Here is a 122,008-nt window from a genome sequence, read left to right as displayed (position 1 = left end):
CGCTCGGTCAGTGGGGGCTGTGATCTTATGATGCAATAAACATCTTGAGGGTAGCCGTGGCTTCACCACCCTCACCAGTGTCAGTGTCACACCAAGCTCAAGTTACTTTAGCAGCAGTCAGCACAGCCTGAGGAAACTGGCGGCTGTGGACACTGTTCCTTAAAATTGTCCTGGCAGAGCATTCCAACAGGTAGGGCAACAGTGGTGTTAGAGTTGTCCTTTGGCAATAAGTTACTGTCGTCTGAATCTTCCATCCCGGTATACTGTATTTATGTCTCAGACTCAACATATGCAACTGATAACTGTGGAATGACTGGAAGGATGTGATCTAGCCTATGCTAAAAGGCAAGGTTCGGGCTAGGCAGCCTCTCAGGAGTAGCTCAGTCAGTTGCTGGATGACACCTGCTTGGTCTGTCGAGACTATATCCTAGACGGGTACATTGTCTAGCATAATAACAGTTGTAGTTGTTGTATCAGCAGACCTATGTATTTGTCAATCCAGCTGACGGTGACTGCTCTGCCTTGTTGATGGGGTTGTTTCAGATGTGCTAGTGAACAGCACTGCACTGATAGCAAGGTCTCCAAATCAAATCCTAGACGTTGCGGAGAACATACTGAAGACTTGCATCGTAATGAAACACTGGTCACTACTTCCCATGAGGCACAAAAGTTTATGTCACAAATATATTAACATACCATTTCTGAATGGTATACCTGCAGCATATCGTAATGAAAGGCATTGGACAATAGTACAGAAGTGGTAGGGCTTGGTGGCGTGGACGGCATGTGGCGCGTGGATGAATTACTGGATCTGGTAACTGGCTTCCTTGTATATAATGCGTATCGTAAACCAAATATCGCTACACTTCGATAGAGCTATAACTAAAGACAAGTTAAAAGCCAGGTATGTCCTTGATTTCAATACTTATGGAGGACAGTGTAGAAACTTAGCCCGAGGCACAAATGCTACCAGTCCTTAATCACAGATCTTCGTGGGTCACATACAGTAAATAGTGATGTGCAATGTGTGAAGGTCAGTAGGTTTTGCTTCGCATTATAGGTTAATTTCTCATATCAACTACAGTATCTACAGCGATGTGAAACTATGCAAACGCACCTTCAAATGTGCTCGCTTAAAGCCCGGTACAATCAGGCAGAAATGGTCTTGGGGTCACAGAATCTTCTCTTCTCAAATCTTAAAGTCATGGTAGTTATCTGCCTTAATGACTTATTTTACTGATTGGTACGCGTTTGCGTTACTTAATGAAACAAAAGATAAAGTTAGTTAAAGAAGTAATATTACAGCTGTAACCTATAATAATGAACTGTGATTTGTTTCTCATTCAGAGTACCCATTCTTCCACCAAACGGTGTACTTAAGCTGAAGAGCAAGTGATAATGAATAAAGAGCGAAAATGAAAACGTAAGAAGAATTGTGGAGGCAAAAATTTGCTCAGACAAGCCAGTTTAACGATATGGATGAGAAGTGGCCAAAGGTATAATCCTTCTGTGACCAAACACACAAAAGTTCTCCCTCCCCCCCTTCATTACTTATTCTCCTCTCTTTTCCCCTCCTTCCTTCCTTCCCTCCCTCAGCTTCACCCCTTTTTTCCGTTCCTCCGTCAAAAGAGTGCATAGCATCAATGTCAGTCGACTGCACGAAGGCCATTAAGACAGAAGGTCTATTTTTACTGTCTCAGGCTCTCCCTAAAATACGATCGACAACAGTGGGTTTGCATCCAGGTCCCAAAGTGCCCCAAATGTACTGTTGGATGAAGAGGGACACGGGTAATACAAACTTCGTCCAAGAGTCTGACTGACACGAGAATCGAACTCAGGTTTTCCATCTGTGAGCAAATGGTACTGACCTACGCACCACCGCCTCCTCCCATTCCTCCCTCATCTCATTCCCTCTGTCAACAACACATGGCCTCCGTTCTCTCAGACATTTTCCTTCACTTTTCCGCTAGAGCTTTTACATTCACTTCCCTTAATTACGGTTTCATTTATTATTTTTCATCTTTCCCATTAACCTCCTTAGCCAGACTATTATTATTTTTTTTTTTTTAGTCTCCAGATGCTTAATTCACTTTATGTTAAACCTTTTGCAATGGAGGAGCTTAGAATTCCTCTGTCACAAAATAATGCCCATAAGCTGTATCAAATCATTTGCCTAATAAACTGAATAAAGTGTTGATGACGTCCTTTGCGGGAAATGATTAACTCCTTTTACTGAGTGGTATTTTTTTTCCTCCTCTCTCTCTCTCTCTCTCTCTCTCTCTCTCTCTCTCTCTCTCTCTCTCTCTCTCTCTCATACATACATACCCCAGCCCCCCGTGCACACACTATAAACTCAGGTTATCGGACATGAAGTTTAATGTGAAGCAGTTATGTCGTGTTCAGCTTGCAAGACTTTAGCGTCATGTTGTGTCATGATCATGATCATCATAATGATAATATTCCCCATCATCGTCATGATCATGACCTGATTTCCCCACCTAAAGTTACTGAAATGGGCTTTTCATTTTAACACAGACGACGGAGACTTGGACAGTAGGAAATATTGGTCTTTTTACAGCTAAATCTAATGGATTTTAAAATGCCAATCTTTCATGTACACTAATATGATATTATGATGCCAACCACAACTTAGAAGCACCAGACCCATTAAAATGCATATAGAGTGACATCCACCAGATCACTATTACACCTATGGAAATTACTCCCGTGTGTGTGTATATATATATATATATATATATATATATATATATATATATATATACAGAAAGAGAGAGAGAGAGAGACTAGGATTTATCTCTATTAAACACATGAGGTCATTAAGGCGGACAATCAACGTTTGCAGTCTCATTCGCATACAAAATGACACGCAGTAGACCATTTACATCCACATCCTCTTTCGTAGACTACTGCTGGGTTAACAGACGCAAGAAGGGAACACACTGAGTCTACCAATATAACCGGCAGCCGAAATGCAATATATATTAGTTAAAACATATGCATGCCTTTGCACTACGGGGGGGGGGGACAGATAACCACTATGGATTTACTATTCGAAGAGGAGTATTTAGGCGACTTTTACCTTTCTCACCTCTAGCAATACATTTCAAGAAAAGTTTTTTTTTTTTTTTATATGTTCGCTTGAGATTGCCGTGGATTTATGCAACTATTTCTCTTTCTTTCCCATGAAGTTGTTGGTTGCTCCTTTACTTCTGCTGGTGTTGTCCCTGATGGTGGCAGACGCAGTTCCCAATCCTGCCAGGGCAGGGATATACATACGACCCACCACACCAAACAAGAAGACAAAAGCGAAATCACGATCCCTCAAGCAGCAACAATATCACCCCCAGCCCGCCCATCCACCCTACTACTTCCAGCCCAGATCCCTCAACCCTGGGCCTTACACTGAGCATCACCAGTATCCTCAGTCCGGCTCCCAATTCCCTTACGACCCCACAGGACACGGTGATCCACTATTCTCCTACTACCAAGGTAAGAAGGGACAGTTCCGAATTCGCGAAGCACAGGGCCATTTTCAAGGTGAATTTGAGATTTCGGAATGCATCTTCCTTGGCGATTTACCCCGAACATTGCATCTCATCCTCTTGTACTGATGTAAACCATATCCACTCTATAGATATACATAACGTAGGGGAGACAAGGTAGGGTGTAAGATGGAAAAACAAATCGCTAATGATGAGGCATTACGAAGTCTCCTGACAATGAGATTACGGTCGACCAACATTCCTTCCCCCGACACGCAAGCACTGGGTCGCTTCTGACTGACGGGTTACAGTTGGAAGAGGGTCTTTTTTTATGATGGGTTTAGGAGAAATACAAATAAAAGTTTGGACAGTTAGAAGGGCCAGTGGGACAGAAGGAAATAAGGTGCAAATGTACAGTATATGGTATAAGTTAAGTGTATTTTATTAGTTTAAATGAGCAGTTTGTTTCTGTTGTACCTTATTTATATACCATCTGTGTGTGTGTGTGTGTGTGTGTGTGTGTGTGTGTGTGTGTGTGCTATAGGTAGGTAAGGCAAAGTTAAGTACTACTGATCAGTCAATATATCCCTGTACTGGTGGAGGTTCCTTCATTGCTTTAAGGGTTCAAATGGACCAGCAGTGATGCATGTTCAGCCTTCTCTCCAGCTGTTTTATGCGATTGAAATTTGCATCTTCATCATCTTCAAGTTATTCCCAGGTCTTGTTTACCACTTTTAGTAAGGGCGTGCTGATGTGCTTTACTTGCAGTCTACAGCGTTGATCCGCAGTGATAGATAATGTTCTCAGAGAACACGGCACTTTAAGAAAAGGTTGTGGCGTACACATCCCAGTCTGATCACACCCGATCACTAGGATCACATTCTTCAACGCTCACCTTAATCTTCAACAGTTTTTGCTGTCCTTCCATCACTTACTTTTGTGAAGAGTTACAGTCGGTATCTTTTTACACTCCCATGATACGCGCAGGGACGAAAGTTCGCCTACTGTTTCACTGTGTCTGCTTCTCACACAGAGTATGTCCGTCCCTTTCCTTCGTCATGCATCATATCAAAGAGAATCGGCTATAAACAGAGTAATATACTGAGCCTCTCTCAGCTTAGGAATATAGGCCACCACAGGCAAGTGAGAAGTCGAGTAGGTGAAATATTTCGCGACCTTTTTGTCCCTGACTACATTTGCACTTCTCAGGTTCCTTGAACGACCACAAAATCCCAACTAATATAATCTGAGTTAAGATAACTCATGCTAATCATATACAGACTACAAGTTTTATTAGAATGGTTGCTTTGCTAATGAAACAAGTAATAAGACTTTTATGTTAAAGAATTCACTAATGAAAATACTGTCATTTCCTCCACCAGGGTAAGTCAGTATGAGGAAGAGATGCGGCCACCTTGAGAAAGAACCTCATATTAAACTACTTTCTTCCCCTGCACCTCGCATCGTCAGTCATAGCCAGGGAACATCTAGAACTTCGGGAAAGGGAGTTTCCAAAGCACATTCAGCCAGAGGAGAGGAGGGTGGAAAAAATGAGGAAAAAGATAGTACATAAGATTACTATGATTCTATAGGGCCTCTCGAAAATAGGATAATATTCTGAACGATCTATCAAAATGTATATACTGTATTATTGGTGTGTATTATGGTGACTGAGGGAGAAGAGGGGTTTTCATGCAGCCATAACAGAAAATATGGATCGCCCCGGGAAGCTCCTTTCATGTTCTCAATGACAGCCACAGTAAAGCCCGGCAAGAACCGTTAACATCAAAAACTTCCATTGTATGACAGCAGTGTGAAATCTCAGTGTTGATGTACCGTAGCTGGAAAGAATGCGGTACAGTTTCAGAGTTGCTGAGTTTCTGAGTTGAAAACAATGGCTGTACAGAAAGTTTTCATCTTATGAACTGGAAGACCGAAAAACTACTTAAATCTCAGAGCGTACACAGAGAAAATAGCTTGTGTTCATCATTAGTATTTACACTCTGTGCACTCCGTTACTACTGCCACTGCAACTTGACCCACATTTTCGTCGTTTTGTAGCTGTTTTCACCTACTTCAGTGGCAGAAGACGATATTACGTCTTTACATCTTTTCCACAGCACTTCCTCGTGACTGCCATCATATTTATAGTGTTAATTTTTTGCTACAACGCAGCATTCAAGATGGAGCGATGGCAGTTTTAGGTTGCCATCATGAAAAGAGTATAATACCCAACTACAAGCACCGAGGTTGGAATCAAACCCTGAATGACTCGGTATCAAGTAAAATATTTGCTGATGTTCTTGAGCTTAAGCTGTGTATAGGTTGGTTTGCCATACTTTTGTCTTCAATCATACAGCTTCCATACATTTCACAACCGAGCCGGGAGGAAAACTTAAATGAAAAAGTAAATTACAAAATAATTTCTGATTGTAAACTGCTTTGAGGATCTTTTTTTTGTGTGTGTGTGTGTGGTCATTTTTAGATAGATAGATAGATATATTCATCTCATCTCATCAGCCGTTTGAGTATCCACTGCAGGACCGATCTATCCCGACCGAAGTGGGGACGATACAGCCAATGTATCTCTACCAAGTGGCTTAGGCTGTCTGGTAGAGATTGTATGTAGGGTGAGAAGTGCTTGTAAGTGTAACTGTAGTGTTGGAGTGGCTTTGGATGTGTGTGTAGTCTGTGAACCAAGTGTAATCGGCCCGTGAAAGCCGACTGGGTGCAAGCATACTTTATAGTATTCGACACTGGTTCAACCACAGCACCCCTTATGTCCGCCAATGCAGTACGTCGGCAAAAGAACGCTCCCAAAGTTTATTACCCTGGCGGGGCGCGAACCCTCGTTCTTCAGTGTACGAAAACGCACACTTTACCACTGTACCTCAATATATATATATATATATATATATATATATATATATATATATATATATATATATATATATATATATATAATTAGGCTATTCTGCCAAATAGTTTATAGTCGCATCAAATCTGGACAAATCAATAGAGATTAACTAAATAAGAGTTACAGATCAAACTCAAAACTTTCTTCAATCTTCCGGAATAAACAGATAACCTCTTAATATTCCTTTTGCTTTTCCCCTGCAAATGATGACTTTGCAGCCTGGGGCAATCTCATCATCAGCATCAGCTCATTTAATCCCTGACTGCCTGATGTCGCACCATTTCCCATTCATTGTGATGGTTCCGCAACTCATCCTCTCACGCTGTCCCACCTACTCATACCAAAAGCCTCTTTTAGGGAACTCGTTCTTTCTCTTCCTTGAAGAAGGCGACTGTACTTAAATATACTCACACTCCAACTGTCTTTCCAAGTGCTGCAGGGTACATTATTGTGGCGCAGAACACTCATTCTCTGTAAATGCTTGATGCCAACAGCGCCTTGCTGATGCCTGGGAGAGTTGGATACTCACTATCGGGTACCTCTTCGATCTTGATCAGATTCTGTGTCCCTGCTTCAACAGCTGTAGCAGTTTTCTGCTAAATATGGACGTTGTGTCCTTTATTTGCGTGGTTCATTCAGTATGGTCATCACTGTTTAAGGGGTTTATTAATCCTGTGCTAAGGTATTAAAAATTTTGTCTACTTTTTCCATTCACACATCTATCTGTTGTAATTTATTTAGATATTATTTCACTTTCATTTGAAGGACTTTCATGATCTCACCCTTTATCTTAGGCTGTGCTCAGCCGTATTTTTTTTTTTTTCTGGAGGGAAGAAGGAACCAAAGGCCAGGCCCGCAATAATATTCCCTCCAAGAAAAAACAAAAACAAAATAAGAGCACAAAATTCAGGATCCGTTCATTTCGAGATGCCTGGACACACTGCGATTGAAAGACTGGAGATCATAGACAGTAGGAAATACAGACAGAGGAGAGTTCCATAGCTGACCTGTTGCATACATGAAGGACTGGAAGTAACGGTTAACACTTGAATTAGAGAGCTGGACAGAAAAGCGATGAGAGATTGTTGCTAGACGGGTGCTACGCACCCGCCGTAGTGATGGAGGGGTGCAAGCAGATAGTTCAGAGGTGCAGTGACCACTGGAGTACACGCCCGTAGCCACGGGGGGACTATGGAGGGGCTTAGCCCCCCAAAAAAAACTATTAGCCCCCCCAGAAGTTTGTCACTTAGAAGCGTAAATGATTTGCTTACACACAAGCCGGGAAAATATACGAAAATTCAAGCCAGGTATAGGCTATAACTTATTCATGACACATGATTTGATAATATACAGCTACATGTTTAATGATGGTTTTCATATGGTAATGATGTTATTCATTATATGCAAAATAAGTCTCCTTGGTTACTAGTCAGAATGACCTTTCCAATCTAAATACACCTCCAAGTAACTGAAAAGGGACTAGGGATCTTCGTCAAATGAGAAAATCATTAAGTATTACAATTTAGTTGTGACAGTTAATATGCCTAACCCCTCTAAAAATGCAATGTGGAAGTAGCAAGCATAAAACAAAAATAATAATAATGATAACAACAACAACAGCAGCAATAATAATAATAATAATAATAATAATAATTACGAGGGAGCGAGCGACACGAGCGAGTGATGTTTACTCAGTCAAGTTCGGAAATGAGCGACCAGGCCCGACCCGGCTCGACCCGACCCGACCGTAAAGCTAATAACTTTACTCCTATGTGAAGTAGAGCTGAAATTCTTTCAACATGTGATACATTCATTCAATAGATTTTTTCATCAACTAAAAATTCAACCATAAAGGCGCAGGAACCCCTTCGAATCTCGAGTTTTCCAAGGGAGTGTTCGGCTTTAAACGGTGTGTGTGTGTGTGTGTGTGTGTGTGTGTGTGTGTGTGTGTGTGTGTGTGTGTGTGTGTGTGTGTGTGTAAGAGACTGTCTTTCGTTCCAGTATATTTTTCATTGTTCATCTACCATCATGAAGAAGTAATAATCAGAGGGAAATTGTGATAACATGGAGCTCGCTCGCTGACCACGAGCTCACAACACTCACTTTACTGGTAATAAATTAATTGAAAAGCGCCATGCTCACCAATCAGTATCCAGTTAAATGTCCCCTCCAAAGCAATGGTTGTGGTTGTGCCAGTAGCGGCTGTGGTAGTTCTGGTAACTGTTGTGGTACTACTGGTAGCTGTGGTAGTGGTAGTCCTCCACAGTTAGATGCCTTGAAACCGTAAAAAAACGTAAAAAGGGCGGCCATTACTTCACCTCCGTGTCATTCTGCTCTTCGCCATCATGGTACCCTCTCCCCCAACTCACACGTGAAAAGGAAAATCCTTAAAAGCCACCACACTAAAAACTACATAATAAACCATAAAATATTCATAAACATTGAAAACCAAAATTCCACACCCAAAACCTGAGCTCTGTACCAACTCAGAACTCCACACACACACACACACACACACACACACACACACACACACAGCTTTATCCTACTATTTTCAGTTATTACGATTTAAGTATAATCTGAGGAACTTGTGGAAACACCAAAGAGTGTTTACAATACAAACTAAAATCAATAAAGCCATAAAACAATTAGAGGAAAAAAAGAAAAATACGGGGGGGTGGGGGATGTTACCAAAATCTTAGGGAGCTTTCACCAATCACAGTTCGAGACAGACTGACCAAAAGCCGCCAAATTCTCCCTTCCCCCCAAATTCCTTCCAATGGGGGACTTCCAGAAATCGTCTGCCACCTCTCAATGTTAACAGCTTCTCTGTCCTGAGCACGTGTTCAGTTACCGTAATTTTTCTCGGTTGATGTGAGAACCTGTGCGGCAAAACAGGCTACCATCGTACACTATTGAAGTATTGAAAGAAGTTTGGAACAAAATTATAACAGAGGAGAATACATTGCTCTCGTTGTTTTATTTCCCCGAAAATGAAGGCCGAATTTTTAAAACCTGGCACTTATTTAATTATTTTCGTCGTTTTTAATGAAGCTGCAACAAAGCTGAGTTAATTCTTCCCTCCTCAAATGTTCAATAGATACTGCAGTTTTAGCCAAGCACTTGTTTTGTTTGTGTCAGTCTTTCTTTTGGCGGAAATTTAATGATGCTGTATTAAAATATTCTATATCGGCCATCCGAGCTCAGAGAGAGTCCCTGTTCCAAGATTTGATCATGACTTCTTGTCCCCCTTGGAAAACGCTCTACCACTACTAACATATATATATATATATATATATATATATATATATATATATATATATATATATATATATATTAGCTGGATGCGTCTATTTCGGCCTTTTTTCGTGCTGTCAAATATTATTCTAGCGTACGGCCTTTTTTTATAACTCAAAATACACAGTCACAGTTTATTGAAGAGCAGAAGCAAAATATCCCAGGTAACTGCGAGCGAGTAGCTGTAACTGACAAAGTTATATGTCAGTGGAGTGGCGAGAAATACGCAGATAGCGCAACACAATAGTCATAACATAATCCAACATGTATTTTTATGTCCCACATTGCCACAGGCTCCAATAGCAGTAGAACAGGATAGGAAGGACGTTACCAGTGAGCTGTGCTTCCTATGGTCAGCCTTTCGGTGTACAGACCACAAGATCAGCTCAGGCGTCGTAAATGAACACTGCCTTCTTAGGTTCCCTGTCTTTATTTTCCAAGTAATTACATTTAATGCTTTCCAAGTTCACTGTTTTCAGAAGCACTGGAGCTATACAAACATTACTAACTGAAATTACACTTAATGCTTGACAACAACATTATTTTAGCAAGTACCGAAAGTATATAAACTACAGCACACTGCACTGACACTGAACTACACACAAACTGAATTGAAACTGACTGAAACTGCTCCAGTCTCCACCACATCCTTATAAAAGCTTCTAATACTCTAGAGTGTTTTATTACTCTACAAAGTTCCTGTGCATTTGCGAGGGAGCAGCGGTATCAACTGTTCCCAACTCGAAAATATCCAAAATATGCCGGAGTTTTCTTACACTGGATAACACTCTAAATTATTTAGCATACAAATTTAAACTAAATTACAAAATTTAACAATCACATAAATAAAACATTATAAAGAAAAAGAGCATAAAGATTTATGTACAACTTAAGAAATAACTACATTCACAATAGCAGGCTAACTGGCAACTCTGACATGCAAAGGTAAAATACCAGAAACACTGAGAAACTTCCAGACTACCTAACTAGCAAATCCCGCTTCTCAACTCTACCCCTTCCCTAGTCCTTTTGTTGTCCCGACAAAACTACAAAATATATAAAAACATAGTCCTTATCCAAGCTAAACATTTAATTATACACAAAGTAATTCTTCAACTTATCAGCTCTTTTCCTATGCCACTTCCAACGACGTCCTTGCTCCTCCACACAGTCCAGTACTCCTGGAATATCTTGGTCCTCTTCCTGATGCACTTCTTCTCTTCAGAAACTGCCACCATCCTCTTGCACTTCAGTTCATTGGTCCTCCTCAACATCTTCGGCTGCAGAAGAGCATGATTCCTCGGAGATGTCCCAGCTGTACTGGCCTCGCCCACAGTACTGCCATAGACGGTTCACGGGTACCACCTTTGGGCGAGACTTCCTGCCTCCCCAAATCCAATACGTTACGTCTGATAGGTGGTTCAACGCAGTGTAAGGCCCGTCCCATGGGCTCTGCAGCTTTGGTGACTGTCCCTTCTTCCACTGAGGATTGTATAACCAAACTTGGTCACCATCCTTGATGCTCACCTTATTTGCATTGGCATCATACTTGCACTTCATCACTTCACCTGAAATCTTTAGGGCTCCTCGCACTTGATGATGTACCCCAGCCAACCTTTCCTGAAGATGCTTCACATAGCTGGAGGTGTCTGTAGGCAGCTCTTCACTAGGTGGTTCTTCCATTAACAAGTCAATGGGTAAGTGTAACTCATGGCCCAACATCAGTTTTGCAGGGGTGTAGCTGGTAGACTCATGGGTTGCGGACCGATGTGCCATCAACAATGCAGGCAATTTCTGGTCCCATTCCGTTTGTCCCTCTATGCAGTACTTGACCAGTTCTTGTAACAGGGTCCAGTTGAATTTCTCCACCATTCCATCCAACTGTGGCCTTAGTGGGGTCGTCATAGTCTTCTTGATCCCCAATAACTTTCAGCACTCACGGAACACAGCAGACTCGAAGTTTCTACCCTGGTCTGAATGTAGCTCTTGTAGCATTCAAAAACAACAGAAGAACTAGTCAACCAACAACTGTGCAACTGTCACAGCCTCTTGATCAGGGATGGCATAGGCTTCTGGCCTATGCCATCCCTGATCAAGAGGCTGTGAAGTGGTCCATGGCAACAATACAGTATATATCGGTTTCCTCTTTCAGTGAGAGGCAGAGGTCCAGCAACATCCACTGTGACTCTTTCCATTAGTGCACTGACTTGGTACAGCTGAAGAGGGGCACAAACACGTTTCTTGGGTCCCTTCTTGGCACAACACACATCACAGGCCCGACACCACTCTTCAACATCCTGAAGCATACCAATCCAGTAGAACCTCTGTTGCAGTCGACTTAGAGTTTTCTTCACTCCCAGATGCCCGCTAGTGATCTGGTTATGAGACTCATCCAAGATCCCAGACCTCATTTTCTTCGGAACCACCAGTTGTCAGTACTTGCTGAAGCAACCGGGTATCTCCCATTGACAGTCCAGTAGTCCATTGTTCAAACGAAGATCCCACTGACTCCAGTAGCTCTTAGTCGGAGAGCTACACCTGGAAACCTCTTCCCAAGATGGTTGCACTGTACTCTGCTGCAGCCACTTTAGCACTGGTTGTAAATCTGCATCCTCCATTTGCAGCCTCTTCAGGTGTCCTGCATATGATGCTGGCCTTTTCAATGCAGTACAGCTGCTTTTCTTGCTATGATCTTTTTTTTACTACACTGCCGGCACTCTGGGTCACAAAGCCAACAACTCAGACTGTCAGCATTGCCATGTACCTGCCCAGGACGGTGCTGCATCTCATAATTGTGCTGGTCTAGCTCCCTGAGCCAGCATGCCAGTTGTCATTCCGGATTCTTTAATGTCTTCAGCCACTTCAGTGCAGCATGGTCTTTCCTGATGATGAAGCAGGACCCAAACAAGTAGGGATGGAAGAAATCAAGGCTCTTCATCACTGCCAAGAGTTCCTTATGGGTCACACAGTAGTTCCACTCCAGTGGGCTGAGCTTCTTGCTGTAATATGCCACCACATACTCCTTGTCATCCTTCTTCTGCAACAGGACTCCACCAGTACCATGGTCACTATCGTCACAGTCCAAGATAAATGGCTGACTCTGATCATGGTATGGCAACACTGGAGAGCTTGCCTACACATTCTTGAGTTTGTCAAAGTCCTTCTGAGCCAATGTAGTCCATGTAAACTTCTGTCCCCTCCCCAACAACTTATGCAGAGGTGCAGCGATCGTTGCAAAGTCCTTGACAAAATGCCGATAGTAGGTGCACAAGACCAGAAAACTCTGTAGCTCTTTCATACAAGTTGGAACTGGTCAGTTTTCCACAGCTGCCACCTTCTCTGGGTCAGTATGGAAGCCACGCTTGCCTACAATGTGTCCCAGGTACTTCACTTCCTTCAGAAACAAGTAGCACTTCTTTGGGTTCAGCTTGAGGTGTGCTTCTCAGATTCTGTTGAACACCTCCAACAGCCTCTCCAATTCCTGGTAAAAAGTCCATCCAAACACAATTACATCGTCCATATAGATGAGAGCCAATTGCCAGTGCGGGCCTTCCAGTACACGATCCATTAGACGCTCAAAAGTAGCTGGGGCATTGCATAGGCCAAAAGGCATCACCTTGAACTGCCATAAACCCCACCCATACAAAAAAGGCTGTTTTCTCCTTGTCCTTCTCTGCAGCCTTGACCTAGTGGTATCCTGCCTTCATGTCTAGGGTGGAGACTACTTGGCACCTGACAGAGCATCCAGGCTGTCATCAATTCTTGGCAAGGGGTATGCATCCTCACTGTCGCTTCATTCAGGGCTCGATAATCCACACAGCACCTTACCGAGCCATCCTTCTCACAGAACCACTGCTGAGGCCCAAGGACTGCTGCAGTTTTCTATCACTCCTTGACTTTCGAGATTCTCCATCATCTTCTCCATTTCTTGCCACTGGGCTGGCGCCATCCTCCGCATTGGCTGTTTCATCGGGGAGTGATCTCTGGTGTCTATACGATGCTCCACCAGATCAGTGCACCCTAGGTCTAGGTCTCTGGTGGAGAAGACATTAACAAACTTCATCAGCAGTTGCCTCAGCTTCAGCACTTGTGAGTTACCCAGGCATTGGCAACTCCTTGAAAAAAGGTCTCATAAGTGGTCTGGCAGGTACCCTTCTTCCTTGACTATGCTCCTTTTACAAGCCTTCCTCTGATGCCACTCAGGTTCCACACCTGGCACAGTCCCACAATTTCTCCCTCGCTGATCTTCTGTGGCTCGCAGGAGAATTAGGCCATCACAACCAGCACCTCACCTGCACCTGTTTCCACCAAAATTCTCCCCACCATCACTCCGGCCTTCGTCTTGCACCATACATCTGGCTCCATTACCTCTATACAGCTGTCAAAAAAGCCACTCACCTTGCATTGGAGAAATAATTCTGATTTGGGGGGTATAACTGTTGTGGGGAGGACCCTTACCTCACCACCAGAACTGGTACGTCTCGCTGCCGTGACAGGAACCAACTTCCCTTGAACCTTCAACTTCACGGAGCATAAGTCCAGCTCACATCCCATGGACATCAGATAGTCCAGACCAAGAAGGCAAGGTTCCTCTACGTTGGTCAAAAAGACTGGAAGAGTAGCCTCTTGCCCTGCCACTTGAATCTAGACATCCAGGGGGCCTCTCAGCTCTGCAAGCTGCCCAGTAATGCCACACAATTGTTCTGATGACTCAGACAGATACCGATGATGTAAAACATCCTGCCTCACAAAAGTCTGCTCTGAGGCCGAATCAATCACCAGGGAATACTTCTTTCCGTCTATTCTTCTGTTTATTTGGACACTGCTGATCGCAGTTCTCCTGCATTTTCTCAGTGGTGGGGCTACTTGGGAAAAGCCAGCTGGTGGTTGCCCCTTAACACCAGCCTCCACTAGTTTTCTGCTTCTTTCTGGTTTTCTGCAGCCTTCCTCTTATCCTCATTTTTCGTCTTTGGACACTCAGAACTGAAGTGTCCCACCTCACTACATGTCCAACATGCTTTTATTACCATTGAAGTTTTCCTTGCACTGCTGTGTTCTTGCTCCTTCTCCCATTTGTAACAATCCTCCTTCTTGTGTCCCAGCTTCCCCCAGAACCAGCAACCTCCTCCGGTCTTCTCCTGTTCCCTCTTCCACCTGTGGCAATCCTCCTTCCTATGTCCTGGCTTTTCACAGTACCAGCAAGCTCCTTTGAATTTTTCTGCTTCACATACATGCTCCTTTCTTGCCTTGAATCCTGCACTGTGACCTGCCTGAAAAGTTGACGTACTGGACCTGACGTAGGACTCAAATTCTAGAGCCCTGGCTAGTGCTTCTTGCATGCTTCTTGGTTGTGCCTGCTTCACTTGCACTTTCAACTCTACACTATCAAGAGCATCGATGAATTGGTCCCTCAGAAAAATAGCCAACAGATTAGGTGCTGCTCCAGGGTATGCCTTGTATGTCCTACTCTCTAGGTCATGAGCAAGCTGCTGTAGGGATTCTCCTCGAGCCTGTACACGGCTCCAGAATCTTGCTCAGTAAACCTCAGTCTGGTACATGGTTCCATATCAATGCTCCAGCACTTCTACTAGTGACTGATAACTGTTCCTCACCTCTATTGACATCTGGCCCAGAATTTCCATTGCAGCACCCTTAAGGCTAGTAGCAAGCTGCACTGCCCTCTGCCTATCATCGCAACCATTCTGGTCAGCAAAGGGATTTAATCCCCGAGCTAAGCAACTATGGCCATATAGCCCCGCTAGGTTACAGGAGCGCGCAACCACTCCCGGCACGGCAGTCCCGGGCGAGGCTCGAACTTGTAATCCCCCGATTATGAGCTTGATGCTCTACCAATGAGCCACCGTGTCCCCTTTTCTGATCAGCAAGTAACACAAACTGTGCATGATAAGCTTCCCAAGATACTTTGCCATCAAATTCCTTAGATTTCTTTATAATTGGACCCCCATTATTGCCATGCACTTCACTGGTTTGGGGCCTAAAAACTGGAGCATCATATTAAAGTCCAGGACTTAAAACTTCTGCATTCTGATTATTCAACCCAGTAATGCTACTTTTAGATGCTTGGGATTCAAGATCCACCATACACTGTCTATTTTTTTCATATGCTCCCTATACACTAACCTGAGGCTCAGCAGGGCAATATTTCTCTACAGCCTCAATTCTCTCACAAATTATCTTCAAATAACCATTTACATGCTTGAACTGGGCATCTACATGCTTCAACTGATCATCTACATGCTTCAACTGATCATCTACATGCTGTCTGCACTCCATCACATTATTGCTTACCTCATACTTCTGCTGCTCTAGCTTGGCTTCGTCTTCCTCCTTAAGCTGTTGCTGTTCTTCCTTCATTTCCCCCATGAATGCATCTAGCTGTCCTTGCATCCTCAGTTGTAATTCCCTCTGTTGCTCCTGTAATGCCTCTTGAAGTTGTTCATATAGTTTTGTTCTTGCCGTTGTGCCTCTAGTTGCTCACTCTGTGCTTACAGTTGTACACTTTGTGCCTGTAATTGTTCTTTGAGTTCTTTCTGTCCTTCGTTCTGTGCCTGTAATTGTTCTTTGAGTTCTTTCTGTCCATTCCGTGCCTGTAGTCCTTCACTCTGTGCTTGTAGTTGGACACTTTGTGCTTGCAATAGCTTGATGACTGCAGCCAAGAACACCTCGTCCCCCTGCCCAGCTCAGGATGTTGTCGCACACCCCCTTGCTCCATGTTGAAGATTAGACTCACTGCAGCACTTATTAAAAATCCACACTCCTGACACCAGTGTTACATCCCCGTCTCACACTGCCACAGGCTCCAATAGCAGTAGTACAGTATAGGAAGGACGTTGCCCAATGAGTTGTTCTTCCTATGGTCAGCCTTTCCGTGTACAGCACACAAGATCATCTCAGGCATCATAAACGAACACTGGCTTCTTAAGTTAACTGTCCCCAACCTTCACGCGCCCCTCTTCCCCCAATGGAATCGACTAGAGGTACGTCACCCTGCCGCATTACCCTCCACCTGGACCAGCGCTCAACAGGATCGGGGCAGGATCTGTGTGCTGGCAGACTCCCCAAGTAGGACCGCGACGACACTCATCGTCCTCATCGGAGAAAGGACACCCACTGTGCTCCCTTCACCTACAGTCCCCAGTAGGACTGCGATGACGCCCACCATGCTCACCGGGGAAAGGATGCCCACCATGCTCCCTTCACCTACTGCCTTCTGTAGGACCGTGACAATGCCCACTGTGCTTGTCGGGGAAAGGACGCCCACCGTGCCCTTTTCACCTACAGCCACCAGCAGGACCGCAACGACGCCCACCGAGCTCATCAGGGAGAGAACGCCCACTGTGCGTCCCTCACCTACAGCCCCTGCCCTGAGCAGGACCGCGGCAATGCCCAATGTGCTTGCTGGCGAGAGGATGTCCACCGTGCTTCTCTCACCTGCAGTCCCAGTGCCTAGCAGAACCGAGGCTGTGCTCACCGTGCCAGTCAGGGAGGCGCCATCCACTATACGGACTTCGCCTGTGAGGCCTAGGACAGCAGAGGAAGGTTTGAGGAAAGGACGTACCCTTCAAGCACACGCCCTACAGGCAGAACCACAGCAGCGCCCACCATGCCTGCCGTGGAGGCCCTGCCCACCATATGGGCCTCATCTGCTGAAGCTTCAGCATCTATATAGGATCACGACCCTTGTTCGCCTCACTCCTCCAGAGGCCGAGAGGGACGTCCCTTTCACTCTCCCAGCACCACAGGGGGCAGAGCAGGCTCCCCAGCAAAGTCACTGCTGGAAGAGGTCTGGAGTGGCCCTATGGTGAGTTCTGGGTTACACTCATTACAACCAGCGCCCCTAAGTCGCCAGTCACTGTCGGACTCCCGAAGGAGGTGACCGCAGGAAACCTCTGACGGGCTTCCTGGAAAGGAGAGACCGCAGGCAGCCCCTGTCAGACTCCCAACAAAGGCGAGACAGCAGACACCAGATGAAGAGGGATGCCCCCAGAACTCCCAGCCAAGACCTCCCTAGACCAGCCGGCAAACTGTCCTCCACCAAGGGCAGGCACAAGAAAGCGAGTCTACTAGGCCTGTTTGGCCCCAGCCCCACAGGCCGACACATCAATGGAGGCCCCTCCAGTGAAAGGCCTCCCTCTACACCACCCAGCAGCCCTCGCCCGACAATCAAGAGTAAAATAGTGGTCCCGCACCCATTCCGAGAGTGCACACCTGATGAGACACCTCCCACACCTGGGTACTACCTGCAGTTATCTTACCAGTCCACTAGTCCCCGACTCAGATCCTTATGATTCATATAGTGCGTATAATCTACCATACTGTATTGTGTCAAGTCACTGTATTCTTTGCGGGTAATATACGTGTAAGACTGGTTAGCCTGTGTTTTTAAGCCCTGTTCCTTTGCAACTGCTCTGGACCCAGTCTTAGAAAGAACCCAATAGGTTATCAGACCCACATACTCAGCGAGCAAGAAGTTGATCTCTGAGTACGTGGCATAACACTTTCCAACTTCACCTCATTGTTTTCACAAGTACTGGAGCTATACAAACTTTACTAACTGCAATTACACTTAATACTTGACAATACTTCACTATTTTCACAAGTATCGAAAATATACAAACTGCACAGCACTGACACTGCACTACACTCAAACTGAACTGAAACTGACTGAAACTGCTCAAGTCTCCTCCCCATCCTTATATAAGCTTCCTATATTCTTGAGTGTTCTATTATTTCTACAAAGTTCCTGCGCATTCGCGAGGGAGCAACGGTTTCAACCGTTACCAACTCGGAGACATCCAAAACATGCCAAAGTTTTCTTACACTGCATAACACTCTAAATTATTTAGCATACAAACTTAAATTAAATTGCATAATTTAACAAGCAGTCACATATATAAAACATTACTGAGAAAAAGAGCATAAAAATTATTGTACAACTTATGAATTAACTACGATTACAATAGCAGGCTAACTGGCAACTCTGACATGCAACGGTAAATTATTAGAAACACTGAGAAACTTCCAGACTACCTAACTAGCAAATCCCACTTCTCATCAATATCAACAGCATACACAATCATTCATGCAATAGGATCAACTTGGACAGTTGTTTCCTAAGTGATGTCTATTCAGCTTCTCCATGAAGCTCTTGGCCTGATGATGCATCCTATTTTCGATATAACAAGATGCGATACATTTGATCACTGCAAATGAAAGATTATGATCCGCTGGACAGCCCAGCAAGTGCCCGTGCAACTGCACAAACAGTTGTTGCCATCCAATATCGTCCAACAAGGCTGTAGCAAGTGCTGACGCGATGTGCAGTGACTGTGGCAAGGCACCCTACATGGGCAGAAGGTAGGTACCCTCAGTTACCATTACTCAGCCATGCATCAGGGCACACGCTGGGCACTTGGATCAAAAAGTTTAGTCAGCAAATATGTAACGCACCACGGACGCTGGTGGCACTTCCAGTTTTACACTTTCAACTAAAATATATATGGAATACTTGAATGTTATCAAATATTGCCTAATCAAACTCTGCCTGTTTAATCATAAAACAGCAGTTTAAGTGAGAATAAACAAGCCCCACAATTGTTTGTAGCGTGTAACAGTTTTAATGACATTAAGTTTTTGATGTGAGTGGTCACTGACTAGCAAAACAGTCAGAAGAGCCATACTTTGTTGTTTTTTGTTTACCCTACAGTTAGAAAATGCAACCAACAAATACGCTGACAGAGAGAATAGGGAAGCGTGGATAAAGAATCCAGTGCCAGTTACGCGATATAACAACAATTTTCTATCACATTCGAGTGTAGTCAGCAGAATTTGCTCTGTGAATACATACATAACCTAAATGGTTTTGTCGTAAGGCTCAATTGAACATTGTACTCAGATCTCATTAATCCAGTTTCTCCAAAAGACCTCAACCAGAACACTGTATGTGTCTTGCGCATTCCTTGGTGCCTTAAGATATAAAATATGGAAGAATACAGTGAGATAAGTAGTTGATATAAATCAGTTCTGGGCGTACTCACCGATGAAACGTCAGTCCAGTCCTTAAACCACCTGTTAATGAGTTGATCGCTGCTCACGATGGCTTGGTGTTGAATATTAACTGTGTCGGTTATCTCCAAACTAGCATGCGTAGCCTGAGCTTCAAGCTAGAAACACAAAAACTGTACACTGTCGAAAGCGTAAGCAAGTGCATCGCCGATCGTCTTGGGACCACCAAGATGATGTCCCCTAGTCTCAACTCCAGAGGGCGATGCCACAGCGATCCCGTATCCACTTGTATTAATATAGATGGAGTGGACGGCCTGAGCAACCAATGCAAAAATTTTGTTTATATCAAATGTTCATCAAGAAAAAAAAAAAAACGTACAAGTATCTGTTCCATTCATCTGAAGAGCATGATAAATTCATGGATTTTAGGCACTTCTGGCACTTGGTTCCCGTTTGTTTCCAGACCATTATCCACTCAAAGATGGAGCTATAATAAGGCGTCACTTCACTGTCGCCTAGTTCGCTTGCTAAGGCCCCGAGAATCCACCTGGAGTATAGGTGTAATGATAGGATTTTTATCCCACCGTTGTTCATCAGGGTAACGATAAGAAATTTTATCCCATCATTATTTATCAGGTTTGTTCGGTTTAACTTACTTGTTGATAATACAAAGAGTACTCAACTTAGTCTCCCCTCAATGACTGATAAAGTATTCACCAAAGAAAAAAACAAAGGGAGGGGGGAGTAACTTCGACTTTGAATGATAAAGGTTAATTGCATAGAGGATATTTTTGGTAGCCTTTGTATTTTTAGCCAAGTCGAGAATAAGTTAGTACCACGTGTGTTAGTCGTTCCCAAAGCGGAGGAATCTTGAACTGGAAGGGGAGTGAGTCATGCGTGAGAGGACAAAATTCCCTTGGTTGGATATCAAAATTGCATATACTTTACTTTAATAAATCTATACTTGTTAAACAACAGACTTTTTTTGAATTATATGACCTTTAATAATATGAAAAGAGTTGTAAATTAAGTACTAGTTTGGGCGATAGTAATACAGTACTGTTACCAAGCGAAACAATTTGAATATTTAACAATGACTCCTGAGTTCATCACATTTCATTCTCGATTATCAGTTATTCTTGGGCTCGTCAATAGCCTCAAGACTGGGACATGCAATGACATGGACTGTCTTTTTGGGCTGGCATTGCTTCGAACCAAAAATATTCACTCATGTAGCCTACTATTACGTCTGACCAGTCTAAACTCATCACACAATTCACTAATATTTCATAATCACTCGGGCTTGCTTAGCCTCGAGAAACAATTCGAAATTACATATCCTTACCACTAAATTCACTTTAACACTCCCAATATTTCTAACCTATTAATAAAAGAGGAAAAAAAAAAAAAAAACGGTTGATGAGTTAAATTCGCTTTTCCGTTACTGATCACATTAACTTTCAAAATTCTGTACATTATCTACTATCAAAAAAAAAAGGTTCACCTGAATGATTCATAATTCAATTGCTACTACATTCAGTTATAAATCTATTTGTGGGTAGTGTAAGTGTGTGTGTACAAGTCTATGGGCAATATCACATGATGGCCTCGTGCAACCCCAAAGTCACGGTGTCTGTGGACTGAAACAACGTCTGTTACCTGCAACGTCTGGTTAGCCAATGCTACGTTAAGCTTTTAACATTACTTTATATTGTTCACGACAAGCTAGAATTAAAACAAGCAAGGGGGGAGAAAGGAGGAATGTGTACAGCTCACCTGATACAACGTCTGTTACCAGCAACGTCTGGTTAGTCAATGCGGCTTAGCTGGGCACATAGGGACGCTACTGCTAGTCAAATGAGACTGTGTTTTTGCGATATGGTGGGTTTTAATTCTCTTCACTATTTATATAGTAGAGTACACATGACGTTAGGACTTCTGACTGAATTGGGGAAAATTTGGGATTCATTCCTTACTACAGTTAAATACTGAATTTACCGCCATCCTGCCCTGCGTTTGGGGTAGCTTATGCCATCTAGTGACGGCTAAGGCAAGCGGAACTACTTGATCCTCACAAATTACATTATCTTTGCCTTTTCTGACTATTAATTTCACATATTTGGATTCTAGCAGCTTCATTAGTAAGCATTTCACAACAATGATACAGAAGGAATTGCATACCCATTATTATTCTGTTTAAGGTTTAAACTTGGCGCCCGGCGACGACGCACCACAAGCAAGGGGATGTTGCCCACATCTGTTATTCGTTACCTATCAGATGGGTGAACTCCCATAGCTCAACACTCCCAGTCACACTACCTATGCATAGATAGAGATATATACATATAAAAATAAAGTTGTCCCTATATCAATCATTAACACATGAACTACTACTTAGAACAGGAGCCTTATAGACTAGTATTCAGATTACACTCTATCTAACTTAGAAATTACAGTACCTCTAAACATATACATGAATACTAAATTTGCGGCATTACACGGCTCCCACGTTCGGAAGACAAATTTTACCCAAGTCAATCATCTATGACATATGCATGGATGGAATGTTGTTACCCCTATAACTGCAATTAACAATTTGAATTGGAACATTTTTTTCCCCACAATCGGTGGCACCTGTCGGTCCACATTAAACACCTAATGCTTACCTCAGAAGGTCGCTTACTCACTTTATTAGGAGGTATGATCACTCCTTACACTTGATGTGATGAGGGAATTTATGCCCCAGTCAGCCTCAGGTTTTGGAGGATAGCTTGTCGCTCACCAGAGCTTGACAGGGTCTCTCGAGAGTGAGATCACCACGGGGGCGCTTCCTTCCACTCTTCCATTCGCATTCACTCGGTTCTTTTGTTTCCAGCATTCCACCCGCAAGAAGATGAGGGCTCATTCTGTCCTGAAGACTCCACTACCTCACAAACCATGCTAACTGTAAGGTGAGGGGATTGATCACTCCCCTCGAAGTAAGGCACTTCCCGTTTCCAACCGGAACACTTTTCTCTCTTTTTTTTCTTTTTACACCCTCTCCTCGGGGATGATTCCACCCGGAACACAACCTCAGGCAGTTATGTTTCACAACATTCGTCTCATGCACTTATCTCTACTTTTCTGTTTAACACTCCTCTATGAGCCTCCGAGAGGCATTCCTCACTCGCGGTGGTAATCGCTCATCTTCGGGCTCCGGGGCGAGCTCCTGTTGCAACGGTTTTATAAGCCATTCCTCGGTACCGTAATATGTTTTTTTTTTCAGCAGTCCTTTGTATTCTCTTGCCACTGAATACATTTTTAATGATATAAATACTTCCATCTAGCAACACTTCGATCACTTTATAAGGGCCGTCCCACTTGGCATTCAGTTTCCTACAGGTACCCGGCTGTATGGTTTCTTTTTTCGCCCACACCAAGCTATTGACCCCAACCTTCTGTGCTTTCCTCCACCTGTTGGCCACATCCCAGTATCGCCTGGTCATCTTTTGGTGGGTTCTTTTAATAAGGGTGTGTGCTATCGCTAGGTCGTCCCCCTCTGCGTCCACGGAAGGCAATAAGGTACCAATGAGGCGAGGGGGATGGCGTGAGAAGAAGGCATAATAGGGCTGTTGTCCCGTGCTCGAGTGCACCACTTGATTTATGACGGTTTGGCACGACTGGAGCAGCTGAGGCCAACGCAAGGGGTGCCCGTTGCAGAGGCATGCTAGGATACTTTTCATAGTCCTATGCATCCTTTCGGTGGTGGAATTTCCCTGGGGATTATCGTGGTGACGTAGAACAAGTCCACCTGGTTCCTCCAGCAGAACTTCTTGAATTCTCCACTCGTGAACTCTCTGCCGTTGTCTAGGACGATACCTCGTGGCGTCCCAAAGTTGTTGAAGTATTGCCCAAGACAGTGTATGATGTGTTGTGTATGTTTGTCTCTGAGTGGGTTATATTTCACAAACATACTGTAGTGATCTATCACAGTAAGGACATATCGGTAGCCCTGAGCTCCAGCAACCATATCGGTCAAGTCGATCCCGATACATTCCACTGGTTTACTTACAGGCGGGAAATCTTTCCAAGGTTGCTGTAACCCAGTTTCACCTTTGAATCTTTGACAAGTGGGACACTGTTTCACATACTCGCATACATCTACTTTTAGCTTTGGCCAATAGAATAGCTCTTCTGCCTTTTTGATGGTTTTCTTTTGACCTAGATGTCCTGAGATTTCATGAGCGTGTTTTATAGCTTCTTTTGTTAAGGACTTAGGAATCACCAAGCAATATTGGATGCTACCATCATTTGTTTCCTGAGCAAAATATAATAGTTCGTCAATCAACCCAAACTGGCTCAACATGGCTTTCGGTAGTCTTTTAGTAGGGAGCTTCTCACTCCGCAAGTACTTAGCTAACTCATCCCACATTGGTTCTTCTCGCTGCTTATTTCTCACTTCGTCTCGGCTAAATCCAAGCCAGTTGGTTTCTGATTGGTGGAATATCACTCTGACAGGTCTAGAAAGCTGATCAGCGACTACATTATATTTACCCTTGACATATTGCACGTTGTAGTTGTACTCGCGCATCTCGAGAATCTATCGGTTCATACGTGGGGAGTTTGTTTTTCGCTTAAAAATGCTCGTAAGCGGTTGATGGTCTGTCAAGATAGTAAAGTGGGAACCCCACAAGTAATGGTGGAAGTTGCGGCATGTGAGAACGACTGCCAATGCTTCTTTGTCAGTTGCAGACTATTTTCTCGCACAGGGATTGAGCTTTTTGGAAAAGTAACCAATGGGTAAGTTGGAGTTGTCTGGTTGTATCTGGCTCAATATGCCACCCATATGGGTGTTGCTCGTGTCGCTGGTTACAATGAATGCTCGAGTCACACAGGCTCTTACCAATACTGGCACATTCACTAAACACGACTTCAATTGAACAAACGAGGATTGGCACTCGTCTGACCATTCGAACGCTACTGTGGATCTTGTTAAATTAGTAAGGGGAGCTGCTATTTTCGCGAACGAAGGTACGTGTTTTCGGTAGAACCCACACATCCCAAGGAATCTCCGGACTTTTGACTTTTGTGGGTATTTTCATTTTGTTGATAGCCTCTATGTTTTTTGGGTCGGGTCCGGTTTACTCCCGGCCGCTGAGATTTTATGGCCTAGAAAGGTTACTTCTTTTAATCCAAAAGTACATTTGCTTAAATTTAGCTTGGCCCCATTCTGTGTCAGTAAAGTGAATAGTTGCTGTAAGCAACTCAACAACATGGGGAAGTCATCAGCCCAAATTATTAAATCGTCCAAATAATTCTTTACCCAGCCTTGTTTCAACAATGGAGTAAGAATGTCTTGCATTCGTCGGGAAAATATGGCTGGTGAACATTTTAGTCCGAATGGTAAGCGCCTAAATCTGTAAAGGGTGACTCCATCACTGAATGTGGTTAAATCACGGCTCTCCTCGTCCAACATGATTTGAAAATATGCCCTACGCATATCAAGAGTCACATAGTAATTATGACCTGCGGCCTGCTCGACTAATTCTTCTAGTCTGAGCAGTAGATAGATATCCGTGGCTAGATGTTGATTCACGTGACGATAATCTAAACACAAGCGCTTGCTGCCGTCCGGTTTGTTAACTAATACAATAGGAGATAACCAGGCAGCTGTTGATCTTTCAATAATTTCTCTCTCTTCCATGTCTTGCAACATTTCAGTTATCACCTGTTTAGCTTGTTCAGGATATTGATAGATCGGTCCACGGCTGGGCTGTGGGTCTGCTACTTTAATGTGAACGGGGGGACTGCTGATGGTTCCTAGTTCTCCTTTTTCCAAAATGAAGAGGGGATCGTGTTGCAGAATTACGTTAGCTAGTTCTTCTTGTTGAGCTAAAGCTAAGTGAGGCCATGTCTGTTCGTCAATTAGCTTTCGGAGTCATTGAACACGAGTTCCGCTTTCATCAGTTCGATCACTGGTAGGGATCAGGTCATTATGAATTTTGGTAACTGAGCTGACTGTACTTTCAGGAGGGTCATCAATAATTTCATATGAGCCTAGAATGGTACCTTTCCGAAACAGTTTATCTTGTTTAGCTCCATTATTGAGGGGTAAATAGACTAAACCCTCTGAATTCACTTGTAATATGTAAGGGTGACTATTATGACTGAAACGCGCTTGTGGGTAGAACAGTAAAGTGGTTTTAGGCTCCTCACTGACTGGCACGGCTATGAATCTGGTTTGATATGGGGTGAGCCTCTCTACTGTTAAGAGATTAATCTGTTTCAACTGTTGAGGGTTCCTGACGGCCCTGATAGGTGTGGCCTGGACTCGCTCAACTTTTCCTTTCCGCCGCGGAACATAGTTTACGACGTACGGGGCTCCTCCCCACATCAGCGCTCATTGCACACCATTCCAGATCAACGGAGATTGTCTGAGGACATCACATCCCAACAACATTTCAGTAGTCAAGTAGGCGTTCGGGACGACTGGACACCACTGTTGATGAACTTTCTCGTCTCCCACTCTGATCTCTACTTTGACCATACCCAGGATACGGAGCGGCGCTCCTGTGACTCCCTGTAATCTCGGTGGATTTCTCCTCGTGTTTATTTCTGTTCCTAACCACTTCACGGTGGCCTCTTTGAGTAAGGTTTAACCACTCCCTGTATCAACTACGGCTTCCAGTACTTTATTATTCACGCTGACACTTGTCGTGGGCGATGTTATGCCTGTGGTTAGTCAAATAGACTCATGGGGGAACTTTGGTTGGCGGTCTGCCTCGCATTTGGACTGGGTTGGTGAAATCTGTTATTGCTCCGCGTCGCTGCGCTGTGGTTTATGCGACCTGGGCAATCATGACTGCCTCTACGACATCTTTCTGAGATAATAATAATAATAATAATATTAAATAATAATAATAATAATAATAGTTTGCCAGTGTATTCTACGATTCCGCCATTTTTTCTGGACGCTCTTTCAGAGAAAACCTAGTTATTTTGCTGATGAAAATTCCAACTTAATGTGAGCGGGCACACACAGTGTCTTAGGTACTTCTTACTCTCATTGTATTCTCTTCTTTCATTTCAACCTTTCGTTCAACTGCAGTCATATGACTGAAAGGGATGAAAACACGAGCATTTTAAGTGTGGGTTTAAGTCATTTTAAATAAACAAATGTTCAGCAACAGCAGCAAGGCAATTTGATCCCTATTAGTGGTGTAATGTAGAAATCAGCATCATAGAATCAACAGAGCAGATGGGAAAAAGAACTTGGTCCCAACTTCACAGTGTCACTGTTAATGACCTTTTAGAAGCTGCCTAAACTTTCTAAAATGCCCGCGACCGGACCTTCCGCCACGCCACCCCCCACACCACCACCGGGCCACCACCACCCCACCACCCGAGGAGGAGATAACGGTCAGGTTAATGACCCGGGACAAGAAGGTCATCCAACCACCACTGACCTGTGCCCCTTCTTCCCGCAACTGCCCCAACACCAGGTGAGCCTAGATCCGCAACAACTTACACGGCGGGTTGATCATCAACAGCAGTGGGGTGGGACTGATCAAATATCAGTCCCTAGTAGTTTTGTGGTGACGACCACAGCTTCACCCCAACAGGGCAGGAGGTCCCTTGGTGAGCCACGAGGTGTTCGCACCTGCTGCCACCGCGAGCCACGAGGAAATACCATCCTCTGCCGCTACTCTGGTGAGCCACGAGGGTCTAGTACCCTCTGCCACTACCAGGACAGGAGGTCATTTAACGAGGGAGAAATACCCTCTATCACAAACAGGGCAGGAGGCCCAATAGTGGACTATACGGGGCCAACACCCCTAGCCACCCCAAGGGTAAGAGCCCCTTGTATAAAGCCACAAGTGGATCCCAGGACCGATCGACCTGGTGCCACGGCTGTATCGGAGACAAGAGAGAGAGTCGCCTCTGTGTAAGAGAGAGATCACGGCCACCGTGTGTCCTCTGAATTCAGTCAACTCCTGCAGGAGTAGCTGGACACCACCCGGGAGAGTTGCCCCGAAAGTGTCACCCGATCAGAGACCCGATCACAGTCGGGACCTACCTCCCACGCCCGGGAAATTCTTGTCTTCCCCAGGTACCAGCAGGAGACGAGGCCGCAGCCCACACCTGACGGCGCGTCCCCTGACAGACCTCCACAGCCCTCGGACCCCCAGGCGAGCCCAGCAGCCTACCAACGCTGACCTCCCCCTGCCGCAGACCCTCCTACGCCAGACTCGACTGCTTCACCTGTTTGGCCCCAGTCCTGAGGGCCAACACAACAGGTCGAGGCCCCACATAGAGGGGCTCCCTGCACCACGACGACGGGACCCTGAGAAGGAGGTCTACAACAGGTCGAGACCCCAGGCAAGAGGGTCTCCCTGCACCGTGACGACGGGACCAGAGAGAGTCTACAACAGGTCGAGACCCCAGGCAAGAGGGTCTCCCTGCAACGCCTCAGTGGATCGGACCTGGGTCGAACCTCCCCCCAGCGGGTACGGTGATTCCCGCCACGGGTAGAGCCCCCAGAGGTCCCCTTAAAGTGACAGAGTGATATCGCCTCAGAAAATCGGGCAAGATTAGTGACTTTCCCTCCTACAGTAAGACAGAGACAGTGATACAGTGACAAAGTGAATAAGAGGGATCCCACCTATAAGTGTCTGTGATTACTTTCCCTTGATAAAGACTATAAGTTCTGGGCCCGTGAAACTAGTGTTATTCCCCAGCCCAGAATAGAGGAGTTCCCCCTTATCAGTGCACGCACGGGCGAGAGTCGCCACGCCGAGCCCAGCCAGTAAATTATAGTGATCTGCTCCCCCTGTTCTTTTATAGTAGTAATCCTCCCCTGGCTCATCAAGCCCATACATCTCTATTGTACCAGTCCACTAAGACCTTTTGGACTTTAATGAAAGTTAGTCACATTCACTTATGGACCCTTAACCCATTGTAAAGTATAATTATAGTGTGTGTGAATATCCCGTGTTGACTTAACGTAACTTTGTATATCTGTATCCCCTGTCCAGAATATCATTCTATGTAATATTGTCACGGTGTTAGAATTAAGGTAATAGATGTGTTAAAGGTGGACTGCCTAGTTTTTATGTCCTGTTCCTTTGTTAGTGCTTTACTTCCGGTCCGGAAAGAGGACCCCGCTCAGTTGCTAGTGTTCTTAGTACGAGGAGTTGGCCTAAAAACACTCAGCATAACACTTTCCCCAAATAGGCATTATTAGTATTAAGGAAAGGAAGGAATAATGAAGAACTAGCACCAAACAATAATACTGTTACGTCCCAGTCCCCACACTGCCACAGGTTCCAACAGCAGTAGTACAGTACAGGAAGGATGTTGCCCAGTCAGCTCTTCCTATGGTCAGCCTTTAGGTGTGCAGTACACAAGATCAGCTGTGGCGAAAATAGACAATGGCTCCAATAAGTTCACTGTCTTTATTTTCCAAATAATTCCATTTAATGCCTTCCAACTTCACTACACTGTTCTCACAAGCACTGGAGCTATACACACTTTACTAATTGCAGTTACACTTAATGCTTGACAACACTTCACAGTTATTACACTTAATGAAATACCAGCGCGGCGGGATGAGCCCGACACCACAACCCCAGGAGGAGAGAGTGAGGGGGTGACACCCATCCCACAAGGAGAGAACGGAGGGGCTGACTTACCTGGGCGGATGTCCAGGCAACAACGACACATCTCCCTCACGACCCGGCGCCCCTCTTCCGCGCTGCCAAACCACCCGGCATTGTACGGAAAAAGTACACTACTCTCCAGCAGAGGAAGCGCTTGACAGAATCGGGGTGGGACTTGCAGTGGCAAGTTTCCAGGCACACCCTCGAACGCCGAGTCCTCTGAATCGGCTCCATATTTGAGTGAGGACTCAGGAGGAGTCTCTAGGGTTGCTGTTCACCTGCCTAGACTGAAGGAGGGCACGCTTCGTCGGAGCTTCGGCGAAAGCCGAGAGAGTACATCAGGCCTCCTACTCCCGACGTTACAGGCACAGGACCTTCCCAGACGGAAGGAGGGCACGCTCCATCGGAGCTGTGGCGTTAGCCGAGAGTGTATGTCCGGCCTCTTCCTCCTGATGTCCCCGGGACAGGTAACCCCAACCCGATGAAGGGAGGGCATGCTCCGTCGGAGCTGCAGCACTAACCGAGAGTATACATCCGACCTCTTCCTCCCGACATCCCCAGGGCAGGAGGCCCTAGCCCTATGGCAGGAGTGCCGGGAGTGCTCTCGTACCCCTGTTCCACGTAGGAGCACAGGTAGTGCCCGACGGGGCTGCCTGACGGAAGGAGTCACCTCTGACTTGCCTCACTGCCCGGGTGTTAGAGCGAGGTGCCACTCCTTCCAGCTCTCCCCTTGCAGGGCTGGAGCTTCTTCCTGTACAGGTTCCCCTCCTGAGTCCAGACCAGACCAGATGCCTCCGAGGCCCGGAGTCCAGTCCCTGCAGCCTGGGTACCCACAGACGCTGACGGCCTCCGCCAGGACCAGAGGCCGCAGTTCCCCCCTGTTGGCCTCCCCCTGCAGCAAAGGCCGCAGCCCCCAGAGCCAGTGGGCCTCCCCAGGCGCTCATCAAGACCAAAGGGCCTCCTCCAACACAGGCGGCCGCAGTTCTCTCCTGACGGCCACCCCTGACTGGGATATAGGCCGTCCTACCTCGGCAGCACCCTCTCCCTGGCTGGCACTCGGGCCGGGTCTCCTCCAGGCCCTCCCTCGGACCCCGAAGACGACCAAGGGCCGACGGCATGCTGCCTGACTTCTGGGCCTCTTTGGGCCCAGCCCGGAAAGCCCTGCCTCCTGCAGGGCCGACGCAGCAAGGAAGCAGCCCCAGATGCTGCCCCATCACTCCCAGACTAGTAGCAACTCCACGGGCCCCACTGTCCTGCACAACTCCCCGGACGGCCTGCCTTTCACGCCCAGCCGCCACTTGGAGCCCTCTGCATAGCCCCTTTCCCCCAAGGGCCGTGGTCTCCTCTCCGTCAGAACCGTGAGTGACAGGTCTCGTGATCATATACCTCCCCAGTGTCGTGGACCCCCCCCCCCTCTCCAGTGAACTACCAGCAAACCTTTCCCCTGTGATCCTGTCTCCATACGCGGCACGTTCTCCCCCTCCCGTTAATGAATCGAGCCCCTGTGAATCATGCGCGGAGTGTATAGCCCCAGCCCCGGATCGAGACCCCCCCCACCCCTCTCGGACAGTGACAGACAAGCCCGCACCATTCACATAACACAGCATGATCTCAGGGCTATATCCTCCCCCCCCCCTTTCTCCTCCCTACCCCCGACCTGGCTCCTCAGAGAGTAACCCTTCCTATCCTCATTAAGCCCATCTCCCCCCTACGCCCCCCAGTGTGACCTATGGTATACTCTCGGCCTGTGTGACACGTTTGTAGAAGCTAGGTTAGCTAGGGATTTCCGTATATGTCACACGGAGATGATGTGTTAGCTAGGACCCGTCTATGTCACGCGAGTAACTAGGCTTAAGAACTGTCCCTGTGGTTATACTGGGTTATTTTATATGTAAATCTGTCCGTGTTAATATACTACCTATATTGGTGATATATTGCTTGTGATATGGTGAGGGAAATAGCCCAGATGTGAGACAAAGATGCTGATTGAGATCAATATCAGTGTAAAGCATTGTGTAACTAGGACTGATCATAGAACGCTGTGTGTGTAATGGTTCTTTATTAATATACTAGTGCATTTGTCTACTCGTGGTGTTTGTGTTTTCCCTTCCTTTTTTTTTTTTTTTTATAGTGCTGACTCGGTCAGGAATTAAGGACCCAGAGTTGCACCGTAACTGGACCCGAGAAGTCGGGACACAGAATACGCTGCATGACACTTAATGCTTGCTAACACTTCACTTATTACACAGGTGCCAAAAATAATCTTCACTGACAGTAATTACACTTAATGCTTGCCAGCAAAACTTCACAAACTTTACTAACAGCACTGCACTGATACTACACCAAAACCGACTGCACTTCACTCAAACTGAACTGAAACCCATCTAAACTTGTAATAATCTCTACCCCATCTTATATAAGCTTGCATTATTCAAGAAACGTCTACATTTTACGAGTACACTCTCGACGGGCAACAGTTGCCAACTCAGATACATCAAAGCATGCAGAGGTGTCTCACATTACATAACACTCTAAATTATTTATCATACGAACTTCAACTACATAATTTAACAAGCAATCCCATAAATAAAACATTATAAAGAAAAAGAACATAAAAATAAATGAATATTTAACTTACGAAATAACTACGCTCACAAACAACAGGCAAACTGGCAACTCTGACTCGTACCGGAACTTACGGTACGAGAAACGTCTCGAAAGTACGAGACTACTATCTAACTGGCAAATCTCCATTCATAACAATACGGCTATATGGCACTGAGGCAGAAGGGAGCGGGGGAAATAATTACTGTATAGGCCTACTAAATGTATGATGTAAAGAGCAGTAAGAGAGGTGATGATGCTGGAAACAGAAACAGTGGGAGAGCACCTAGGAAATCAGAAAGCCGTGGGGGTCAACGTAGTTAGGAAAGGAGGGGGGAAAGTTGATAGATGGTGTTGAAGTATAGATGAACAATCAAGAAAAAGGTGACAGGCAGTTATGGGTCAGTTACACTGTGAACAAAGGCTCATGAAATGACCATAAGTGAGGCCGGTATGGCCCAGACGAAAACGACTAAGGATAAGGTGACCAGAGTCCCGCTTTTAGGCGGGACAGTCCCGCTTTTTGGACGTCTGTCCCGCTTTTTTAATTGTGACAAGAATGTTCCGCTTTTTGAGCAAATTATTTTTAATTGTCCCGCTTTTAGAAACTTACTATTGCATTAGATATAATATGACCTTCTTTTATGAAATTAGGATGAATTAGAAAAATAATGCATAATCCTAACCAAATGAAATACCGAATTATTAAGATAAAATCTGTAATGCTCACTAGCTGGCAACTTTGGTTACTGTACCGTACGGTGTGTTCGGAGTTCGTAAGAGACGTTAGTGTTTGATCAGCAGCCTCAGTTTGAGGTGTAGCGCAGCAGCGGTCGCTGTCACATTAGTCAATATCTATCTGTCTATATATCTATCTATCTATATATCTGTGTCTGTTTTTCTACCTGTCTGTCTATATCTATCTTACGTATCTCTATCTATATATATAGACACACACACACACACACACGCACGCACGCGCGCGCGTCCCGCTTTTAGCTCCAACAAATCTGGTCACCTTAACTAAGGATAGTCACCCATCCATGACTGGGGTGGGTTGTTGTGTGCTAGAAGTATTAAACATTCATAAGGAAACTTGATAACATTCTGATGAACACATTTACGACACAATAAACTCTCAATTATCCATCATTGCAATATCCGGTGCTGCTGTCTCAGCTCTATTAAAGCAATATACTGTGAAATTAAGCAATATCTGGTGACAAAACAGGAAGTAACCAGCAGCTCTATGAGATATCCTGCATTGAGGTGCATCAACTGGCTCATAAATGGTAGCCAACCGGTGTTGTATGAATGTACTGTATCATTATTTTATTGTACTTTATGCTTAATTTTCATCTTTCACTCCTGGAAAAGTTTTTAGGACAGATGTTTGAGATGGATATTGACAATCTCTGGCTCGATGCCGAATATTGAGCCGATGGGAGAAATTATACAATATCCGGCGTTTTGCTTTAACCGGCATGGGACTTAGCTGAATTACACCAGATAATTAAAGAGTTCCCTGTACTTATATTGTACTGTATTTTTAACTGCTACTGACCTGCAGAGTTTCAAACACTGTGCGTCCAGGCATCTCAAAATGAACGGATTTTAAATTTAGCTCTCTGCTATCTTGTTTTTGTTTTTCTTAAAGGGAACAATCTTGCAGGCTTCTGTTCTTCTGTTCCTTCTTCCTTGGATTAAGAAAAAAAAAAAAAAAAGAACAGTGATGGTAGATGGGTTTGGTATGAGGGAGGAGGAGGAGGAGGAGGAAGAGATGTGCAGTACAGCACACCCCCATTATCCAACGACGTTACATTATGAAAAGTGGATCAGATAACGATTTATTGGGTACCGGGATAATTATAACGGGTTCAATGGGGTTATGTTTGAGGCAAAAAGGGAACCAACCCCACATTGAAAAAAAAAAAAAATCCTACCCCTAGATTGGTTCCTCGACCTCTTCTAATAACTTATCTGACTACTTTCCCTCACTGTATCACCTACGGGTAAGATAGAAAGAGTAATGAAAGGTGAAGCAGAAATAAGATAATAAAGTCCTGAAACTAGTGTAACTGACCTAAGGTGATGCCTGGTTCTGGCTGAGTCATCTTCATGGGTACCCCCTGAGGCTGGGAAACAGGTTTCCCCGGGCACTCACTCTTAGTCCTCAGGAAACTCACATCTGGCAAGAGAGGAGTAAGTGGGAGATTTGGTGAGGCAGGAGTTGAGTAAAGCGAGTACTGGGTGAGCATTGTTGGGGATGGATGTGCAGATGATCCATCACTGGGTTCTTGACCTTCACGATCCTCATAGCACTGAGGAAGGACACTTGTTGCCAGGCAGCAAACATGTTGGCAGACTCCTTGACAATGGCAGACCCAGCTGAGTGGGGTATCTATAGTGTGTCAGCACTGCTATCAGTACCCTGCCTTGATGCCACCTCACAATATCCAGCTTCATTACAAAGGTAACACTTCTTTTGGCGCTCCACCTTCCTTCGTTAGCAGTGCCCTGGGCACTACGGTGTCCACTAGAGATAGCATCTTGGCTTGACACATCGTACACGTTGTTACAGTATTTCTCTTCATACAAAAAAAAATAAAAAATAAAAAAATCATCATCATCATGTGGATCTCCTTTCCCACCCAAGGGCAGGGTGAGGAGTAGCAACATCCAGACAGCCCAAGTTTGTCCAGGCCAATAGGCCACATTTCCATTCACTCTTCATTCAAGCCCCCGGAATCCTGGCTCTATCTGATACACCAAAAACATTCACCACATTCTACAGCTTCACATAAACTTATCTGATAGGATGTTATATATATAAAAAAAAAATAATAATTAAAAAAAAAACATTGATGCCTTTCAGTTCCGAGCACTGCATATAATTGATTGCAGGGGGGCAGTGATGTTATGCACAGAAGTGAGAGAATGATGCAATGCGTTTAGCACAAGATGCAATCACTAATGCGGGACATTAAAAAAAAAGAGTGAGCAGGGGATGGAGTAACCCAGCTGTTCAAAGGAGTGGCTGGAGTTACAGGACTTAGGCAGAAGCATCAGAATGGGTTTCTGCACGTATAAATATTGGTGGTAATCTTGACTATAACAGATGACGGTCAGCTTGCAAGTGTGTTGGCACGTGGCGGGCGTTTCATCTGTCACTTTCACCGTTACAGTGAGCGCGAAGCACCAAATACTGGCAGATGGTTCTACCTTATTTTGCATTGTTAAAGCAATTTATTGATTACCAGGAGATTGGATGATGTTTGTGTATTCTTTACACAGTCATGTCTCATGCAATGGGAACGAGGGTCATGAAGTGGTAGAAAATGCCACATTTAGATAGTTAGGGGCTCATGTCTCACATCGTGCAAGTTTTGCTTTTCAAACCTGACCAACAGCTCATTGCATTACACAGTGTGAGAGTGTGTGTTGTAGGCAAACATTCCGTAAAACTTTAGGTGCAGATGTACTTCAGAGAATACAGATACCTGTACATACAGGCTAAGAAAACAACATATACTGCACAGTGATTACAAATGTGTGTGTCAGTTATCACCAGGTCCCTACTGTCCCACTGTACTGTATACTTATTCTGATTGCATGCCAACAAGGCATTACAACAATAAAGCTTTAGTTCTGCAATGGATAGTAATAAGTGACTGTACACTACTGTGCAAACTGTATAACAATGTTTTTTTGATGGCTTCACAGAGTATAATAGTCATTTATAGAGTACTGAACACTTTATTTCTTATATTCACAGAGTAAATTTCACATAACGAGCATTTTGATTTATCCAGCAGTTTGAATTTTCCCTACCATCAGTTACTGGTTCTAATGTATTTAGGTTATTAAAGTATACTTCAATATAATAGCAAGTTTATTCCTCTTTTTGAACAGACATTAACATTCATCTGTACACACTGAAAACCTCCTCTTCTAGTAAGAAAGTTTTGGTTACACATTTTTTTCTTCTTTTTTTACATTTGTTCCACGTGGATTTTATCAAACTACAATGACTGTGTAAAAAATATAAATACAAATTCTGCTTCTCTAAATATCACAAAGGTAAATCAACTTCATGCAGGGCCTGAAGAACACATCTCAGGAATGCCAAATGAATGAACAGCTACCAGAAACCAGTGTGTAGAAATGAAGGCTTTACTTATACCAACCCAGTAATAGCTAACACCTCACCTGCCACACTGACTTTGCTCAAGTCAGTATGCCTGCCTTGCACAAAAGAAAAACTTCTTGCACAGAAACCAACAAGCAAGGGCATATTCTCACAGACAAAAGGCATGCTGTAAATGCCACACTTATATTCTCTCTCTCCTATCCTATTTCTGTTGTCCTCTGGACATACACAGTTTAATAAACTATTTCGGTGTAAACTATGTATCTTAAGTACTGATGTAATGGCAAGGTGACTCCAATTCACCTTACAATGTTTGTTCAAGGTGGTTTCTAAGCTGGCACTGGGTGATAAAAGCAAAGCCTCAATACAACTCGAGAATTACATGAATCTACAAACAGCAGTGCCCATCCTGCACACAACATGCAAAATGACATGAAACTTATGGACACTGACCTGACTACATGATCAAAATTATCTTCCATCAAATCAACATTATTATTTCTGAAGAAAGTTACATACAAAACCAAAAACTGTGAATCAAGTGACTGTAAACTGTTCAACAGGAAACCATTATGAACGAGGGGATCAGTGATTGCATCATCAAACATGGCCAGATACTCCAAACTAAAATCAGTTAACATATGGAAAACAAGCATATTAATTCTAAGTTTATGCATACACTCACAAATGTAAAGCTCAAAGGCCTTTTCAACAATTTCAGTAACACCTTCACTGTCAAAAACTGTAGACATTAAAATACATAACTTGCAGGAATTGCCCTGTGTAATACATAAAAATATATATTATATATATTGTATATGTATGGTTTGGCTATGATACAGTGCTGTGACATACAAAGGACACAGCACACTGCTGCCAGGAAGTGAAGTTGGTGGTGACTGTCTTTGTACAGCAGTCATATTGTCACACCTTCAGCCCCACCAGCCCACCCTGCAGGCACCCCACACATTGTATTGGACTCACCAACATTTGACATCAATATTCACAGTGGCACAGTCACCGAAGGGGGAGTGCATTGTACAGCACACCTTTAGTGATCTCTTAAGAAAAAATACCATTTAGGAAAACATAAGACATTACAGTATTCTTACCGAGATTAGCATCTACACTGAAATCTGGAATTCTCCCCTCTGTATGACTGGCTGACAAGCAAGCCAGTCCTTCCAAAAACTCTAGGTTACATCTGACTTTTAAATATATCATACAGCTTTTTGTCTTACTTCATTAAACTGTTAATAATGGTCATGGATTAAAATATTATTTTTTTCATTACCATCTGATAGTACTGTTTTGTGCTGACATTAAATTCTGAAAAAAACAACCAGGATGATGAATGTGCCATACTTTCTCAACTCCATATCAAAACCTGCAGCACAAACGGACACCATTATGGTTCACCTACAACTGAAATGCCCACTGTATCTGTGATATGCAATCATCCAAAAGACCATAATATAACTTGAAACACAGTAACACATTTTGAATATATCCTTAAAATATATCAAGGGTACTCTCCACACCAGATTTTTCTAAAATAACAAGAAGAGCATGAATGCATATCCAGTATACAGTATTTTAAATATATACCAACATTAACTGAATACAAAATCCCACATCCAAGGCTGAAAATGTAAAAAAAAAAACTAAAAAAAATAAAAATGCTGAAAAACTTGGCCAAGTACAGCATGGCTAAAGGTTAGATATGAAAATAATTCTGCATTATCAACACACGGGACAACTCAGCTCCTCCACCATAACTCATAAGGCTAAAGTTTGATTTCAGGCCGAGATACCTACACAAGGTCGAGTACAGAAGCTACAATCACGTCTCGATTGCCATTTACATAGGTCACCACAGTTAATGCCTCAGTTATCAATGCTATTAGCAAACACTTGGTAAAAGCATTATCTTCTTTGTAACAACAGTCATACATGATCTGATAAAAATGCAACCATCATTTTACAGTAGCTGGCTGTTATGAAACTTGCATTACTGGCATTAAGCCTCTCGTTACTTTCTGACTACCTGGACTTACATATTCTGATTATAGGTTAGCACTGACATTGACTAGTCAGTACTGTACAGTAAACCCTCTCTATGTCAAACTTTGACTATATAGACAACCTTGAGCTTACCGAATATTTCATTATATATCATCCCAAGGGTTGATTTAGTGAGGGGACACAGTCGCCAAACCAAATACAGTATATGGTAAATAAAGTTTTTTTGTTCTATTGTTTATTACTGACTGAAAATATACTGTATAATATTTATCAATATAGTAAGAAGGAACATAGTATAAACCCACAAAAAAAATTAAATAAAACTGTGAACACACAATTGCATTAGGAATTCACCAAACAAGATTCAGTGGGAATCAAACCTGAGTTCAAGATAGCCAAACCTACCAATCGTCGGCTATATCGAACTATCAGATAAACCGCCGTCCTCATCCCCCAGCTGGTTCGATATAGCAAGGGTTACCTGTACTTGTATTTGCAACTGCTGCTGTGGCCCAAGTAGACAAATAGCCCTCCATTACTACTTACAATGGCTGCCAAAATAAACTAAAGTGAATAAAAACTAGGGAAAGCTTCAGCTGTGCTAGTCATGGAATTACTTAATTCCAAAGGACTATAAACACTGGATACTGGCTGAATTAGTAGTTGACGGACCAGTGTAAGAAGTCACTGTGGTCCAAGTGGCACCAAGACTAATTCAGCTGAGACTACCCTCCAGAATATCTTATCAGAAGGGCCCCAGCATGTCACAATTTCAAACTTTTTTTCAAATCTTAAAGGTTACCTGAGCTACTCAAACCTTCATTTACAGGGGTCAGATATGTATGAGCATCCTGGGCTGAAAACTGTCTTATTTCAGCTTTCCTGAAGCTGGAACTACATACTGTAGTTCTGCTTTATATGAAACCTGAATCTAGCCACAGACCAGAATCAGCAAAATTCAAGCATCTACAGTCTTCATTACACAAACCCTCAAACAACATGTAACAAACTAAGTTCTTACAGGGTTAACAGTTCACAGCTTTGCATAGACGTAAAGTAGCCACTCTTAAAAATTCACAAAAATTCATCAAGCCAAGTATTTTTGGTCTGATATAAAAATCTAAGATCTAAAGTTAGGACAAGACTTCAGGTGCCAGTAGAAGTTTGTGGCAGTGATTCTTGCTGTACGAGAGAAGTGACACAGGGAAGCACGAGATCAGATTGGAAAACAAAGGTCAAGTTTATAAACTGTTCGGTATGAATGCATGTACTGACTTTCATCAAATAGAAAAGACAGCTATGCTCATTCTGTCCTACTAGTAGTTAGAAAAATAGTGGCTATTTCATTTGTTGTTTCACCATAAAATAAGACTTCAATATACGCTAACATTTCTTTATTCATTTTATTCATCAATTTCCTTACATTTTATACCTTTCACGGAAAACGTTATGAACAGTAAAAAAAAAAAAAAAAAAAAAAAAAAAAAAAAAAAACTGACCCTGAACAATTACTTCAGTATATTTTATAACAAGCAACCCACACCTCAGTTACATTGGACATAGAAGTCTAATTATATTCTGTGCATCACCCAATGTTTCTTTACCTTCTCTTGGCAGGCACATCACGGCCTCAATAACCACTTGCTTGAGCCTTAGAATGATCGGTCTGGTTGCCCTCTACTCACCTCCAGTGCACCACAAGGTCAAGACATATACACCATAGTCAGACAGCAGCCAACTATTCCTCCTTTCCCCCCCCCCCCCAAAGTTTTGTAAAGTAACAAAGATACGTTAGAAAGAAATCAGTTTTCATACTCCACTACTGTCAAAACTCGTTCATTTAAAGTGCAGGCCATGGTACTTGCTGTATGTATATGAAATTAAATCTTCTTTAATTTAAGCATGAAATTATATGAAAATTGTACTTAAATCTGGACAAACAGAATACAGGCAATTATTATTTGGTCAGGTTACTTAGCTGAAGTCTGACTTACTTGGGTCATATGAAATGGACCTTGTATTTCTTAAAATACATATTTGTTTACCACAGCTACCAGCCTATTCATCTTTCTTGGTTTTGTTGTCTTTGGCATCTTCCTCATCTGAATATTCAGTTGGCTGTTCACCAGGCTTCAGCAGTTTGCCAACATAATCGTACTTTTCTGAAATATTGATACATGTCAGTACACAACAAAGATAATAAAATAAACATCCAGGGCATCATCTGGTAAAAAAGAAAAAACCTCTCTCTATCTTCAGGTTTATAAGAAACAAAAACTAAAAAAAAAAAAAAATCATTTTTTCACTACACCCCTATGCAAACTTATGCATGGTGCTACGCAAAGATGTTCCCCCCCCCCCCACCAGATGATGCCCTGGATGTTTATCTTGTATCATCATCATCCGGACCTCCTTTCCCACCGAAGGGCAGGGTAAGTTTATAATTTTTTTTTTTTTTTTTTTTTTTTTTTTTTTTGCGCACCACGGGGTGAGATTAAAAAAAAGTAATTGCTCAATCCACGGGTTAAAATCAAGTCTTTTCTGGATTGGGACTGGTTGGTGGTAAGAATATGGGAGGTAGGAAGAGGGGGGGGAGAAAATGAGGGTTGGTGGGAGAGGAAGGTGGGGGTAGGGGGTTGGAGGTTTGGCTGGGGGCATGGTTGGATGCACTGTTAACCTTCCCCAATACTTCCTCTCTATTTCCTACCATCTACTTGTATTATCTTTCCTGCACCTCCCTCCCTTCCATCTGTTCCATTCAGGTCTTGCTCTTTGTTTTAATGTATCTCCCCTCCCCCTGCCCTTTCTCTTCACCTTTTTCCTCCAACCAGGTACTCCCATCCTTGGGCCCCTTGCCCAGTTCTTACCATCCATCCATCATCCAATCCTACATTGCATCATGAGGAGCATAGGAGCCCGGGGCTAGGCATTTGGTCCCGACATTTAAGATGAGTGACCAGCTTCACTCATCCCTGAGTGGCATTACATGAGCAATCAACCCTAACCACTCCTTGGATATAAACCTTCACCAGCTCAATCCGACTGATTGCAATAATTACCCACTAAACCACCAGGTGCCAAAATTTGGTTATATGGTTATCATTAAGTGTAGTATATGGTTTCCTGGTGTACAGGAAACCATTTGGCTTGTCACTCAGTGTAGAGTCACCCACACGTAGAAGGAAGAGGAAAGAATGAAGGAAAGACAGACAGAAGAGGAGTATAAAGTCAACCACAGGCAGAAGGACAAGGAAAGAATGAAGGAAAGACAAGAGAGGATGGAAGGAACGGACAGAAGAGAGGAAAGGGCAGACACCTAACAGCAGCACTACATCGAGTGAGTGGATGGTGAGCAACCCCTCAAAATTCAATTCTCTTTCTTTCCCACTCTTTCCCTCTCTTCTCTTTCATAACCCTTCTTCCCTTAATGTTTTAGTTTCTCTTTCGTTCCCTTATTCTTTTATGCCCCTCAATTCCTTTACTCCTCGTCTATTCCCTCTCTTATTTCCTTCCTTCCTTTTTTTTTCTCTCATCTTTCATTCATTCATTCATTCATATAATTCTCCCACAATCCTAAAACTCCAATAGTTTAGACGGCAAGAATACTTACAGTAATAAGCTACCTTTTTATGATTAATTATAAGAACAGATGGCCACAGTTTTAGCTTTACCCCCCACTAATGAGAAAGGAAATGTAGTTGTCTGAGTGTACCACAAGCAAGTATGTACTGTACCTAAGGAATGTACACATGCACACACACACACGTACTGCCACATTTACTCTTTCTCACTACGAGGTAAAACTGGTACTTAGGCCGTCTGTATAATAATACCGACCTAGAAGCAGCTACTGCACAGTTAAAAATATGCTGCAGATATTCTCTCAAGAATGGTGAGTGCAGCCCCCTGCTGTTTTCTTTAACTGGCAGAATTATTTTTTTCTCTACAGGTATTTGAAGCAAGAAATAGATGAGTTTTCGGTCAAATTTTTATTTAAATAAGATATCTGTATAAGTAAAAAGTATGCAGAAAATTAATATGCCAACCATTTTTTCCACAATAAATGTGCAGATACATGAAAAAATTATAGATAAAGTGGCTGAAAAATCACGCAACTCTGAAACGGCCTCTGATTGGTTGTGATGTCATTACTCACACTGCAGCTTGGTCGACTTTGTTTACATCTAGTCTGCATACACTGCTTATTTCTGACCTCCAAGAATGCCCAATGACAATAAACAAAAGCAGTGGAGGCTGGCTGCTTGTCAGAAGTTCCCAGTGCTGGAATGCAGTCTTTACTTTTGTGAAAATATAATTTTCTTCACCATATAAGTTCATACTCACTTAATTATCTGAAATTCAGTCAAAAAATTGTGCTTAATTCAACTATTAATAGAAAACTAGGATTCAGAGTGAAAACGTGTTAAGGTTAACGAGTATTTAGACTTTAGACAGCCAAAAAGCCTTGACAGACTTCTATTTTGCACAAATACTGATTTACAGTGCAGGTAAATGTTTTTGCATGTTAAATTAATATTTATGCAAAGTAGAAGTCTGCCAAGGCAAACTGTTGGGCTAAAGATGACACTTCGCTAACTTTGGCGTGTTTTCGCTATGAACCCAGATTATTTTTTATGAACAGACAAATTAAACACAAAAATCTGACAGGATTTCAGATAATTAGGTTTGTGTATAAACCTATATATTCATAAAGACTATAATATTTCTCAATTAAAAGTGCCAATTCGGTAAATAACCACCCATTCTGTATTTTGCTGCACCCTCCTAAACGTACGTCTAAATCCTTCAAGTTCACAGCACTCACTGAAACTGTTCTTTCAGAAAACTAACAATGAAGAGGTCAATTCATGAGCATAACACCAATATAAACTCACACAAGTGATATTGTATGCAATACATTAAACACTTTCCACCTTATAGGGTACGAGCACCACTCAAGGATGGTGTAGCTGTTTGCTTCTTCTAGTCAATTTCAGTGCAATTTACTTACCTAACAAGTTCCACCCATTTACACTACGAAACGTATTCCTTCACAACATAGGCTACCTGGAGAGGGTAGTTTGGATATACAGTGGCCATGTCAATATCATGACACCTATTATCCCTGTTACTGGTAAAGTCTTGTGTGACGGATTGGAGCGTCGTCTGCAGTATGAATATTGACGTCATCACCAATATGGTGGCTGCTTCCCTCCAGCCACAAAGAATTAGGGTTATCACGTCTTGATCAGTGCAACTGATAAAGTAAAAGATACATATACCATTAAAATGATGAGGCGAAAGAGAGAGAGATTGTCCAGGTGCTTGAGGGTGTGAAAGTAGATGTATGTGGATTAAATGAAATTAAATGGAGAGGTAAGAGTGTGAGAGAATGGGAGTATGGATGGGGGATATGTGCAGGAGTAGGTGAGAATGAGAGGGCAAAAGAAGGAGTGTGTACTGTTGTAACAAATGGAAGGAGAATGTAAGAGAGTATGGATCAGATGGTTCAAGGATTGTGTAGGTAAGACTAAAAGTTGGACTACAAATGTGGGCGATTGTGTGCGTGTATGTGCCAACGCAAGATCGTGCAAGCAGAGAGAAGAGTTCTGGACAAATGTGGAAGAGTGCATGGAAAAGTTTGAAAGGAATGAGAGAGGGTTTTTGACTGGTGATATGAATGGTAAAGTAGGGCATGTGAAGGTGTGGAGTAGTTGGTGAGTGGGGTGTGCCTGCTGAGATAGATGAGAAAGGCAATGCTTTAGTGGACATTTGTGCCAGGAGGGGGTTGGTGAAAGCCAATACCCTTTTCAGGCACAAAATGATCCACAGGTATACATGGCGAATGATGAGAAGGATGGGTGGTGAACTGAATGAAAGGAAGGCAATAACTGATTATGTGTATGTGGATGAAAGGATGCGAAGATGTGTAATGGATGCAAGAGCATATAGAGGTTGAGGGAGTGGACTTTCTGACCACCACTTCAATCAAGGTTGAAGTAAACTGAAGTAATAGAAGAAATGGAGGAAGATGTAAGGAGAGGGGAAAGGTTACAAGAGGATGAGAAAAAGGTAGAATATAAGAGAGAAGTGGAGGAACAATTAGGTAAATATGAACTGGAGCAGCTGGGGGACATGGAAGGTGTGTGCAAGATATTCAGAGAGGAAATATGTGCAGCATATGAGGTGGTGTGTGGGGTAAAGAGAAGACAAAAGGGGTGCGAGGAACAGCATGGTGGAATGAATAGGTGAGACAGGCTGTGGCACAAAAGAAGAAAGCATATAATGAATGGATGAGAAATAGGGGCATGGAAGAAGTTGAGAGATGGAAGAGAGAGTTATATGCAGAAAGGAAGAGAGAGGTTAAAAAGATTAGTAAGAGAGAGTAAGAAGAGAGTGGATGAGGAATTTGGAAGGAATCTGAGTGTAAAGTGGAGGGAATGTAAGAAAATGTTCCGGAAAGAGGTGAAGAGAGTAAGACAGGGTGACAGTGAAGTTAGCCAGGGAGTGAAAGATAAAAATGGTAGATTACTAGTTAAGAAGGGATGAAAAGTGAGCAGATGGAGAGAACACTTTAAGGAATTGTTGAACATAGAGAATGAAAGTAATGCAAGTATAAGTGGCTGGGGAATGGTGGGAGAAGGAGGGAGGTGAGAAGACAGATAGGAATCAGCAGGATGGAAGTTGTGGATGCATTGAAGAAAGTCAAAATGGGGAAAGCCCCAGGAATTGATGGAGTGTGTGATAAAATGCTGAAGCATGGGAGAGAAATAGTAGCAGAATGGATGTGGAAGATGTGCAGATTGGCTTGGGAGGAAGGTAAAGTCTCGGAGGATTGGAAGTCAGGTATAATTATTCCCTTGTACAATGGGAAAGGGGAAAAAGAAGTGTGTGGTAATCATAGGGGCATTTGTCTTCTTAATGTAACAGAAAAAGTATACGGTAAGATACTTATTGACAGAGTTAGGGAAATAACACAGGGATTAGTTGGAGAAGAACAGCGAGGCTTTAGGAAGGGAAGAGGTTGTGTAGATCAGATATTTGTTCTTAGATCCTTACTGGAAAAGTGTCTAGGGAAGGGAAAGAAGTTGTATGCAGACTTCATGGATTTGGAGAAAGCATATGACAGGGTGGATAGACAAGGATTGTGGAAGTATTAAGAATATATAGAGTAGATGGGAAGCTGTTGAATGCTGTGAAGAGTATGTATGACGGTGCCAAGGCTGCAGTGGGTGTGGATAGTGAACTGAGTTTTTCTAATTGAAGGTTGGGTTGAAACAGGGATGTAATGGCTCCATGGTTGTTCAATCTGTATATGGATGGGGTTATAAAAGAGATACAAGGTAGGGCAGTGGATGCTGGAGTGGCCCTAATGAGAGAGGGCAGTGTTTGGAAACACCCTGTACTGTTGTTTGCAGATGATACTGTGTTGTTAAGTGAAGATAAAGTGGAGCTGCAAGGCTTGGTGGATGAGTCTGGGAGAGAGTGTGAGAAACGGAATTTAAAGGTGAATGTAGGGAAGAGTAAAGTTATGGCCTTTGAGAAAGGTGAAGTCAGTGACTGTACAGTAAGGCTGGATGATAAGGAAATCGAAAATGTGAGTATGTTTAAGTACTTGGGTAGTATGATGAGTAAGGATGGAAGTTTGGAGGATAAAGTGCATGAAAAGGTACAACAAGGAAGAAAGGTCGCTGCTTCCTTGAAGGCAGTGATAAGAAACAGGGAAGTGAGCATGGAAGTGAAAAAGTTACTACATGACAGTATTGTGATACCAACTCTAGCGTATGGAAGTGAAGCTTGGAACTTGTTGGAGGGACACTAGTCAAAGAGTGAGAGAACTGGAAATTAGTCTGAGAGCAGCTATGGAGTCACATGGAGAGACAGACTGACAAATGAGGATGTGAAGGAGCATTGCGATGTGGATGTGGATGTGATAGGCAGCATTAAGAGAGGTGGTTTGGCCATGTGGAGAGGAAGGAGAGTGAGAGACTGACAAGGAGAGTGTATGTAAGTGAGGTGGAGGGGGAGAGAGGGAGGGGAAGGCCAAGGATGAGATGGAGGGATGGAGTGGAGAGGTATATGAGAGAGGTGTGAATTGGGAGCGGGGCAGTGAAATGGCGGGGGACAGGGTGACGTGGAGGCGATTTGTTTGTGGCCACCCCATATAAGGGATTAAGGCATCTGGCAATAGATAGATAGATATATCGTAAGCTTCTATGTACTGTACATGGCAGAGTGCACTTGCTATGTTTACCCAGAACTGAAAACACGTCTATTTCTCAGTTTTGGCAGTAAGAAAATTTTTTACGAAAAAATGCGGATATTCAACCCTGTCGACGCTACTACTTAACTAGGATTTAACTACCTTCATGACTAACTTTTATGAGACTTCATGGTATTTTCAAAACAATTTGCCTAGGCTGTCCTGACAATCATGATCATCCTTACACAACAGTCTCGTGCCATTCTTACAACACACTTTACGCCCAAACCAGCAAAGAATTTGGAAATATAAGTCTACAGATCAAAAAAGACTGCATGAGCATGTACTGGAAGACAAAATGTGTGTCAAGTTATGACAGTATCAATGTCAAGAAAATATAAATACTCACCTGCTCAAAGTATGTAGGTACTAATGCCCTATACGCCAAAACAGGATTACAAGGAATCTTTTCTATCATGGGTTCACCACACAAGATAACAACAGCTGTCCCTGGGCAAGAGATCAAGAGACAGATGGAAAAAGTTATGCTGCTTACCCGTAAACTGCATTTCCCACTCGCGTACTGAGTCCATCTGCATGGATGAGAGGTCACTAAGGTCATCATAGCCATCCTTCACATCATTTACACTGAAGGTTGCAAGCGCCCTCGTGGCATCATGCCCTGCGAATGCTGCATATGGGCCACCTGCAGGTCAAACTCAATATTAGGAGACTGAACTTGATGACAATCATCACAGGATAATATCTATTATTTACAGTTAACAAAATTATACATAAGAAATAGCAAAAGAAGAGCAGTTGACATTGCACAAATCAGATATGTAAGGGCACACTCTATAAGATAGTTTCCAGGTTGGGGCAAGGAAGCATGGAGATGAAGGAAATTTTTTTTTTTTTTTCATTCATTCATTGCCAGATGCCATGTATCCCAAACGGGGTGGCCAAGGGCTTAGAGTTAATTGTTTTACAGGGAGGGGCACTAATCCTCCACCAACCCCACTTGACACGTAGGGATGCCAACAGCATCTGGTGTTCCCAGGAGGTCACCCATCCAAGTACTAACCAGAGCCAACGTTGCTTAACTTCGCTGATCGGACGGGAAGCGGTGTACTCAACATGGTATGATGAAATAAGCCTCCTTATTTCACATGGCTATACAACACAACACTCATTTTCAGCTTCCCTTAAACTGCATCCTCATTTAGCCAGGGAATCAGCTAGGAAAATACAATGCTGTACAACGTCATGCCTTGATGATTAAAGATTTTTGTGAAACCATGTTCAGGTAACAGAACATGGTAACAAAGTATGTATTTGTGTTCTATGTACTGAGATATTCATGTTCTCCGTACTCAATGCAGCCTCCATAGGTTTTGTGTCTCCACTGGAATTCCTATCTTGTTTCTTTGCAAAATGTCATCACCTAACACTTTTCTTTCTTAAAAACCTTAACTACAATCGGCCTTTCCTTTACACGGGCTTGGTACTGTATATTCTAACCAACCTTTACGTGACAACCCCATTCTCTACCCCTCTGCCCTTTCATGATTTACGTGCAAAGATTACTGCTACAAACTCTGGATTGCCGCCTTCAACATTCAAAATATCCGAGTGGTGACGTGGTGGTCACTGGACAGTGATGGCATAATCTTGACATGAGCACACACCACTCTGGGCATCCTTCCCCTTTCATCCATGCTGGCTGTAAATTATTCCCAACTCTGACTCATGAGTGTCAGAATACCATGTAATCTGCCATCAGTTTAACACTTAACTTGTATTACTTAACCACAATGCCCTCTAAGCAACAGAAAAGCTCTCCATATGGTAGCAAGAGCAAACGGGTGCTGCTTACTACTGGGGAGGGGGGAGAGGGCAAGTAATTTCACAAGTGCTTAGATGCTGAAAAAGAGTGGTAGACACTGAAAAGTTTTACAAGATTAATTAACCAAATTAACTAACTGTATGGACCATGTGTTTACACTTAACAAAGGTAGAGTAGGCCAACAGACTAGGCAGGTTGAAGGTTCACTGAAATGTTTAATGTCATAAAAACATAGTGTTATGGTGATGGCCAGGTGTGGGCATGGAGCCAGCAACACATACATCAGCACCCTATGAGTACCCAGCAAGCAACTGGCTCTTAGTCTCTTCCCTTCTATTGAAAGTGCCATTTTCATTTTTCTTTTGTTTACATAATGAATCTGTCTTGCAATGACTGACTGATATACATATCTATCTATCTATCTATTGCCAGACGCCTCAATCCCGTTTGGGGTGGTCACAAACAAATCGCCTTCACGTCGTCCTGTCCCCCGCCATTTCACAGCCCTGCTCCCAACTCACACCCCCCTCTCTCATATACCTCTCCACCCCATTCCTCCATCTCATCCTCGGCCTCCCCCTCCCTCTTCCCCCCTCCACCTCACTCACATACACTCTCGTCAGTCTCTCACCCTCCATCCTCTCCACATGGCCAAACCACCTCAGTGTGTTCCTCATAACGCTTCCTATCACATCCACATCCACACCACAACGCTCCTTTATATCCTCATTCGTCAGCCTGTCTCTCCATGTGACTCCACAGGCTCCTCTTAAATAACTCATTTCCACTGCTCTCACTCTTGACTTGTGTCCTTCCAACAACGTCCAAGCTTCACTTCCATATGTTAGAGTTGGTATCACAATGCTGTCATGTAGTAACTTTTTCACTTCTATGCTCACTTCCCTGTTTCTTATCACTGCTTTCAAAGAACCAGCAACCTTTCTTCCCTGCTGTACCCTTTCAAGCACTTCACCCTCCAAACCTCCATCCTTACTCATCAAACTACCCAAGTACTTAAATGGACTCACATTTTCCAATCCCTCACCATCCAACCTCGCTGTACATTCACTGACTTCACCTCTCTCAAAGACCATCACTTTACTCTTCCCTACATTCACCTTTAGATTCCGTTTCTTACACACTCTCCCAAACTCATCCACCAAGCCTTGCAGCTCCCCTTTGTCTTCACTGAACAACACAGTATCATCTGCAAACAACAGTACAGAGAGTTTCCAAACACTTATCCTCTCTCACCAGGGCCACGCCAACATCCACTACCCTACCTTGTACCTCTTTTATTACCCCATCCATGTACAGATTGAACAACCATGGAGACATGACACATCCCTGTTTCAACCCAACCTTCAAAGAGAAAAATTCACTTAGTTCACCATCCACACGCACTGCAGCCTTAGCACCATCATACATACTCTTCACAGAATTCATCAACTTCCCATCTACTCCATATATTCTTACTACTTTCCACAATCCTTGTCTATCCACCCTGTCATATGCTTTCTCCAAATCCATGAAAGCCGCATACAACTTATTTCCCTTCTCTAGAAACTTTTCCACTAAAGATCTAAGAATGAATATCTGATCTACTATATGTAAATGTGGATGCATTTTAGAAATAAACATTTTATGTAAGTAGTTGAGTGAGTGCAGTGGAAATGAGTTATTTGTAAGGAGCATGTGGAGTTACAAGGAGAGACAGACTGACAAATGAGGATGTGAAGGAGCATTGTGGTGTGGATGTGGATGTGACAGAATGCATGAGAAGGAACACATTGAGGTGGTTTGACCATGTGGAGAGGATGCAAAGCCAGAGACTAATGAGGGGAGTGTATGTGAGTGAGGTGGAGGGGGGCAGAGGTAAAGAGAGACCAAGGATGAGATGGAGGGATGGAGTGGAGTGGTATATTAAGAGAGGGAGGGTGTGAGCTAGGGCGAGGGCAGCAAAGTGTCAGGGGACAGGGTGACATGGAGGCGATTTGTCTGTGGCCACCCCTAATGGGACTGATGCGTCTGGCCAAAGATAGACAGATAGATAACCATGTTGAATAACAAAAAAAGGTATAGATTTATAAATGCCGAAACAACGAAATGTCGAATAATAATCAGTCGAAAAAGGAAGGCCTGGTGTACTGTGTTATTATCCAACTCGGCCCTCTTTCCTAATGACTTTCTCATGAGTAAAAGATGAAAACTATCCATAAAATACAATAAAATAATGATACATTACAGTAATACGGGGCCGGTTGGCTACCGATTACAAGCCAGTTGATATACATCAATGTCAGAACTTGAACAGAACCACTAGTTACGTCCCTTTTCAGTGCCGGATACTGCAAAATTTAGCTGGACATTGCTTTAACCCCTTGGCCACGACCTAGCATTTCTCAGTCATTCTCCTGGATGCGACCTACATCCATAAAAAAATGAAAAAGCTAATTACAACTTTATTGCTACTTTTCTAATATGAAATGACTGTGAAGTTTCAATTTTTTACTATGATAATAGTCAAAAATGCACCTTTCTATGAGAAAATTGTAATTTTCCTAGAAAAAATGTGAAAATAATTAATTTTTGCTATTGTGTAAGTTTGCAATGATGACGAGAATATTTACTTCAAGCAAGGTTTTTCACTTGTATATATGCATTAGACACATGTACACTGTTTGATGTCACATAAATCAACTTACCATATTTGTATGAGAAAATTGTCATTTTCTGGGAAAAAATGTGAAATACTGTACTGGTAGTTAATTTTCACTGGTAACCATATAACCAAATTATGGTGCCTGGTGGTTTAGTGGGTAATTATGGTGCTCCAGTTGGATTGAGCCAATGAAGGTTTATATCCAAGGGGTGGTTGGGGTTTATTGCTAATGTAATGCCACTCAGGGATGAGTGAGGCTGGTCACTCTCATCTTAAATGTCAGGACCAACTTGTCTAGCCCCAGGCTCCTACGCTCCTCATGGGGCAACATATGATTGGATGATGGATGGATGGATGGATGGCCTAACTTTGCAATGATGACGAGATTATTTACTTCATGCAAGGTGTTTCGCTTGTATATACGGTATACACTAGACACATGTACACTGTCTATTGTCTATCTATCTATCTATAGCCCGACGCCCTAATCCCAGTAGAGGTGGCTGCAGTCAAAATGCATCGAAGTCACTCTGTCACCCACCATTTGACTGCCCTCCCCCCAACTCACTCCCCCCTCCCTCATATACCTCTCAACTCCATCCCTCCACCTCATCCTCGGTCTCCCCCACCCACTCCCTACCTTCACTTCACCTACATACACTCTCTCAGTCAGTCTTTCATTCTCCATTCTCTGTTTGTTATCACATAAAAGAAATCAAAACTTAACATATTTGTACAAAAACAACAGGTGTGGACGAAAAAGTATTCTGGCGACTGTGGACTGTAGTCGCCTCACGCGTCATGAAGAAAATTAGAAGAGTGACCACAGTCGCCTAACATGGCCAGAGGGTTAATAAAGCCAAGCCAGCTGTGCCAGATATTGCACTGGGCTGGATATTGTGATGATGGATAACTGAGAGCTTATTGTACTTGATGAAGCTGATACAATAACAACTGAGACGATGATCATCAGTAACCAGATTCGTTGGGCAGATCACTGGCAATGTTAAGCCCAAACACTGACTCCCCAAGCATGCACTCTACAGTGAATTAGCAGCAGGACATAGACACCAAGGAGGGCCAAAGAAGTGCTATAAAGATGTGCTCAAGACCTCTCTCAAGAAATCTGACATCAACAGAAGCATCTGGAAGGAAGAGGCCACTGGTCATATCCTCCGGCATCAACAAATAAACATTGCAGAGAGATATACAAGACTAAGCCCAATATGGTACTCAATTCAACAATCTTCAACGTCTGCTACAAAAATGGGCACAACAACAACTAGAACAAACTCTACCTCAAACCAGGACATGTCAGGTGTGCTCACGGGCATGCAGTTCCCAAATTGGCCTCATTTGCCACCTGCGCACAAATAACTGAACATCATGTTGGAAATCATACTCATCATTGAGGGGTTGCCAAAGCAAGCAACATAAAAAAAAAAATCTTGAATTAAAATTTCAATGCAGCTGCTCAATCACCAAAAGTAAAAAGTTTAAATCATACCAATAATGGAACACCACTAGTGAGGGCTGTGTGTGTCAGTGTTGCCAATTTAGTGCATATTCCACTATAACTAGTGATTTTAAACAGCAATCTACAGGGAAAAGTTTTTAATTTTACTCTATATATGGCAGTTTGTAAGTCCTGTCTAGTTATTTTTTTTTTTTTTTGGGGGGGGGTTAACTTCCCCCAATCTGGCAGATTTTTACTACTTTTGAGCCAATCTAACAGATATCGTTAAATTTCCATTTGGAAACACCAGTGTGAGTGCATATGATCAATTTACTGCCTAACTCACAGATTCCTCTCTGTCTGGAGCAGCATCTTAACAAAATAATACTGTTTTGCTATTATGTTTGTGTTGTGTTACAGTCTAACCACAGTGATATTATAATAATATGGTGTAAACATTTTCTACGTTTTAGATTAAACGATTTGCAAAATGAGGGCGCAAACAGAATTTTATATACACTCACATTTTTAGAAAATAATCATCCCAGCCTTAGTTCACACCTAAAATGGGGAGAAACTTCTTAATTTTCAGAGGACTTCCACCACATTAGGAAAACAACAATGTACTGCATCTAATGGAAACATTTATGTGGAATTTGTTTACACAAGGATCTTACCCTCCCAACCCCCCATTACCTGTGTCAAACAGGGACCCACTACAATTCCACGCCTTTCCATTCATGCACAATTGACATTTCACACAGCCACTCATGTCTACCCACTTTAAGTGGGTCCTGAGCAGGCATCGGACTGAGGAGAGGATGGGGTGGAAGTGACCCATAAAGGTGTGAGTCTGAGAGAGGCTGCACAGCTTTTCTGCTCATGTTAATGGCATCTGCGGCCATGTGAGTGGACCAAATGGCTTAGCCCTGGTCCCCATGACTTTTGATTTCAGGAACAGTACAAGATTGGTTGATGGACAGATGAGTGGACATAACATTTAATTAAAGATACAAAACACAGATGAAGGCTCTGCTTATCTCACCAGGTCCATAGAACTTTTTGCCTCGAGTGACATCAAAAATCTTGCCATTAACACCCACACAGACACGGGAGTGTTCTCCAGTGCCATCATACTGTCGCAGCTGCTCCAGGGTCATGTCCTGCCGCTTCATTTTTGGCACTGGTGGCTCAACTGGGCCTGAAGCTACAAAACAAGAAAGGCATCAATTAATGGTTACCTGCACAATATCATTAGACGTACTGAGTTTTGTACAATAATAAAGTAGTGCCTAGTCAAATATAAATTACGAAATATTTCTTTGTGTTAAAAAATAAAAAAATTCAGGGCTTTGCTGTATACTGTATAGCCTTGATGAATGGTCAACATTTGGATCAACCCGCAAAAGAAAGTAAAAGACAGGACTTATCAATTTGGGGGAAATTCCAAAACAATTAAAATCCTGATACATAAAACCTTTCAATTAACATGAGTTTTTTCTAGATATATCAGATAACAGATTATATATAAAAAAAAAAAAGATGCCTTCAAACAAGGCAACGGACTATAAAATAAGTTTTGATAAGATACAGTTACTTTGGAATAAATACAGATAACCTGAAAAACTTTGCCAATTATCTTAGTACCATACCAAAAACTGCCTTAACTCTGTTCTTCACATCTGAATATTATCTGCCCATTTACACTGTAATTCTTTAAAGAATCCTCTTACAAATCTTGCCCATATACTGTATAGTTAACCCACATTTCCTAGCATCTATTAGTATCAGACATGAATCTCAATGGATCTCGATGATCAGTCTGTGGTCATTAAAAAATGCACCTTCTCCACTGCCTGAAATACTAAATGGGAAAACTTGTTATCAGTATATTCACATTTTAAGTCTAAAATTTATGAAGTATATGCTGTATATTGAACCATAACTAGCACGCCTGACAAACTGGTCAATCAAAGTGCCATTTACTGGAAAGGGTCTTTATTCTCTGTTCTGAACCATTCCGCCCTGTTCCGGGCTTCTTCAGACACTAGTCACCTCTGTCAGACAATGTCTCTATATTATACAGCACATTTAGGCCTGCCTATGGAAGGGAGGAGGGGAAGGAAAACTGGGTAATTGTGGCTACATGTGTGAGCAACTCACTCTCTCTCTCTCTCTCTTTTAGCATGAAGGAATGATAGTAATGATAATCATGTAACAATGACAATAAGAACAACAATAATAATAACACTAATAATAATAAATAATAATAAAAATAATAACACTAATAATAATCTATCTATCTATTGCCAGACGTCTTCATCCCGTAAGGGGCGGCCACAAACAAATCACCTCCATGTTGTCCTGTCCCCCACCTGCTCCCAGCTCACACCCCTCTCTCTCATATACCACTCCACTCCATCCCTCCACCTCATCCTTGGCCTCCCCCTCCCTCTCCCCTCCTTCACCTCACTCATAAATACTCTCCTCATTAGACTCTCGCTCTCCATCCTCTCCACATGTCCTAACCACCTCAGTGTATTCCTCATAGTAATAAAATAATAATAATAATAATAATACAGTAATAAGCATTCATTCATCATCTAAGCCTATCTTACCCCATAAGCAGTGTAGGACTCTGGGGCTAGGCAAGTTGGTCCCAACATTTAAGATGAGTGACCAATTTCATTCATCCATGAGTGGCATTATGTGAGCAATAAACCTCAAGCACCCCTTGGATATAAACCTGCATAGGCTGAATCCGATTGGAGCAACTTAATTTCCCATCAGTTGTGAGTAAAAGATGGAAGAGGAGCATAAGACAGTATGGATCAGTTGGATCAAGGATTGTGTGGGTAAAGTTGAAAGTTGGAATACAAATGTGGACGATTGTGTGTGTGTATGCGCCAACGCAAGATCGTGCTAGAAGAGTGAGAGAAGAGTTCTGGACAAATGTAGAAGTGTGCACGGAAAAGTTTGGAAGGAATGATAGAGTGTTTTTGATTGGTGATATGAATGGTAAAGTTGGGAATGTGAAGGTGGATGGAATAGTTGGTGAGTGGGGTGTGCCTGCTGAGATAGATGAGAATGGGAGTGCGTTAGTGGACATTTGTGCTGGGAGGGGGTTGGTGATAGCCAATACCCTCTTCAGGCATAAAATGATCCACAGGTATACATGGCGAGTGATGAGAAGGGTGGGTGGTGAATTGAGTGAAAGGAAGGCAATGATTGATTATGTGTGTGTGGATGAAAGGATGCGAAGATGTATATTGGATGCAAGAGTTTATAGAGGTTGGGGGAGTGGACTTTCTGACCACTACTTGGTGGTGGCCAGAGTTAAAGTTCAAGTAAGATGGAGGAATAGAAGAAGGGAAAGACGAGAGGAAGGAGTAGTTGCAAGGAGAGTGGAAAGGTTACAAGAGGATGAGAAAAAGGCAGAGTATAAGAGAGAAGTGGAGGAACGATTGGGCAAATATGAATTGGAGCAGATGGGAGACGTGGAACGTATGTGTAAGATATTTACAGAAGAAATACGTGCAGCATGTGATGTGGTGTGTGGAAGGAAGAGAAGACGGAGGGGGGTGCAAGGAACAGCGTGGTGGACTGAAGAGGTGAAACAGGCTGTGGCACAAAAGAAGAAAGCATACAATGAATGGATGAGAAATAGGGGCGTGGAAGAAGTTGAGAGGCGGAAGAGAGAGTTTTATGTGGAAAGGAAGAGAGAGGTGAAAAGATTAGTAAGAGAGAGTAAGAAGAGAGTGGATGAGGAATTTGGAAGGAATTTGAGTGTAAAGTGGAGGGACTGTAAGAAAATGTTCTGGAGAGAAGTGAAAAGAGTAAGACAGGGTGGAAGTGAAGTTAGCAGGGGAGTGAAAGATAAAAATGGTAGATTACTAGTGGAGAAGGGAGAAAAAGTGAGCAGATGGAGAGAACACTTTAAGGAATTGTTGAACGTAGAGGATGGAAATAATGCTAGTATAAGTGGCTGGGGAATGGCTGGGAGAAGGAGGGAGGTGAGAAGACAGGAAGAAATCAGTAGGATAGAAGTTGTGGAAGCAATGAAGAAAGTTAAATCGGGGAAAGCCCCAGGAATTGATGGAGTGTGTGGTGAAATGCTGAAGCATGGGGGAGAGATAGTAGTAGAATGGATGTGGAAGATGTGCAGATTGGCCTGGGAGGAAGGTAGAGTCCCGGAGGATTGGAAGTCAGGTATAATTATTCCCTTGTACAAAGGAAAAGGGGAAAAAGAAGTGTGTGGTCATCATAGGGGCATTTGTCTTCTTAGTATAATAGGAAAAGTGTATGGTAGGATACTTATAGACAGAGTTAGAGAAAGAACAGAGAAATTAGTTGGAGAAGAACAGGGAGGCTTTAGGAAGGGAAGAGGTTGTGTAGATCAGATATTCATTCTTAGATCTTTAGTGGAAAAGTTTCAAGAGAAGGGAAAGAAGTTGTATGAGGCTTTCATGGATTTGGAGAAAGCATATGACAGGGTGGATAGACAAGGATTGTGGAAAGTGTTAAGAATATATGGAGTAGATGGGAAGTTGTTGAATGCTGTGAAGAGTATGTACGATGGTGCAAAGGCTGCAGTGCGTGTGGATGGTGAACTAAGTGAATTTTTCTCTTGGAAAGTTGGTTTGAAACAGGGATGTGTCATGTCTCCATGGTTGTTCAATCTGTACATGGATGGGGTAATAAAAGAGGTACAAGGTAGGGTAGGGATGTTGGAGTGGCCCTGGTGAGAGAGGATAGTGTTTGGAAACTCCCTGTACTGTTGTTTGCAGATGATACTGTGTTGTTGAGTGAAGACGAAGGGGAGCTGCAAGGCTTGGTGGATGAGTTTGGGAGAGTGTGTAAGAAACGGAACCTAAAGGTGAATGTAGGGAAGAGTAAAGTGATGGTCTTTGAGAGAGGTGAAGTTAGTGAATGTACAGCGAGGTTGGATGGTGAGGAATTGGAAAATGTGAGTACGTTTAAGTATTTGGGTAGTGTGATGAGTAAGGATGGAGGTTTGGAGGGTGAAGTGCTTGAAAGGGTACAGCAGGGAAGAAAGGTTGCTGGTTCCTTGAAAGCAGTGATAAGAAACAGGGAAGTGAGCATGGAAGTGAAAAAGTTACTACATGACAGTATTGTGATACCAACTCTAACGTACGGAAGTGAAGCTTGGACATTGTTGGAAGGACACAAGTCAAGAGTGAGAGCAGTGGAAATGAGTTATTTAAGAGGAGCCTGTGGAGTCACGTGGAGAGACAGGCTGACGAATGAGGATATAAAGGAGCGTTGTGGTGTGGATGTGGATGTGACAGGAAGCGTTATGAGGAACACACTGAGGTGGTTTGGCCATGTGGAGAGGATGGAGGGTGAAAGACTGACGAAGAGAGTGTATGTGAGTGAGGTGGAGGGGGGAAGAGGGAGGGGGAGGCCGAGGATGAGATGGAGGGATGGGGTGGAGAGGTATATGAGAGAGGGGGGTGTGAGTTGGGAGCAAGGCAGTGAAATGGCGGGGGACAGGGCGACTTGGAGGCGATTTGTTTGTGGCCACCCCAAACGGGATTGAGGCGTATGGCAATAGATAGATAGATAGATCAATCCTGCATCATCCTTGAACATGCTTGAGGTTTCATTCACTAGGGACTTATCTTGGAAAGATCATATTACATATCTTGTAAAATCTGCTTCCAAGAGATTAGGTGTGCTAAGCCGACCCCATACCTTCTTTACCCCTGCACAGTTGTTGACCTTATACATGGGTTTTATTCGCCCCTGTGCAAAGTACAACTCTCATGTGTGGGGAGGCTCCCCACATATAGCTCTTCTCAATAGGGTGGAATCAAAGGCTTTTCATCTCATTAACTCTCCTGCTCTTACTGGCCCCTTCAACCTCTGTCTCTTTGCCGCACTGTTGCATCTTTATCTCTCTTCTATCACTACTTCAATGGTCATTGTTCCTCTGAACTGTCTGCTTGCATCCCTCCACCTCTACGACGGGCGAGTAGCACCCATCTAGCAACAAACTCTCATCCCTTTTCTGTCCAGCTCTCTAATGCAAGAGCTAACTGTTACTCCCAGTCTTTCAATTATGCAACAGGTCAACTTGGAACTGTCTCCCTCTGTCTGTATTTCCTACTTCCTATGATCTCCAGCCTTTCAAATGCTGTGTGTCCAGGCATTTCAAAATGAATAGATCTTGAATTTGGCTCTCTTTTGTATTTTCTTTTTTTTTCTTGGAAGGAACAGTTTGTGGGCTTCTGGCCATTTGTTCTTTCTTCCTTAAAAAAAAAAAAAAATAAAATAAAAAAAATAAATAACATTAGTGCATAGGGCTTTGTGACTTAGAGTAGGGTTAGCACTGGGAGCGTTGGTGCTGGGAGTCAATGTTTCTGTGTGTGTGTGTGTGTGTGTGTGTGTGTGTGTGTGTGTGTGTGTGTGCGCACGCGCATGCACACACCTTTCCATTCCATGCATCAGTGCATGCAATTTGTCTTCATGAGGCATGGGAGATAGGCAGATGCCTTATGGACTGAGAGACAATGTCGAACAGCAATGAAAGCACACAAACAAAAATAATGGCAATACAGTACTAATAACAATAATAGAAGATGCAGCAGCAGCCATGGTAGTAGTAGTCATAGCAGTAGTAGTAGTAGTAGTAGTATTGTAGTAGCAGAAGTAGTAGTAGTACTTTAGTAGTAGTAGTAGTACTGTAGTAGTAGTAGTACTGTAGTAGTAGTAGTAGTAGTAGTAGTAGTAGTAGTATATATATATATTTAAATTTTGAAAAGGGCACTTATGGGGCACAGGGCAAAGAGGCAAGCGCTCGGGCACCCCCAGCATCCCCCGTCTGCACGTGCCTGCCCGAAAGCAGCACTACAGCAAGTGAGTGTATGTGGATGGGGTTATAAAAGAGATACAAGGAAGGGCAGTGGATGTTGGAGTGGCCCTAGTGAGAGAGGGCAGTGTTTGGAAACTCCCTGTACTGCTGTTTGCAGATAATATTGTGTTGTTAAGTGAAGATGAAGGGGAGCTGCAAGGCTTGGTGGATGAGTTTGGGAGTGTGTGTGAGAAACGGAATCTGAAAGTGAATGTGTGGAAAGGTAAAGTTATGGTCTTCAAGAGAGGTGAAGTTGGATGATGAGGAAATGGAAAATGTGAGTATGTTTAAGTACTTGGGTAGTGTGATGAGTAAGGATGGAAGTTTCGAGGGTGAAGTGCTTGAAAGGGTACAACAAGGAAGAAAGGTTGCTGGATCCTTGAAGGCAGTGATAAGGCAGTGGAAGTGAAAAAGTTATTACATGACAGTATTGTGATACCAACTCTATCGTATGGAAGTGAAGCTTGGACATTGCTGGGGGGACACAAGTCGAGAGTGAAAGCAGTGGAAATGAGTTATTTGAGAGGAGCCTGTGGAGCAGTGTTTCTCAACCAGGGTTCCGCGAAAGGTCGCTAGCGGTTCCCAGAGAAATAGTGATAAACAGGCTAATCATATGTAAATGCATTTCTGAGTCATTTCTGTGTTTAATTTCATATTCGTAATTTTACTATACACATACAGTATATTCTTGGAAAATTCATAGGTATTATCTTAAAGTCTTAACCTGTTATATCATTTAAAAGTATAATAATTATAAGGAATATAGTTAGCGACGTCTTTACAGCGCCAATGTGAAACTGCCTTTAGTGGTCAGTAGACAGGAGCTATACGTAAGGGATTCGTGTATCATCAAGTGACTCACTGGAGTACAGGACACATGCACGGTCTCCATCAGTCCTGGCGTGCTGGTACAGGCCTTCATTCACCCACGTTATTTAGTAACTGTTACCCATCATTCTGGGATTTTTATATGAATTTTAGCAGTTTAAGTATGCTTATGATTTTGTTAGTTTATGAGAAGTTTCTCTCTCTCTCTCTCTCTTCCAAGGTTAGTTCCTCTTTTTGCCTTAATTTGCTTCAGTTTTATTTGTTTAAGTTTTATTTATCAAGTTATTGTAGTACTAGTAGTAGTTATTATCTACTTTCGTTCTGTTTATATGTATTATATATGTGGAATAACTGAAATAAAATGGAGAGGAGAAAGTGTGAGAGAATAGGAGTATGGAAGGGGTATATGTGCAGGAGTAGGTGAGAATGAGAGGGCAAAGGAAGGAGTACGTATAGTTGTGAGTAAAAGATGGAAGAAGAGCATAAGACAGTATGGATCAGTTGGTTCAAGGATTGGGTGGGTAAAGTTGAAAGTTGGAATACAAATGTGGGCAATTGTGTGTGTGTATGCGCCAACGCAAGATCGTGCTAAAAGAGTGAGAGAAGAGTTCTGGACAAATGTAGAAGTGTGCATGGATAAGTTTGGAAGGAATGAGAGAGTGTTTTTGATCGGTGATATGAATGGTAAAGTTGGGAATGTGAAGGTGGATGGAATAGTTGGTGAGTGGGGTGTGCCTGCTGAGATAGATGAGAATGGGAGTGCGTTAGTGGACATTTGTGCTGGGAGGGGGTTGGTGATAGCCAATACCCTCATCAGGCATAAAATGATCCACAGGTATACATGGCAAGTGATGAGAAAGGTGGGTGGTGAACTGAAAGAAAGGAAGGCAATGATTGATTATGTGTGTGTGGATGAAAGGATGCGAAGATGTGTAATGGATGCAAGAGCTTATAGAGGTTGGGGGAGTGGACTTTTTGACCACTACTTGGTGGTGGCCAGAATTAGGATTCAAGTAAGATGGAGGAATAGAAGAAGGGAAAGACGAGAGGAAGGAGTAGTTGCAAGGAGAGTGGAAAGGTTACATGAGGATGAGAAAAAGGCAGAGTATAGGAGAGAAGTGGAGGAACGATTGGGCAAATATGAATTGGAGCAGATGGGAGACGTGGAAGGTGTGTGTAGGATATTTACAGAAGAAATATGTGCAGCATGTGATGTGGTCTGTGGAAGGAAGAGAAGATGGAAGGGGGTGCAAGGAACAGCGTGGTGGACTGAAGAGGTGAGACAGGCTGTGGCACAAAAGAAGAAAGCATACAATGAATGGATGAGAAATAGGGGCGCGGAAGAAGTTGAGAGGCGGGAGAGAGAGATATATGTAGAAAGAAAGAGAGAGGTTAAAAAGATTAGTAAGAGAGAGTAAGAAGAGAGTGGATGAGGAATTTGGAAGGGATTTGAGTGTAAAGTGGAGGTACTGTAAGAAAATGTTCTGGAAAGAGGTGAAAAGAGTAAGACAAGGTGAAAGTGAAGTTAGCAGGGGAGTGAAAGATAAAAATGGTAGATTACTAGTGGAGAAGGGAGAAAAAGTGAGCAGATGGAGAGAACACTTTAAGGAATTGTTGAACATAGAGGATGGAAGTAATGCGAGTATAAGTGGCTGGGGAATGGCTGGGAGAAGGAGGGAGGTGAGAAGACAGGAAGAAATTAGTAGGATAGAAGTTGTGGAAGCAATGAAGAAAGTTAAATCGGGGAAAGCCCCAGGAAATGATGGAGTGTGTGGTGAAATGCTGAAGCATGGGGGAGAGATAGTAGTAGAATGGATGTGGAAGATGTGCAGATTGGCCTGGGAGGAAGGTAGAGTCCCGGAGGATTGGAAGTCAGGTATAATTATTCCCTTGTACAAAGGAAAAGGGGAAAAAGAAGTGTGTGGTCATCATAGGGGCATTTTTCTTCTTAGTATAACAGGAAAAGTGTATGGTAGGATACTTATTGACAGAGTTAGAGAAAGAACAGAGAAATTAGTTGGAGAAGAAAAGGGAGGCTTTAGGAAGGGAAGAGGTTGTGTAGATCAGATATTCATTCTTAGATCTTTAGTGGATAAGTTTCTAGAGAAGGGAAAGAAGTTGCATGCGGCTTTCATGGATTTGGAGAAAGCATATGACAGGGTGGATAGACAAGGATTGTGGAAAGTGTTAAGAATATATGGAGTAGATGGGAAGTTGTTGAATGCTGTGAAGAGTATGTACGATGGTGCAAAGGCTGCAGTGCGTGTGGATGGTGAACTAAGTGAATTTTTCTCTTTGAAAGTTGGTTTGAAACAGGGATGTGTCATGTCTCCATGGTTGTTCAATCTGTACATGGATGGGGTAATAAAAGAGGTACAAGGTAGGGTAGTGGATGTTGGAGTGGCCCTGGTGAGAGAGGATAGTGTTTGGAAACTCCCTGTACTGTTGTTTGCAGATGATGCTGTGTTGTTGAGTGAAGACGAAGGGGAGCTGCAAGGCTTGGTGGATGAGTTTGGGAGAGTGTGTAAGAATCGGAATCTAAAGGTGAATGTAGGGAAGAGTAAAGTGATGGTCTTTGAGAGAGGTGACGTCAGTGAATGTACAGCGAGGTTGGATGGTGAGGAATTGGAAAATGTAAGTCCGTTTAAGTACTTGGGTAGTGTGATGAGTAAGGATGGAGGTTTGGAGGGTGAAGTGCTTGAAAGGGTACAGCAGGGAAGAAAGGTTGCTGGTTCTTTGAAAACAGTGATAAGAAACAGGAAAGTGAGCATGGAAGTGAAAAAGTTACTACATGACAGTATTGTGATACCAACTCTAACATATGGAAGTGATGCTTGGATGTTGTTGGAAGGAAACAAGTCAAGAGTGAGAGCAGTGGAAATGAGTTATTTAAGAGGAGCCTGTGGAGTCACATGGAGAGACAGGCTGATGAATGAGGATATAAAGAAGCGTTGTGGTGTGGATGTGGATGTGATAGGAAGCGTTATGAGGAACACACTGAGGTGGTTTGGCCGTGTGGAGAGGATGGAAGGTGAAAGGCTGACGAAGAGAGTGTATGTGAGTGCGGTGGAGGGGGGAAGAGGGAGGGGGAGGCTGAGGATGAGATGAAGGGATGGGGTGGAGAGGTATATGTGAGAGGGGGGTGTGAGTTGGGAGCAGGGCAGTGAAATGGCAGGGGACAGGGCGACTTGGAGGTTATTTGTTTCTGGCCACCCCAAACGGGATTGAGGCATCTGGCAATAGATAGATAGATAGATAGATATATGATATTGGTTATTTAGTGTATGCTTATTTTTTTGTGTGAATAAAAAATCCCATATCAGGTCTCTTGAACAAGCAGTTTGATTTCCGTTATTTATTTTTATTTATTTATTTATTTTTTTGCATTGTCAATAAACTTGAGATAAATGTAAGTTATTTTTTGCTTAAACCAGTTATCAGAAAAAAATATATGATGTTCTCCTTATGAACTTTATACAAAGGAAAGAATGATATTCATGATGATATATAGAACTATTTATGTAAGGGTTCCGTGAGATATGAAAATTATTTCAAGGGTTCCACAAGGGTAAAAAGGTTGAGAAACGCTGCTGTGGAGTCACATGGAGAGACAGACTGACAAATGAGGATGTGAAGGAGCGTTGTGGTGTGGATGTAGATGTGATAGGAAGCATTAGGAGAAACACACTGAGGTTTGGCCATGTGGAGAGGATGGAGTGAGAGACTGACGAGGAGAGTGTATGTGAGTGGGGTGAAGGGGGAGAGAGGGAGGGGAAGGCCAAGGATGAGGTGGAGGGATGGAGTGGAGAGGTATATAAGAGAGCAGGGTGTGAATTGAGAGCAGGGCAGTGAAATGGCAGGTGACAGGGTGACGTGGAGGCAATTTGTTTGTGGCCACCCGTATGGGATTAAGGTGTCTTGCAATAGATAGATAGATTACTATTATTGTGGGGGCACTCACTATCCACTCACTCGATGTAGTGCTGTTCTCAGGTGTCTGCCCCTTTCCTCTCCTCCATCCTTCTTTCCTTCCATCCTCTTCTGTCTTTCTTTACTTCAGTCTTTCCTCGTCCTTCTGCCTGCGGGTGACTTTACACTCCCTTTTCTGTCTTTCTTTCCTTCATTCTTTCCTCTTCCTTCTGCCTGTAGGTGACTCTACATCCCAAATGGTTTCCTGGAGCTACACCAGGAAACCATTTACTACGCTGGGTGGTAACCATTTACCCAAATTTTGGCGCCTGGTTGTTTAGTGGGTAATTATTGCACTCCAATCAGACTGAGCCGGTAAAGGTTTATATCCAAGGGGTGGTTGGGGTTTATTGCTCACGTAATGCCACTCAGGGATGAGTGATGCTGGTCACTCCCATCTTAAATGTCAGGACCAACTGCCTAGTCCCAGGCTCCTAGGCTCCTCATGGGGCAACGTAGGATTAGATGATGGATGCGGAATAACTGAAACTAAATGGAGAGGTGAGAGTGTGAGAGAATGGAAGTATGGATGGGGTATATGTCCAGGAGTAGGTGAGAATGAGAGGGCAAAAGAAGGAGTATGTATAGCTGTGAATAAAAGATGGAAGAAGAGCATAGTATGGATTAGTTGGGTCAAGGATTGTGTGGGTAAGATTGAAAGTTGGAATACGAATGTGGGTGATTGTGCATGTGTATGCGCCAACGGAAGATCGTGCAAGCAGAGTGAGAGAAGAGTTCTGGACAAATGTGGAAGTGTGCATGGAAAAGTTTGGAAGGAATGAGAGAGTGTTTTAGATCGATGACATGAATGGTAAAGTAGGGAATGTGAAAGTGGATGGAATAGTTGGTGATTAGGGTGTGCCTGCTGAGATAGATGAGAATGGCAATGCATTAATGGGCATTTGTGCTGGAAGGGGGTTGGTGATAGCCAATACCCTCTTCAGGCACAAAATGATCCACAGGTGTACATGGCGAGTGATGAGAAGGGTGGGTGGTGAACTGAATGAAAGGAATGCAATGACTGATTATGTGTGTGTGGATGAAAAGATGCAAAAATGTGTAATGGATGCAAGAGCTTATACTGTAGAGGTTGGGGGAGTGGACTTTCTGACCACTACTTGGTGGTGGCCAGAATCAAGATCCAATTAAGATGGAGAAATAGAAGAAGGGAAGGACAGGAAGAAGTATTTGTAAGGAGAGTGGAAAGGTTACAAGAGGATGAGAAAAAGGCAGAGTATAAGAGAGAAGTGGAGGAACGATTGGGCAAATATGAATTGGAGCAGATGGGGGATGTGGAAGGTGTGTACAGGATATTCACAGAAGAAATATGTGCAGCATGTGATGTGGTGTGTGGGATGAAGAAAAGATGGAGGGGTGTGCAAAGAACAGAGTGGTGGAATGAAGAGGTGAGACAGGCTGTGGCACAAAAGAAGAAAGCATACAATGAATGGATGAGAAACAGGGGTGTGGAAGAAGTTGAGAGGCGGAAGAGAGAGTTACTGTATATGAAGAAAGAAAGAGAGAGGTGAAAAGATTAGTAAGAGAGAGTAAGAAGAGAGCGGATGAGGAATTTGGAAGGAATTTGAGTGTAAAGTGGAGGGACTGTAAGAAAATGTTCTGGAAAGAGGTGAAAAGAGTAAGACAGGGTGGAAGTGAAGCTAGCAGGGGAGTGAAAGATAAAAATGGTAGAATACTAGTGGAGAAGGGAGAAAAAGTGAGCAGATGGATAGAACACTTTAAGGAAATGTTGAACATAGAGGATGGAAGTAATGCGAGTATAAGTGGCTGGGGAATGGCTGGGAGAAGGAGGGAGGTGAGAAGACAGGAAGAAATCAGTAGGATAGAAGCTGTGGAAGCAATGAAGAAAGTTAAATTGGGGAAAGCCCCAGGAATTGATGGAGTGTGTTGTGAAATGCTGAAGCATGGGGGAGAGATAGTGGTAGAATGGATGTGGAAAATGTGCAGATTGGCCTGGGAGGAAGGTAGAGTCCCGGAGGATTGGAAGTCAGGTATAATTATTCCCTTGTACAAAGGAAAAGGGGAAAAAGAAGTGTGTGGTAATTATTGGGGCATTTGTCTTCTTAGTATAATAGGAAAAGTGTATGGCAGGATACTTATTGACAGAGTTAGAGAAAGAACAAAGGAATTAGTTGGAGAAGAACAGGGAGGCTTCAGGAAGGGAAGAGGTTGTGTAGATCAGATCATTCTTAGATCTTTAGTGGATAAGTTTCTAGAGATGGGAAAGAAGTTGTATGCGGCTTTCATGGATTTGGAGAAAGCATATGACAGGGTGGATAGACAAAGATTGTCGAAAGTATTAAGAATATATGGAGTAGATGGGAAGTTGTTGAATGCTGTGAAGAGTATGTATGATGGTGCTAAGGCTGAAGTGCAAATCGATGGTGAACTGAGTGAATTTTCTCTTTGAAGGTTGAGTTGAAACAGAGATGTGTCATGTCTCCATGATTTAGGATACAAAAACCCACACTGACAGAAGAAGAAAGATGTATTCCAAACAGTTTTGGCGACAGCTGTCGCCCTCTTCAGTGGATCTACAGACCAAGAGTGGTACATACAAATGCTGAGAAGCTGCTTATATGCAGGGCGAGGACACCTTTTCCCAACCACACCTGATGTCCCCTCACCAGACTCTCCCTCTACTCTGTCCACGACCTGAGTGAGGGATTACAAGGGGCGGCAAAGGACCTTGCCACTAATTCTCTCATCACTGGATCTAATTTATACATTCCTTCACTATGGTTACAATTATTTTCTCTCTCTATACATACAGCTTCCACTATCCTACGTTTCTTATAGTTACTACATTTGTACAATATTTGGCTAGAATTCCCGTCAATTCTATGGTCGTTTTCCGAAGAGTGAACATACACCACGTTATTTATATTGCCCATCATACAAGCTACACGCTCCAAACCAAAGTACTCTACCCAGGGGCAACGCCTTAGCCCTTATCCAAAAAAGGGGTACTTGGTGTAAAACTCACTTTATCTTACAAGCATACTTGTGTTCCTTAATGCAAGTGTCCAAATCCCTTCCAGTTTCACCAATATAAACCAAATCACAGTCTCTACATGGAATTTTGTATACCCCTGCAGTTTCGTTACTAATGGGTTTATTTTTTACCAGCATTGATCTTTAGGTGGAAGTATATCTATATGCAATGCTTACATCCAAATCATGACTCACAGACTTCACCGAGCTAAGATTTGACACATACGGAACTGTGATGTATGGCTTATTTTGCTGACTTTGTGATGTTGGTCTAGGTACAAAAAAGGCTTTTCTGGCTTTAAAATATGCTTGCCTTATAAACCAACTGGGATATTTTAGATCTAAAAATATTTTCCATATCTTGGCGTTTTCCGTATCCAGATGTTGGGGACTACTAATTCTGAGTGCTCTAAGGAACACAGAAGAAATAACTGACATTTTAGTGGAACTGTGGTGATATGAATAATAATGTACAGTATATACAAATTGCACTGGGTTGGTTTCCTGTATACAGACAAGCTAAGTGTCCCAAGTTCATCCCTGTGCAAAAATACATCTAAAAATGGAAGGGAACCATTATTTTCCCATTCAACTTTAAATTTAATTGAGGGAACCAATGCATTTAATTTTGTAAGAAAATCATCAAAGTTAGCATATTCGTCAGGCCAAAATGAAAACACATCATCAACATACCTATACCAAATTAAATTTTGAGGAGATATGGTGGTAAGAAAGTTGGATTCAAAATATTCCACGTACAGGTTACTAAGAATTGGAGAGAGGGGCGAGCCCAGACCCATACCAAACTTTTGCATGAAAAACTGTACCCAGACCAACATCACAAAGTCAGCAAAATAAGCCATACATCACAGTTCCATATGTGTCAAATCTTAGCTTGGTGAAGTCTTTGAGTCATGATTTGGATGTAAACATTGCATTTAGATATACTTCCACCTTAAGATCAATGCTGGTAAAGAATAAACCCATTAGTAACGAAACCGCAGGGGTATACAAAATTCCATGTAGAGACTGTGATTTGGTTTATATTGGTGAAACTGGAAGGGATTTGGACACTCGCATTAAGGAACACAAGTATGCTTGTAAGACAGGCAACATAAATAACAAAGTGTACGTTCACTCTTCGGAAAATGACCATAGAATCGACTGGAATTCTAGCCAAATATTGTACAAATGTAGTAACTATAAGAAACGTAGGATAGTGGAAGCTGTATGTATAGAGAGATATAATAATTTTAACCATAGTGAAGGAATGTATAAATTAGATCCAGTGATGAGAGGATTAGTGGCAAGGTCCTTGCCGCCCCTTGTAATCCCTCACTCAGATCGTGGACAGAGTAGAGGCAGAGTCTGTTGAGGTGACATCAGGTGTGGTTGGGAAAAGGTGTCCTCACCCTGCATATAAGCAGCTTCTCAGCATTTGTATGTACCACTCTTGGTCTGTAGATCCACTGAAGAGGGCAACAGCTGTCGCCAAAACTGTTTGGAATACATCTTTCTTCGTCTGCCAGTGTGGGTTTTTGGATCCTATTTCATGGTCACGATAGTGTGACTCTTCATCCGTCTCCATGGTTGTTCAATCTGTACATGGATGGGGTAATAAAAGAGGTACAAGGTAGGGTAGTGGATGTTGGAGTGGCCCTGGTGAGAGAGGATAGTGTTTGGAAACTCCCTGTACTGTTGTTTGCAGATGATACTGTGTTGTTGAGTGAAGACAAAGGAGAGCTGCAAGGCTTGGTGGATGAGTCTGGGAGAGTGTGTAAGAAACGGAATCTAAAGGTGAATGTAGGGAAGAGCAAAGTGATGGTCTTTGAGAGAGGTGAAGTCAGAGAATGTACAGCGAGGTTGGATGGTGAGGAACTGGGAAACAGGAGTACATTTAAGTACTTGGGTAGTGTGATGAGTAAGGATGGAGGTTTGGAGGGTGAAGTGCTTGAAAGGGTACAACATGAGGAAAGGTTGCTGGTTCCTTGAAAGCTGTGATAAGAAACAGGAAAGTGAGCATGGAAGTAAAAAAGTTACTACATAACAGTATTGTGATACCAACTCTAACGTATGGAAGTGAAGCCTGGACTTATTGGAGGGACAGAAGTCAGAACTGAGAGCAGTGGAAATGAGTTATTTGAGAGGAGCATCTGAAGTCACATGGAGAGTGAGACTGACAAATGAGGAAATGAAGGGGCACTGTGGTGTGGATGTGGATATGATAGGAAGCATTAGGCAAAACACACTGACGTGGTTTGGCCATGTGGAGAAGATGGAGAGTGAGAGACTGATGAGGAGAGTGTATATGAGTGAGGTGGAGGGGGGAAGAGGGAGGGGAAGGCCAAGGATGAGATGGAGGGATGGAGTGGAGAGATATCTGAGAAAGGGGGGTGTGAGCTGGGAGCAGGGAAGTGAAATGGCAGGCAACAAGGTGTCATGGAGGTGATTTGTTTGTGGCGTCCTCTTATGGGATTAAGGCGTCTGGCAATAGACAGATAGAATCTTGGGGCAGTAGAGCATGGGGAAAAGATCTATCAGAGAAAGGTGACTGGTTAACATCTATAGGCTTATCAAAGTGCAAAGGATCATCTTTGCCTCGTAACATCACACCAAGGTGAGCCGATGAAAGCTTTGTATATTCTGAGATATACTTTGGTTCACCAAACTGAAGGACCATGAAAGTATTGTGACATTTTAAATTCTATTCTAGCCTCTACTGACAACCAGTGTAATTCCAAGATAAGGTAGTTAGGGTAGTTAGAGTTGAATCAAGTCAGGCTGATGCCACTCTACCTCCAAAATCTTCGAGGTTACTGAGAGAGCAGAGTGGCTGTAAACATGTGAACCGATTTTGGATTTTTTTTTTTTTTTTTTGGTTAAACAGGCTTAATACATCTATATAAGATTCCTGGCACTAATAGAAGAGTAGAACCTCTTTGGTCCGGACCCCTTTAATCCGGATTTCTGTTAATCCGGGCAAAATTTTAAAATAATAAACTCCAAAAATATGTTGAAAGTAATTCTAAAGTCATTTTCAGTATCGGTGCGGAAAGTGATCGTCATTCGTTTGGTCTCGGAGCACGCTAGGTCGCTACATGGGCACCTGTTTAAACACATTCTAGCATTCGTTCCATCAACTAGTTCACCAACCATTTATATTTTTACGCTGTATTTCAAAAGTTAATCCTCCTTACCATGCCCCTTAATGCAAGTGTAGCTTCTGTAATGAATAAAAGTGTTAAAAGGAGGAGTTTGCTTAAACAAAAATGGGTCAGAATATTCTGCAGTGTTTAGTGATTACTGTAGGTTATTTTTTGTACTTAAATGTGCTTTACTTGTACATCAAACATTAGCTTCTTGCCCATATGGGTGTTATCAATATGCCAAAGATGACAATGTATTTTTTGCCTACATAAGTTTTATTTTTATTCCAAATATTACAGTTAATTAATCAATTTATTTTTTTGCCTACACGGGCCTTAGTCACTTACTAAAATTTAAAATGTAGGCTAGTTTCTTGTCATGGCCTTACCTGTAAATTATGCAATACAAAACTATCTTACATGATTAGTTTTGTTATTTTAGTACCGGTATCCTTTCATCTTTTGCAGTTACGTAGGGTTGACATATGCCACATATGTTAATAATTAACGAACATACCATATGTAGACAGAGTTTGGTATGAACTGGAGATTACCCTGATGGTCCGGACAATCTGCTAATTCAGACAACCCTTCCCCCCATATAGTCCGAATGAGAGAGGTTTTACTGTAATCACCAAAGCCAGAAAGTTGGTTGAATCGAGTTAGGTTGGTGTCACTCTACCTCCCAAATCTTCGAGGTTACTGAGAAAGCAGAGCATCTGTGAGCTTGTGAACCGATTTTGGACTTTTTTTTGTGGGTAAATGGGCTTAATACATCAATATAAGATCCCTGGCACTAATAAAAGTAATCACTAAAGCCAGAAAATTGGCTGAATCGAGCCAGGTTGGTGCCACTCGACATCTGAAATCTTCAAGATTACAGAGAAGAGCGGCTGTGAGCCTGTGAAGACTAACTCACCTCTTGCGCTCCTAAATCAGTACTGTATGCGTAGCAGATGCATGTCTGAAGTTTTCGAGATATAATATTACCTTCCATTTTACATTGGTTGTTTGCAATGACTTCTCGATGATACAGGACATAGATCTATGTCACCGGCGTATTTGAAGGGGACATAGGTTACTTCCTAGATCTACGTCGCTAGCGTGGTACAGGTTAATAAAAAAATAAAATAAAATACAAAAATTATTATTTTTTGCGCACCATGAGGTGGGATAAAAAAATAGGTAACTGCCCAAGCCACAGGTTAATGGCTAAATTATTACACAATACTGTACCATCAGTTACAGAAAAAGCAGTTGATGGGTACATGAGGGAGTGGAAGGGAAGAGAGATAAAAAGCATAAAGGATAGTGGGCTAAACACTTGTGCTCTCAATGTGTATATTTTCACCAGCTGAATACTGCTGTACCTGTAATTAGGTTTGTGAAAAGTGAGTAAATGAGAACATGTGGGGAAAAAAAAAAAAAAAGGAGGGGGGAGGGCCTAGCAAATCTAAAACAATGAAAATAAAAATCTAGTACTTATCAACTAACTGACAGATGGAACACTTCAGTATGTTATGCTAGCTATGACACTGCCAGATATATACCGTATACATATACAGTATGCTGGTATACTGTATATATGGGCGTGGCTGATTGGTTTGGGCAAATTTGGGCTGGCTGGACACGTTATTCTTCACCCTGCCCTAGAGTGGGAAAGGAGATCCGGATGATGATGGCGATGATGGTAAATACACACCAGGGGGGGGGACCATAAATGCCCCCGCCATCTGCCCCTCTCCCGGTGACGACTCGAGGTGCCTGGAACCACTGTCTGACTCTCTTCTTCTTCATTTCTGCAACATTCGCGGCCTTTCATCTAACTTTCGCTCTGTTGAGCACCACCTCTCCTCCTCTAAACCTCACCTTCTTTTTCTAACGGAGACTCAGCTGTCTGAGGCAACTGACAGCAAACCCTTTTCTGTATCCTCCTACTTTCTCTATACTCATTTCAAAGCCAAAGGTGGCTGTTGTGTATACATACGCAACGACTTATCTTGCTCTCGTGTTCCTGAACTTGATTCTTCTGAATTCTCCACTCTCTGGCTTCGGCTTTCCTGTCATTCTCTGACTAAATATATCTGTGCTGTTTACTTATCCCCTAATTCTACTGACTATCAAAAATTCTTCGACTATCTTACTTCTACGATGGAACACATTCTGTCCATTTCTCCTTTCTCTGAAATCTCCATTCTTGGAGATTTCAATGTTCACCACCACCTTTGGCTCTCCTCTCCTTTCACGGATCCACCTGGTGAACAAGCCTACATCTTTTCTATCCTTAATGACCTAGAGCAGCTTGTACAGCACCCTACCCGTATCCCTGACCGCCTTGGAGAGAGCTCCAACATACTTGACCTCTTCCTCACAACTAATCCTTCTGCTTACTCTGTTAATCTTTTCTCTCCGTTGGGCTCCTCCGATCACAACCTTATTACCTTAACCTGTCCTATCGCTCCAGTACGGCCTGCGGACCCTCCAGGGAAACGTCGTCTCTGGCATTTTGGAGCTGCGGACTGGGAGGCCCTCAGGCAGTACGTCTTTGATTTTCCCTGGAATGATTATTGCTTCCATGGCCGTGAGCCATCTGAGTGTGCCTTGCGCATTACGGAGGTTATTCTCTCGGGCATGGAAGCATACATTCCTTTCTCATATCCTTTGACTAACGCAAGAAAGCCTTGGTTTAATCACGCTTGTTCTAATGCTGTCCGCAACAAGGAGAAGGCCTACAAAAGGTACCGGAGCCAACCCACCCCTGAATCACATAATCTTTACGTTTCTGCCCGGAATCGTGCTAAGTCTGTTCTTCGCCCTACTAAAAATAATTTCATCCATACTAAATGCTCTCAACTCTCCAACTCGAATTCTTCCCGCTCCTTCTGGCACCTTGCCAAAAATCTTTCTAACAACTTTACCTCATCATCCTTCCCTCCTCTTTTCTACTCTGATGGTTCTGTAGCTATTTCTTCTACTGATAAAGCAGATCTCTTCGCACAGACTTTCTCCTCCAATTCCACCTTAGACGATTCCGGTGCTGTTCCTCCATCACTTCCCCCCTCTGACTTCCTCATGGCTGACATTAAAATTTCTTCAGTTGATGTATTTTCTGCCATTACTGGCCTCAGTACTAACAAGGCATATGGGCCTGATGGGGTCCCTCCTGTTGTTCTCAAAAACTGTGCTTCTGTGCTTACACCCTGCCTAGGCAAACTATTTCGCCTTTGTCTGTCAACTTGTACCTTTCCTTCTTGCTGGAAGTTTGCTCTCATTCAGCCAGTCCCAAAGAAGGGTGACCACTCCCAACCCTCCAACTATCGTCCAATTGCTTTAACGTCCTGTATTTCAAAAGTTTTCGAGTCAATTCTTAATAAAAAAATTTTAAGGCATCTTTCCTATCACAACCTTCTTTCCGATCGTCAGTATGGGTTCCGTCAGGGACGCTCCACTGGCGATCTTCTCACCTACCTTTCAGACTCCTGGTCATCCTCCTTTCGGGACTTTGGCGAAAGCTTTGCCATTGCACTTGACATCTCAAAGGCTTTCGATCGAGTCTGGCATAAATCTTTAATTTCCAAACTGCCCTCCTACGGTTTCTATCCTTCTATCTGTACCTTCATCGCTAGCTTCCTTTCTGGTCGTTCTATAGCCGCTGTTGTAGACGGCCATCGTTCTTCTCCTAGATCTATCAACAGTGGTGTTCCTCAGGGCTCTGTCCTATCACCAACTCTCTTCCTTTTATTCATCAATGATCTTCTAAGCTGTACATCTAACCCTATCCACTCATACGCTGATGACTCCACCCTTCACCTTTCCATTCGGTTCCCGCAACGCCCATCTCAACAGTTACTTCAAGAAACAAGGGATGAGGCTACGGCACACCTAATGTCTGACTTGGCTCATATCTCTGACTGGGGTAAAAATAATATGGTTGTCTTTAATGCTTCTAAGACTCAGTTCTTACACCTATCAACCCGACAAAATCTTCCACAGGTATACCCACTAATGTTTAATAATATTCAGATTAATCCTGCATCATCCTTGAACATGCTTGGGGTTTCATTTACTCGGGACTTATCTTGAAAGATCATATTACATCTCTTGTAAAATCTGCTTCCAAGAGATTGGGTGTGCTAAGCCGACTCCGCTCTTTCTTTACCCCTGCACAATTGTTGACTCTATACAGGGGTTTTATCCGCCCCTGTGTGGAGTACAACTCTCATGTGTGGGGAGTCTCCCCACATACAGCTCTTCTCAATAGGGTGGAGTCAAAGGCTTTTCGTCTCATTAACTCTCCTCCTCTTACTGACTCCCTTCAACCTCTGTCTCTTTGCCGCACTGTTGCATCTTTATCTCTTTTCTATCGCTACTTTAATGGTCACTGCTCCTCTGAACTGTCTGCTTGCATTCCTCCACCTCTACGACGGGCGCGTAGCACCGTCTGGCAGCAAACTCTCATCCCTTTTCTGTCCAACTCTCTAATGCAAGAGTTAACCGTTACTCCCAGTCTTTCATTCATGCAACAGGTCAGCTCTGGAATTGTCTCCCTCTGTCTGTATTTCCTCCTGCCTATGATCTCCAGTCTTTCAAACGCAGTGTGTCCAGGCATCTCAAAATGATCGGATCTTGAATTTGGCTCTCTATTGTATTTTGTTTTTCTCTTGGAGGGAACTGTTACTGCGGGCTCATGGCCTTTGGTTCCTTCTTCCTCGCATAAAAAAAAAAAAAAAAAAAAAAAAAAAATAATATACAGTAATACCTCGATCTACGATACCCCGGCCAATGATGGGGGTAGAAATACCACAACACCCGGCCTAACGATGGCCAAACCCCAGTTTAACGATGGGTTTTGATTCTTTTGTACTGATTTTGATGATATTTTAGACTAAAATTGTGTGTTTAGGTTGACTTATAAACTGTTCTTAGACAAACATTAATGTTTTAGTCATAGGTAGGATGAACATTGTCATTTTGGGGTACAGTTTCCTAAACCTGATATATTTTCCAGACCATATTTGAGGAATAGGGCGAGAAGAGCTGTGCGTGATGCTAAAGTGGCAGCAGATGAGAGGTGGGGCAGGCAGCTGACTGAGAATTTTCAACAGAATAAGAAAATGTTTTGGAAGGAAGTGAAAAGGGTGCGAAAGGGAGAGTCAGGGAAGGAAGAGCAAATAAAAGCAGAGGATGGAAGGATGTTAATTGAGACTGATGCAGTAAGGAAGAGATGGGCAGAGTATTTTGAAAGATTGTTAAATGTAGAGGAGGAAAGGGTAGCTGAGATTGTGGCAGATGGAAGGGTGCAAGGAATAAATGTGTTGGGAGAGTTGAATGATTCTTTGATCACGAAGGAGGAAGTGGAGACGGCAGTAAAGGAGATGAAAACAGGGAAAGCTGCAGGTATGGATGGGTGTGCTGTTGAATGCCTGAAGAGTGGTGGAGTGACTATTGTTGACTGGTTAGTAAGATTGTTGAATGTGTGCTTTGTGAAAGGTATGGTGCCAATTGACTGGGCAAGTGCTTGTGTGGTGCCGTTGTATAAAGGCAAGGGTGATAAGTATGAATGTACTAGCTTTAGTGGTATAAGTCTGTTGAGTGTGGCAGGTAAGGTGTATGGTAGAGTGTTAATTATGAGAGTTAGAGAGGGTACAGAGGGAGTAATTGGTGATGAGAAGTGTGGCTTTAGGAGAGGGAGGGGATGCGTGGATCAGGTGTTTGCTGTGAGATAAGTCTGTGAAAAGTATTTAGCAAAAGGCAAGGATGTGTTTTGGGCATTCATGGATTTAGAGAAAGCGTATGACAGAATTGATAGGGAGGCTTTGTGGACTGTTTTAAGATTGTATGGACTTGATGGTAGGTTACTAAAAGGGGTGAAAAGTTTTTATCTAAATAGTCGAGCATGTGTAAGAGTGGGAAATGCTGTGAGTGATTGGTTTCCTGTGAGAGTGGGGCTGCGACAGGGATGTGTGATGTCGCCTTGGTTGTTTTAATATTTATATGGATGGTGTTGTAAGAGAGGTGAATGCAAGTGTTTTAGGTGGAGGTCTGAGTCTGGTCAATGTCGATGGTGGAGAGTGGAATCTTAAGCAGCTGCTGTTTGCAGATGATATTGCATTGGTGGCTGATTCAGAGGAGAGATTGAGACAGTTGGCAGAGGAGTTTGGAAGGGTGTGTGAAAGGAGGAAATTGAAAGTAAATGAGAATAAGAGTAAAGTGATGAAGTGTACGAGATTGGTAGATGGTACAGGGATGAATATAGTTTTGAATGGTGAGTTGCTTGAGGAGGTGGAGTGTTTTAAATATTTAGGGTCGCATGTTGCTATGGATGGAAGAATAGATGCAGAAGTGAAGTTTAGAATAATTGAAGTGGGAAAGGTGCTGGGAGGAATGAAAAAAGTGTTTAGATGTCGTTCGCTTAGAATGGATGTAAAGAGAAGGCTGTATGAGGGTGTTGTGGTACCAACTGCGTTATATGGGGCTGAAACATGGAATATGGGTGTAGCAGAGAGGAAAAGTTTGAATGTAATGGAGATGAGGTGTCTGAGGAGTATGTGTGGAGTGACGCGTATGGATCGAGTGCGAAATGATGAAGTGCGAAGGAGAACTGGAGTTGTTCGGGAGATGGCTGGTAGAGTTGAGCAGAGGGTGTTGCGATGGTTTGGGCATATGGAGAGAATGGATAATGAGTAATTGGTGAAAAAGATAACTAGATCTGATGTGAGAGGTGTATGGCTGAGAGGGAGACCACAAATAGGATGGATGGACAGTGTGAAGAGAGCGCTGGATGCGAGAGGGATGTCTGTTGAGCAAGGAAGAGTGGCTGTGCGTGACAGAAACAAATGGAGAGAAATTGTGAATGAATAAATGATGACGCAGCCCTGAGGGGATATTCTCCCGCATTTGGTCTGATTAGCTAGTCAGGTCAGGTGCGAGTAAGGGGATGGGTCTATTATGATGTGGCAGGGGTAAACCAGCTCTGCTGTTGGGCCCTGCTGCGGATGTCACTGATTGCACTGCGCAGTTGACCCATGATTGGTGTGGTGCGGCGAGGATTTGTCCCTTCTCTCCTTTGGGGCTAAGATGCGATTGACTGTGTTTGAATGGATGAGTAAATGGGGAGTGTGTCGTCCTGTCTCGGCTACCTCCCTTTCCATGGGGGAAGCAGCCTAGGTATATAGATAGATAGATAGATTTGTTAGTGTTAGTGAGGCTTAGGTTAGCCTCTTTTACAGCTGTTAGGCTATTTAGATTGGCTTTAAACTTGTTTTTGGGTGGGTTTTGGACTTCGTTGGGGGGAAACCCAAGGCTGGTAAATGCTCCCCATTACTTTAAAGGTACCGTAAATGTTAAAAGTGCCCTGATATACGATACCCCGCCTAATGATGGGGTTTTACCTAACCGATTACATTGTTAAATCGGGATATGCCTGTATATATATTTTTGGAAGAGAGAGACAGTAAGTTGATTACATATGAGTCTGAGGGAAATAGCAGCCAGTTAGACTATTTCCTGGTCAGGAGGGCTGAGTGGAGGTTGGTGAGAGATGTTAAAGTTACAGGGAGTGAGGAGTATGTGAAGCAACACAAGTTACTGATATGTGACATAGTGCTTAAGGAGCGGATGATGAAAATGAGGACTTACGCACCCAGGATGAAATTATGGAAACTGAAAAATCAAGCAGTAAGTGATGCTTTCTATAGCGAGATGAGGAGAGTGGTGGCTGAACAGGGAGACGTTGACAGAAGTGTTAAAGAACAGTGCAAAGCCCTCAAGAGCAACCTCATGAGAGTTACTAATTCAGTATGTGGCAGGATACGAGGCCCACCAAGACTGAACGTCATTTGGTGGTGGGATGAGGCTGTAGAAGCCGCAATTAGGAAGAAGAAGGGGCTTTTCCAGGCATGGAAGACGGGTCATAGAGCAGCAGTGTGTGAAGAATGATGAAGGAAGGGTAGTGGTGAACAGTGGTGATATTAAAGATGCAAGGAAAGCACTACGGCTGGTTGTTGAATGAGGAGTTATAGTGGGCCAGGAAGATTTGGGGCCTGCAGATCCAGTGTATGGCCCTTCTCCTTTGACTGACACTGCTACTGTGAGCAGGGCAATAGGCAGAATGCAGGTGGGGAAGGCTGCAGGTGTGTCTGAGTTGAATGCTGAAATGTTGAAAGCCTCAGGAGATGTAGGAGTGAAGTTAGTCACTGACCTGATAAATACGATTATAGGCTATATGAGTGTGTTGTCCCAGATGACTGGTTGAGGAGTGTAATTGTAAATGTGTACAAGGGGAAGGGTGATGCCCTGGAAAGAGGACATTAAAGGGGCATAAAGCTTTTAGACCAGATAATGAAGGTACTGGAGTTTCAATAAGGCATGATTAGAGTTTCAATAAGGCATGGGGGAGTATTCTTGAAACCCCCCTACCCCCTGGGGGTTGGGGGGTTTCAAGAATACTCCCCCATTATCCCTGCTTGTCGTACGAGGTGACTAAAAGGGTTGGTGGTGGGTTAGTGCCCCACCCCGTAAAAAGAACTAACTAAAAAAGCAAATAAAGCGCCTCGGACCCGGACGGACCATACGTTGACAACTAAGGAACGGACAAAGGACATTCTGAGGGTGGGAACATGGAATGTGAGAGGAGTGAATGATGAAGTGAAAGAGAGAGAGATTGTCCAGGTGCTTGAGGATGTAAAAGTGGATATATGTGGATTGACTGAAACTAAATAGGAAGGTGAAAGGGTGAGAGAATGGGAATATGGTGTAGGTATATGTGCGGGAGTCAGTGAGAATGAGAGGGCAAGAGAGGGAGTATGTCTGATGATAAGCAAGAAGTGGAAGGAGAATATAAGAGAGTATGGAACAGTGGGTGCAAGGATTGTATGGGTGAGGATGAAAGTAGGTATACAAGCATGGGCGATTGTATGTGTGTATGCTCCAACAGAGGATCGAGTGGCAAGAGTGAAAGATGAGTTTTGGGCGAGAGTACAAGCATGTATGGACAAGTTTGAGAGGAGCGAGAGAGTGCTGTTGATTGGAGACATGAATGGCAAAGTTGGGAATGTACGCGTGGATGGAGTGGTTGGTCAGTGGGGTGTGCCAGCTGAAGTAGATGGGAATGGTAGGGCTTTGGTGGACATCTGTGCTGGTAAAGGGTTGGCAACAGCCAACACCTACTTTCGTCATAAGATGATCCACCGGTATACATGGAGAGTAATGAGGAGGATGGATGGTGAACTTGTTGAACGAAAGGCAATGATAGACTACGTGTGTGTGGATGAGCGAATGAGAAGACAAGTGTTGGATGAAAGAGTGTGGAGAGGGTGGGGGAATGGAGTCTCGGACCATCACTTAGTGATGGCCTAGGTAGAGCTGCAAAGAAAGTGGTTGAGGAGACGAAGGGGAAGACAGGAGGAAGCAGCTCCTGTGAGAAGAGTGGAGAAATTGCAAGATAGTGAGAAAATGACAGAGTATAAGAGCATAGTGGAAGAAAGATTGGGAGGGTATGAGCTAGAGCAGATGGTAGGGGTGGAAGACGTATGTAAGATATTCATGGAAGAGATAAGCGCAGCGTGTGAGGCGGTTTGTGGAGTGAGGAGGAGATGCAAGGGTGTGCAAGGGACAGCATGGTGGAATGATGAGGTGAAACGAGCTGTGGAACAAAAGAAGAAGGCATATGGTGAATGGTTGGCGAGTAGAGGTAGGGGAGAAGATGAGAGAGAGAAGAGAGAGGTATTTGTGAGCAGGAGAAGGGAGGTTAAGAGACTGGTGAAGGAGAGTAAGAAGAAAGTGGATGAAGAGTTTGGGAGGAATCTGAGTGTGAAATGGAGGGAGAGTAAGAAATTGTTTTGGAAGGAGGTAAAGAAAGTAAGGCAGTGTGAAAGGGGAAATAGTAAGGGAGTGAGAGATAGGAATAATAGACTGTTGGTGGAGAAGAGAGAGAAATTGAGGAGATGGAAGGAGCACTTTGAGGATTTGTTGAATGTAGAGAGTGAGAGCAGTGTGAGTATAAGTGGTTGGGGAATGGCTGGGAGAAGAAGAGATGAGAGGAGGGAGGAAGAGATCAGTAGGGCGGAAGTAGTGGAAGCGATGAAGAAGATTAAGCTGGGAAAGGCCCCAGGAATTGATGGAGTGTGTGGTGAAATGCTTAGGTATGGGGGTGAGATTGTTGTGGAGTGGATATGGAAGTTGTGTAGATTGGCTTGGGAAGAGGGAAGGCTTCCAGAGGACTGGAAATCAGGTATAACTGTTCCTCTGTACAAAGGAAAAGGGGAGAGAGAAGTATGTGGTAACCATAGGGGTATTTGCCTTCTTAGTGTGACTGGTAAAATATATGGTAGAATACTCATTGACAGGGTTAGGCATATGACAGAGGAGCTAGTTGGAGAAGAACAAGGGGGATTTTGGAAGGGAAAAGGGTGTGTAGATCAGATATTTGTTCTAAGATGTTTAGTGGAGAAGTATCTAGAGAAGGGAAGGAAAGTGTATGCTGCCTTCATGGACTTGGAGAAAGCTTATGACAGAATAGATAGGCAAGGTATGTGGAAGGTATTAAGAATATATGGAGTGGAGGGGAAATTGTTGAGTGCTGTGAAGAGTTTGTACGAGGGAGCTAGAGCTACGGTGCGAGTGGATGGTGAGCTAAGTGAGTTCTTTGATCTCGATGTGGGACTGAAACAGGGGTGTGTGATGTCTCCATGGCTGTTTAATATATATATGGATGGGGTTGTAAAGGAGGTGCAAGGTAGGGCAGTGGATGTGGGGGTGGCCCTAATGAATGAGGGTGAGATTTGGAAGCTTCCGGTGTTGCTGTTTGCTGATGATACAGTATTGTTGAGTGAAGATGAATGGGAGTTGCAAGGTTTGGTGAATGAATTTGGAACAGTGTGTAGGAGGAGGAAGCTGAAAGTTCTATCTATCTATCTATCTATAGCCCGACGCCTTAATCCCGCTGAAAGTTAATGTAAACAAAAGTAAAGTTATGGTGTTTGAGAGGAATGAAGTCACAGAGTGTGCAGTGATGTTGGATGGTGAGGATATGGAGAATGTGAGTGCATTCAAGTACTTGGGTAGTGTGATGAGTAAGGATGGAACTTTGGGGGATGAAGTACGTGAAAGGGTACAGCAGGGAAGAAAGGTTGATGGTACACTGAAAGCAGTGATGAGAAATAGGGAGGTGAGTATGGAAGTTAAGAAGTCACTCTATGATGGTATTGTGATCCCAACCCTGACGTATGGAGGCGAGGCGTGGACCTTGCAAGAGGGTAACAAGTCAAGAGTGAGAGCAGTGGAAATGAGTTACTTGAGAGGAGCATATGGAGTGACGTGGAGGGACAGGCTGATGAATGAAGAAGTGAAGGAACGTTGTGGGGTAGATGTGGATGTGGTTGAAAAGATTAGGAGAAATACACTGAGGTGGTTTGGACATGTGGAGAGAATGGAGAATGAAAGACTGACTAAGAGGGTGTATGTAGGTGAGGTGGAGGGAGGGAGAGGGAGGGGTAGACCGAGGATGAGGTGGAGGGATGGAGTTGAGAGGTATATGAGGGAGGGGGGGGTGAGTTGGGGGGAGGGTAGTCAAATGGTGGGTGACAGAGTGACTTGGAGGCATTTTGTCTGCGGCCACCCTTTGCGGGATTAGGGCGTCGGGCTATAGATAGACAGATAGATGATTAGAGAAAGAGTGAATATTGATGAGATGCAGTTTGGGTAAATGCCAAGCAAAGGGACCACTGATGCCACATTCATTGTTCAACAGCTTCAGGAAAAATATATAGGAAGGAAAAGGGAACTGTACTTTGTCTTTGTTGATTTGGAGAAGTCCTTTGACTGAGTCCCAAGAGAGGTGGTGAAGTGGGGCAATGAGAAAGCTTGGGATCGAAAAGTGGCTGGCTAGAGTGGTTATGGCCAAGTATGTGGGTGCTCGCACCCAGGTAAGGGTGAATGGAGATTTGAGTGATGAGCTATCCATCAATGTTTGTGTGCATCAGGGGTCATTTTGAGCCCACTGTTGTTTATCATGGTACCTGAAGCCCACTCATGTGACTTCAGAAATTGACTCCCATAGGAGATGTTGTATGCTGATGATTTGGTATTGACTGCAGAGAATGAAAGAGAGGCAGAGGAAAGATTTAGGAAGTAGAGAGATGGTATGGGACACAAGGGCTTAAGAGTAAACGCAGATAAACAAAAGTGACAGTATTTAGGGCCGGTGGCAGTGCTGTCAAGAAGAGGGAGAGTGGCCATATGCGAATTGCTATGAGGGCGTGGGAAGTGCAGGCATACCCTGGTTTAACAACGTAATTGGTCAGGTAAAACCCCACCGTTAGGCAGGGTATTGTACATCGGAGTACTGTACAGTACTTTTAACATGTAATGTGGAATGTTTACCAGCCTTGGGTTTCCCCCCCCAACCAAGCCCAAAACAAACCCAACTGTGCCCAAAAACAAGTTTAATGCCAATCTACATGGATTACCAGCTGTCAAGGATGCCAACCTAAGCCCAACACCTGTAAATAACTCTCAAAAACCAACAAATAAAATCTAAGTCATCAAATGTAAATCTGAAAAAATCTATCTATCTATCTATCTATCTATAGCCCGACGCCCTAATCCCGCAAAGGGTGGCCGCAGACAAAACGCCTCCAAGTCACTCTGTCACCCACCATTTGACTACCCTCCCCCCAACTGACCCCCCCCTCCCTCAACGTTAGTAAACTGAACCCCAAAACAACAATGTTCACCCCACCTATAGCTAAAACACATTAATCTAAGTCTAAAAACAGTTTATAAAGCAACCTAAACACACAATTTTAGTCTAAAATAGCATCAAAATCAGTAAATAAACTCAAAACCCATCGTTAAACAGGTGTTTGGCCATCATTAGCGGGGTTATGGCGGTACATCTACCTCCATCATTAAGCCAGGGTACCGGTATCGCATCTAGAAGTAATCATATATCGAGGTACTGTATTACTGTAACTCCATCTTCTACAGTGTCTGTGACAAACTGGTGCATAAGAGATGTTGTGGTATTAAAGGCAGACTGCGAGATAATGCTGATTTCACGTGTGGGGTGTGTCGGGGAGAGCAGGTGGAGATTGTCAGGCGTGAATAGCCTGAACTTGCTGGCAAGTCTCTTTTGTGTGTGGAAGAGTTTTGTTATTTGGGAGACATGTTATATGTTGGTGGTGGGGCTGGAGCTAGCTCAGGCTAGAGTGAGGAGTGGCTGGAAAAAACTTCCGGGGGTTGTTGCCTCTCCTGACACTGAGAGGCCTATCCCTCAGTGCTATCTTTGTATGCAGCATGTGTTAGGAGTGTAATGCTGTACGGTAGTGAGACCTAGGCAGTAAAGGAAGAGGATATTCGCAGGCTCAAATGTACAGGTGGATGTGCAGTGTGGGTGCACAGCCAGGGGGGGCTAGGTTTACAATGGAAGAGCTGAGAAGTAGGATAGGACTGGAGTGTATTGGCGTTGTGATGTGGTGAGGTAGATTGAGATGGTTTGGGCACATGGAGAGGAAGGGGGATGATAATTGGGTGCAGAAAGAGGGGAAGTGTTAATGTTGGGGATAGAGCAGTGAGAAGTAGACCCAAAAAGACCTGGGAGGAGGTCACTCTAAAAGTTACGTGACTAAATTGGGAAGCTGCCAGAGATCGAGCAGCATGGAAAGCCACCATTAAGTGACCAAGGACGATGCATGCAAGCATGTTGGAGCCTTCAAAAACAAAATATATTGTCAGACGCCTTAATCCCTTAAGGGGTGGCCACAACAAATCGCCTCCATGTTACCTGGTCCCCCGCCATTTCACTACCCTGTTCCCAGCTCACACCCCCCTCTCTTATAATACCTCTCCTCTCCATCTAATCCATGGCCTCTCCCTCCTTCCACCTCACTCACACTCTTCTCATTAGTCTTTCACTCTCCATTCTCTCCACAAGGCCAAACCAACTCAATGTATTTCTCCCAACGTTTTCTATCACATCCACACCACAACGCTCTTTCACTTCCTCATTTGTCAGTCTGTCTTTCCATGTAACTCCAAATATGGTACTCTTCTCAAAAAACTCATTTCCACTGCTCTCACTCTTGACTTGTGTCCCTCCAAAAAGACACAAGCTTCACTTCCATACATCAAAATTGGTATCACATTACAGTAAGAACCCACTATAACAGACTAATTGGGGCCCCAGCCATTCCAAAAAATGCAAAATTCCGATAAAAGCGACATCCGGACATCCCCCTGCTAACTTGAACTTTTTCCGATATGTCAGCCATTAGTCCGGATCACACGAAAGGTTTCTAAACCGTTTTGACTACCATTTCGGTACTGTACTGTGTTATACCATCACTACATTAATCAAATGGTATACAGTAATATACCGGTACATAATAATACAGTACAGTACACTGATAAACATGTCTTTTATTTACCTTATTGTGGTGAACATAGCTGATGTGGTCAGGCAGTCCAGACTGCTTCTGGCTTTATCAGCCTTTTTCCGATATATAGGAATTTAGTCCGGTAGCTCCTCGAGTCCAATAAAAGCGAATTCCGGTTTACTGAAGTCCGTTATATCGAGGTTTTAATGTACTGTCATGTTTTTACTTCCACGCTTGCTTCCCTGTTTCTTATCACTGCTTTCAAAGAGCCAGCAACCTTTCTTCCTTGTTGTACCCTTTCAAGCACGTCACTCTCCAAACTTCAATCCTTACTCATCACACTACCCAAGTACACCCACTACAAACACACAGAACTGCTATGGGAGAGTTGTCTGTCTTTGCTTTGTGTTTCCACCTCTACCGAGTGAATTTTGAAGGCAAGAAGTAACTGGCAACTCCTCTGGTGTTGGCGGGAGGTGGTGAAACACTCAGCACGTCAGCGCTTACCCAGAAACGAGAGTGGGAGAATATGTTCCCGTCACTCCGAGCTTGCACCTCCCTCTTTTTTCATATGCATTAGTTTGCCCTGTTATTTTCCTAGAGTCAAGTTGTCATGCCTGGAAAGTACTGCTCAAGGGATGAGAGGGTCCGTATCACTGCATGGAGGCAGGTTAATGTTCCTATCAATACGATTTGTGAACGTACTGGATGCGCAAAGTCGACCGTCATGGAGATCCTTGCTGCAGCGCACGGCCAGCCACCTGATGTCGTACCAGACCACAAGCATGGTGGTGGAAAGAAGAGGATGATTTCCAGAGGTACAGATACACTTCTGAAGAAGGATGTTAATCAAGAATCCTCGACTGACAGCAGCAGAACTGAGGAGAATGCAGCCCCAGCTGTTACAAGACATCTCAATTCGAACTATCCAACACCGCTTGCAGAAGGAGCTGGGTTTGACAAGCTGCACCACAGCCAAGAAATCACTTCTCACTGACCACATGAAGAAGCAGTGCATTCAGTTTGCCAAGAAGTATGCAGAGTGGACATCGGATGAGTGGAGAAAAGTTATGTTTTACGATGAAAGCACATTTCAGGTGTTCCACGTGCGTTCTGCCAAGGTTCGTCGCCCTGCCTCCCGTAGTCGATATGACCCTGCTTACACGGTGCCAAATGTTAAGCACCCACAATTAGAAATGGTATGGGGGTGTTTCTCAGGTGAAATGGGAAGGGGAGGCCTTTACTTTCTTCTTAAGAACTTGGTGAATTGTGGCCGGTACATTCAAGTTCTGAAAGATCATTTGTTAAACTTTATTGCTATTCATGGGTATGACTTTTTCATGCATGATTCAGCTCCATGTCACAAGTCATGAAAGGTGACAAAATGGCTTCAGGATAATCTGATTGAGGTCCTCGACTGGCCTGGCAACAGTCCACATCTAAATCCGATAGAAAACTGCTGGGCAAAGATGAAGAAAATCATGGCAGATATGAAGACACCCAATCTGGACAACCTCAAGACTGAACTGACAAATGTTTTGTGCAAAGAAATGTCCTTAGATTAGTTTAGAGATCTAAGTGACTCCATGCCAAAATGCATCCAACTGGTCCTGAAAAACACAGGAAACATAATTTCACATTAATGAATAGCATTTCATGAACATTGTAATATACTATGATTTCTGTGTTTTTTAATACCTTGTGGGGGAAGGTCCTAGGTCAATTTGTGGTAGCTGGACTTCAATGCACTCACATTTTCCATTTCCTCATCATCCAACCTCATTGTACATTCAGTGACTTCATTTCTCTTAAAGACCATAACTTTACTCTTCTCTACATTCACCTTTATTCTGTTTTTTATACACTCTTCCAAACTCATATATAAATAAATATATCTATCTATCTATCTATTGCCAGATGCCTCAATCCCGTTTGGGGTGGCCACAAACAAATCGCCTCCAAGTCATCCTGTCCCCCGCCATTTCACTGCCCTGCTCCCAACTCACACCCTCGTCTCTCATATACCTCTCCACCCCATCCCTCCATCTCATCCTCGGCCTCCCCCTCCCTCTTCCCCCCTCCACCTCACTCACATACACTCTCTTCGTCAGTCTTTCACCCTCCATCCTCTCCACATGGCCAAACCACCTCAGTGTGTTCCTCATAACGCTTCCAATATATATATATATATATATATATATATAAATATATACCGGTAAATATATATATATGGTACATATACATATATATATAAGTGGGCTCGCACAGTGCGCGTCACCGCAGTGCGTGATTCTCCTTGTGCACGAGTGACCAAAAATCATAACCAAAAACCCTTTAATGTATGAGTTTACCGCACAGAACGCGAGGCAGAGGCAAGGAGTGGCTCAAAAATGCCATTTTCTACTAGTGCGCGACCACCCCTCACACAGCGCGTCACATGTCGTCATGTTGATGCGCAGAAATTCCCGGCCATTCTACTGCGCAGCTTGGGGTACAAGGGAGCGGGCGCACCATAACAGTCCCGGCTCGTGCACTGTGCGGATCCGCTCTCTACAGCTAACCTGTCGTGTACAACGTGTGGTGTTTTTTGTGCTGCCTGTACTTTGCTACACCATGGCTCCAACCCCATGAGTAAAGAAACTTCTGATGCAAGCCACCAAGTTAAAGATAATTAAGATGAAGCAGGAGGGTCAAGGAAACACGACTATCGGGAGAACCCTGGGACTGGCTGAATCTACAGTGAGAACTGTGTGGAAGAACCGTGAAGCCATAAAGGCTGTAGTGAAGATGTACGGTGCCTCTGACCTAGACGGCCGTTCGCGGGTGGGAAATTGTGCTATGATATTAATGGAGCACTATCTTGCCACCTTCATAATGCGGAAAGAAAAGGAAGGTGTTCCACTCAATGGAAGATTTATTCGGAACCAAGCCCAGCTCTTTTACAAGGCTGCATCTCGAAGGTTAAAAGTGGAAAAACCGTTCAGGGCATCAGTTGGATGGCTGGACCGTTTTCTCAAGCGCAAGGAACTCCGTTCCATGAAATTGTCTGGTGAACGTGCCTCTGCCGATGAGCTGGCCGCGAGAGACTATCCTGCAATATTTAAGACGATTATTGAAGAGGGACAGTACACCAAGGACCAGATCTACAACATCGATGAAACGTCCTTATATTACAAGGCCATGCCAAAATCAACTTACATTGCTAAAAGACAAAAACAAGCCCCATGGTCGCAAGCTCCAGAAGTGTAAGATGACGGTAATGTTTGCTGTAAACCTGTCCGGGAGCCACAAGATGAGGCCAGTTGTTGTACACACAGCTTCACATCCAAGGTGCTACAAAAACCTCACGAACATGGATGCAAGTGGCGTGTATTGGTATAAGTCCGTAAATGGTTGGATGACCGGGAACATTATGGCAGACTGGTTAACGAGGCGGTGTGTCCCCGATGCGAGAGCCAAGTGTCGGGAACTGGGCATTCCATTTAAGATGCTCCTTGTGCTTGATAATGCACCAAGTCACCCTCCATACCTGGAAGATCTTCACAAGAATTGTCGTGTTGTGTTTCTGCCGCCCCGCACAACGTCACTAATGCAGCCACTCGATCAAGAACTAATTGCCACAGTGAAGCATTTCTACCATAAGGAAGTGTATGACTACCTACGCAGGAAGACCGACACACAAGAGTAGCTTCATGCCCTACAAGAAGATCACGACGAAGACCTTGATGAGGCAGCTGCTCCCGTTCCATCTCCACCAGCACCTCTATCCCGACCTACCACAGATGCCATGACTGTTGCGGCATTTTGGCGTAACTTTATGGTGATGGACGCAGTTGAATTTCTCCTACAAGCCTGGCACCAGATTACACCTGCAACGGTGAACCATGCGTGGCGAATGCTCGTGCCTCACCCAGGAGACGGCCATTCAACCACTGGCCAATGCTGAGGCAGCAACATTGACAGCAGCACCTCACCCAGGAGACGGCCATTCAACCACTGGCCAATGCTGAGGCAGCAACATTGACAGCAGCACAAGCTGTACCAGGTTTCGAGGATGTTACATTGGCGGACATACAAGAAGTGCACACTGCTACTGAGGAACAACCTCCCGAGGAAGTGTTGCAACGGATAGACGAGGCTGACGCCGAGCCCGACGCCAGACAGAGTCAAGTTGAGCAGCCTAGTGTGATGGAAGGCAGGACTGAGCTGTGTATGTCAAACATTAGCAAGATCCTTGCTGCCGTGGATAAGCTCAAGGAAGAGGTGAAGGCACAGGAAGTGAGCAACCTAAGAACGGAGGAACTTCTGGTTGGTATCGACAAACTCTTCCGTTTCTACACAGACAGGCACAGGGAAGAAATAAACAGAAGAAGACAGACGCTCAGAACAAGCTACACACAGCGGGCTCAAGTTGGTGAAATAGCGGAACCATCAACATTGTCTGCTCCTGATCCTGTTGAGGATGCAATGCCAGAAGTGTCAGCATTGGACTTTGAAGGGTTTATGGCCGAAGTGAGTGACTTTGATGCTCCTGGGGAAGGTGATCAAGAGGAGTCTGTGGAGGGAAGTGTTGGTGCAGTGGGGAGTGCGCCGCTATAAGTGTTGCCGCGCCTCGGAACCCCTGTTATTTAAGGTCATCAGGCCTGTTGTCTACTGTTGTTAAGGTGACTACCCATATTTTTGTTATTGTAGCTATAGCTTTAGTACAATGTCTGAAATATATGACCTTTATTATGTCTCTAAGGGCCAAAAAATGTCCAGGTATGAGGGGGTACCGCCCATATGTAATTATTCCCGTAAGATTATGTATTCCTAGTACGCGAGCGCGTGCACCGCCCAATCTCTCGCGTACTATGCGAGCCCACTGTATATATAAACAGTATATGGTATATATATAGATAGATATATATATATATTTATATATACAGGTAATCCCTTAATTCACGCGATTTCGGTTATCCATGAATTTTTAGTACAATAATTAAAACAAAATTATAGTATTCAAATAAATAATTTTAATATACAAGAGAAATAAATAAAATGTAAAAATGCCTTCCTGCTGCCTGTGTGCATACATACATACGTGTGTGTGTGTGTGTGTGTGTGTGTGTGTGTGTGTGTGTGTGTGTGTGTGTGTGTGTGTGTGTGTGTGTGTCAGAGGTCGGTCTACCACGCACCACACAGTCAGTTTGAATCCCATGGTCGAACCATGCGTGACTCGTGAATCGTTATTTGTGGGTTATTTTTCTAACTTCCAGTGATTGCTTGCCTTGTCTGCCAACATGGGGCCTAAGCATGGTGCTAGTGATGCATGTGGTAACACACCAAACGGACTCGTAAAGTGATGTTGCTGACAGAGAAAGTTACGGCTGTATGCTTTAACACACATGGAGAGGCCCTACATTGGTCCCTACTTTACACACTAAGGAATGCACAAGCAAGCCCTCAATTTTTACATGGTATGCTAAGAGAACATTAAGGGAAAAGGGGCGGTTGGTAGCCCTGCGTGACCAGTTGGTACGTCGGAAGTGCTCCCATGGGAGTAGCCGTGACTATTCTTTGTCCAGATGATGTCAATCAGCACCAAAACAAAATAATTTCCCATCATTTTTTTAATATATCAGCACTTATTTGTACGTATACTATATGTACTATTAGAGTAATAAACTTTTCAATCAATATTTATGTTGTAAATATGATTGTTAGAACTGGAAATAGGTTAGGTTAGGTTAGGATAAATTTGGTTAGGTTACCTTAAAACTGGTTAGGTTAGCTTAAAACAAGTTAGGATAAATAAGACAGGGTCGAATTACGAAAATTTATGTTAGGTTTGGGTAAATGAGCACTGATAAAGGGCAATTTCACCGAAAAATAGCATTCTAAGATGGTGTTTGTCAGTCTTCGCGCACAGGTTAGGATAAGTTTGGTTAGGTTAGCATAAAATTGGTTAGGTTAGTCCAAAATAGGTTAGGTAACGTTAGGAGAAATAAGGTTGGGTTGTTACGAAAGTTTAGGTTTGGTTTGTTTAATTAGGCCTGCAAGGGTAACGTCGATCGTATATATGGCGCTCTAAGATGGTGTCCATCGGTCTTCGTGCACCGCCAGATAGTGGCTGTCCATGAACAAACACCACTTTTTAAAGCACTTTTTACATTTGAAAGAAACAAAAAACACTGTAACTTGAAAACACAATTCGAGAGTACCTGAATAATTCCATGCAGGGCTAAACCAAGGAAAAAATGCAAAATAAGGGGTTTGCGAAAGCCAAGCATTCCTCCCCTTAAAAAAATGTTGGAACAACCCCTACATATTGAGGGAAGTCTTTCTCTACTTAAACTTTTAGCATACCGTTTTGATATAAGGCCCTACATTAGCTTTAAGCATACGGCCGTTAAAGTGTTGGACAAACTTAAGGGAGGAATGTCAGCGACAATTCTCCATCAGGACGATTCCCTGTCATGTATTTACGTACCAGTTTATTTAGCAAGTACAGTACACTAGTTTTTTACTTATATGAGTTATAAAATCCTCCTGAAAATTAGTTATTAAAGAATTAATCAATAATAGAATGACAGGGAATCGTCCTTGTTTTGATGGTGAATTGACTTCATGGTGAATTGTCTCGGAACCGTGTGTTTGGGGTGAGTTAACTGTTTTTACAATAAAGAAGGCAGAACGTAGCATACGGGAGGCGGTGAGGGCTAGTGCACCAGACTGTGCTAAAGTGTCTCCACCTACGCCTGTGAACTGGCTCGGAACCATATGTTTGGGGTGAATGAGTCAACTGTTTGGACAATAAAGAAGGCAGAATGTAGCATATGGGAGGCAGTGAGGGCTTGTGGACCAGACTGCTGAAGTGTCTCCACCTACGCCTGTGCTTGTCAGGTTTCAGTGTTAAATTTCTTACATTTTTGTTGTTTTTCATACTTTATGCTAGCTTATAAGGTGTATGTAGTGCATAAACAGTATTATTCAGATGTAATATATTTAGGGTAGTAGACATGCGTAATTATGTGCACACAAGGGCAGAACCTATACGCGAATTTACAACATATACGAAGGGTCTGGGAACGTAACCTTCGCGTGAATAAAGGGCTTACCTGTATATCAATCAATCATTTCCTGTGGCACCCTCGGGGATGCATAGGGCCTCGATGAACTCACACCACCACATCCTATCTTGTGCTAACTCCTCAAGATCTCCCCAACACTCATCTCCAGCTTCCCGTCTCATTGTCCTCACCCACGTCTCTTTTGGCCTTCCTCTACCTCTCCTACCAGGTGCCACCCACCCTGGTGTACCTCGTACTATTCCCTGTCTCCTATACACATGTCCTAGCCACTTCCATCGTGAGAATCTAACATATTCATCGATCGGCTGCACTCCCGTTATTTCTCTAATTCTACTATTTGGTATCCTTTCCCACCACTTAACTCCTAATATTCTTCTAAGTGCTTTATTTTCAAACACCAAGAATTTATTTTCCATAGTCACTGTGCTGTACCAAGACTCGTGTCCATAAATTAAGATACTCCTAACCATTACCTTATAAAGTTTGATTTTTGTATGCACAGAGAAATTGTTATTATTCCAAATATTTTTAAGCATTCCCATTGCCTGATTAGCCTTCTTTAACCTTTCCTCGAATTCAAAGTTCAAAGAACCATCCTTGGCTAAATAAGTACCTAAATATTTAAACCTATCAACTTGCTTTACAACCATACCTCCAATTACACATTCCTGCGCATTTTCCATATTCATATTGATTATTTCAGTTTTTCCACAATTAATAACCAAACCCACCTTGCGACCTTCACTCACCAAACAGTCCAACACTCTCTGCATCTCTTCTGGCCCATCACAAATCAAAACTATATCATCTGCATAATCTAAATCCAAAAGTTTCCTGTTCTCTCCCCAAAGTATACCTGCACCGGTTTCTGTTCCAACACGTTTCATAATATAATCAATGACCAATATAAATAGTAAAGGCGATAGAACACCACCTTGAATTACTCCGGACTTGACTTCAAACGAATCACTCAGACAACCATCAACCATCACTTTACAAAATGTGTCCTCATGCATGTTCATAATGACCCTCACAAACTCCTCTGGTATTCCATAATGTCTCATGATCTTCCCCATAGACTCTCTCGAAACACTATCAAAAGCCTTTTCAAAATCAACAAAACAAAGACTTAACGGTACTCTCATTTCATTAACTTGCTGCATCAAATGCCTAACTATAAAGATCTGATCATTGCAACCACGTCCCTTTCTAAAACCAGCCTGTTCATCCCTCAGAATACCCTCAACCACCGGCTCCAACCTATTTAACAACACTCTACTGAAAACTTTCAAAGCTATCGGTGACAAAGAGATTCCCCTCCAATTACCACATTCACTCAGGTCTCCCTTCTTCGGAACTTTAACAATTACACCATTCTTCCAAACTGATGGTAGTAACCCCGTCACCCATATCTTATTGAATAGCTTGGTCAAGATCATTATTAATCTATCCCCCTTCACTTTAAACATTTCCGGAAATAAACCATCCTCCCCTGGTGCCTTATTATTCTTTAACTGTTTTACTGCTTTCTCCACTTCTGCAAGCCTCAACTCTCCTGTTTCTATATTTAAATCTTCCTGAGCAGACGGTATATCCTCTTCTGGTGGTATTGGTCTATTAAGAACTGTCTCAAAATGCTCTTTCCATCTATTTTTAATATCTCCATCTTTGGTCAATAAATTTCCTTCCCTGTCTCTAATTGGTATTTCCTTGCGTTTACCTGCATTACCACTCAGTTCTCTAATCGATTCATATGCTATTTTTTGACTCTGTCCATCATTTTTGTTTATTAGGATTTCAGTCTCTGCAACCTTTTCATCCACACATCTTCTTTTATCTCTCCTAGCTAACCTTCTTACTTCTGAATTCAAACTCCTGTATATACCGTACATATATATATATATATATATATATATATACCGGTATATATCAATCTATCTATTGCCAGACGCCTCAATCCCGCTCAGGGTGGCCACAAACAAATCGCCTCCATGTCGCCCTGTCCCCCGCCATTTCACTGCCCTGCTCCCAACTCACACCCCCCTCTCACATATACCTCTCCACCCTATCCCTCCATCTCACCCTAGGCCTCCCCCTCCCTCCACCTAACTCACATACACTCTCTTCATCAGTCTTTCACCCTCCATCCTCTCCACATGGCCAACCACCTCAGTGTATTCCTCCTAACGCTTCCTATCATATCCACATCCACACCACAACGCTCCTTTATATCCTCATTTGTCAGCCTGTCTCTCCAAGTGACTCCACAGGCTCCCCTTAAATAACTCATTTCCACTGCTCTCACTCTTGACTTGTGTCCCTCCAACAACGTCCAAGCTTCACTTCCATACATTAGAGTTGGTATCACAATACTGTCTTGTAGTAACTTTCACTTCCCTGTTCCTTATCACTGCTTTCAAGGAACCAGCAACCTTTCTTCCCTGCTGTACCCTTTCAAGCACTTCACCCTCCAAACCTCCATCCTTACTCATCACACTACCCAAGTAGTTTAACGTACTCACATTTTCCAAGTCCTCACCATCCAACCTCGCTGTACATTCACTGACTTCACCTCTCTCAAAGACCATCACTTTACTCTTCCCTACATTCACCTTTAGATTCCGTTTCTTACACACTCTCCCAAACTCATCCACCAAGCCTTGCAGCTCCCCTTTGTCTTCACCCAACAACACAGTATCATCGCAAACAACAGTACAGGATTTTGGAGTGACCCTCTCTCACCAGGGTCACTCCAAAATCCATTACCTTACCATGTACACTGGCCCCAGAAAGTATCAGTGCAGAATATGTGTTTAATATTATGACACACTGAACAAAAGAAACTGGAAATTGCGGTTCTGTCCTCCCACACGCAGGCATCTCTGACGATAGACGACTGCTATATCAGATACCTCGTGTCCTTCATAATGCGTAGGGAATGGCCGTAAATGTTATAATATATATAGGCAACGTTGGGTCTGGTTAGTACTTGGATGGGTGACCGCCTGGGAACACCAGATGCTGTTGGCATCCCTACGTGTCAAGTGGGGTTGGTGGAGGATTAGTGCCCCTCCCTGTAAAACAATTAACTCTAAGCCCTTGACCACCCCGTTTGGGATACATGGCGTCTGGCAATGGATGGATGGATGGATGAATTAATGGGCTATCACTGCCACATGGTCGAATCATTCCGGATGACATCGGACCCACAGTGCACCGATACTTTCTGGAGCGAGTGTACCTCTTTTCTTACCCCATTCATGTACAGATTGAACAACCATGGAGACATGACACATCTCTGTTTCAACCCAACCCTCAAAGAGAAAAATGCACTCAGTTCACCATCCACACGGACTGCAGCCTTAGCACCATCATACATACTCTTCACAGCATTCAGCAACTTCCCATCTACTCCATATATTATCAATACTTTCCACAATCCTTGTCTATCCACCCTGTCATATGCTTTCTCCAAATCCATGAAAGCCACATACAACTTCTTTCCCTTCTCTAGAAACTTTTCCACTAAAGATCTAAGAATGAATATCTGATCTACACAAACTCTTCCCTTCCTAAAGCTTCCCTGTTCTTCTCCAACTAATTTCTCTGTTCTTTCTCTAACTGTCAATAAGTATCCTACCATACACTTTTCCTATTATACTAATTAGACAAATGCCCCTATGATTACCACACACTTCTTTATCCCCTTTTCCTTTGTACATGGGAATAATTATACCTAACTTCCAATCCTCCAGGACTTTACCTTCCTCCCAGGCCAATCTGCACATCTTCCACATCCAATCTACTACAATCGCTCCCCCATGCTTCAGCATTTCACCACACATATATATATTATATATACATGAACCGGTTTCACCTCAGATTTTCTCGATATCATACTACCATCCTACAGGCTATGGTAGTAGTAGTCTGGCCATGAAGAATAATACAGTATTTAGCAGCAGCACAACTGGAATTCAAGTAGTTTGAAATGTTTACTGCTTATACCTCATTTGTTACTTTTCTTCCATGACACTTCGGTCGCAAATGGCCCCATGGAGGATTAATGACCCCAGAGGGAGAAAGGAGTTGATATGCAACGGACATGTCACAGAAGACAAATGTCAGCAAATGGGGACATATAAGCGGATAACATGGTTTATGGCGCCTGGCTACAGACTGATAGACTTCCAACTACTGTACTTGAATTCCAGTCGTGGCTTCTGCTAAATATTTACCGATATAAAACCACGACATGTATTAAAACGGTGTGACCTTACTAGCTGCTATAAGACTGAAAATAATAACACCTGTTACTTTAACGTAATGAACTGAATATATCCACTATTCTATTCAACAAACTCTCCCAAATACGATACCATAACACAAAGTTCACCCTAAATGAAGCGAACCTCAGTTGGTTGACGAATCTCTTACCTGCCCCACTGCCATCCGAGGGTCTGAATATCTTGTAGACCAGGATGGCACATACTGCCAGGAGGAACAAGTTCAGGGGAGATGTGAATATTTCGTACAGAAGTTCGGAGAAAATATCTTGAGTATCTTCTGACTCTCCCGACTTCGCCATGTTTGCTGGCCTACTGGGTTCCCACACTCTCAGCCTTCCTGCACTCTCACTTTATCTGGGCACGATAATGATATTTTCATTAACCATTTAGCATACACTATAATTGTCATATCAGTTAACTATCTGTACTATCTTCAATCAATTATGACCGTATTATGTGTTCCGCACTACTATTTAGCTTCTCGTAAAGAGCCATTCTCGTTACACAGTAGGTTTACTTTTAGAGAAACTGCCTGATTCTTTATTGATCGAAATAAAACTTGCTCACATTTTCAAATTACTTAGTTTTTGATCAATTTATTTCTCATGGAGGAAGGAAAATCAAAGATTGTCGATGTATCATCACTACGTACTTCTGGGCTGTAGCGTCATCTTTAAAGTTCCTTCAGAGTTTACTGTTAGCATTACTTTAAACCATTTCTGTCGGCAGATTTCCACTTCACATATGGTTTTTATATCATCATCAGCATACAAATGTAGCTATTGAAAGGTAAACTTCAATAGGAGTATATAATAAAAAAAAGAATGCTTGTCATTATAATCACTTCGTACATTTGTACTGAAATGTACTTCTCGCCCCAGCACGGGAAGAATCTGACACTAGACCGGAATTTTAGCCGGGTGACGCAGTTCCCATGCTGGGAAGTTGTTGGCCGAGCAACACAGCGACAAGGCCGTTTCCGCATAGTAACTATAGTAACAACAGCGAAAGAAGAGCAAGGAAAACCAGTCGTGTTTTGTAATATTAACGGATGAACATTGGCTACGGTTTGACTCCGATTACATCTATACGAAACTGATAACGAGCATTTATCGCTCACCATTGGCTTCGTATTTTATAAATAAATTAAAAGTACGTAACTGAATAATTAAGACCAAGCTGGAATTTGTAAATATGTTGGGGCATATTGTTCTTTGAAAGTTCATTTTACACAGTCCTTATTACTAATACCATTAATTACTAGGCTAGCATCACAAAATAGCGTACGATACAACCTAGATCAAGGGAGGAAATGTAGGGCGTAGTCACAAACCGTCATACACCCAGTGCCTACACAGTGCTTCTCATTATTGTGCTCCATGTGCACCGCAACCAGCTATCATAATGACTGGCCAGTTCGACCTTATCGCTGATTCACAACACAGCTGATGATGATGGTCTGATCATATACTGTATATATATATATATATATATATATATATATATATATATATATATATATATATATATATATATATATATATATATATATATATATTATCTATCTATCTATACAGAGAGAGAGAAGGTCGTGTAGTACTGTACTGTAGATCAAATATTCATCCTAATGTTTTTAGTGGAAAAGTTTATAGAAAAGGAAAAGAAGTTGTATGCAGCTTTTGTGGGTTTGGAGAAAGCATGTGGCAGAGTGGATGACAGACAATAAATGTGGAAAATATTAAGACAGATGGAGCCAAGCACAACAAACCACTTCCAAAAGCAGTTATTTTAATTTTCAACCGCTCTCAAGTTATGGCCCTCCGAAAATCTGTGCTCATGCGTTTGACCTTTCAAGGTCACTCAAGTTCAAAGGTCAAGGTGTCAAATGAAAGCCCATATGAGACTTCCTGTATCTTGCTGATGGTAAATATATCTTCATCCAGTTTCGAGTTAGAGCTCCCTGGATATCCGTGACCTTGAGTTTGACCTCCCAAAGCCATTTAAGGTCAAAGGTCATGGTCCATGAGACTCCCTATACGTCGGTAGTTGTAAATATCAATCTTCACGCAGTTTTGAGATGTAGCCCCCTAAATAATTGTGACCTTGAGTTTGACCTTTCAAGGTCACTCAAGGTCAAAGGTCATGGTAACAATTAAAAGCCCCTCTGGGACTTTCTGTACGTTGATTATAGTAAAGATCTATCTGCAACCAATTTCGAGTTATAGCCCCCTGATTATCCGTGAGCTTGAGTTTGACCTATCAAGGTCACTCAAGGTCAGAGGTCTTGCTGCCAAATGAAAGCCCATGTGGGAGTTCCTTTATGCTGATAATGGTAAATATCTCTATCTTCAACTAGTTTCAAGTTATAGCCCTCTGACAATCCGTGACCTTGATTTTGACTATTCAGGTTCAATCGATTGGCTCCAAAATTTAAACACTTCTTTTGGGATCATTGTCCACATATCCTGAAAGCTTCATGTACTTTCATTCTGCCGTTTTTCTGTAATTCTGCAGAAAAAAAAAGAAACAAGAAAAACAAAGGAAAAGAAACAAGAAAAACAAAGACACTCGACCAAGAACAATATCTCCCCAGACTCCGTCCGAACAAGGTAGTTATCAGAGAACTAGTGGCTCCAGAAGCTGACCTACCTGAAGGACATATTCATAAGTCTAAACTCGTTTTACTTGTCCCTCCAAGCCCGTTTTACCGCAGTGATTGATTTCATGGACAGAGTAAGATCATTCAACATTAAGCTGGAGTCATGGAAAGGGAAGGTCAAAGACGAAAATCTTAGCATGTCTGAACACTTTAGTGAGGCACTTGATAAAAGCAAAGGCATTGGAGGAAAAAAAAAAATGGTGCGCCTTGTGCAAAAACATCTTTCTTCCCTGCGGGTGGAATTGCAGTCTTATTTCCGTGAACTGAGCGAGTCGGAATCAAAATTGGTTAGAACCCATTCATTGTTAATGTGCACCTTTTCCCAGATAAAATGCAAGAAAAGTTCATAGAGTTGGTGAACGACTTTGTTGCAAAAGATGAATTTGAAACACTTCTCTGACCAAGTTCTTGTCTAAAAAGAGTGAGGTTTACCCTGCTGCAGCTGATGTTGCATAGAGATTTTTGCTGATGTTCCCAAGCACTAACCTGTGTAAGCAAGGATTTTCAACTCTGTTGAACATGAAAACTAAACACAGAGCACTGCCTAATGTGGAGCATGACCTTCGAATATATGTATGTCTAATACTGTTTCTCGAACTGAGACACTTGTATGCACATTACAGTCACAGCCTTCACACTGAAGTTTAATAATGATTGTCGTATTTAAAACATGGTGTTAATGTTTACTTGCCAAATTAAGTAATTGTAATTTCGTTAGTCTTGCAGGAGTCAATATAGTACTATTCTGGACTGAATTAAAGCTGATGTTTATTTTCTTCATATTCAGTTTCACTACTGCGCAGTATCATTGTACATTAACCATGATGTTAATGTTTAACTGCTTAATGAAGTCATTACAAATCCAAACATTTGATAATATCCATTATTGTACCACTGTATATTGATTTATTCTTAATACATTACCATTCTATATTCAGTGTCAGATTAATGAGGGTACAGGTCGATGGTGTGATAACTATAACTCAGGGGGTACTTGGTGGAAAAAAAGGTGAGAACCCCCGCTTTAATAACAGCTTCCCCCCTCCCCCTTCTCTCATTTTCTGTGTATATTACAATAACTGTCTGATGGAGGTTGGTGGCTGGGTGGGTAAGCTGGTGGATAGATGGTTGGGATGGGCAGGAAGAGTGAGTGAAATGGGATTGGCAGGGTGAGTGGGACTGGGGGCGGAAGTAGGGTTGGTTGGGTGGGTAGGTGGGAGGGCAAGATGATTGGAATGGGTGGGTGTGGATGGGGTGGGAGGGCACGGCGATAGGATGGTGTGGGGTGGATAATGAGAAAATAGGTTCATGGGTCTTAGATCCATGGGTGAAATGTCCATGGTAGGAATAGGTCCATGATGCGAACAGGTCTATGTGAGAAAATAGTACCATGGGAAATGTGTCCATCTAGATTTTGGCCCAAGTTGAAACGTGAGCCCTAAGCGTAATAATAGGTCCATGGAGGAAATATTTCGACTGTAGTGCATAGGTCCATATGCAGATTCGGTGTTTAGCCTTCAGGAGAAAATAAGCTGATGAGAGAAAATAGGTCCACAGGTAAAATGGGTCAAAGGGACAAAATAGTTCATGAGGAAAAACAGTCTTAAGAGGGAAAATATGATCCTTGGAGGGAAACAGGTCAGTGGGAAAAATGGGTATGTGGTGGGAAATATATTCATGGGGAAATTAGATTCACTTGGAAAACAGGTCCTTAGGGAAAATAGGTCCATGGAGAAAACACATTCACGAGGGAAAATAAGGCCATGGTAGGAATAGCTCCATGCTGAAAATAGGCTGATGCTGAAAAAGTCTCCCTTAGTAAAAAATTAGTTTATGAAGGAAAATAGGTCCATCGATGTAATACGTCCACCCGAAAAATTGGTCCGTTTGGAAAATATCTTCACGAGAAAAATAAATCCCTGATGAAAAATACACAAGGGATGCTACGGCTACTACTACTATTACCACTACTACTACTATTACCACTGCTACTACTACAACTACTGCTACTACTACTGTTGTTGGCTTGTTGCTGTTGCTGCTGTCGTTACCACCGCCGCCGCCAGAACCAGAGCCAAAACTACCACCAACACCGCTACCACTGCCACCACCACCATTACCACTACCACCACCACTATTACCACTCCCACATCCACCACTCCACCACCACTACCAGAACTACTACCACCACCACTACCACTGTCACCGTCACCGCAACTACCACCACCACTACCACTGTCACCGTCACCGCAACTACCACCACCACTACCACTGTCACCGTCACCGCAACTACCACCACCACCATTAGCACCACCACCACAGCTACCATCACCACCACTAACACCTCCACCACTATCACTACCACCATCACTACCACCTTTTCACCACCACCGTCATCACTATCATCACTACCATCATCAACTACCACCATCAACACTACCATCACCACCACTACTGCTACCACAACCACCACCACCACCATCACTACCATTACCACCATCAGCACTATCATCACCACCACTACTACCACCACAACCACCATCACCACCATCACTACCATTACCGCCACTAACATTACCATCACTGCCACCATCATCACTTACACCACCACCACCACTACCACCGCCACCACCACCACTGGCACTACCACCGCCACCACCACCACCAATACCACCAACACCACCACCGCTACCATTACCACCAGTACCACCACTACTACCAACACCACCATCATCACTACCCCACTACCATTACCACCACTACCACCATATCAGCAACACTACCACCATTACCACTACCACCATCACCACCAATACCACTATCACAACCTCCACCAATACCACTATCACAACCTCCACCAATACTACTACAGTACTGCCACCACCCCCACCACCAATACGAATTCTACCACCACCACCATCAATACCACTACCACTACCACTACCACCACAACCACCACCACCACTACCATTACTATCACAACCACCATCAGTACTACCACCACTACTACTACCACCACCACCACTACCACTTCTATCACAACCACCTTCAGTACCACTACCATTACTACCACCACCACTACCACCACTACCACCACGACTACCACCACCACCAACAACAACAATACCACTACTACAACCACCATTACCACAAGTACCACCATCACCACCACCACCACCACCACCACCACCAGCAATACCACCACCACCCCTACTGCTAATAATACCACCACCACCACCAGCAATACCACCACCCCTACTGCTAATAATACCACCACCTTCACCAGCAATACCACCACCCCTACTGCTAATAATACCACTACCACCACCAGCAATACCACCACCCCCCACTGCTATTAATACCACCACCACCACCAGCAATACCACCACCCCTACTGCTATTAATACCACCACCACCAGCAATACCACCACCCCTACTGCTAATAATACCACCACCACCACCAGCAATACCACCACCCCTACTGCTAATAATACCACTACCACCACCAGCAATACCACCACCCCTACTGCTATTAATACCACCACCACCAGCAATACCACCACCCCTACTGCTAATAATACCACCACCTTCACCAGCAATACCACCACCCCTACTGCCAGTAATACCACTACCACCAGCAGCAATACCACCACCCCTACTGCTATTAATACCACCACCACCACCAGCAATACCACCACCCCTACTGCTAATAATACCACCACCACCACCACCATTAACACTACTACCACCACCACTACAAGTTACAACTATAACTCAAACTACAGCTACAGCAGTTGCAGCAACAGCAACAACAGCTACAATACAAACTACTTTATAACTACACTTCCAACTACAAATATCAGTTACTGCTATTGCACCTGCAGCTACTCATACTGTTATTAATACTACCACTATTACCACCACCACCACCACTACTACTACTACTACTACAATATTACCACTATTTATGATAATAATAATAATAATAATAATAATAATAATAATAATAATAATAATAATAATAATAATAATAACAATAATAATAATAATCATAATCATCATCATCATCATCATCATCATCATAACAATAATAATTATGATAATAATTAGAAATAATCTATCTATCTATCTATTGCCAGACGCCTCAATCCCGTTTGGGGTGGCCACAAACAAATCGCCTCCAAGTCGCCCTGTCCCCCGCCATTTCACTGCCCTGCTCCCAACTCACACCCCCCTCTCGCATATACCTCTCCACCCCATCCCTCCATCTCATCCTCGGCCTCCCCCTCCCTCTTTCCCCCTCCACCTCACTCACATACACTCTCTTCGTCAGTCTTTCACCCTCCATCCTCTCCACATGGCCAAACCACCTCAGTGTGTTTCTCATAACGCTTCCTATCACATCCACATTCACACCACAACGCTCCTTTATATCCTCATTCGTCAGCCTGTCTCTCCACGTGACTCCACAGGCTCCTCTTAAATAACTCATTTCCACTGCTCTCACTCTTGACTTGTGTCCTTCCAACAATGTCCAAGCTTCACTTCCGTACGTTAGAGTTGGTATCACAATACTGTCATGCAGTAACTTTTTCACTTCCATGCTCACTTCCCTGTTTCTTATCACTGCTTTCAAGGAACCAGCAACCTTTCTTCCCTGCTGTACCCTTTCAAGCACTTCACCCTCCAAACCTCCATCCTTACTCATCACACTACCCAAATACTTAAACGTACTCACATTTTCCAATTCCTCACCATCTAAACTCGCCGTACATTCACTAACTTCACCTCTTTCAAAGACCATTACTTTACTCTTCCCTACGTTCACCTTTAGGTTCCGTTTCTTACACACTCTCTCAAACTCATCCACCAAGCCTTGCAGCTCCCCTTCGTCTTCACTCAACAACACAGTATCATCTGCAAACAACAGTACAGGGAGTTTCCAAACACTATCCTCTCTCACCAGGGCCACTCCAACATCCACTACCCTACCTTGTACCTCTTTTATTACCCCATCCATGTACAGATTGAACAACCATGGAGACATGACACATCCCTGTTTCAAACCAACTTTCAAAGAGAAAAATTCACTTAGTTCACCATCCACACGCACTGCAGCCTTCGCACCATCGTACATACTCTTCACAGCATTCAACAACTTCCCATCTACTCCATATATTCTTAACACTTTCCACAATCCTTGTCTATCCACCCTGTCATATGCTTTCTCCAAATCCATGAAAGCCGCATACAACTTCTTTCCCTTCTCTAGAAACTTTTCCACTAAAGATCTAAGAATGAATATCTGATCTACACAACCTCTTCCCTTCCTAAAGCCTCCCTGTTCTTCTCCAACTAATTTCTCTGTTCTTTCTCTAACTCTGTCTATAAGTATCCTACCATACACTTTTCCTATTATACTAAGAAGACAAATGCCCCTATGATTACCACACACTTCTTTTTCCCCTTTTCCTTTGTACAAGGGAATAATTATACCTGACTTCCAATCCTCCGCGACTCTACCTTCCTCCCAGGCCAATCTGCACATCTTCCACATCCATTCTACTAATATCTCTCCCCATGCATCAGGATTCACCACACACTCCACCAATACCTGGGGCTTTCCCCGATTTAACTTTCTTCATTGCTTCCACAACTTCTGTCCTACTGATTTCTTCCTGTCTTCTCACCTCCCTCCTTCTCCCAGCCATTCCCCAGCCACTTATATTCGCATTACTTCCATCCTCTACGTTCAACAATTCCTTAAAGTGTTCTCTCCATCTGCTCACTTTTTCTCCCTTCTCCACTAGTAATCTACCATTTTTATCTTTCACTCCCCTGCTAACTTCACTTCCACCCTGTCTTACTCTTTTCACTTCTCTCCAGAACATTTTCTTACAGTCCCTCCACTTTACACTCAAATTCCTTCCAAATTCCTCATCCACTCTCTTCTTACTCTCTCTTACTAATCTTTTCACCTCTCTCTTCCTTTCCACATATAACTCTCTCTTCCGCCTCTCAACTTCTTCCACGCCCCTACTTCTCACCCATTCATTGTATGCTTTCTTCTTTTGTGCCACAGCCTGTTTCACCTCTTCAGTCCACCACGCTGTTCCTTGCACCCCCCCTCCGCCTTCTCTTCCTTCCACACACCACATCACATGCTGCACATATTTCTTCTGTAAATATCTTACACACACCTTCCACGTCTCCCATCTGCTCCAATTCATATTTGCCCAATCGTTCCTCCACTTCTCTCTTATACTCTGCCTTTTTCTCATCCTCTTGTAACCTTTCCACTCTCCTTGCAACTACTCCTTCCTCTCGTCTTTCCCTTCTTCTATCCCTCCATCTCACTTGCATCCTAATTCTGGCCACCACTAAGTAGTGGTCAGAAAGTCCACTCCCCCAGCCTCTATACACTCTTGCATCCTTTACACATCTTCGCATCCTTTCATCCACACACACATAATCAATCATTGCCTTCCTTTCATTCAGTTCACCACCCACCCTTCTCATCACTCGCCATGTATACCTGTGGATCATTTTATGCCTGAAGAGGGTATTGGCTATCACCAACCCCCTCCCAGCACAAATGTCCACTAACGCACTCCCATTCTCATCTATCTCGGCAGAACTAGAATTCTGAAATTATTGAAGCAATATTCAAAGTTCCCCACGTTCCAGATGATGGTGCCGTACTTTGTTGTCACTGTAGATGCTAATATTAAGGGAGTTTGATATAACTCAAAATTTTTTACGGATTTTGACCTGTGACCTTGAGATCAAGGGCAAGCTCATTCATACTAAGCAAATCATGTTCACTCATGACCCACAATATTTCCACAGAGTTTGGTCAAAATCTGCCCAATACTTTCCTATTTAGCACAGAATGTGGAATGCTTAATAATACTAATACTTATTATTATAATATATATACTCTTTTAATGCGAGGAAGAAGGGCAAAGCCAATCATACACCTTGAAACATTTGATCATAATTTGGTAAGAATCAGATGATTAATTACACTCGTCTAAGTAAACCCACTCATTTAGATTAGAGGAGAAGAAGAAGAATAGGAGGAGGAGATGGAGGAGGAGGAAAACGTAGAATGCCTGTAAGTATTTTTAGGTAGAGTGATGAGTAAGGATGGAAGTGTGGAGGAAAGAGGATAATGGTGTGCAGGAATGAAGAAAGGTTGGTGGTTCACTTAAAACAGTAATAACGAATAATGAAGCGAGAAGAGTCACTGCGTGACAGTATTATGATCCCCACTCTAACGCATGAAACTGAAGCTTGGACATTGTTGGGAGGACACAAGCCATAACGTATGGAAGTGAAACTTGGACCTTGCTGGGAGGACACAAGTCATAACGTATGGAAGTGAAACTTGGACCTTGTTGGGAGGATACAAGTCATAACATATGGATGTGAAGCTTGGACCTTGTTGAGAGGACACATACAAGTCAAAGAGTGAGAGCAGCAGAATGGGTTATCTGAGAGGAGAATGTGGAGTTACATGGAGCTAAACAGCAGTAGCGGACCGGGTCATAAAACCGGCCCGGACATTTTCTAGTCGGGTCAACCCACATTTAAAAAGGTGCAAGCCTGTCAGCGCGAGGCGAATGATAGTGAATGACTGAGTGATTTAGTGAGTGATTCAGTGAGTGGGGGTTTAGTAAACAAGTGACCGAGTGAATACGTGAGTAAATGGATGGGGAATGAGTAACTGAGTGAGTAGGGAGAGTGATTGAATGAGCGTGTGAATAAGTGTGCAGAGAGAGCGATTGAGTGAGCGAGTGAATAACTGGGTAGGGAGTGCATGAATTAGTACGACGCTAATAAGTGTGGAGGAAGAAAGGAATAAGTGATTGTGTGAAGAAGCGTGGAGTGAGTATGTGAGTGAGATATAAAAGTGGGAAAAGGAGAGAAAAAGTTAAGTGAGTGGGTGCAGAATGAGTAGAGATTGACTGAGTAAGGGTGAGAGAAGAGGAAGTGGATATGCAGAGTACTGGGAAGGAGGTAAGAGGGGATGGAGTGATGTTTGAGTGAACAGAGTGAGGCGGGAGGGAGAAAGCATATGAAGAGAGAGAGAGAGAGAGAGAGAGAGAGAGAGAGAGAGAGAGAGAGAGAGAGAGAGAGAGAGAGAGAGAGAGAGAGAGAGAGAGAGAGAGAGAGAGAGAGAGAGTTGGACTCGAAGCGGAGCTTGGCATTTTTGGAGAGGCGAGGGAATGAGGAGGTGAGGAAGGAAAGGAGGCCAAAGGCGAGAGGAAGAAACAGGGAAGGGATGAGGGGAGGGAAGGGAGAAGGAAGGGATGAAGAGGGGAAGGGGTGGAAAAAAGTAGAATGGTGCAAAATAAGAGGAGGAAAAAAGAAGAGGAAACGAAGGGAGAGGAGAGGAAAAGATGAGGGGCTGAGAGGAGAGTTGGAGTGACAGGAGGAAAAAGTGTGAGGAAGAGAAGGAAAGAAGCTAAGGCGTAAGGAGGATGAGGGGAGGAAAATTAGGGATGATGAACGATGTGAGAGAGTTGGAGAAAAGAGAAGAAGGTAGACGGGTGTAGGATTTCAGGAAGAAGATGACGGGAAAATGAAAGTAACGAGACAAGTTGCGGATGACTACATGTTGAGGGGAAAGGGAGTAAGAGAAAGGAGAGGGGATAGGTGGAGGAGAGAAGCAGTGAGGGGAGGGGAGGAGTAGACATGATGGGAAATTATGTGGAGATGGGGGAAGGAAGAGAAAGAGGATGGGATGGGAAGAGGGGAAAAATGCAGAGTGGGAAAGTGTAGAGTGGGAGAGACGTGATACTCTGTGGGAACACCCACTTAGGTTACTCTACCCAATCTTTGGATTCAACTAGAATCATTCATATGAATTTGTTTTTGCACCATTTGCCGTATCGAACTAGCTCTCCTAACTTGTTTCTTTTATTAACTTGTTTTTCCTAATTATTGCATCCTGAAATAAATTGGAATGTTGTAACGTATTATCTGTGGTGGATTATGAATGATTAGGTTTTGTACCTCAGTTGATTTCAACATCCTGTTATAATTTGGCTTTTGTTGACACTCCATTATCCGTAATCAGTCATGAAGTACAGTATCTTCTTCATCCTGTTGTGTAAAGCACTCATTCTATCTTGCCTCATTCAACTCCCACGCATTTACCCAGTATACAGACGTGGACAACAGTCCCCTCTCACAGTCAAGAGTAAAAACGTGCATCGCGACTGTAGTAAAAAAAAAAAAAGTTCCTGCTTTACACACACACACACACACACACACAGAAGCACTTAGACAGTGCAACATCCGTTATCATCAACTAGTCCAAAGTCTGTAGATATGACTGTCCTGTGACACGGACCTTCAGCAGATTGCTCTCAAAATCGAATAAGTATTTTGCTCAAATGGCAACGCTTCTGCCAACTTTGGCTCAAATAAGATCTAACTGTTTGAACTGGCTTTGCCAAGTGACCCTGATTTTATACCTTTTCCTACCACCTTAACCTCTGACTGATTGCTCCGAAAATCGAATATCTTTATCCTTGTTTTAACCTCAGAGCTTTCAAAGTTTAGTATATATATATATATATATGTGTGTGTGTGTGTGTGTGTGTGTGTGTGTGTGTCAGTCTTTTAGGTGATCCACAACTAATTCACCAGGTTGGAAACTGGATAAAAATTTTTGGAGTTATTTAGTTTACGCACGAACACGCGGGTCGAATTTTAACCTTGCCCTGTGACCTAGACCTATGATTGTTCTCAAAACTGAATCCCTTGGTTCTTAGTTGACCCTTAACATTTTTCTAAGTTTGATTCAAGTAAGATAAAATATGTTTGAGCTGACCTTGTCTTGTAACCTTGGCCTTTTACATTTCCCTTGACATTGATCTTTGACTGATTGTGCTTAAAATCGAAACCTATTATTCCTCCTTTATCCTCAACTGCTCCACAAAGTTTGGTCTTAATCAGGTAAAGCTGACTTTGCCTTTCGACTTTTACCTTTCATCTCTTGTTGTCAACAACAATAGGTTTACTCCTTCGACCATGAGTCACTTCACCTAGTTCGATTAAACTTGGATAAAAAATATGTTTGAGCTATTTTGTTAACACTCACACACACTGGTCAACATTAGACCTTATCCTGTGACCTTGACCTCTGATAAATTGTTCTCAAAATCGAATTGCTCCTTTCTTGCCCTACCCTTAAACCATTCCCCTAGTTCGGTCAGAACTGGACAAAACTGTTTAGACAGATTTTGCTGGGTCAACATTTTATCTAAGCTGTGACCTTGATCTTTGAGACATGTTTGTATAAAACAACAGGTCACCTCATCTGCTGTCCATCATCATTCCACCAAAGTTTGGTTAAAATTGGACAAAGGCTGCTGGAGTTATTTTGTTCACACACACACACACACACACACACACACACACACACACACACACACACACACACACACACACACACACCACTCGCTGGCCCAATGGTAAGACGGAGGCTTGCACCTTGCTCAGGTTGCGAAAAGTTTCATTGACGAAGTGGGTGGTTATTGTTCTCCTTGAGCAATGGCATGGATGTGTGCGTTTGTGAAAGTCACAACCTTGCCCTTAGATCGGACTGTATGAGCTCTCTCAGCTCTCTTCCGGAAGGTAAAAGCTGACCATCATGACCATCATGTGATCCTGACCGACCCGGTGATTTACACACACACACACACACGAGTGCGCATACATTGCCTAAGACATAAAATCTGCTCCTGCTTCGCGAGTCGTGGGTGTGAAAATGCCAGAAGACTTCCAAAAGTCCGCGCCAAGGTATTTTCAAACGGAAAAACGCACGCAAGTAGTCTACAGTACACAACATGGGATACCGACCCCCATGAGCCCAGTGCCCGTATGGCCAGTCCGCCACTGATGGACAAGCAACTGAGGATATGAAGAAGTGTTGTGATTTTGATGTGGATGTGGTTCAGAGCATTAGGATAAATACCCTTGAGATGGTTTGGCCATATGGAGACGACTGACTGGCTAGAAATATGTATGTAGGTGCGGTGGATGGGAGGAGGCGATGAGGGTGGTCGAGTATGAGATGAAGAGATGGGAAGGGGGGATATTCGAGAGATGTTGGGTGTGCGTGGGGGTGAGCAGCTTAATTAAGGAGGACTGGATGACGTGGAGGCCAACTGTTTGTGGCCACCCCTTGGGGGATCAGGGTGTCTGGCTATAGATAACTTGCTCTTCTAACTTTCATTTGGGATTCCTTATTTCTTTTTCACCACATAATATTTCTCACTGAGGTATGATCTCACCTATACCTCCCTCCCTCCCTCTTCACCTGTGTGACAGTACTCCTTTCACCTTATTAAAGACCAAGACAAACTTGAGAAAGTGCTGTGAAGAACCACTAAAATTATCCCATCATATTTTCACTGATAATGTTGCTTTCATATTATTTTTGCTGTCCCTTTTTTTTTTCTTTTTTTTTTTTTTTTTTGTTATAGGACAGGCTCTTCGAACCAGAGGGGTAATATAAAGCCTTAATTAAACCTACAACTAGAGGCCTTTCCTAAGTTAAATAAAAACGTCTAAAGGAAGGAAGAATAAAAATAATAACGTTACACGGATTCAACGGGATCATTAAAATGTTCTCCAAGCAGAGCAAGAAAATAAGCACGTGCAAGAGCAAGACAGTAAGCCCGAACCACCTTCATACAGACAGATAGATAGATAGACAGATAGATAGATAGACAGGTAGGTGTGCCATATTTATTTTATTATACCCATTTATTTTTTTTACGATATGTTTTTAACGATAACAAAGTTTACACACCAGCTGATTCCTACCATAACTCATTTTATTCGATCCTATTTATCATTTAGATCCTATTTTTCATTTCAATAATCACTTTAGTCTGGTTGCTGAAAGAGTTACGACAACAAATTATACGAAAATCAAGTCTCCATAGCAGCTTTTTCACGTATATGTTCATTTCAATACTTACACTCCTTTGTCTGTGAAGAGTGTGGCTACCGTATTATCTTACACTCGTTTGGTTGTGAAGAGTGTGGCTGTCGTATTATGACAGAGGTATATGCAAAAATAATGTCGTTTTCAACCTGAGGACGTTAATTTGTATTTTCTTCTTACTATCTCCAGACAATTTCATTCAGATTAGGCAAGACTTCTCGAAATGAAGGAGTCAGATCAGCCTTCATTAACCTCTTCAGTACCAGAGGGCTCTACTTGACTGAATAAAATCGTATGGAGATGCCAAAAACAAGAAAAAATGCTTCACCGAACTGAAAGGATTCAGCTCAAGAAACTTCACGAATACCGTTCCTTATATGTCTCAGGTTAGTCGTATTTTAGGTGGCATGAGAGGCTTCGTAATACCTCATTTATAGCGATTTATGTTGCATATTTCGCCTTAACTTTTTCTTGTATGCTGTTCATACCATTCTCATATCGACAAATCTTGCATCTTTAACATACAAGAGGATACAGAGGTGCAATATGCACAGTAGAATAAATGGCTAAGGAATAGGTGTTACTGAGTACTTTACACTCAGTTGTCCATGTACACATCTGGTCCTCTCTGGAACTGTCCTCTTCGGCCTATTTTTCCCACTACCTATAACCTCCAGTCTTTCAAAATGTAATGTGTTAAGGTATCTCACAGAGCTTGATTTGGCCTTCTTTGGCTTACCTATCTTCGGAAAGGACATGTTTCTCAGGATTAAAGTCTCTCATTCTTTCCTAATTATATTTACAAATGTCTCCTTCCTCCTCCTTCTCCTCTTCATCATCACCACCAATATCATCATCGTCGTCGTCGAGTCGTCCTAAGTCTAGTAATAGACTTAGGAGTCAGCGGCGGCGGCGGCGTTCACACAACTTCGTAGTATCCTAACTACCGTACTATGAAACACTTTCAGGCACAGCAAAAATAACAATAAATACTGTAAAATTCTAAGTACACAAGCACGATACCTACTGTGCGATTTATACAGCAGAATAAAAACATAACTGTGTTTGTATATTCACAATGAACTTCCATATTATACTTCTAAGAAAAGAAAAAAAAAAAGGAGGCTGATGACACTGAATCAACTTTACTTCTTCTATCTTGAGTGCGTGTTGATAGGGAGGCGAGTTAAGACTTATTATCATGCCACCTCAAGCCTCCACACTCTAGATATGTCACATCCAGCTGTAATCTCGTCTCCTCTCCCTCTGTTCCTTCCTTCTCTCTCTCTCTCTCTCACACACACACACACACACACACACACACAATGTCTAGCATATGCTTACGTAGCCGACACTGATATTCATAGGCATATGAAGATAAAACTACTCAGGTTAACCAACATAAAGTATATTTTTATACACAAATGTTACCTGCATTCACTTTCGGATATTTACATCTTATTTAATTTGGAAACAGACTGGGAGCCTCCAAAGGGAAATCCAAAAAAAGAAGGTCATATCAAGATTCACTCATTCTTTGTGTGTGTGTGTGTGTGTGTGTGTGAGAGAGAGAGAGAGAGAGAGAGAGAGAGAGAGAGAGAGAGAGAGAGAGAGAGAGAGAGAGAGAGAGAGAGAGAGAGAGAAATCTCCGAGCTAGACTTAGCTCCGCTAGGTGACAGGAGAGCGCTACCATTCCCAACACAGCAGCTACCCGGGCGGGGCGAAAACTCTCGACCCTTCGGTCTCGAGTCAGGTGCTTTGCCAATGAGCTACCCTGCCCCCAGAGAGAGAGAGAAAAAAAAAAAATGAGCATAAACACACACACACACACACACACACACACACACACACACACACACACACACAGAGGGAGGGGTGGGAAAGGAGGGAGGGATAGGAGGGAGGATTTTGCGACTGTGAAGGGGGAGGATGAGATGTGGAAGTGTTCAGTAATGTTCTAGTGGCAGCTTGCACAGTATATTGACTCGTACCTTCGACATACACCCTTTCATTCAGCTATATTATGGTTGTATTTCCATTAGGATTCCATGATATGCCTTCCAATGGGCAAGAGTTTTAATGAACGAAAACCTCGGTAAAATATTAATTATCATAACCATACTAGTTTCGTAATTACCTGCCGTTCATACTGTTAAATGATTATACGGTCAACCATCAAACAGTAATTCGTATGACTTGGGACCAAAATCCCTCGAGGAAAAGCAACCATTCGGGATGATCAGTGGGTGACGTCGTTGTGAACTACTGTCTCCCTCACTGTGTGTGTGTGTGTGTGTGTGTGTGTGTGTGTGTGTGTGTGTGTGTGTGTGTGTGTGTGTGTGTGTGTGTGTGTGTGTGTGTGTGTGTGTGTATACTCATTTTATTTGTGTCTTACTGTGTCAGTCTCTCTCTCTCTCTCTCTCTCTCTCTTGGGGTCAGGGTGGCTCAGTGGTAGTGAGGCTGACTCGAGACCGAAGGGTTGAGAGTTCGCGCCCTGCCCGGGAAGTTTTCTTGCTGGGAGAATTAGCGCTCTCCCGTAACCTAGCGGGGCTATATGATCGATCAAGGTCTAACTCGGGGAATTCATTTCTCCATTCTGTGTGTGTGTGTGTGTGTGTGTGTGTGTGTGTGTGTGTGTGTGTGTGTGTGTGTGTGTGTGTGTGTGTGTGTGTGTGTGTGTGAGTTGGTTGGGTAGGTTGGGTGGGTGGGGTTAATGAAGTTGAGTTGCTGGGTGTGGTAATTCGGTGTATCCCCATGGTGGGTGGGAAGGATGGCTTGTAAAGGTGGGGGTGGGAGGTTGTTGGATGTGGTGTGTGGAATGGCTGAGGGGGGGGGGTTAGATGTAGATGGGTTAGTGAGTGGCGTTTGGTGAGGTGGGTGGGAGAGTAGCTGGAGATGTGGGTGGTCGGGGAGGGGTCAGTAAGTTAGGTTTGGATGGGATAAGTTTGATGGATGAGTCGGGTTCGAATGGGTGAATGGGATGGAGGAGAGAATGGAGCTGAGTAAGAAGGGTGTTTGGACATTTGGATGGGCGGGTGGGTCGGTGGGTGGAGTGGGTGGTTAGGATGGGTAGGCAGTATGGAGTGGGTGGGCAGGATGGATGAGTATTCAGGGAGAGATGGGAGGGTTGTATGGGTAGATGCGATGGATGGCATTGTTGAGTGAGCAGGGTGGGTGGTAAAGGGATCAGTGGGCAAAGTACTGTAGGTCGTAAGAATGTGTGGGCAGAAGCAAAGTGGGTAGCCAAGATGAGTGGGCACAGTGGGTCACCAGGGTGACAGACGATTGTGTGGCCGGGGTGCTCTGGGTGGGTGGTAGGGTTGGTGGGTTGGGTAGTTGGATCAGTTTAGGGTGGATAGGTGAGTGGGTGGATGTGCTGAGTGGCATTGTTGGGTGAGCTTCGTTTGTGGCATTCGAGAGTTAGCAGGGCGGATGGCCTGAATTGGTGGGCTGGATGGGTCGACTGGGCTGGGTGAGTGGCCGGGGTGAGGTCAATGGGTTTTGTTGGACTGGTTGAATGGGTGGGTGGATATGTGGCTCCCCCGATGACAGGGCATGAGAGGAACTTATGTTTTTTTTTTTTTATGCAAGGAAGAAGAAACCAAAGGCTAAGAGCCTATAACTTGTTCCCTCTAGAGAAAAAAATAAAATAAAACAAGAGAGGCAAATTCAAGAACTGTTCATTTCGAGATTCCTGGACACACGGCGTTTGAATGACTGGAGATCATATACAGTAGGAAATACAGACAGAGGGAGACAGTTGCAGAGTTGATCTGTTGCATACAAGAAGGACTTGAAGTAACGGTTAACTCTTGCATTCGAGAGTTGGACAGAAAAGGGATGAGAGTTTGTTGCTAGACGGGTGCTACGCGCCCGCCGTACTAAAGGAGGAATGCAAGCAGACAGTTCAGACGAGAAATGACCACTGAAGTAACGATTGAAAAGAGATAAAGATGCAACAGTACGGCGAAGATACAGAGGTTGAAGGGAGCTAGTAAGAGGAGGAAAGTTGATGAGACGAAAAGCCTTTGACTCCACTTTGCTGAGAACAGCTGTATGTGGGAAGCCTCCCCACACGTGAGAGGAGTGATTATATCCGCGTATAAAGTCAACAACTGTCCAGGGGTAAAGAAGGCACGGAGTTGGTTTAGTACACCTAATCTCTTAGAAGCAGATTTTACGAGAGAGGTAATATGTTCCTTCCAAGATAAATCCCGGGAGAATGAAACACCAAGTAAGTTTAAAAATAATGCAAGATTAAGTTGGATATTGTTAAAAATTAGAGGATATTCCTGTGGAAGATCTTGTCGGGTTGATAGATGTAAGAACTGAGTTTTTGATGCACTGAAAACAACAAGATTACTTTTACCCCAATCAGAGATATGAGCCAAGTCAGACATTAGGTGTGCCATTACCTCATCTCTTGTTTGTTGAAGTAACTGCCAAGATGGACGCTGTGGGAAGCGAATGGATAGGTGAAGGATGAAGTCATCAGCGTATGAGTGGATAGGGTTAGATGTACAGCCTAGAAGGTCATTGGTGAGTAAAAGAAAGAGGGACAGAGCCCCTGAGGAACACCTCTATTGATAGCTCTAGGAGAAGAACGGTGGCCGTCTACAACAGCAGCACTAGAACGATCATATAGGAAACTAAAGGCACAGACAGAAGATAGAAACCGTAAGAGGTCAGTTTGGAAGTTAAAGATTTATGCCAGACTTGATAGGAATCCTTTGAGATGTCAAGTGCAATGGCAAAGCTTTCGCCAAAGTCCCGAAAGGAGGATGACCAGGAGTATGAAAGGTAGGTGGGATGATCGCCAGTGTAGCGTCTTTGGCGGAACCCATTGCCTACTGACGATCGGAAAGAAGGTTGTGACAGGAAAGATGCTTTAAAATTTTTTTGTTAAGAATAGACTCAAAAACTTTTGAAATACAGGATGTTAAAGCAATTGGCCGATAGTTGGAGGGCTGGGAACAGTCACCCCTCTTTGGGACAGGCTGAATGAGAGCAAACTTCCAGCAAGAAGGAAAGGTCTAAGCTGACAAACAAAGACGAAAGAGTTTACGTAGGTAGGGTGTAAGCACAGTTTTTGAGGACAACAGGAGGGACTCCATCAGGCCCATATGCCTACTTAGCACTAAGACCAGCGATGGCAGAGAATGCATCATAATTTCTTCAATTATTGAAAAAATTGCAATATCAGCCATGAGGAATTCAGAGGGGGGAAGTGATAGAGGGACAACGCTAGAATCGTCTAAGTGTGGAATGGAGGAGAAAGTCTGAGCGAAGAGTTCTGCTTTATCAGCAGAAGAAATAGCTATAGAGCCATGAGGATGGAAAAGAGGAGGGAAGGATGATGAGGTAAAGTTGTTAGAAAGGTTTTGGCAAGGTGCCAGAAGGAGCGGGAAGAATTCGAGTTGGAGAGCTGAGAGCATTTAGTACGGATTAAATTCTTTTTAGCTGAGCAAAGAACAGATTTAGCACGATTCTGGGTAGAAACATAAAAGAGATGAGATTCAGGAGTGGGTTGGGTCTGGTACCTCTTGTAGGCCTTCTCCGTGTTGTGGACAGCATTAGAACAAGCGTGATTAAACTTTTTTTTTTTTTTTTTTTTGCATTAGCTAACGGATATGAGAAAGGAATGTATGCTTCCTTGTCCGAGAGAATAACCTTCATAATGTTCAAGACACGTTTAGATGGCTCTCGGTCATGGAAACAATAATGATTCCAAGGAAAATAAAAGAAATACTGCCTGAGGGCCTCCCAATCAGCGGCTCCAAAACCACAACCGTCATTTCTTCGGAGGGTCCACAGGCCGTACTGGGGCGATAGGACAGGTTAAGGTGATAAGGTTGTGATCGGACGAGCTCAATAGACAGAAAAAATTAACAGCATTTAAGCAGAAGGAGTAGTTGTAAGGAAGAGGTCAGGTATACGGGTAGGGTGGTGTACAAGTTGGTCTAGGTCATTAGGGATAAAAAAGATGTAGGCTTGTTCAGGTGGATCAGTGAAAGGAGAGGAGAGCTAAAGGTGGTGGTGAACAATGAAATCTCCTAAAATGGAGATATTAGAAAAAGGAGAAATGGACAGAATGTGTTCCATCTCAGAAGTAAGTTAGTCGAAGAATTTTTCATAGTCAATAATCACAAAAATTGTCGCAGTTACTTGGATTTTAGTATATCGTTTAGACGCTGGATAAATATTTGGAAACCAGACTCTACACATTAGAGTCATTCTATTGATATCTGCTAAAACTTTGATATAATTTCTTCTCATGGAAATGGATATGGATCTATGCACGTGATAATACACCTAACAGTAGCATAAATGAAAGTAACATTACATGCGGCAAAACGTAAGACGTGATGTGATAGAAAACGTTCGGAGAAATACAGAGGTGGTTTGGCCATGCGGAGAGGATGGAGAGCGACACTCTAATGTGAGTGAGGTGGAGGGGGGAGAGGGAGGGGGAGGCCAAGGATGAGGTGGACGGAGGGAGTGGAGAAGGTGTATGAGAGACAGGTGTGTGAGCTGGGAGCAGGGCAGTGAAATGGCGGGGGACCGAGTGACATGGAGGCGATTTGTTTGTGGGCACCCCTTACGGGATTAAGGTGTCTGGCAATGGATAGACAGACAAAAGACGTGAGACTGAGCGAAGATTCACATCTGCGATCCATCTTGCTAACAAATCAGTGCACTGGTGGGGGTAAGGAGGGGGAGTTGGGGGGTAGACGTGTCCGATTAACCTGTGTCACTTGATCTCTAGTGGCACATTACCCCGTCCCCTGGTTGATGGAAGGAACTTTTGTGCGAGGGTGTACATTGTTTGGGGGTTTGGGAAGATATGATTTAACTTTCATGTAGATCAATCAATGGTCGAAAGTCGAGTCAAGGTCAAAGTCCAGGTTGTGGCATCTCATGAATGCCTGATTCTTATTAGATCAAACTTTGCATATACAATACTTTATACTCGTATGTGGGATTGGGAAAAAATGATGCAGATCAAGGCTACAGATTGGGGTAACATTCTGAATGCGGTATTGATGTGTTGTCTGAGTATGCTCTCTCGTTTGTTTTTCATTTTTATTATCACTTTGTTCTAATTATATTCTTTCCACTACATTGTGATGCTCTCTGTATCTTTCATATGGTTTCCGAACAAGATAAAGCAGCATGAAAGCAGACTAAATGTAATGATTGCATGAACTACCATATATGCCTTTCCTATCAAACACAAACCAAGGAGATTATCTTACCTTCCAAGCCAGTTTCATATGATTTTTGTATTGTATGTACTGTTGCATGAGTCCCGTCATCCAGTGCCACAGCCTCCTCTAGAAACCATGTCAGTCTCCTTCCTGACGACAAGTTTGGTAATTTCCAGTCGCTTGCTTGCGACTCTTTGCACATTCCACTGTAAGGCCTTGAGCTTGTTAGGGGTGAAAGGTGTGAAGCCAGAGGTGGTGACAGTTTGAGCGTCAGTGACATGATGTCATTGGTGTTGACATTGTCCTCAACTGCAGCAGTGCCAGCAGGTACTCGTACATCACCCACCAGGCCATGCATCAGTTCATCGACCACCACCACCAACATGACTTGGACTGCTAGGCTGGTGTCCTTAGTGGCATCATCACAACCCACCAGGTGCATCACCACCCAGCAGAGATGTACTAACCTGTCACACAACTTTTCAGTGATGAGTGCAGACATCTGACAAGAGGTCCTGACTGTAATGGCTGCTGCACTCCGGTGGCTAGAAGTAACAATGGCCTCAGTGGTGACCATGCAAGTGGAAATGATGTGGATCACCATTTTAGAAGTGGATGCAATCTGCTCGGGGTACAAGGGATCCTTTTGAAGCTGGTGTGGTTTTCACTGGGAAAGGTCACCCCTCCGCGTATGAAGTGGCTGCTGCTTAACCATGCTCTGACCTACTGGTGATGGTGGTAGTACCAACTGAGGGTCGTGGTGAGTTCCCACCAAGATAAAGAGTCCCCCTGGCTTAGTGGCAGAGCAATGGGGCTGGCACAAAATGGTGAGCCTCTATGTCCTGTGCCTCCCAACTGGGCATCCTCCACAGGCACTCAAGGCACCCCACATGCCATGCATGAAGCTTTCTATAATAAGTGGGACATTTAGTCATTACTTAAGTTCTTGCTCCTTTACAAGCACATCTCTGTCACATGCACCTCATCCGAAATGCCACACTTGGGAGTAAATGTGCAACTATGGTAATGATTATACAGCTGACATTTTCAGCATTTGATAGGCTTAGGCATGTAGGTGCATAAGGAGCGTCTCCCCAGCATTCTGAGTCCACTTTTTTCCAGGGGACCCACAAATATGAAAACCAGATCACAGCATTAATTCTCTGCATATAGAGGCATTTGGCAGGTATCACCTGTGGGTGGATCTGCACTGCTTAAAGGAACTGAAGGGTATCACTGTAGGACAGCCTTCGAATGGTTCTCTGTAGGCACCCTAGTTCTCAGCAGCGTCCATACCCAGTCTGCTCCTCATCCTTGTGGGTGCCGATATACTCCCCTGCAGGTTGGACTGAAATCTCTGCCAGCGGCGAAGTTCACTTTCTCCAGCGTGATGGTCCGGTATGCAGATGCCACCTTGGTCCTTGGCTACCATCTGAACTGTCTGTAAATTGTTAAATTTTATAATAAAAGTGACATAATAATGCAATGATATTACTTCTTCATTCTGCCGATCTGTGAAAGGTACTTAAAGGTTTTTACTGACCTACACGTTTAGCAAGAAACAGCACTTAAGAATGTAACACCTACAATGGCCTAGGGGCAGAATTTTTGACCTTGATCTTCTATCAATCATTCCCAAGATTGAATTATTTCATCTTTGTCTGATTCACAACCCATCGACCACTTCTGATCTAAATCAGATCAAAATTATTTGAGCTCACCTTTCCCTGTGATGACCTTTTATCTACTGTTTCCAAACCTGAATCATTTCATTCTTAGCTGACCTGTCCAACAGGTTTCATTCATCCAACGAAACTGTTTCAATTACTTTCCTGAATCTTTCACCTAGCCCTGTGACCTTGATCTTTGACTGATTGTTCTGAAATTAAATCAATTACTTCATCCTTGCCTGGCCCTTAGTCTTCCATCAAAATGGTTTAATTTGAATCAAAATTGTTTGAGCTGACCTTTTCTCTGTGACCGCAGCACTTCATCTTTGGCTGACACTCAAGTCTTTTGTCAAGTCTGGTTGAAACTGGATTAAAAAAAAAAAGTTTGAATTATACTGTCCACACACTAACATATATATATATATATATATATATATATATATATATATATATATATATATATATATATATATATATATACTGTCCACACACTAACATATATATATATATATATATATATATATATATATATATATATATATATATATATATATGTGCCATATGAAACAATACACCCTGCACTAGGCATGCAGGTGTAATAATTACTTTCAGCAAAAGACTACCTTATTTTGCTGATACAGACGCATGTATGTGGTGGCAACCATCATCCACTCACTTGATGTAGTGCTGCCTACTTCTTCCTTAGCCTTTATCATTCATTTTCTGTGCCTGCCCTCCTCTCTTCCTAGTTCTCCCATCTTTCCTGACACTTCTTATTGCTTTTCTTTCCTTTACAGGTGGCTTTACATTGAGTGACAAGCAAAATGGTTTCTTATAAACCAAGAAACCATTTACAACGCTGGGTGGTAACCATATAATCAAACCATACGTCTTCCCTACGTGTCAGCAAGTGGGTTGGTGAAAGGTTAGTGCCCCTCCCCGTAAAACAAATAACTCTGACAATAGACAGATAGAAGCATGTAAATATCAACTCTGGAATGATACATAATACAGTAGGAAATGTAATATTATGGTTTGTATAACACATTTTATATTTTTAGGCTACCTACAATAGAGTATATCAGTTTGACCGTTTCAACTTTCACTTCACATGATATCACAAAATAACCACCCCACTAATAGCTGTACAGACTGTACCTTAGGAGTTCGCGTAGACAAATGTCAACACCTTGTGTAAAGTTATTTTTTGTCAGGTGTACCTATGTTTTATGTTCAAGTTACCTAAAATAATTATACATTTATATCAGTTAATCAAATTGATATCATGCATTGTTTTAACTCGTTCAGTACAGGGATATACTTGTACTTTTAATTTTCATCAGCTTACTACTATACAGTACTCAACAGTTTTGCTTAGGGAGGACCCCCAGCTGTGATGGAGTTAAAGAAGTTTATATTTAACCTCTGTAATTTGAAAAGTTGCTCTTAAACTAAATATGATTGTAATAATGAAAGTGGTAAGATGTTCTCATCATGGTGCAGCTCAGGTCTTTTATGGGCTGGAAGTTTTAAAACCTCCAAAAGCAGCTACCAAGAATTGATGAAAACTGCTGGGAAAACAATGCTTCACATGTGTAAAGAGACATGTAATGATGTGAATCTTAACTTGGACTCTTTTTAAATGTGGCACTGTTTTCTATCAAAAGAAGATGACTATGGCTAGTTGCAATGATTTTGTTTGCATTCATGTTTCACAACCAGTCTATTTTCCTATGTTCGGCATGGTGCAGTGTTAGGATCCCAGGATCCCACACTGCTTGGAACTATGTATACAATGCAGCATAGTACCTCCTGTCTAAGCTATCTTGATGTGGTGGTTCTACCTGGGTGTCTTTGCTGCCAAGTTATATATATGCCCCTCAACTCTCTCCCTCTCTCCCCCCAAAAGAGGATGGTGATCTGTAAAAGGGCAACTTCAGCCTGCAGTCCACCATGTTCATGCGCAGATGAGCTTGGGATCACAACAACAGCAACTCCCCCTGCTGGGGATTAGGAATACTACCACTGACATTGGAGCAACCCCCCGTATCAGCTGCAGGGACTAGCTCTGAATGACTAACTGACTCTAATGAATTTAACGAGCCATGCATCTGGTTTTCTAAGTGAGCCGTGTATGGTCCTGGCTGACTGGCTGTTGCTTATGTCACCACAAACAATGCTAGATTTTCCACAAATAATTACTTATAAATGTTTTTCTTTCATGTCCGTTGGCATAAAATGATTATATGTATTAAAAAAATAAAGAAGAAGGAGGCTGTAGCACCAGCCGATCAAGGTGTGCTCCCGAGAGGAATGGGAATGCTGGTGATAGGGAGAGCTGGAGCTCCTGTTTCACTAGCTAGCTAACCATTCCTCTTTGCTGACCTTCTCAGTGTGACACTAACATGGAAAGCAGACCAGCATACTCTCCCAAACACTGCCTCTAACTATCTCATTCACTACATCACATGCGCTTTACATATCACACAATGTACCCCAATACGTCACAGGTGTTGATGCCAGCAGGACATGCGGCCAGAAAACTTTGCCCTCGCTACCTAGAGGCTGAGCTTTCGAGGGAAGGCGTGACGAGGGCTCGGCCGGCATAGA

General features: G+C 43.2%; 1 protein-coding gene and 1 pseudogene across 1 annotated transcript; both read right to left on the bottom strand.

Annotated features, from left to right (window-relative positions):
* Positions 1-35,859: 35,859 nt before the first annotated feature.
* MSBP (membrane steroid binding protein) lies at positions 35,860-96,201 on the bottom strand. Its single transcript, XM_080275485.1, has 4 exons — positions 96,042-96,201; positions 53,373-53,534; positions 46,920-47,069; positions 35,860-40,322 (listed from the first exon to the last, which is right to left on the bottom strand). Exons 1-4 carry the CDS (start codon positions 96,190-96,192, stop codon positions 40,219-40,221), a joined length of 567 nt encoding a protein of 188 aa, XP_080131611.1. The 5' UTR covers positions 96,193-96,201; the 3' UTR covers positions 35,860-40,218.
* On the bottom strand, positions 47,399-47,519 carry LOC145403846 (5S ribosomal RNA; annotated as a pseudogene).
* Positions 96,202-122,008: the final 25,807 nt, after the last annotated feature.

The sequence above is a fragment of the Coenobita brevimanus genome, chromosome 61 (assembly GCF_032717465.1).
Source record: "Coenobita brevimanus isolate Jiangsu-jjx chromosome 61, ASM3271746v2, whole genome shotgun sequence".
Taxonomy (NCBI): Eukaryota; Metazoa; Arthropoda; class Malacostraca; order Decapoda; family Coenobitidae; genus Coenobita; species Coenobita brevimanus.
This window is presented reverse-complemented; position numbering and strand designations above follow the sequence as displayed.

What these genes read in the sequence shown, in the direction of transcription:
- MSBP (XM_080275485.1), bottom strand. Translation starts at nt 96,192, where the DNA reads ATGGCGAAGTCGGGAGAGTCAGAAGATACTCAAGATATTTTCTCCGAA. An exon ending in CTCGGATGGCAGTGGGGCAG is followed by an intron (nt 53,535 to 96,041) that starts GTAAGAGATTCG and finishes CTTGTTTTGTAG; the next exon opens with CTTCAGGCCCAGTTGAGCCA. An exon ending in CAAAAAGTTCTATGGACCTG is followed by an intron (nt 47,070 to 53,372) that starts GTGAGATAAGCA and finishes TTTGACCTGCAG; the next exon opens with GTGGCCCATATGCAGCATTC.